Here is a 144,179-nt window from a genome sequence, read left to right as displayed (position 1 = left end):
TTTTTGTCATAATTAACCAAATAATCATCTTGTTATTTCTTCTGTACAATAGATCTCAGCTATCTGTGAACATTATCAGTTCCACTATATTTTCAAAAGCATTGCTAAAAGCCACTTAACACTATATTGAAACTATAACCTCTAACAATAGCAGGATATAAAAGCAGAGACATCGTATACAGTGAATTCACCTTAGTGTCATTTATTCATTGTAGGTCAACTACAATATATAGCCATAAACAATCATATGAAAGTAGTTTGTGTTTATAATTTTACTCTGAGTATTGAGGGTCATTAGGAAATCAAAGGTCTTTGCATGACATGCAAAATAGAGCATGTCAGTTGTTTCCAATTACAAAACTGAAGAGTTTAACAAAAAGACAAATGAAAACAGTCTCACTGATTCACAACTTTAATACATTCCTACCATCAATAGTGTATTTAAAAGATTATTAAATGGGTGTTTTGTTGTTTATGTGCAGATTTTAGTATTTTTAAGAGCTGTTTAAACATCACTCTACTTCATGAAGACCCTTGTTTGGACTTATGGGGCTAGACAAGGATAATATCCCTTTGCAAAACTGCACAAGGATCTCTGATAAAAGTAGTCCAAGTACTCCATAAAACAAAGCAACTAATTTTTCTCTCTCTGTTTGTGGAGCAAGATGCTGAGAACAGAGCAAAGAGGAAACTTGGAGCAATCTGCTCCATCCATTAATATTGCATTGCTTAGTTGTCCATGGAAAATTAGATGATCACATCATATGCAAGGACAATATACATGTTTAAGAATCTTGCTTATTGAAAAGCAATTGCAAAAAGTGTGTCCCTCATTTCACTGAAAATTATGGAAATTCCTTTTTATTATTTACCATCTGTGGGAGAACAGAGGAGATTGCTGCCATAATCAAAGCGGAAGTTAATAGTGGGGGTGAGATTTGGCTGTGGTAGTGGAGAGAAATGAATGGATATTGAAGATGTTGAGGAGGAAGAAGCAGTTGGGTTTAGAAATAGTTTGGATACATGAGGAAATGGAGAGGAACAAACCAAAAATAACCTCCAGATTGTAGATGTGAATGATGGGAAGGAGAAACAGTTATTGACAGTGATAAAAATAAGGTAAGAGGAGAATGTTTAGGAGGAAAGATGAGGAGTTCAGTTTTGGCCATGTTCATGACAAACATGAAAAGAAGCTGAGATCTGGGATTGGATGGAAGGATACAGTTTAGTAATGAAGAGATGGATTTAAAAGTCAGCAGCTGAGGGCTACAGCAGGTTCCCCCTAGATTTATAATAGGGGATACCCATGGTAATTGTTGACTAATATTGACTTTTTCATGCCTTGAACTTAATAAAATCCAAACCATAAAAATCTAGTTACATTACATGTTGAATTTCATATAAAATAATCAGTCTTCTCCATATTTTTAGCCAGGGGACCAATAATACAGAGTTATGGTACTATCAGGGTTTATGGCTGTTTGTAGACTACTTTCAAATATGCACATAAAAATTCCAAAACATGTGTCACCTTTCAGAGTATACATACCAAAAGGGGCACATGCAGTTTACAGCTATTAACTCAACTACTGTGCTTATCTATACATTGTAGATAACCATAGTGATCTATGTAGACCACAGAACATTTGGCTAACTGCAAGGATATTTGTCTTCCTTTCATAATTTCACTATATACCTTATCACTGATTTGGGAGTAGAGGTTGGAAATGAATACTTTATTGCTTACAAGGCTACCACTTTCTTATTGCCTAACCCTCAGAAAAGATTAAAAACAAATCATGTGACCAATATAAATCTGAATATAAAATAGTGCCAGCACTTGAAGCTATGTATCCTCTCCCAAACGAGAAACATTATTTTGGCTTCCACCAAGGCAAGACCTTAGGATAGATAGCACATAAGTACGATGTGTATGTATATGCTTTTAAAATCTGTCATGTGCTGATGGTTGCTGTCTCTGCTGTGGCTACTCAGAGGTAAAAATACTAGTTATCACTAGAATTGCTATTTACATGTTTTCATTTTTAATTAAATTCTACTTATTCAGTACAATTAAAAATTGAGAATGTATTCCTTTTTCGGACCCACTTTTGTTGTGTTTTCTTGGCCTTCTTCTTGGAAGGAATTTTGGGAGTCCTTCAAGTTAAGTAGGTGGTGATATTTACTGCTAATTTTAGTTCTCTTTCCTTTTGGAGAGAAAGTTTATCAAAAGCCTTGTCTACTTTTTGAACAAAGGTATGCTAATTTCTTCTACTGCTGCCTTCATAACATGCACTAAAAATTCACCATCACTGTTTAGAATTGTTTTGCCTTAAGTCTCCTTTTTACCTACTGTCTTTTATCACTTGTTTGTGTCCTAAAGTCCTGAGGGTAAGTGTTAGTTCAAAGAGCTCATCGGAAAACCATGCTTTCCATGGTAGTGGAAATGTTAACAGTACTTTAAGTCTGTAAACTTAAGTCCCTGAAGCATTAGAACAGAGGTGGGCAAACTATGGCCCATGGGTCACATCTGGACCGCGGGACCATCCTGCATGGTCCTTGAGCTCCAGGCCCCTCCCCCGCTGTTCCTCCTACCCTGCAGCCATGCCGCAGCGCTCTGGGTGGCAGGGTTGCATGCTCCTGCCGAGCAGTGCAGCAGCGTTTCTGACTCCAGCCGGGCAGTGCAGCTGCCAGACATGCTGCTCTGAGCAGCATGGTAAGGGGGCCGGGGGAGGGAGGTGGATAAGGGGTGAGGGGTCATGAGGGGCCTATCAAGGGGCAGGGATGTAGATAGTGGTCAGAGCAGTCAGGGTGCAGTTAGGGTCAGTTGGCCCTGGACTGGGGCGTTAGAGGACAAGGAGCAGGGGGGTTTGAATGGTTCGGGGAGTCTGAGGGAGGTAGTCCGGGGGCAGGAAGTGGGAGGGGTTGATAGGGGGTGGGGACCACGCTGTTTAGAGAGGCACAGTCTTCCCCACTCAGCCCTCCATAGAGTTTTGCAATGCTAATATAGCCCTCCATCCAAAAAGTTTGCCCACCCCTGTGTTAGAATAATTTTTCCAACTGTGTTCTATGTTCCCTGATTAAATACCCTAATATTTCAGTTTTCCCTTTTGATTATCTACATCCATTTGTACTGATATATTGTTCTAACTCTTATCTCTCAAGTCAGTCTCCCATTCTGTTTTAGATAGATTTTACGTGGTTGAAATAGAGATGAGAGTGGGAGATAAAAATCTATGAATCATCACACATAATGTATAAGTCTAGAAGGGATGATTATGACTTTTTCTAACCTCCTACATAACACAGACCAAAGAACCTCATCAAGAAAACTCTGCAATCTCATAATTTCTGTTTGCGCTATGGTTTAGAAAGCAATCCAATCTGGATTGAAAGACTTCAACTGATGATGAATACAGCATGTCCCTAGATAAAGTGTTCCGATGGTTTAACTATTTTTCTGTTAAAAATGTGTGAATTATTGCTAGTTTGAATTTGTTTAGCTTCAGTTTCCAACTTCTGGATCTTTTTTCTCCTAGATTAGAGAGCCATCAACTATCAGAAATCTCTTCCCAATTTACATATAGGTATTGGTAAACCCAGAACTCTTAACTTTCTCTATGATAAATTAAATAGATTGAACCTCTTCAGTCTCTCACTCTAAAGGCATATTTTCAGACCTAAAATAATTCTTGTATCTCTTATTAATCCTTCCCAATTTTTCAAACTCTTTTTTGGAAAATGAATTGAACAGAACACAGTATTCCAGTAAGGCTTTCAGAGATACCACCTACCTACTCCTACTTCATGTTCCCCACTTGTACATCCAAGGATTTCATACACCCACTTAGCAATAGCTGGAAACTTATGTTCAGTAGAATTTCTACCATGACCTCCAATTCCTTTTAAGAAGGAGAGGTTACTCGCCTTAGGTAGTAACTGGAGTTTGAGATGTGTTCCCGTGTGCTCCACTTTAGGAGCTCACTCCCCTCTGCACCTTTGATTGGAGATTTTTGGTAGCAGTTCCTGCTCTGCCCACACATGCTCCTTAGGCAGCCTTGTGCCCTGTAACAAGCCTATATAGGGCTATATGATGCACTAGTTTATGATTAGGGGAAGAAAGTATAGGCAAGAATTTCTGATTATCTTTAATTCCAACAGACTGATGTGGAATTGCTGTTCTTGTGACTATTTGCCTAGACTGTGTGCTCCCCATCCTAATAAGGAAGCATCTGATATTAATATGACTGTAGGGTGGATTCTGGTTGAACAGCATTCCTGCACAAACTTTGTATGGATTCATTCACCAGGTGAGTGACTATAGGACTGGGTACCGATACCTGCTTGTTGACTCTACTGAATACATAAACAGTCCTGAGAAACCCCTGGAGATGTTGAAGATGTAATTTGGTATTTGCGTCACAAAAACAAGCTGTCATGTGTCCCAGCAGTTGTAGACATGTTCGTGCTGGAACATGAGAGCTGAACTACACTCTTTGTTTAAAGGTTCCTTAGAGCAAGGTACCTATTTAGAGGGAGATAAGCTCTCCCCATTATAGGGGTGCTTCTGGATTTGAAAGAAAAAACTTATGGAGTCAGAGGCGAGATGGATTTCTCAAGATTTATCTGCAGACCTACAGTTTGGAATCGTGATGCCGTTTGAACTGCTGAGCACACGTCCTGATATGACAAATCCTTTAGGAAAAAGTCATTGAGGGAGGTAAATAGTTATTCCTATATGGAGGAAGCAGGCAGCTACATTGCCATGATTTTTGAGAATACCTTTGGGGCAGATGACAGTCCAAAGGGTAGGATCTGTTACTGGCAGTGATTGAAAATGAATAGAATTATTTTGTGGGAAAGATGAATCACTGCATAGAGGTAGGCATTTGTGAGGCAGAGGGTCACCTTGATTCTAGCGAAGCAATTATAGCTACTTGGGGAAATATCCTGAACTGCAGATATCTGACATGTTTGTTCAACTGTTTGAGGTCTAGCCTCTCCCACAACCTCCATTTTTCTCTGGTATCAGAAAGTATTGTGAATAGAATACTTTTCCCATGTTGAAGTGGGACTGGTTCCATGGCTCCCAGACTTCCAAGCAAGGGTATCTCCTGAGTAAGCAATTGATTATGAGAAGGGGTCAATCTGCAGGTATCAGTTAGCACTAATAAATTCACAGCTGGAAACCAGACCAGCTCAATTATACATTAATATTGTTCAAGATAGGTGTTGAACTTTAAGAATGTGTTTAGTATTTAGACTATAACATGCTTGTAAGTTGATACATGCATTAATCTTACTTGTAATTTCTATATCCCAAACAATGAGGTAATATCTAAGTTTTGCTTTATAATTGTGAAAAATGCCTGCTCTGACCTTGTGAACCTAGGTAGGAAAGCTGGTTCCCCAGCATATCCAGAAGAACTATCAAGATTAAGTGGGCCCTTGTAGAACATCACACCACAATGGCTAGTGCAATGGGCATCTTACAATCATGAAGGCACTATGTGAAAGAAAGCACATCAGCTTGGAGTCTGGAAGAGGGAAATAAAGATATCAGACAAGACAATTTTTGTCTCTTTGTGGTTTGAATGGTTAAGAGGCTGGAGGTAAGAAAACAAAAAGGTGACACCCCAAGGTCAACCTTTGTTAGCCCTAAAAGGGCATTCAGTGCCAACTAGTGCTGTCACAGTTAACTCATGCAATTAACTCAAAATAATGATTTCAATTTAAAAAAATCATGATTAATTGCAGTTTTAATCGCACTGTTAAACAGAATACCAACTGAAATGTATTAAATATGTTTGGATATATTCAGTATACAAAGTAGACAATGTTCACTTTATATTGTTATTTTTATTAAAAATATTTAGACTGTGAAAATGGCAAACAAAATAGAATTTTTCAGTTTATCTCCTACAAGTACTGTAGTGCAATCTCTTTATTGTGAAAGTGCAACTTACAAATGTAGATTTTTTTTTGTTACATAACTGCACTTAAAATATAAAATTCGAAACCCTACCAGTGTAGATGAGCAGACTCACCCCTGCGGTGCCTCCTGCTGGTTTCTTCTGGGAATTAGCTCATTCCAGCTCCAGAGCGCCCTCTGCAGGCTGGTGATCTGCCTGTCCTCTGGCCCCTGTGTCCCTCCTGGACCTGGTGCCCTGTTGTCTGGAGTGCTTCCCCCTGGCAATAATCCCCCAGTCTTAGGGTCTCCCCTCTCCGGGAAACTCCTACCCACTATCCCCACCTCACCTCAGTATATGGCTACTGCCAGTCATTGTCTAGCCCCTGCATCCTGGGGCAGACTGCAGTATCATCCTACTCATCACTGGCAGGGTTGGGTTTGGACCTGCTGCCTTTGCCTACCCCTGGGCTTCCCTCTGCAACCCCCAGTACCTATTAGCCCAATGCTAGGCCCAGGTTGGGGCTTTCCAGGCTAGAGCTCCCCAGCTCCTCTGTCTTTCCCCAGCCCTGCTCCACTCAGGTATCCTGTGTCTAGCTCCCTGCAGCCAGGCCCATCTCCCTCTACAAACAGACTGTTTGGGCTCCTGGCTCACAGCCTTTTTATACAGGCCAGCTGTGGCCTGATTGGGGTGTGGCCTAGCTGCGGATGCTTCCCCAATCAGCCCAGCTTTTAAAGCCGCAGCCCTCTCCAGGGCTGCTTTTTAAACCCCTCAGGTCAGGAGCGGGTAACCACCCGGCTACACAAGTCCACTCAGTCCTACCTCTTGTTCAGCCAATCACTAAGAGAAACAAGCTTGTTTACATTTACAACAGAAAATGCTACCAGCTTCCTATTTACAGTGTCACCTAGCACAGTAAGAACAGGCATTCACATGGCACTTTTGTAGCCGACACTGCAAGGTATTTACTTTCCAGATATGCTAAACATTCATATACCCCTTTATGTTTCGGCCACCATACCAAAGGACATGCTTCCATGCTGATGATGATCATTAAAAAAATAATGCATTAATTAAATTTGTGGCTGAACTCCTTGGGGGAGAATTGTATATCTCCTATTCCATTTTACCCTCATTCTACCATATATTTCATGTTATAGCAGTCTTGGATGATGACCCAGCACATGTTCGTTTTAAGAGGATTTTCACTGCAGATTTGACAAAACACAAAGAAGGTACCATTCTGAGATTTCTAAAAAGATAGCTACATCACTCCACCCAAGGTTTAAGAATCTGAAGTGCCTTCCAAAATCTGAGAGGTATGAGGTACAGAGCATACTTTTAGAAGTCTTAAAAGAGCAACATTCCAATGCAGAAACTACGGAACCTGAACCACCAAAAAGGAACATCAACCTTCTGCTGGTGGCATCTGACTTAAAGGATGAAAATGAACATGCGTTGGTCTGCACTGCTTTGGATGGTTATCAAGCAGAACTCATTATCAGCAGAGACATGTCTTCTGGAATGGTAGTTGTACTAAAGATTAAATATATAAGACTTAGAATTTCAAGCTCCAAGACATCAGATATCCCTAAAGTTCACATGAATGGTACTGAATTCCTAGAAAACAAAACATGTATTTCCACTAAACAAGAAGAGTGCTTTAGATAAAAGTATCCTATGGAGTTTTCACCCTGCTTTGATGGTTGGATGGGAAACAATAGCAACAATGAATAACAAAAGGTTTCTTGCAGATAGCATTCTAGTCTCTTAGGATGAAATTCACTTTGCCTGCATGAAACCTGAGCAAGTAAACTTTAGGTGGGTGAAGTTCAAGGGAAGGGATTGGGAAGAAAAAAAAATCCTCACACATCCCAAATGTAGGACTAGACCGAGTGAAGGTTTGCATTCTTCCAGCCTGCTCCTGATGCTCCAGCCTATGGAATACAAAACCAGTCATTACCTCTCTCCCTGCCACCATCGTTTGGCAGAACTACTAGATTCAAATAAAGGTGGATCGCTTGGCTACTCCCTTACTGATGTCTCTACTCTCTACAAGACCATTGCCCAGATTCCTCTGGTACTCAGGAAGGTCATCCTGCACAGCCATTTCACTGACCTCCCCCGCAATTCATTACCATCTGCAATATAGCAGTAAAGTGATGAAGAAGCTCTTGCACTTACCAGCCATATCAGGGTCAATTTCAGCATTAAGGACATAGGATAATTTTTTTTTTTTTTTTTTTACACAAAATATAGGAGCCTTAAAGGAAAATACTAATTTCATATATAGAAATCAAGTAAGTAGCCTGATATTCAAAACAGCTCAACACTCAGCAGCTCATTAAAATATTGCTAACCCCTTAGAAGACAATGAAAGCTGCTGGGGAACAGCTATTCTGAAAAACAGGTAACTGACAGATCCCAAAATATGGACTTCAGAGTGTAACTTCAGGTACACCTCTACCTCGCTATAACACGACCTGTGGGGAGCCCCGGGCCCTTAAGTCCCACTAAATCCCTGCTGCTGCTATCCCAGGGCTGCGGCAGCAGGGCTCGCTAATGATTTAAAGGGCCTGGGGCTCCCCGCAGTGGCTGGAGCCTGGAGTTCTTTAAATCACTGCCGGAGCTCTGCCGTCCCTACCCCGATATAACAGGGTTTCAGCTATAATGCAGTAGGCATTTTTACCTCCCCACGACTGGGTTAGAGGGGTAGAGGTGTACTTAAAAAAACAAAAACAAAAAACCAAACCAAATCTGTGGCCACATTCCAAATTAGTTTCAGCCATTTCATCTTGCAATGAAATGTCTTATTTCTGTTTTATGTATTGAACCTAGACAGTAAAACCAGATTGCATAAGACATTGACAAATAATTAGAATAAAGAGCTTCATGTTCCTCTCATTCCCAAAAGGGGCACGTAGAGTGAGTCTTTGTTACCAACAGCACCTATAAAATTGTATTACGAGTTAAGGAAAACAAGTCCTGCTGTTTGTGACAATTAAGAAATAATAAATACCTCATTTATTTTAAAACAGGCAACTGGGGAATCTCCTTTTTTGTTAAATTTATCCATATGTGAAGTAAATGTCACTGCTAAAGAAAGACGACAGAAAACTAGGAAAGGAATACACTGGTGGGTTAATCATCCAGTGAATTTTCACTCATTCGTAACCATTGTAAGTAGTCTATTTAAAAGACACTTCAAAAAACAGCTTCTTGTTTATATGACTGAACCTTTCTACAGTCACCTATATGCTTCTTAAGATGAGTATTCTCCACTACATTCGTATTTAGATTAGAATGGAATTGTTCCCCAACTCTAACATCTACTGTCTCAATCTTATCTGCAGTTCACTTCAACTTTGTGGAGTCTTTACTCAGAGATGAACTACTGTCTTGATAGCAGAAGCAGAACTAGTACTTTTAGAGTTATATATTCCCTCTACTAACATGAAGGAAGGGAGCAGAAGCCTATATCATCTAGTTAAAGAGCACAGAGCTTTACTGCATGTTCCTCTTTCCTAGAGCTAACATAAGCCCTTCTGCTAGGAGTCCACAAGGCTGGGATTCCATGAATTAGAAAGACACTTAATACAGATGATAGCATAATCCCATTAATCTGGTGCACATTTGAATAGAGATCCATGAGCAAAGTAATATTGCTCAAAGATGCATCAATTCCTGTTCAACTTGTATCTCCCTTTCATAAATCCCAAGACCAGAAGGAACCATATTCTGATCTCCTGAATAAAAGGCCATAGGAAGTTTCCAGAAAATAATTTATATAGCATCTCTCTCAAATACCAATTCTTGATTTAAAAATTGTCAGTGATGGAGAATCCACCAGAACACTTTGTAAGCTGTTCCAATGGTTAAATAACCTCACTGTTAAAAAATGTATGCCTTGTTTCTGGTCTGAATTTGTCAAGCTTCAACTTTCAGCCAGTGGATCATGTTATACCTTTCTCTGACAGATTGAAGAGCCCATTATTATATATTTGTTTCCCACGTAGACACTTGATAAGTCTAAGTGACCCCTAGTAGTACAATAGTTGAAGAAATATCAGAGTCATTGGCAATAATATTAGTGGATGACAGGAGAGGTCATGGAAGACTGGAGAGGGGCTAATGTAATACCTATCTTTAAAAATGGTGCTGGTATTTCTGACTTTTCTTTATGTAAAAAAGAGAAGGTAACAGAAGGTAGCTTTCCCTAAGATATATAAACATAGGAGCAGGTAAGTTCTGAGTACAGTACAACCCTTCAGAAGATCTTACAAACTGAGTTCTTTCATTTTTGCTAACACTTCTTCAATCTTAATACTAAATAAGTTCCCCTTGAACAGAGGTCTTCAATTCTAGATTTAATCTCTAGCAGTAGAGAGGAAAAATTTAGCCACACGTCTGCAAAGCATGATAGCAGAAGCAACTAATCAATATGCAGTGCCGGATGCATCAAAAAAAAAAAAAAATCTAAGTGCATGCTTGCAACATTCTGATCTTCCTTAATGAGTGCATTTGTTAGCTTATGCTGATTTTTTGGGCGGTTTGTAATGAAAAGTGATTTTTTTTCCTCAAAGGTGGAAGTGGTATATTGACACTGCCACTTGGTAATTTGCTGAAGAAAAGAGCTTCCTTCAAAGGGAATCTATTTTTTCCCTCCTCTCTCATAAATGTAATTTAAATGACCAGGCTTGGAACTTTGAAATGTTGCTGCTATAATGAGTGAGTTAGGCAGAGGAGGTACATAAATAGGAGACTTCCTCAAAGGGAATCTGATCTAAATTGTCAAAACAAGCTGACATTATGAAGAAGGGTTGATCACACTGATTTAGCTGGTTGTCAAAGAACTTCTAAAGTTGGTAAAGACTATTTCTTGAGGTGCTACCTAAAATGTCAAAAACTGGGTGCATGGCTTCTCAAAAAGACACTGAAGTTAATTTCTAAATTGTCACCATTCTGTCCACTAATTCATGGATATTTGATATTGTTCTCTGAAGGGGAGGATGCAGAAGCAACATCCATATTTTCATCAGGGAAAGAATCACCCTTCAACTCTTCTTCTTGATGCTCTAAATTATCTTGGGGAGGTGGAATATCTTCCCCTTCAGAAAACATGTCAAGTATTAGAATGGGAGACTGCTCTCTAGTCATGGGAACCAAACAATTAGGATTGATCATCTCTGATCCATAGAACTGGGTTTTCTTTGACCTGGAACCCAGGATCCTGGCTGTCAAGAATGGTAGGGTAACTGGGAGCTGGACAGTATGCCCAAGGAATAGGTCATTCCTGCCAATTTCCCCAATCTGGCAAGATCTCATAAGCCTAAAACCAGGCCTGCCAACAGCAAATCTGGGCCCCAGAGCAGAGTGGGCCCCCTGGAGAGGGATGGCTGAGGTTTGATTCATGCACAGCGGGCTGGAGTCAGGCTCCATGCTGCTGCTGGCCAGACATGGTGTCACCACATGGGTGCGGAGCTGGACCACATGAGTCAGCTGGTGCACCCACACACAAGCCATGCCCACACAGATGCGGTCCACCTGACATTTGGCCAGTGCGTTCTTCTGGCATGGCCAGCATAGGTGTCAACTCCGTGGGTACTCTGGGGCTGGAGCACCCACCAGGAGCTCTTCCCCCACACCAGAACCTCCCCGCTTCTTCCAGCATGTCCTGCCTGCCAGCAGGCCTCACTACCATGATCAATTGTTTCATGGCATCTGGAGGTGCTGGAAGGGGATGGGGGAGGAGCAAGGGAGCAGCATGCTCGGGGGAGGTGGTGGAACTGGACAGGGTAGGGGCAGGGCAGGAGCGGGAAGAAGCAGGGCAAGGATAGGACTTGGGGGAGGGGTGGCGTGAGGACAGGGCCTGGGTGGATCACCCTCAGCAGATTAGAAACTGGCCAGGGCTTCCACATGCCCACTTGGCTGCCTTGGCTGCTGCTGGTACTACCCCGTGCACATCTAGGAGCCATGCAGGCCACTTGGGTGATTTAAAAGATCCTAGGGCTTCTGGCTGCCGCCGCCGCCACCACTACCACAGCGGCAGCAGCTGGGGATTCCTGGGCCCTTTTAAGTTACCTGGGCCCCTGGACAAGTTCCTGCCCCCCCGTCAGTTGGCCTGCCTAAGACAGACGGTTTGAAATTCAAAGTGAGGAGAGGAATGATTTTTCAAATAAAAATGTTCAAATTCCAAATTATTGGATTCAGATTGTCTTCTGAATGTAGACCCAACCCTGGATCCAATAATTAAGTGATTGGTAAAATGACAAATGGAATTTGCAGAAGTGGTAAAAGTGAAATACTCTTTCTTGGAGAACCGGCTTGGTTCTTAAGAGGTGGCAGTATGGTCTCTGGAGACCTCTTTAACTCAATGTCCCACCTAAGACTCTTATCAGGAGGAAAGTGAGGGAGTTGCGAACATTCAGATTCCAAGACCAGAAGGAATCGTTGTGATATTCTAGTATGATCTCATGTATAATATAGCACAACAGAAAAAGAGTATGTGTAAAATACCCCTTCAAATTAATGGCCATATTCCTGTACAACGGACAAGATTTCACCCTACATGCTTACTTATGTGAAGATAGTATTTTCCCAAATAGCTTATAAACAATTATCAAATATAGTGACATTGCCTAATAATAAAACAAGTTTCACTGTAGTGCCTGGATATACAAGTTTTTGTTTACTATCCATAACCACAGCCTATCTGAATTTTAGAATTACAGAAACATCTGTGACTCAGTGTGCACTGACATATTTTGATACTGTCAGCATATTTAGACAGGTTACTTATTTCCATTCATGTAAGCTGTTCATGCTGGTAAGGGACAAAAAGTATCCCTATGAAGACTCTGCACCAATCGATAGCAATTTAGAATAATTAAATATTTACCATCATTAATGTTTTTAATCTGTTTTTCTAATGTCAGTTTCCTTGTTGCATTATTTTCACAAGGAAAATTAAGAAAGTATTTAGAAAGTTCAGGTATTGTCTTGGGCTTTTTATTCATTATCTTAATAGTTAGTAGTACAATTCAAAATAAATAATACATTTGGATATGTTCAGATGAGGAAAGTAAATTGCCAAATACTTCATATTAAAGCTTTTCATTATGATCCACAGGGAAATAATAAAATGTACAGTACAGACCTGACCAACTCAATGTCTTGGGGAACATCCTTCCTCTTTGCATAACTGAGGTTCCAATAACTGAGGAAGCTGACCCTGCAGGCTTTGGAAACTGCATACAGGATCATCACTGATCCTGCTATTGACTACCCTCTTCTGCCAGATTATTCTTGTAAGACTGAGCTGTAGAACATATTCACACCTGCAAAGTATTTAAGCTCCACAGGGCCTAAACCTCAGTCCAGCAAAGTTATTTAGCTCCAGAGGACTGATGTCCAGCTGGGATCAGCACTTCAGTCAAAGCTGGGCGACACAGCTAATCTTTAGATATCAGAACCCCAGTTAATCAAAACAGTTAAGACCACCCATTTATAGAATTCAGAGATTTTTTTGTTGAAGTATCACTTAAAATAATGATAATTAATAAAGTAAGGTATTGAGCTTGGCTCCTGCCCCAAGGAGCCTACAAACTATGGTCCTGATTACATCAACAGTCCCACAGAGCAGAAGGTTATGATCTGGGCCCTAATGAAGATGCAGCATAAGTGAAGATGAACACAAAAGAGCATAGAGAAGGACATTGAAGCATACTTACAGTCATTTTCTCTGTTCTTCTCCCTTACTATGTAAGACTATTATTTATTAATCTGCAGGTACCTAATATATCTGTAAAGGCTCTTGAGAAAAAAGGGATACATTAGATACTCAGTCTTTATTTAGAGAGGAACTTTTGTCTTGCAATATAAAGTTATTTTATTTTAATAATTCTCCTTTTGAGTTGCCCCATACATTAGAAATATTGCAAACACTTCAGAAAAAAATATTTTCCAGAGAGTTGCACATTATACTAAAGGGTGTACGTTTTCTACCTCTTACAGAAACAGCAATAGAGTTTCAATAATCTATTTGTATAGTAGAATCATAGAAATTTAGGGTTGGAAGGAACCTCAAGAGATCAACTAAGCTGAAGAATTAGGTATACCTAGACCAGTGGTGGGCAATCTGTGGTGTCAGGGTAATCTGCTGGCAGGCTGAGAGACAGTTTGTTTACATTTTCCATCTTCAGACAAGGCCACCCACAGCTCCCAGTGGCTGTGGTGTGTCATTCTTGGCCAATGGGAGCTGCGGGAAGAGGCGCGGGCCTCAGGGACGTGCTGGCTGCCACTTCCCACAGCTCCCATTGGCTGGGAACAGCAAACCATGGCCACTGGGAGCTACGGGCGGCCATGCCTGCAGATAGCCAATGTAACCAAATGGTCTCGCAGCCCACCAGTGGATTACCTTGATGGGCATTTGTGGAAACCTCATCATTGGAGGGTTTTTTTGTTTTTTTTAATATCAAACTCGAATCTGCTTTTCTGCAAATTAAGATTACTACTTCTAGTCCTATCCAATTGATCACTATCCTCTTCATAACAATATTTCCGTAAATATTTTTATATCCCCTTCAGACTAAAAAGATCTCCCCTGGAATTTCTACAATTTGGTTACAACTTTGTTAAAGTGTGGTGCCCAAAACTGGATGCAGTATTTCACCTGAGGCCTCAGCAGTAACGAGTTGAGTGGAACAATTACCTTCCATAGTTTACATATGACACTCCTTAAATATATCCCAGATGACATTTGCCTTCCTGCCCCCAACAGCATCACATTGTTGACTGATATTCAATTTGTAATCCATTATAAACATAAGTCCTTTTCTGCAATATTGCCACCTATCTAATTATTCCCATTTTGAATTTGTGCATTTGACTTCTTCTTAAGTAGATTACTTTTCATCTGTATTTAATGACTTTCATCTTATCGATTTCAGGCCAATTTTCCAATTCTAATCCTCCCCTCCAAAGTGCTTGCAACCTACGTCGTCCAAAGATTTTATAAGCATATTTACTTCTATATCCACTTGATTAATGAAAACATTCAATAATACCAGATGAAGGACAGCCTTCTGCAGGACCCAGTTGATGCATCCTCCCAGTTTGACAGTTAAAAATTGATAACTAGTGAGTAGAGTCTTTCAATCTGTTGACCAATCTTATCAAGTTTTCCCTCATCCAATAGGCCAGTTATATTATCAAAGAAGAAATTTAGATTTTTTTGACATGATTTTCTCTTGACAAATCCATGTTGGCTATTCCATATCACAATGGCTATTACCGATCTTTAGATTAAGACCAGAGGATCCAGTCAAGACTGGGACCCCATTGTGCTAAGTAGCATACAAACAACATATTAGTCTTTGCTCTGAAGAGGAGGGTTAGAGGAAAGGCTCAGGTTCAAATTCCTTTGCCTGATATGGCAAATCCACAGGGGTAGAATTTTTCCTCCATCTCTTCTGTTGAAGCTGTTTCAATTTTTATAAAAGCAGTCACTGGAGCAGGGACTTGAACCTGGGTCTCCCACAGCATAAGTAAGTATCCTAACCACTGGACTACAGAGTAAGAGGCTATCTCATATCAAGACTGAAGCTGCTGTGGGTATGCTCAGCGGCATAAATTAGGCACCTAGGGGACTTTACCTGTGAAAACAGGTGCATAGGAAGCAGTCAAGCAGGTGTTTTGAAGACCTAAATTTTGAACTTTTGCCCCTAATGTGGCAATTGGACACCTAAGTCTCCCCCTTGAATCCCACCCTGAGCCTCTATCACTTTGTAAGACCTCATACCATTCCCTTTATTCTGATGGGAAATCACATTAGTTTTGTGTGAACATTCATCAGTGTAAAAGCCTCACATCATAAGTTGAGAGAACACATGTTCTATTATGTAACTCTCAGTTCAAAATATTCAGATTCTTTCACTTCTTAATTGCACTAGGGATTTGTTTTTGCGCTATGATAACGCCTCTGGAAATGAGGTTACAACACTGGCAATGTTACAGTTTACGAGGTGCTAATGAGCTTTCTCCAAACTACAAAAATTACTGAAGTAATTTAGTTCTGTTTTTAAGAGTCAGAGGAATTTCACACAAACATGAGGGAGCATCATAAGTTGATTCTCTATTTTCAAAATTTTCACTTCAAACTGAAAACATAAGAACAGTGTCAAACATAAATTAATGTTACTCTATCAAATGTGCACAACATTTTTCTTCTATCAAGCAAACAAATGAATTCCTACTTTGGGGAAACAAGCTCATTTTATTGCTTTGGAAGAAAGATTTCCAAGCTTATCAGTTATTTAATGATCATTTAATTTTACTCTTATGGAAAATGTTTGGTTGGGTGGATTATTTCCCACTGGAGTAATCTGAAATGCAAAGTAATTACATGTATTAGCAAAACTGGCCATATATGTTAAAATACTAATTAAGTAAGATTTTCTTCTCTGTCATAACATGAATCTCAAATGGACATACTGAAGTTCACAAGTTATTTTACTCATAAATCCCAATGATATTTTAAAGATTTCTTTAAGAATGTTATAGAATCCCTCCATTAAAGCAGTGCTCATTAGTATTGCTTCAGTAACATATCTTTCAGAATATTTTTTGGATCGGAAAGTCCAAGAACGTGGACAAAAATGGGACACTTTTTTGCATTCCATTGTGTTTAGATGCTGTGAAAGATTCTTAATTTTTAATTCCACTGATTCACAACTCAAAAATACAGAGATTCAAATGATGTGACAGGGACATTTAAAATTTGGGGACCATCGAGAGAGAGCACACACAGCAGAGATATAAACTTTAAATGGTCTGGGAATCACTTCTTTAACAAAGTATAAAGGTTTCCATAATCAAAGTGTTAGAATTCAGAATGTGTGTCTGTGTAAGTACTTGACATCAATAAGGTGGCAACAGGCCTATTAGGAATGGAGGTAAAATTTAGGACTAAAATGGAGGTTGTACCCCATAATCTGATGCAGTGGAGAGAGATCAATCAGCTTAGCTTTTGGAACCCTTTGCAGAATTTATAACTGCATGTAAGTGTAGTCATGGCTAGAACAGGAGAAGGAATCTGCAACTCCTAAACACACTCTTGGTGGAATTTAAAAGTACAAGTGGAAGAGGCTGGCATAGCTTTGCAAATTCTAAACATGAATAAGATCTATCCGCACAGATGTGAAAAAAACAATCCTTTACTGATCATAAATTGCAGCACCAGCATAAATGGGCATAACTCCTTTAAATTTAAAATAAACTTGCATCTGCTTGTGGCAAGTTTAATTTAGCCCATTGTGTTTACCTAAAACTTCAAACCTCTTCTTTACTATTTGATCATCTTTAGGGTCAAGGATTATTGGTGTAATGGTTTGGGAAACTAAAAACTACGACAACTAAATATAGGCCATATTTCCAAGTACAATATAAAAAGGACCTTATGACCATATTACAACATTTTCAAACTTGTGTGTCTAAAGTCAGACACCTAAAGATGGAGTTTGGCACCTAATTAAATGTTCCTAATTTCAACGGTGCCAGGTAGCCATAAGTTTGTAACAGAGTCTCAGTATTTCTGAAAAAATAAATAAATGAATAAATAAAAAATCAAGTAATTAGTACACTCTCTCCCCAAATGTTCAAGGTTTTCTTGGGCCCATATATTTCTCTCCTCAATGCCTAACTGAAGGGTATCATAAAGATATTGGAATATATGGTCCTTTCTAATTCATACCCCAAAACTCTGCATGCATGGAGTATAATCTGGATGACTGAATACAAGCAAAAGGACAGGAATAGTCATTGGCAGTCATATGTAACAATGGTAACATGGGAGCCTACTAAAAAAACAAAGGTGTGCAAAATAATCAGTCAAATTTGAAATGTTCATTGTCAACTGGGAAAATTATATTTTACAGGTTTACATACATACACTCCCTCCCCCGTGGAAATTCTTAACTCAACATTTCAGTTGAGGGCAAACAGGCAGGACCCTGCAGAACATATAAATACAAATTTTTTTTTTTTTAAAAAGTGTACTGCAGCTCTACAAAAGGTGCCCTTGGCTATTGCTTCACTCAGAATAAAAACTATAAATTTTAATAGGTAAAGATTAACCATCTTATTTATACATGGGATGTAAAAATGTTAATTAAAGCAGGTTTGAATAGGGCCAATACTTGCAGGTTTGCTTATTGGTTCAAATTCGACAAACTCAATCCTTCATCAGCCCCTCCCCTCCCCCTCACACACACAATTGAGGCCTTTCTTACCTCACCCAAACCACACAACAAGCCCTGTGACACTTGGATATCTCCTGAGTGAAGGTTCTCAGGACTTTAAAGAAAACAAAATTGCTGTTGGGGTAAGGAGTTCCATGCACTTCTTCCGAATAGTTTCAATAGATTCAGTCCATGCTAACCAAATTATTACAAGCAAGAAATAAGATTAATAAAACATATGGAAGGACAAGGAGGTTTCAGAGTTAATGTGTATGTTTTTTAACAGCTCCTGATGAAAACAGCTTTATACGCTTTCCCACTGCATTCACACTTGGCTAATGTTAGAGATAATAGTGCTCTTCAACAAGATGTCTTCTCCAGCACTAGCCTCAAAAATTTCAATTGTAATTAAAACAATGCTTGCATTAGAAAGAAGTGGGAGGATGGCACAAACATGAAGATCCCTACATCCATCCCTAATTTGTTTTAATTCAGAACTTTGGGGGAGATTTTCAAATACACCTAAGGGATTTAGGAGCCCACATCCCAATGTAAGTCAATAGGACTTATATTCCTCAATAGAGCTATTTGGGAATTTTCTGATGAAATTTCCCCTCTACAGAAAAAAGCCAATTAATTAAAACCATTTTTTTAATGGAAAAGTATCAGTTTTGATTAAAGTTTCCAACAGGAAGGTTTCTCAGTTCTAGGATAAGATTTCTGCTGAAAACCAGAGAGATCCCAGAGAATCCAACAGCCCTGTGTTTAGAGTGCTGCAAATCAGAGACTTGAACCTCTCTCTCCTACGGGAGTTTCCTAATCATAGGGCTATAGTAACCATCTCTTGCTTGCTCTCAATCTTTCTTGTTGGAGTAGTTCCACTTGGCATAAATATTTAATTTATTTAGGCAATGGGAGCTTGACTCTACACCTTGGTAGTTAGCGCATTCACCTGAGAAGTGGGAGATCAGGTCCCTGCTCCCAATCACAGAGAGCAAAGACTTCTACACATGTGCCTTGGGCTCCTCTGATTTGTCCCAGTTGGAAAGGGAAAAATTTTGCATGGAAGGTGTCATGAACCAACAGTTAAGGGTTAATTCCTCTTTTACCTGTAAAGGGTTAACAAGTTCATATAGCCTAGCTGACACCTGACCAAAGGAACCAATGGTGGGACAAGATGTTTTCAAAGAGGGAGGAGGGAAATCAGTCTTGTTTGTGCTGGAGTGAAGGATCCAGGAATCAGTCATTTAACATTTTTAAAAGTAGTAAGTGTTTAGAGAAGGAATGTATTAGATTATGTTTTTTTTCTTTTGTGACTTCATTTAGCGGGAGAAACAAATTGGGTGTCTTTGTGTAACTAAGGTTTTTTGCCCAGAGGGACATCCTCTGTGTTTTAAATCTCTTGTCTGTGAGAGTAGCTTGCATGCTAATATCACAAAGGTATTCCTCCCCCCACTTTTTTTTTTTAAATTAAGGGTCTTCTTTTAAAGAACCTGATTATTTTTTCCTTGTTTTAAAATCCGAGGGTTTTTTGGATCTGGGCTCACCAGGAATTGGTGGGAGGTGAATCAGTCTCAATCCTGCCAGGAAAAGGGGGATAAAGACTGGGGAAATATTTTGGGGCGGGGGGAGGAGACAGAATTTCCAAATGACTCTCCCATAAACGTTTGTTTAAACTATTTGGTGATGGCAGCTACTAGATCTAAGCTGGTAAATAAGCTTAGGGGTTATCCCCTGCAGGTCCCCACATCTATACCCTAAAGTTCAGAGTGGGGGTGACACCTTGACAGAAAGAAAGCAGTTTCTCTCCCAGCTTTATTCCTAAGTCTCTTGGACATTTCTGAAAATCCCCTATTTAACTATCAGAATGACATATCAATGTATTCATTGTGACAAATACTTCTTACCCCTTGCAAATTTTTGTAACAATATAGATGCCATTTTCCTTGTGGATCCTTCCAGCTGGATTTATCTAAAGCTGTCAGGATCTTACAACTTTATGAGGTGTAGCTATCACAGTCCAGAGAAAGTGTCATAAGCTTGAGTGGTTGTGTGTGTCTTATAAAATGAATCTCAGATTCATTTTCTTACTCTAAAACAATCCTGGTACCTTATCTCTGATATTCATCCATACAGAAAGGTCATGCAACACTTTTTCTTCTTCTGATTCTACCAGTTTGACATATGTTCCCTATGAAAACACTGAAAGAAGCTATCATTTTTCAAACCAGAAAAAAAAAACCACAATTAAAGAGTTTCAGTTTACATGCTGGGCTGATATCTGCCACCCCTTTAAAATATGGGCAATTCATGTACAGGCGTGACTACCTGCCCTTTCGTGGTTACTCTTAGTGGCCAGTCCACATCCATATCCGATAAAAATTAAAATTAAATATATAGCAATTAATAATTTAAAAATAGAAATTAAAATCGATCCATTTAATAAATATTTATTATATATATATGTATTAAAACCATCTTCTAAAAGGACAGATAGTAAATAGCAAAAATGTTTAATCTTGGAAACAAAAATAGCTAAAATTGAGTTTTAGCAAGATACAAGGAATGGAAACTCCAGGATCTTTACCAATCACTGAACATAGCCATCATGTCAACTGTAGAATATAAAACAAGTATACATATATTTTCTTTAAAATTTTTCCCTCTGTCAATACCTAAAATCTGTAACAGATTGCCATTTCCCTTGCTCCACTTGCTACGCACCCCAACTACAAACCCAAAGAAGTGGATATTTTTACCTCCCGTCAACTTTCTGATCTCATCCTCTAATTCGAGGTAGTAGGTCACCTTTTCTTCGTGAGCTTGCTCCAAACTCCCTGCATTATCTTCCCATCGCACTGATATCAACCACCACTACCGTATCTCCCTTTACAAATATAATATCTGGTTTTCTCAATTCACCTTTACTGTTTCTCAAATGGGGTTCCACCATTGCCTTCCAACCTAATTTTGTTACCTTATCTATTACTGTCGAAACCACTCTATTATGTCATTTTATTCTCATCTCCTTTGTTTTATAACATTGGCCAGATATGTGGAATAGTCTCTCGAACCTTCCCACACCACCTACAAAGAGCATTTATTCCACACCTACCTCTCGCCAACATTTCCCTCTTAGGGTAAATATTTGCTCTTAATTGCAATGCCGCTATATATACTACAGATTTAATTTTATCAGAGTTTCTAAAGATCAAATTACTAATTTTATCGTTCTTAAAATATTTAATCCCTATTCCTTTACATCTTAGTTCAGACCATCTTGCAAACGCCTCTTCTCTCCATTTCCTAGGATGAGGAGTTACTGCACTATATACCAATATTTTATCAATAAGATTTTCTCCCACATACAAATAAGATAAATCTACCCAATTATCTCTAGAGACTATATGCTGCCTCCACTTACGAATTAACATATTAGGAATTTGAATACTAAATTTCATAAGAGCTAACCCTCCATCTCTCCCTCTAGAATAAAACAATCCATCAGTAGTGCATTGCGGTAAATGTAAAATCTCCTTCATTATCTTTCTAACTAAAATATCCAAACCATCTAAAAGGTTAAAGGAAGGCTCCATTAAAAGCAAGTTATAAAATAATCTAGGTAAAATATACATCTGCAGGATCAATAATTTTTGTGCTGGTTTTAAAGGAGCTTCATTTAACCTCTCGCTCCACTCCATCTTCTCCTTCAATGGAGGTCCACCCACACCTATCCATGGATCTATTCTTGCACCTAAATACTTCTCAAAATCCCCTGGTTGGACATAGTCTCTCTCTTCAGTCCCTATTTTTCACTGCTCCTTAGGATTCACTACATAAGTCTTGTATTTGGTGAAAATGTGAAAACCTTTTGTTTTTTTCACATTCACCCGAATATTGGTACTGTTACAGAAGGCCTCTAAAATACCCAGATTTCTCCTCATCCCTTCATAAGAACTACTTAAAATAGCCACATCATCCGCAAATGCCAATGACGTGACTTTATTGCCTTGGACATAAAAACCACTTCCTTCCAATTCCAATTTAGTTAAAAGCAGGTCCATGGCAATATTAAATAAAATAGGGGACAGAGGAAGAGGATCACCCTGTTTAATCCCCTTTCTAATTAAAATAGACTCAGAATAAATATCACCCACCCACACCCTTGTTGTGCAATTATCATATAGGTTTCTAATAATTTCAATAAAATGTTGATCTACTCCAAATCTTTTTAGACCAGCTACTATATGTCCATGTCCCACCGAATCAAATGCTTTAGCCAAATCTACAAACACTATAGCTATCTCATCTCCATTGCATTTGGCTCCTTTCATTAAATTGTCCAAAATCGCAATATTCTCCTCACATCCAGAGGCAGCTATAAAACCTGTCTATTACATATTTTAACTGCGTCCGACAATCTTTTAGCTAAAATTTTGGTGTAAATTCTTATCCATATAGATCCAATTGTTAGCGGTCTCCAAGAGGTCAACTTCTTTAACTTCTCCTCATCATGTGTTTTCGGAATTAAAATTGTCCTATTTTCCTTAAAATCATTAGGGACCTGCCCATCTAAAAACCAAATATTAACATTTTTTGTGATAATTAAGGAGTCTAAATTAAAAATATCCCATAAATCACTCACTTTAAAAGAGACAGTGCCCCTGGCCCAGATAAAATTAATTTCCCTCAAACTATTCCTAATGTCATCCACAGAGATCGGACTCAGTAATATATCATTATCTGCCTTCTCTGTGGATGAAGGCCACCTTACAATACTCCCATATCCAGTCTCTCCCAAAATACCTACATAATACCTTTCTATTTCCTCCATGGGGATCTCACACTTTACTTTATCCGGTTCACCCATTATAACCCGAGCCAATCTTTATTAAACAGTTGCTGGTAGAACTTATATTTCGCTTTTTTCATAGCATACTTCCTAAGCGCATTAGACTGTTTCCTCCTTTCCCTCTTTCCTCTCCCTTTATTTCTAATCTCTACCTGTTTTTCATTTCCACTATCTTTTCTCTCATCTAATGAAAAACATTTTTTCTAACTTAGCCCAACCCAGAGTTTTAGTTGAACCTTCCTTCAACAGTTCTTCAATTTCTATCAAACTATTTATTATTTCCTTTCCATCCTTACTCTGTTTACCCCGTTTACAAATTTGATCTACTTGATCCAGTTCTAGATATCCTTTTAGTGGTAAAATTCTCTTTGGAGGAAGAACTTCTAATATACTATTTATAATTTCTCCTACCTCAATTCCTCCCTCCGTATCCTTATCTATCACTATCCTTTTCTTTGCTAATTTACGTCTTTTATCCGCTAATTTGCTTATCAGTTTTAGTCTTCAGCTCAATTTCTATACATTTATTAATATTCCTTTTTCCTGCATACTTCCTCTCCAATTCTATAAGTTGCTCAATTTCCCCATCCGTCCATATCCGCACACGAGACGATCCTTCTTTAACCTTCCTCTTAGCAACCATAGCATCCTTCCTCTGTTCATTCCTAATAATTGGGTGTCTATGTCTACAGTGCTGACTGAGACCCGACTGAGTATGGAATGCAAGCCCACAAACAGAACAGGTATGACTTTATCGGAGTATCCATCTCCCTGGGTGCACACTTGGGGTAGTGGCAACTATATTATGAAATTGAGAAGATTTCCCACATTTACTACATAACACCCGTATGGCCTTACTTTGATGCCCCACATTAATATGTTTAGCCCATTTACCAAATGATGCTAAAATTTGGGGACAAATAGAACAATTAAATTTATCTACTGGGTATTCTAAATAGAAAACCCCATTTTTCCCAAGAGCTACTCTCTGATGTACTAATTTTATCATCCATACCATTTTCAATATCTCTACTAAAACCTTTCTTCAACCTAAACAAATTAAAATCCTTTTGTAAATCACAATTAAAATCTACAGGTTCCCTAATATATGGATCATCAAATGTGCTCAAATACTTAAAATCTAGATCGATCTTGTCCATAAATAAATTATTAAAAGCACTCCCAGTAAAAAACCATCAGTAAAATAGATAAAATCTCCTCCCAAATTTCTCCTCTTCCTCCACTCTCCTATCTCCTGGAAGGACCTGGTTTTCAATCTCATTCTCCTGAGACTTCATTTCAATCCCTCTAGTTTTATCCATTGGTCCAGCGACTCTGATCACTCCCCTAACATATTTAGCACTGTCAGCCTGGGCATCAAAGCCGGCAGCGAGGGCGTTTTTAACCCGGTCCAGCGCCAATCCGGTATGTAAATATAAATTTCTTTTTTCCATGTCTAAAAGATATACCCTTCTCAGGGGGAAACTAACCCTTACCAGGGGGATTCTTACCTGTACCTGGGGGAGGCTACCCTTACCAGGGGAGCAAAACATAAAGGGGTTGCCCAACCCCACCCCACACTCCAAATGGGATGTGGGTCCGTCCTCCTCAATCCACCTGGCTATCCAAGCCAGTTACCGACTCTCACCACGAGGAGGTAGCGGTTGGACTTGCAATCCAGAGGCTTTCCTCAAATGAGGGGTCCCAGTCAGCATAACCCCGAGCTCCAACAGGCTTGGAGAAAAGGCTCAGATCTTGATGGAGATTGCCCCTATTGGCTAGGCTCTCGCCCATCTCCACCTCACCGATAACCCATCCTCTCACTACCCTCAGGCAATGTAACCGTCCGAGCTCAGGTACTGAGAGGGTCCAGAGACGCATGGAGAGCCATTAAGAGAGTCAAAGCCATTTAGTTCTCCTATTCTACTGTGGAATAAAATAATTCTTTATGAAAGTTCTTATATTGATTTGAATAGCTCTGTAATTCCTTTCCTTTAATCATATTCCTATGCTGTCATCATTTCTGTTTTGACTGTCATTTGAACCAGTGCCTTTTTGTCTTCAGTAGTTTCTCTTTATCGCTCTGATTTTCGAGACTCTGATGTGTGTCTTCAAGAACTCATCTGATGGATTATCTGTCATTCAGATGTCACTTTTTTTGTGTGAATTCATCTGTGCGCTAAAATATTTTCATCTTTTGCTCTCTGGCTGATTTCTTGATTTTTGACTAAATCCCTTATTCTCAGAATTCACAACTACTTTTTAAGTCCAGCCCTGAATTACTTCTCTTTTTTTTAATTAAACACGCTTATCCCCCTGCCCTTTGAACATTGATTTGTGTGGTGATGTGGACAAAAAAAGTATTACATGATAAACTTTCACTCAGAACTTGAACTACAGCAGAGCTGAATCTTTTCACATGGTTTAAAAATATATAAAATTAAAAAAACCACACATCTAAACAGTAACAATTAAGTTTGTATCAGGACACATGCTGCAATTCAAAACCTTAAAAACAGGGAAATTGGAAGTTAGGGGAAAAGTCTCCTGCATTTCATGTCACTTTCACATTGCGTACATCACTATCATTTTCTGACTCCATAAAACTTTCATCGCCACCTGCAACAAATACTGAAAAATGAAACTTACCCATGACAGGGTGTATCAGCCACGCACTGGTACAGTGGAATTTAATCCATCCATCCTAGCAGAAGAAACCACACCCCTGAGGCTCTACTGGGCATGCTCCACTTGGAAGTCAGGTATAAAAGCCTGCAGAGCTATTCAATTGGGGTGGACCACCAGAGGGGAAGGAGGCTTAACGCTCTTTCCAGCAGAAGAAAGGCTTGCACTCCGAGACGCAAAGGCCAGACATACCCAGCTGCGCTGCAGAGAACAAGCTGAAGATGCCGTGGACCTGGCTGAAACTGAAAATATGGTAGGAAGTGACCCAGGGAGTTCTTAAAGTGGAACAGTGCTGAGACTGTTCAGGCTGGCGTGTTTCTGAAGGCTCCCCCACTATACCACTGGTGGGGAAAACTAGCCACTAACAGGGCCCTGGGTTGGGCTCAGTGGAGAGGACGGGCCCAGGTCCCCCTACCTCGGACACCCTCCTTCGAGAGGAGCTGGCCCTACACAGTGAGTTATATGGACTCCAGCTGGTAGGCTGCCTTACCCCACTAGGGGAGGGGAATTAAGTGGACGCTGGGCACTGGGCCACATCACCCTGGGGGCGCATTGTATGGCCCCCGGCTGCTAGGCCACACTACCCCAATTGGCAAAGGGCAGAAGATGGACTCAGGCCATTGGGCCACCCTGTGCAAACTACAGAAGGGTTTAGAACACACACTTGGGCTTAAAGAGGCAGTGCTACCTCCCGCCCCCCAAACTAAGGGGCCGATGAGGTACTAGCACCACCACAATACCCAACTTCAAATGTGCATCATAACTCAAAATCTTAACACAGTGATCTCAGCTGCTCCTGTGTCAACAATAGATCAGTACATCTGACTGTCACATTCTATGTACTTATTCTGCCTAAACACTGCTAAGACAGTCATTAGGGTTTAGTCAAGTTTGTTTCATACCTTAAATTTAGCAATGAGAATCTAGTGAAAAAAAGTGAATAATAAGAGATCAAATCACTATCAAGCCATTTTTCATCGAGGCACTATGAACAACACCACTACTACTCATTTTACATTTTGGCTTTTCTTTATGTGCGCATGTGGGGATGGAGGGGGTGTATTTTCATTAGATTTTTTCAAAATAAAGGTCTAAAGCTCCTAATCAACTGACAGTTTCTAGAAAGCACAGGCACATTGTTAAAAATAATAGTACAACTCAGCATCCACAGATGAGGCTAAAATTTCGAAAGAGCTCAGTATACTGAGAGTGTTGAGATCCCTTTTGAAAATCTGGACCTTGTTTAGCTCCCTAAATGGCAACTGATCCTTTGAAAAAAAATCTAGCACCAAATTGTGGGTTTTGAGCATTTGAAAATCTTGTCTATTTTTATATCTATAGCAATCCAGTTATAAAACCCCCAATATTTACCTTAAATTAATGTCATGGGGTTATATTACATTGAATAACCTTGAACATTCTTTCATTTTCAAAATCAAATTCTGCTTTATGGAACCAACACAGAGAACAATATTGTTTTTTTGTGGCTTTCAATGCTGCCTAAGCTCCATAGCCCGATGCAGCCAACCAAAAGCTGTATTTTGCCTATATTAAAAAACAAAATAGAAAAACAATATACTCTTGGTGTATGCACATCTCTATTATTCAGAGCTATATGCAACTTATTTACATGACCTAAATGTGAAATTTCACAATAATTATAGGACTTTACTGCTCATTTTAACAAAATTGTTATTATTTACGTTACATCTTCTGGCACCTGACCTTAGAATCTTAAATCATCATGATGCTGCATTACAGCCAAGGCCTTGGACCCTTTTAACATTGATGGCATCCATACCAGTTGCTTGCCCTTGCTTCATTTTCACTGCTGACTTTTTCTTTCTATCTGGAGGAAATATGTACAGGTCTTTTAACTGTTCATTATCTGTCTCTCCGACCTAAGTAGTAAAAGAATGGCTCACAGAATTCATTGCTTCGCTGGCTGTTTCACTTAAGAATCCATTTCTAACAGGCCTTATTATAGCTAGATCATTTTGTTTAAGTATGGTCTCCTCCTCTTTCATGCTTGCATTTTTTTAACAACTTGAAGGTTTACTCCCTTCATATTTCACAAACTGGGGTGCCAGTTTCAGCATAAACAAACTTGTATCCTTGGTTGTATCTCAAGGGCACCGACTTAATATCTCAGCCTTCCCAGTCACATCTCTTGGGCAGAGGCCCACACTTCTCTTTCCAGGCAGGGATTTTAAGGCTGTACAGCCCTTCTACACTTCACTGTGAGATCCCCAGCAAACCAATCTGCCTAATGGCCAGCACTAGTGCATTGCTTTCTCTCAGAGGACAATGACTTTTTAATAGTGAACACACAAGGGCAAAAGAGGGCAAAAGCATCACAGAGGAAAACAATAAAAGGATTTAAAAGCTCACTAAACAAACCAGGAATCACTCATCTTCCACATAGATTTTGCACTACCAGAGTCTTTCTAATCAAGTTTTGGGGCCACCCTAGGATCAAGGGTCCTGTTCATTTTCTGAATCAAAAAGAAGTCCCTGAGTGTTTGAATTCAGCCTTTTATACCGAAAATCTGATTTGTCTCCTAACCTCCCGAAACAGGTAAAGACTGTTCCCCAGGAGGTCAAGCCAGCCTGGGATTTTGAATTAATGAGTGATTCCAGATTTTGCAGGAACTTCACTCCGCCTCCCATCCATTCTCCCCCTTCCCTTCCATGGCCAGAAACACAAATACACATTGATAGACAGGGCTATGGATATTCTACAGCTCAGTGTCTGGCCCACTTCAGTATAATGACTTCGTGCTTTAAACATAAAATACAAAAACCTCAATATGTTCCCAAAAGATAATGCATGTCGTTTCAATATTTGTCACATGGGGGTACGTGGATGGAATAACTCCACCAATCACATAGGTTGTCCAGGAAGAGGTGTTGGTGATTCAGGTGGCACTTCTCTTTCTTTAGGAAAGAGATTGTTTCTACTTATGTGTTTGTTCAGCACCAAGTACTCTGGGATTCGGTCTTCATTAAGGCCTTTTGATGCTATCACAAGACAAATAAATAATAATAAGTGATGCACTGGAGAAAATGTGCTAGTATTTCTGTTAAATACCTTCTGTTTTGTCCACTACTTGATGCATCAGTTTCAAGTTTTGCTGTTCACACTTGGAGCAAAGTAGAGGAAGGATACAGCAGTTGCTGGTGGTGGTGGTGGTGGGGGATTACAAGAGGAAGTGGAGAAGAAAAACAGGAGCAAGGAAACTTGTCAAGATCCATTTCTTGAAGCCAGACAAATTTTAATTTCTCATTTCCAAATAAATGAAGGAATTTCAGGTTTTTTTTAGAAACTTTAATTGATCATGAATAATTTTCCTAGAATCATAGAAATGTGACTGGAAGGGACCATGATAGGTCCTCTAGTCCAGTCTTGTGCACTGGGGCAGGACTAAATATTATCTAGTCCATCCCTGACAGGTGTTTGTCATTGGAAGTTTTTGAGAATGGATTAGGCAGATTCCACAGCCCCTCTAGGTAATTTGTTCTAGATCTTAACTGTCCTTTGTTTAATTGTAAAATTCTTCTTGTCAAAATAAAAACGTTTTGACAAAGAAATTCATCCAGCTCTAATGACAAACCTACAATGACAATTTATGCTTCCAGAGTCCATATCAATGATTGATATTGTGGTTTTAGTTATTCTGAAAGCACCCAGAGCACTGGTCAGGCACTTTGCAAAAGTCAAAACAAAATAATGCCTAAATCAAATGGTAATGACTAGGTTCTATTGGCATTGTCTTATCAGAGCCCCAGTTTCTGCCAGCACAATTTAAATAATCAAAACGGTTCAAGTCTGGTTAAGGGTGCAATGGCTTTGTTGAGTGAGGATGTCTGTAAAACATCTATTATAAATAGGAAATAAAATAAATCACCACAATTATCTAAACTGCAAGGCGGCAGATATAACAGATACGAATTAAATTGAGTATTTTCTATGGGAAGAAACATACCATTTTAGTCAGTCACTATTTATAGGGGTAGGGAGAGTCTAGAGTTTGTTTCAATGGCTGTCTAGGCATTTATACTACACTCATGCCATAGCTGAGAACTTATAGGGCTTAAAATGAGCACAGAAATATTTGTAATCATTTACCTGCCCTGTCTGTCCAAAGGGCCCATATGGAAGTTCGTGTTTTCCTGTGTGCTCATAAATCCAGAGTAAGGGACCAATGAAGTTGAAAGCACTGAACACTCTCCAGAGTTATCAACAGAAAGCTTCAAGGGCTAGCAAAAAGAACGAGGAATACTTGTGGCACCTTAGAGACTAACAAATTTAAGGGTCAATTTAAAAAATACTCAAACCTCACAACTGCAGTTTTTAAAGAAACCTCAGCTCCCATTTAAATAGTTAGGGATGTCTATGCTGCAAGTAGGGTGACCAGATGTCCCGATTTTATAGGGACAGTCCTGGTATTCTGGGCTTTGTCTTATATAGGTTCTTATTACCCCCAGCCCAATTTTTCACACTGACTATCTGGTCACCCTAGTTGCAAGCAAAGGTGTGATTGCAGCATGAGTAGGCAAAGCCCATGTTAGCTTTAACCTAGCTAGCACTGGTAACAACTGTAATGAAGACTTGGTGCCACTGGCTTGTAGTAAGGCAAGCCATCCAAGCACTCAGGCTTAGTACCCAACAGCTCCTGTTAAGAATCTTGAAAATCTGACCACACAGTCTTAGGAGATAGTCACCTAACATCATATAGGTCTTTGGCTTTATCATTCTATCACCACCAAACTCCCTACATTGAATATTTAGTTTATTCGTTTTGGGTGAAGTAGAAATATAATCTTGAGTGTCATAATTTTTTTGGCTAGACATTAAGTGATTTTCACAATAAGTCTCTCTCTAATTCTCATTTGGATTTAATCAACATGGAAGACAAATGAAAATCAGGACAAATAACTTTTCCCTAAGACTGGAAAAAGGGAAAAAACAATGTTGAATGCAAAACAGCCTTAATCTGTGTATAAATGACCAAAAAAAATGGCAATATTTTTCTTCCATGCTGCATATTTTCCTCATAATTAGTTTTGAAGGCAGAGTTGCTTACAGCAAACATTCCCAGCAACCTCCAGCAAGAAATTAGGTTCAATTACCTAACTCACTGACTATTGCCATCATTTTGTTGGGCATTCTCAGTAATTATATATCTAGTGACTTTTGTGGATATAAAATCACTACAGAATTAGGCCCAGTTGTGTGTTCTGAGAAAGTATTTCACTCTCCAGTAGCTGAATCATTACATTACAGAGAGTAAATGTTGTTATATTGCCACAATATCAATACATCAGAAGTATTATATATCAGTCTTCATTCTCAACTATACTTCTCCTCCAGGCTTAGCTCCTGATCACCAACCTCAAGAATATAACTTCTTGGAAATATGAATTCTTATATTATCATTTCCCATTTTAAATAGAGGCACATGGCACTCCTGTTGCAGTTAATTGATTCACTCTTCACTTGAAGTACTGTGTTTCGAGGCACTGTGTTTAATAGTAAACCCTTTGTCATTGCAGATTTGAATGGCACAACATTTATGTGCTTTAGTCCATTAAGTTGCATCCCTTGTTTAGAGGGTGAGTACAAAATCATAATATATCAAGAAAATGCTGCCATCACATTTTGTCACTAATTATTTCAGCTATAGACAGACAGCTTGTCATTTGATAAAATGTTTTAATATATATGTTCAGGCAAAGAAAAGAGATAGCACATGTCTGGCATTCATTTTAAATTCTAAACAGGTCTTTGGTAAAGCCTTTGCTTGCCTTTCCTTAACTGCCCTGTTTATTGTAGATTTGATTTGTTAACTCTCCAATCCAAGAGTGGTTTGTATTCCAGGAAATGAACGTAGTATTCTCATTCTGCCCTTTGAGGAAGAAAGATCCCTTTTGTCTTCCAGAGCACATCCTCTCATGTAATCTGGAAAGCATAATGTGATCAGAGGTTACTCGTAAATTAATAGTTATGGAACAATATTCAAATGAATTCTTGTTTCATTGAAAAAAATATTTGCATTCCCATTTAATTCCATAGTTATGTTGTTATATAAATCAATTACTCTGAACAATTTATGTTATATAATAATAAAAACACAACTTTTTTTAATGTGCTGCATCTTTATCAGGTATTTAAAAGAGAAGAAAGGAAGCTTTGATTTTTTTTTAAATGAGGCAAGCATGTCATTATAAGCAGTGTCCATTTTCGTACTTGTCTATTAATTTTATTTGACCAAATATCATATTTGAAGACTCAGAGTACATAACAGATAATGATTTTGTGGCTCCCTCACCCACCTTCAGCTACTTGCCCTTTAATGCACGTTTACAAGTATGGTCCATGTGGTCCAAACTTAAATATAGGAAAGTCACCCATATGCTTGTATGGATGAAGAAAGAATGTAAAAGTATGTCCAAAATCACTTTAGGTAGGACACTCTACAGCATGTTAAGGAAAATTGATTGCAAATAAGTGAGAAACACAAATCGTTGCTAGATGAGTGGCAGGGTAGTCAATTAACTTTTTCTTACATCAGTAGTTTTACCATATGTTCAATTTCTTCTTTGGTCATAAGTAAAAAAATACTGGATTTCAACAGAGTATCCAAGAAAAAACATATGGTGTCTATATAATGGGCATCCCTTAAAGTCAGAACTGAAGTGCAATAACAGAGCTATATTGGAAAACTTGGACCATGGGCCAAATCCTTCTGTCTGTTTAGTCAATAATAAGGGAACGGGCATAACAAATGTTTATCTTGCTCCTTTGCCCCAAAGTCCCAGGGAGCATTAGGGCAAAATACCGACAAGACTTGAAAGAAGTGATGGGGAAATATTTCCCTATCATGTGCCTAATGATCCCAGAAGGTAAATGGTTTGTTGGACTGGGAGAATAGCACTCAGGTGTCCTTCCATGTAGTTACTGCAATCAGTATCATACCAAATACAGACTGCTTTTCTTGGAGTATCAGTCCAGAGTATACATACCAGACCAAGTGCCATGGCCTGCCTGAGAAATCCTTCCTTACTTTTGCAAGTTAGGACATATAGGGTCCTTTATATGCAAAGACTAGAAATTATCAGGAAACATTGTTTCCATGAAAATGGTTGATCAAATTAAAATGTTCTGTTTTCATCAACATTTTTCTTTAAGAGATGGTTTTCTCTACAAAAAACCTCAAAGAAACTCTCAAAACCAAAACATTTTAAATCTTTTTTTTTTTAAGTTTAGATTTCAGCTGCTGAAAAGCAAAAAAGTCAGCTTTGATGTTCTCAGTTTTCTATAAACTCTCCCAAATATCAACAAACAACATTTCTGGTGAAATTTTCCATTTTGAGGAAAGCAATTTTTCATCAGAAATTGCATTAAATGAAAAATTTGTCACTTGCAGACAGAACTACTTTCCTAACCTACAAAAATTGTAAAATTCAGGTTGTGTCATATATTAGAGTGTTATATTTTTGTTCTCAGCTTCTCACCTACATAGGTACAAAATTCCATGCCCCCAACACTGCCCCACCAAAAAATGGTTCTCAGAATGAAATAATATGGTAATTTTACTGTTGCCTCACAGCACAAAAACAAATCCTGATCAATCCATACATTGACTGATGTCAACTGAACAAGCAATGCAGAAGTTGATAGTAGGAGACTGGCTGTGTTACATTTTACTTAAGTTTTGTTGCAAATATAAAAGTAAATTGCTGCACTAAAATAAATGTTGGTATTGAAATAAGTATTAATGTTTTAATTGTTCTCATAGGCTTTGAACCTTGCTTGGTTTAGTTCCATATGAGCTTTAGGAGGTTTATTTTAGTTCTTATTTAATGAAAAACAATTTACTCAGTTTAGCTAGTGAGCTCACTGAAAAACATTAAGTGGGGGTGTAGAATAGGCCAAAATGTAATCCTACCTAAAATTGCAGAAGAAAAACTTCTGTTTAAGGTTATTCACTAATTAAATTCAGATGGTGGGGCAGAAGCAATGGAAATTACATTTGAAAGAAAAAATGAGACACAGGAACAGCTACAAGAGGAACATTGGGAAACATTAAAGAGGATCGACACTATTCAGAGATTACAGAATGCTAATGAAAAATGTCTATTCAGTGATGAAATTATTATGGGTAATCTATATTAAAAAGAGGTGAAGACAAGACAGTGGCATTTTTTCCTTGTAAAATAAAAGTTTCACATATGTTATTGCTAGGGAGGCTGTTTCCCAAAGGGAAAATGGGATACCCCCAGCCACTTGCCTGAGTGCCCCCCACCCCACTGCAAGGCTGGCCCCAGCTACTCACCCAAGTATGCCCCTATGCCCATGCGAGGCTACTGCTGGTCGCTGGGACCCTGCTTGTCCCCCATATGCTGGAATGCTGCCTCTCCACCCATGCAGGGCTGGCATCTCTGCCCCTCAACCCCTCCCCATGTTCCTCCACACAACACCCCATTTTGACAAAAAAGTGGGTATTTGTCCTATTTGCTTTTACCAACTGAGCAAGTCAGCAAGAGCAAACGGAATAAAAACCCAGTTTTTTGGGGAAAAAAAAAAGATCAGGGCTTTAAAAAAAAGGACAGTTTCAGCCAAAATGGAATGTGTGTCACCCTACTTATTGCAGACATTGAACAGGACTCTTTTAGGAGCCTGAAGGAGTTAAGAGCCTACACGCTGCTGAATTTCAATGCTGGTTGGATGCCTAACACCTTTAAATCCTTTAAAATCCCACCATAAAATGAATCAGTATTGCAAAAGCTCGTATTCCTGCAGATATGTGCCTGCTAAGAAAATGTATTATAAAAATGGGGAAAAAACCATGCAGCTTTTTATTGGGTTAACAATTAAAATATGAGGAAAGATGGACTAAGTGGGATAAAATTGTTCAAAATATATCAAGAATAAATCTTGTATAACAGTAGGTGCACTTTAATCCATATTCACAGAGCCTCATCTTGTATAACTGACACTATTTTACAAGTTTCTTCATCTTCCAGTAATGTCAATGGAAAGACTTATATGCAGTTTATGCAGATGGGTCCCAATCCAGTTTGCACTATATGAAAATTAACTTTCATTAACATTACAGTTCTGTTAAATTTTAAGAACAATTTGGTAAATTAGTATAAAAATTTAAGGATCAAATTTTCAAACAGCACTTGCAGAATTGAATTCACAATTTTGAATATGTACTTGTTTTGAGTCAAAAATGTACATACACATTTTTGAGGCTGCTTTGAGGTTTCTATTAAATATAGACTTAAGATTCTAATTTGTGCAACCAGAGAGGTTTCCGAACATCACAAGCAATTTACTTCTATGACATAAAAGGTAAGGGGAGGTTGGAGGAGACGCATTACTCCAAGATGCAAATCTAGTAAAACTAAACTGTGCCACTGCAGAAAAAACAAAAACAAAACAAAAACACACACACACACACACACACACACACACACACACAGTAGCAGTGGTCTACTCTATCACTTCAGAGCAGCTCTTCTACAGCAGTGGTCATTATTTATTTACACCAAAATCTCAAACATAAAGGAGGATTATTTCTGAAAGATGAGTATATGAAATTGTCCATTAAGTATGGGCAAATATTATGTATGCCAACTAATCCCTTCCCTTCTGTTCTCAATATAAAAATATCAATAGCTTATCCCATATATGACTCTATAGATTCCAATTTTGTACTCTGGAAAGTAATGGGACAAAATTCTCTTCTGAGATAATAAAAAAAATTGTGCTCATCTGCCCCCAACTAATTCAAAAGTGTAGAGTTTCACAATCCTCGCTCTGTCTGTAAACACACATTGTTGAACAATAAAGATCATTTCATACTCTTCCTTTGAGTCCTTCCATGCCACTCCTTTGAACTTTTTGGTGTGCATGAGTCTGAAAGACATGTTGATAATCTATTAAAAGTATATGTGTGATGGAAATATAGGACATTGAACAGATATGCCGGAAAAAGTCACTAAGGACCATGATTTGTGAGAATTTAAACTAACTACCTCAACTTATGTCAATTTAAGAGGAATATACCAGAAACAAAGTTTCACTATGATCTTACAGGCAGCGTAATGCAGCTGAAGGCTTAAAGCTTGCACTTCTCTTCCTCACTCCCTATTTCTTTTGGAGGAATGCATATGGACAAGAGCTGGTGGGGGAATATAAACCAGAACCACAGGAAACAAACAATACATAAGTATTTATCTAAACTAAATCTTGGTGGACTTCTTGATGAAATCATTACTGCCCAACTGGTTGACATTAAGATTCTCAACTAGATTGCCACAGGGCATTCTATAGTAGTGTTTAAAAACAATTAAGATGAATTTCTAGTAAATTTACATCTGAACACTGAAAAAAAGAATGCTTCCAAATTAAAAGGAAAGGAAATATAATAATAAAATAAACTATTCAAAACATTAGTTTGGGGGGATTTAAAAAAAATCCTTATATCAGAGATTAAGCCAATTTCTGATCATTAATTATGGAACTCCAAGGGCTGCGGGGAGGAGACAGATAGTTATGATGATTTCATGGTTAAGATACTATATTGTATATAAGGCAGAGGAAGTATTAGAATTAAATAGTAATATGCCTACAACAATTTTTTAACAGTGGTTCCCAGCCATTGAAAAATATATATTGGCCACAATATAAAACCTAGGTGAATACTGTGAAGTAATATTTTAATTAGAAAAAAAAGTAACTAAATTTCCAGTCAAGTACTATTTATTGATTTCAATTAAGGGGCACCAATACTATAATATTGTATTAACAATAGAAGCAATGCTTAGGTACTTTAAGTGCTGTACATAGAAATGCAAACAATACTGGGTATAAATTAAATTGAGGAAATAAAGAAAGTGAAGATGAGGTCAAGCTGCAAAATTCAGCTCTGCTATATGAATTTTCAACACCTAGATATTCAAGCCATTTAGATTCAGGACCCATTACCAATATGGGTTATTTCCAAGTTTGTTTTAGAAACATTTTTAATGCTTTTACTCCCATACAGTTTTGTAGAGTTGGAGCTAGGGTTTGTTTCAGCCCCATCTCCACAATTCAACCAAAAAAAAGTAATAGGCAAATAAATAAATCAAGAAAAAAAGGGGGGAGCATATATTGCCATTACTCCAAAAAAGCTTGTAGCTCAAGTTTGTAAACATGGTATTGGTACATTTCTTTACAAAAGCAATCCTCACATTTTGACATTCTGCATATCAGTTCATAAGAAGATCTCTGTGAGCTAACTGCCTTTTCCTCATCTTATACCTTTCATGAAACCCGTAAAGTCTCTACAGGTCAGACTGAGAACAACTTCTGTTCATAATGTGTAAATGGAGTCAAAAGCATGCAGATAACTTTGCTTGGAATTTGATTTCACTAATGCAGATTGGAGATGTACCACTAGGGAAGCATAAGCAATAGTGATAGTGTTTAGTTATATTTGCAATTAGGACTAAAGTGAAGACACAAAAGGGAAAAATAAAGATGTAGAATATAAGCCTGGGAAGTTTTGAAAGAATCCAGCAAGTACTGGGTGAAGTTAGAGATACTAACAAATTGTTAAGAAAGGATCCAAAAGGGAAATTGAAAACAGAGGTAAAAGGTTGTTGAATCACCAGCACAACACCATCAAGTATGCCAACCTTGCCCACATCTTTGGTTCTGCTATTAAATATTCAAAATTATATTTTCCACAACTACCTGGAGACTGAGATAATATTGACTGATTTTATAATCAGATAAAAAAAGAAGTCTCTCATTTGATATCTGTTTGGTGGTCTGTGTTACATGACTTTGTCACCTTGATACAGTGCTTCATGGACAGTAGTCCACAACATTACAAAATACTTAAAATTGGTACAAAAGTTGACAGACTTATTGGTCCTAATTAAACTGGATTCCACTGACATTACCAAAATAGATTCAATATAAAACTCCATCCAGCTTCTAACCCTGTGTAGTTTATATGGTTTCTTATCCACAATAGTTTCTGACTATTCATACAAATTATCGACATTGTTTGCTTTTGGAGGGCAGACATTTGTCTTTGTGTGTAGATGAGACATGGGGAGATAAATTGTATAAAAGATGGACACTGATTTTATTTATTCAGCTCTTACTTGGAGGGGTTCTCCCCTCCAAATAAATTGAATACATACAGTGAAAAATCTGTTTTCAAAAGGTGTCACAAACTGACAACAAAACAGAACCTACCTGAATCTTGCCTCTGAAGACTGTCTGCATGCTGTGCTTGAGCTCTGTGGTAATGTCTGGACACACACACACACAGATTCATATATTCTTGCAATATGTTATAGGTCATTGAGGCCTGGTATGAATGACACATGCTTGATGTGAATACATGCTTTGCAAGTTAGCAAACGAAGCAAGAAATGATCAAGAACTATGAGTGCAAAAACAATCTTATGTTCTGAGAAAAATATGAAAAATCAGCAGAAAAGGAAACACCACCAGCTAGACTGATGTAAAAATGTAGAAGAATTGAAAGAACCGACATGCCTTGGATCTTGGAGGCCTGCCCAGGATTGTCTGGGTAGAAGGCCTAGTAAACAAAGGCAAAAAGCCAATCACATGATGGAATGGACTGGCATAAATGGTTGCCTATGATTTCTCCAAATCGGAGTTGTTTATTGATCTAGAGCCCCCGTGTGGATATAGATGTGGTTTGAGCCCCATATCCTATGATCTTGACTGACTGACCATCAGGAACATTCTGACCTTTCAGGGATTTAGTATGTTTGGGGTGTGAATGTGGAGTGAGTAAGGTTTGTGGAGTAAATAACATTCAGAATATTATATACCAACAGTGTGTCTCGTATCTGCCTGCTCCCCATCCCATAGGAAGACCTCTATTGTAGGTCAAACAGTAGGTATGACACCACCACCTTAGTACATGCTGGGAAATCAAGTGGAACGAGAACTAGCAAATTATGAATTTCAGGCACCTTCAAAAATCAAAATAACGAAAGGATGACCTAAAAGTCAATTTTAAAATGTTTTTTTACCCTTGATATCTGAGTCATTCAGCAGATTTTATAAATTTCTAAAAGTTGATTTTTTTGTTTGATATTCACGTTCTTAAACAATCTTTAAAAATACTATTGTAGCATCTTGTTATTCTTACTGTTAAAAACAAACTGTTAATACTTTTTCAGCTTAAAAAATGCAAGTGTGTTTTAAACCTGGAAAATCTATTTGTCTCTACTTCAGAGTAGAAAGTAAATTAGTACAATAAATCTGTTTAAACTAATATTTGATGGAAGTTTGTTGTTTTATTTGCACAGTCATTTTATTAACAGTTATCCTTTATTATTTGATCACTCCAGTCTTGATATTCAAAAAGGAGGTATCACTTACATGGACTGAGACAAGAAGCAGTGAAACAGAGAGAAAGCTGAAGAGATTCTCACATGGCTAACTCTGCTTTGCTTCTCATTGCATGTGAAACGTTCCATGATGAGTAAAAGTTGCAGAATATACATATCCATATTCTACCTCCAGAAACTAGACTGACAATATCAGTACTAGAGATATTCTGATGCCAACAGGAAATTAAAATACTTTCCAAAAACTGGCTACCCAATAACTGATAAAGAAGCAAGCATTAACCCTCTGACCATTCATCTGCACAGAATGTGTGATTTGAATAAACAGACCAACCATTTTTCTGCAAAATTAAAGGGACACTGAGGAAGTATTTTAGGTCCAAGCCAAAGGGAGTTGTTTAAGGGTTATAAAACTAGATTTGATATTATTCCAGAATTTGTTGTTTCAGTGCAAATAGGGTTATATTTGCACATTTCTTTTTCCTGTTTGTAACTACATTAGAGCTCGGCAACATTTATTTGATTTTGATCCTAATAGGGTCCTACATCTAGATTTTCACTTTGAGGCCCTAATCTGGACACATGAAACACCCAATAAAATCGGTGGAAATTCCACCTCAGTAGTAATTGCAGGATTATGCCCTGAGTTTCCCTTCAAACCCAGCTAGACCCTCAAAGGGAAACTAAATTAAAACTGCAGGTATCTACTTTGAAGAAAAATTGCTAGGATCCAAAAAGATCCAATCAAAAATCATGTCCCCATTGTCTTGTATATAAAAGCACATAGCAAGTTTGGTTCCTTACTCAGAGAGCTTACAACAATTTAAACACAAAATACAACTAAGGAATAAAGAAAACAATAGAGGGGAAGAGGCATGAAAGGATATAGTGCATAGGATATAGTAAAAGTTAGGATCACTGACAATGCTGTAGATTATCTCTGGAGGCATTAATTTGCCATGTATCTAGAATATGCTTTACCCAGAAAGAGGAAATTAACAAACAACTTTTTCCTCTGTATAAATTTATTGTACATCTTTCTCTAATAGACAGAAGCTTGAGCACTGAAGCAGCAACCTCATCTTCCTCTAAAATGGCTTTCCACAGTCTAGTAAAAGAACTAATTTTCCAGTATAGTGAAGTAATAATGTAACTCTCCCTTCATTTTTATAATCAAATGTGACAAAGTCCACTGTCTTTACTGGAAACTTTACTTATCATCCTTTGCCAGCTTCCTGGAGAGGAGCCTTTTATACAAAAAGATATTGTCTGGCATTTGAAAGAATCACTCACCCATCCCTCCTCTCTAATGGTGATTCTCTTTTCTGCCTTCACATCCAAAGATCACTGACAACCTAAACTGAATTTCCTGGGTCCAGAGCATGTCATACTTCATAGATCACTCATCTAATATTTTAGATGGTGTTTACTACCACATTTAAGGAGTGTCTTTCTGACAGATGAGTGAGCTGAAACAGCTACTTGGGGGGGGGGGGGACAAGTGAATTCTGCATTCCTTAAAGGGATCACAGCTATGTAGTTTAGAATAAGAGTTGACAGAGGTATATAAAATAATGAATGGTACAAAGAAGGAAATACAGACACCTTTTTTATCTTCTCCTATAATGCAACAAAAAAGGACACAATGAAATAAAAAGGCTAAAGTTTTAGCACTAACTAGTCGTTGAAACAGCATGAGCTTAGTTCATAAAGTCACATGTGTAAATAGCCCAAAATGGCTGAGAATTTAAAAAAATGGATGATAGACTGCAAATGCCAGTGATATTCTAAGCAAAAAGTCTCAATCATTCCTGTAGCTGTTTTCATTCCACCTTCCTCTCCCCCCCAAAAAAAAACACTTACTCAGACATTCAAGGCTTCAGAGTGATGTTGGAGTTCAGAGTGATGTCTGACAGTTGTATTGATTTGTGTCTAGGAGAGGTTGTGCTGGGAAAGTTGTGTTGATTTGTGTGGGTGCTAAGGCAGTTGGACCAAGTAGTCCACCATCTGTGCAGTCTCCTTCATACAACCAATTAAGTTTGTGTGTGTAAATCAGTAGAGGAAAAGTTGTGACTGAAATAACTCTGATATCACCATGGTCTAGGACTCTTTGCATGACATAGCTGGATGCCTTACTCTAGCTAAACACTGCAGGGTGTAACTTGTAAAGACAAAATGATTGAGAACTAATAGTGGGTGGAAACAGATCAACAAAAAGATTTCAGCCATGCTTGTAGGTGTTTCTATAGCTTTATGCTATCTTAACAGACATTCTAGGCTTCAGAGTGATGGACAAGATTCCAGGATAATTATCCTATTGTATAGATAAAGAAAAAAAGTTGTGGTTTTACTTTTTCCTACAAAAACTGAAATTGATTTAAAAGATTACTGAAGCAAGTCAGTTAACACGATTTTAAAAAGGATTAAGATCTATGTGCATAACATCTGCAGTTACAGTAGGTATGACAAATTGATAGATGCTATCAACTAAGTTTCAGTTTACAAGACAATTGCACAATGTCTGTGACTAATAGAGGTGTTTCACACTTCTGAGGCAACTGTTAATGGCCACCATCTAACATGGGCAACTGGACTATTTTCAATCATAGGCTATAGGAGATAGACCCACTTTCTAGCACCTGCTTGGAATCAAACAAAGCAGAAACTTGAATCTGGGGTGTGACTTACGACCAGGCTATTGGTTCTTTTGAGGCGAGTTCTCTTTTCTTGAAAATTTTCTAGAAGTCTCATTTTCATTTCGCATTGATGCCTCAAATGTTTTTGTTCCACAGAATTTTTTTTTAAACCAGACCTACTATTCATATCTGATCTATTATAGCTGAAATATAGTTGATTAAAATTTATTCCTGTATGACCATACCATACAAATGCACTACAGTAGCATTTCTAGTCTACTTCATACCTCAGTTCCATAGTGTTATATCTGAATATAAATTTATAAAGCAAGGTGTCTTCAAAACACCTTTCTGAAGGCTGTTCAAGAGAAAGTTAAAAATTCTATGCTAGCACTTGAAAGTATTTTTGAGGCTTACTAGAGTTATTCTTTTTCCCCCATCCCCCTTAAAACAAGTTCTAATGCCTAGAACTATGAGCTCAGCAGTAGCTAAAAAATGCTTTACAGGCATAGCACAAGCAGTTTTCAATTTTGCGCAGGACTGGGATACCATGGACAAAAAGGCACTATTATGAACACAATTTATTTAATATTTTTAAGAGGACACTTTTTTCCCACAGATAAAAGTAAAAAAAGAACAAGAAACCAATGCTTAATCAATGCCTTAAATTATCTCCCTTTACCCCTTCTTATGTATGGCAACATGTACCATTATTATTTGTTCAGCATTCACTATGTTCAGAACAGAGGAAACATGGGTCTTGACCTCAAGGAGTTCACAATCTAAAAGTACAAATATTTATCCTTACCCGAAACTTATTTTTTGCAGATGGATTAGATGACAAATCCATTACAGCTGGTTGCATTTGGGGGGGGGGCAGTTTGCAGGCTTTTTTTTATTATCTAGTCAGCTGTCAGATTTGAGAGATGGGAATGGATCTCACTCTCCCATTTTTCACATATTGCTCATGTACTTTGGCACTAATTGTAACAATGAGCCAGATCCTCAGGTAGCGTAAATCAAAGCAGCTTCCTTGAAGTCAGTGGAGCTATGGTTTACAGATGACTGCAGATGTTGCCCAAAATTCTTGTCTTATAAAAATGCTGTTGAATCAGACCCACATTTTCTTCCTCCCTGCAATCATCATCAGATTCTTTATAGCCTCTCCAAATGGCAGGTCACATAATTTGGACTGGAATCAGATGATTATTGTAGTTGGAACTGCATAATGCAAGTTCTAGGTCAGTGTTTTAATGGTTTGTTCAGTAGAGGAAGAAGGAGCAGATAACAGTTGATGGTTGCAAATGGATTTCAGTAGCAGGCTGTTTCTCTAGTCTGGAGCCATTTCTGAGACTCTGCAGCCATTCAGTAGGCATTCCATTGATGAATGATATCCCAGAGACACTGGAGTGTCCAGTAATTGGGAAATTGGTAATAACCTACTTACTGTGGTCAGATCTGTGCATGAATCCACAGACCTTGTGAGACTGGATCCCCAAATAGTTTTGTAACTATGTGCTTTTTGTAATTAGTCTAGTTATTGTTATATTTGCACACGTGGTAAAGATTTTTGAAATTTATCACACAAAGATCTTATGTGAATAGAGAACTTTTCATGACCCATTCACTAATACTTGTGGCTTCCAGCAACTCCCAATAATTTATGCATAATACAATTTACTTGATTTAGGTTCTGATAAAAGCTATTGATTTTTAAATATGAATGGAAAGGAGCTTCTTAAAAGGAAGAAAGTATATTCTTCATTAAAAAATATTTCATGGCATATCTATGTTTTAAAGTTTATTTCTGGTTTTTTGGAGGTATACGTATGGAGAGAGTTGTAATAAGATAGTTGAGCAAGAATGAAACTTTTTTCTGAGAGTGCCCTCCCACAAAAACAAGTGCACATTTTTTACTTTGTTCTCATTTAGGATGGAAAGTATTTTTTTTAAAAAGTGATTTTATTCATGGAAAGGGATTTCTGGCCCACTCTATTTTACTAAAAACAGAGTAGTTAAGACAAATGTAAAAAATACAATTACTTTGGAGAGGGATTCTTTAAAAAACAGCTTGATTCTGAATAAATTGCAGATAGTTCAATTCATAGAGAAATATCACAGATTAATGGAGATTTTTCTGTTATTGCCTTATTTAGACCTCACATTTTGTTTGTCAAACAAAGATGGTAGAAAGTTTTTTTCTCTCTCTATTCATTTTACTCTAGTTTCTACTTACAGCTTCTAGATAAGATATAGGGATATGTTTATTGTGGCCTGGTCAGACTGATAATTTTGCAACTTATTTACTTTGTCTATCCCATTCTTCACTTTCATTCACAAGAGTCTAATCTTTTCCCTAATATCCATCTTGCCATTACTGCAAAAGCAAGGCCTTTAATCTTTAAGATCTCTCTCCTTGGAGACTATTTGAATATATTCTAATTGTCATTCATTTTGGTTCTCATTTCCTCCTCGCCCAAACATACAAATAGAACAAAATTGTTGAAGAAAAAAGTTATCACTCAGTTGCTGAGATCCCATCATACCTCTTATTGCTTACTCTTATCTTTGATATGGTCACAGTCCTTTGCTGAACATCAACTTTACTGGAATGAATGTAAGCTCTCACTTGAACGCTCCACTTTGCCTCTGAGCTGATTTCAAATCAGTTTTCATCCACCCATCTCAGTCTACCTTTCCAAGTCTAATTTCAGCTCTAACATTCTTGTCTCAGCAAAATGTGTCTAAATGTATTACTGAAAGAGAATAAGAAATAAATCTGCAGAAATTAGGAAGAGGTAGAATACTTTAGGAGCTCAAGATTGCTACGGAGACATGTACAACCAAAACAGAATCAAATACAAAAAGATAGCCCATCACAGTCTGAGTTAATAGCCTGCAACATCAGAAAATAAGTTTTCTGGGTTTTTTTTACTCCCACCTGACAAAATGAGAAAGAATGGCTGGAGCATGGAAGTAAATATATTGCTTAAGATAATGAAATTTTAATGGAAAGTTGTACTGGAAAAAGAATCAAAGATCATATAGCTGATGAAGACGTTCAATGCTATTGTTCTCTTGCTGACAGAGTATCATCATCCCAGCACAACACTGACTAGCAATAAGAAAAATAAAGTTACTTTGGGCTACTTTCAGATTTCATCTTCTGTGTTAGTTTGAATTTCTTGCACTAGTAAGTCTTAGTCCTGCAGTGAGGAACAAATAGGTGCACCCTGACACTCAGACAGATCCCAATGCCACATTGGGTCTCAACTCTAAAGTGAATGCTTTTTCCTGTAGTGCATTTACATACAAAAACTTCCCTTGTATTTGTAGATATTTGTCTTGGCATGCTCTTTTACAGGCTTGATCCCTATGCCCGTTCTGATTTCATTTTCTATTGAATTTAATGTAGACCTGAGGGGAAATACCTATAGAATTTAACAGGGAAAAATCAACCAGGGTCCTTCAAGATTATAAAAACCTATAGGATGAATTGATAATTACATCCTTTCTAGGCATTTTAAAACAATTCTAGAATATATTATATCTGCTACAGAATTCATTCACAGAATCACAGATTGGTTCATAAGTTCTATAGAATGTAACAGAACAATTATTTTTCTATAGGATTTTTGATGAGGGATCCATTGACTTCCTTAGGAATTAGAGTGGTTACAGGATCTAAAAATAGTACTCCAGGATGATGATTGGTACAAGGATAGGTTGGGTTTACAGGGGTGTGTTCAGACTTGTTACAAATTACCATCTTGTAGCACTTGTTAAATCCATTCATCTGCTTTTAGTTCAGTTCCCTGCATTATTGGATTATGGATAGTTTCAACATTAATCTGAGACACTAATAAAATCTCTCTAATATCAACCTTCTATAGTGAGGGTTAGAAATAGATCTGTGTGAACAAATTATTTTTTGGTTTTCTGGCACTTTCAAAAATTGAAAAAAATAGGTTCAACATGAACTATAATTTTTTTTTCCAGGATTTTAGGAAAATTCTGAAAGACAGTAAAATTAAGAAAAGGTCAGAAAAAGTCCAAGTTTTCATTTTGATTTTGAGCATTTTTAAACGTCTTTAAAAATAAATAAATAAAAGCAAAGGAAATGAACTGTTAGATTCACAAAGCCACCAACAGCAGGGATATTTTATACTCAGTAGCCCTGAGTTTTGACCAGTCATCCAAGAAACTGGAGGAGATTTGGGCTTGAATCCTTGCTCTGGAGCAAAGACTTTAAATCAAGTCTTGCCCTTCTCAAGTTAGTATCTAATTCAGGCTTCAGATCAGTGTTTGGATAGAGTGTAGGAAGGTAAGGTAAGGAGGATAAAACAAAACATTCAACAGTTGTTCATTAAGTGAGCACCATCCTGTGCAAAAAATGAGGCATTGTAAGGTGACCATGTAATGAGACTGTTTTGTAATTAGAGCTCAGCAGGAAACTGTTTTCCTGTTCTGGGGATTGGGGGGGAAGGGAATAACATTTAAAATAAATGTCCCATCCCAAAATCAGGAAAAAAAACTTTCAAGTTTCAACAGATTTTGTTAACTGAATATTGGAAAGAATTCTTTTCCAATCAATTAAAATAGGTCTTTTCAAGAATTCCATAATCTTCCATTTCAATTTTGAGATTTTTCATTATATAATTAAGTTATATTTCAGTTAAAAATTAGTTTTGACTTGGAAAACCAGAATTTAATTTAGAAAATATGAAAACAAAATATTTCAATAATTTCAAAATTTTTCTCAAAATCAAGAAATTTGTCAAAACCAACTCATTCCTGCAAAATATTTGTTTTGATGACTAGCAGTTTTCCAGTGGAAAAAAAACTATTGTAAAATTCCTGACCATAATTCATAGACACAAAGAGCAAAATTAAGGTTTTACAGAAAACCTTGACTTGGCATTTTCTAGCTTTGAGTGTTTTTCTTTGTAACCTTATTTTCTCATAGTATTTTGTTGTTTTATGGGTGTTTAATATTTATTGGCAGAGTGAAGCCAGATCTTTCATTCAACTTGCTGACATTTCTCTGTCCTCAACATAACTTTTGAACTTTCTCTTTAATCCATTCCAAAACTTAAAGGAACATTCTAGGCAATGACCAGAACCCTATTGCTTTTGGTAAAAAATTGAAAACACAAAACAGGGAAATGGGGGGAACCAAGGAACCCCGGGTATCTGATTAACAAAATGAGTATCTTCAACCAAATTTGTAATTGTCTAAATATGAAAGAACCAGTTGACACCAGCCATTAACATATTCCAGAACAACATTATCCCTCCACCTCATCCTCCCAATATTTAAAATGTTGACACCCTAGCATAGGGAGAGAGGGGAGGACAGTGGCATAGGAAAAGGGAGGATTATGGAGCACACAGAGCCTCTGACATGGGAAAAAGGGAGAATGTGGGATATACAGAGCCTCTACTGCAGGGAAGAAACTGGGACCCTGGCCAGGGCACATGGAGATACAAATAGAGGAATACTAGGAGCTCATCCTGAAAAACCAGCGAAGTGTACAACCCTCTAGTATAACATTTCATTACTGAAGGGGTAAGTATTCATTTGTCCCATTTACTACTCAAATGTCAGTGCCATGTTTGTTTTATTTTTTTGATTAAACCCATAATTATTAATAATAAAGTGTGTTTGTTAACGGTACAATTATATATTGCATTTAGGGTATTTTATTATTTGACAATACACTGTACTTTGGATCAATCCATTATGTAGATATAAATCCCTTTTTCCATGTTAATGGCTGTGCATTCACTTATGAAGTCAATGTAAGTAGAGGTCTTTCATCCAGAGGCAAAGCAATAGTATTAATAAGACTAAGCTGCCATAGCCTGGAAGGAATGCTGGAACCCACAGCAAACTTAACAAATTTCATCATTTTTTCAGCAGGATCAAACAAAGGTATGCAAGATTAATACAAAGTTTATTCATAATGCCTAATTTTCCTATTAACTGACAGTACATATAAGAATAGCAACATGGATTCAACTAGGGTGAACAGATAGCAATTGTGAAAAAAATCAGGAAAGGGGATGTGGAGTTATAGGCACCTATATAAGAAAAGCCCCAAATATTGGGACTGTCCCTATAAAATTGGGACATCTGGTCACCCTAGATTCAACTAGCTAGTCTATTTTCTTTGCTGTGTATAATACACTTGTCAGAACAATCCTACAAAAACAAGGTGATTGCAAAATCGAAGAATCTATACAAAGCAATTTTGCTACACATTTCAAAAAGTGATGCATGTGCCCTGAAATTCAAAAATATAATTAAAAGCAACAAACTTAGCATCGGAATAGTTCCAGCCATTTGGGAGTTACTTGAGCACACCTAGGAGAAGCAATTTCTTTTTATTTTTTAAATGCAAAGTACCCCACTATAAAGAAAAACAGCCTGACTGGGGAACAAAGGACAAGAAAATAAATGTTTATGTGCTTTCTGCAACACACTATGCACAATTTCTAGGGTATTTCTTCCAGTCAGGGGATTGCTGTGCAAAAAAAATCCGTTTTAGTAAGCCTGACATTCTAGCCTCTCTCACCCCTCGCCCCGTGTCTTGCAGATCTGCCTTATCAAATAAAATATTTGAGATAATTGTCTGAAAATAAAATAAAACAAAAACGAACACTACAAAAGAAGCAGATGCTACAGTATTATAAATTCCAAAAGCTATATACTGCACTGTGCTTAGCCAGCTGTACTATTGAAAGTGATCATTTTAATTTTATTTCAATGATCTTCTCTATAATGTGATAGGATTCCAGCATCCAGTGTTTCTTCTCTGTATACATTATTTGATAAAACCATTTGAAAAACCTATTTATTGACAGTGTGATCACAGTCAATGTTTTAAGGGATTTTTTTTTTAATTTCAGAACCAGAACTTCCCTTAAGCATAATTCAATTTTGCCAAATTAACTGTGTTTCAGCTACCAATTATTGTACAAAACATCTTTCCTATTAGAATTAAAAAAAACCCTACATGTTAATGCACAGTATTGAACAAGAATCAGAAGGGTAGCCGTGTTAGTCTGGAACTGTAAAAGCAGCAAAGAATCCTGTGGCACCTTATAGACTAACAGACGTTTTGGAGCATGAGCTTTCGTGGGTGAATACCCACTTCCTCAGATGCATGTAGTGGAAATTTCCAGGGGCAGGTGTATATATGCAAACAAGCTAGACATAATGAGGTTAGTTCAATCAGGGAGGATGAGGCCCTGTTCTAGCAGTTGAGGTGTGAAAACCAAGGGAGGAGAAACTGGTTTTGTAGTTGGCAAGCCATTCACAGTCTGTGTTTAATCCTGAGCTGATGGTGTCAAATTTGCAGATGAAGTGAAGCTCAGCAGTTTCTCTTTGAAGTCTGGTCCTGAAGGTTTTTTGCTGCAGGATGGCCACCTTAAGATCTGCTATAGTGTGGTCAGGGAGGCTGAAGTGTTCCCCTACAGGTTTTTGTATATTGTCATTCCTAATATCTGATTTGTGTCTATTTATCCTTTTCCATAGAGACTGTCCAGTCTGGCCGATGAACGTAGCAGAGGGGCATTGCTGGCATATGATGGTGTATATTACATTGGTGGACGTGCAGGTGAATGAACCGGTGATGGTGTGGCTGATCTGGTTAGGTCCTGTGATGGTGTCGCTGGTGTAGATATGTGGGCAGAGTTGGCATCTACAAAACCAGTTTCTCCTTCCTTGGTTTTCACACCTCAGCTGCTAGAAGAGGGCCTCATCCTCCCTGATTGAACTAACCTCATTATCTCTAGCTTGCTTGCATATATATACCTGCCCCTGGAAATTTCCACTACATGCATCTGATGAAGTGGGTATTCACACACAAAAGCTCATGCTCCAATACATCTGTTAGTCTATAAGGTGCCACAGGATTCAGCATTGAACAAAAAGGATAGTAGTGTTAGAATGAAAAAAAAATCTTTCCTATTATCAATGAAGGTATGTAGGAAATATTAATTTCCCCATTGTTTCCAAAATTATGAGTATGAAAGATATGCCTCTCAGGATCTTTTTCTGAGAATCTTGGTTGTCTGCTTCAGGCTGATTTCTCTCTCTTTTTTTGGGGGGGGAGAGAGGGGGGAAGAGAGGGAACATAGCAGCCAGAATTGTTCAGTCATTTTTAAGAATGAGGCCAAAGAAAATACATTGTTTCACCCAGGATATATAAAAAAATCCTTCAGACCTTTCATTTGAAATGCTCTAATATGTCTGTGCTTTGGAACAGGGACATGAAATTTGCATACTGTTTACCCCATTTCTAGATAATGAAAGAGTACGTTCATAAAAGATTGAGCCTAACAGTCTCTTGCACTTGAGTAGATGTGTTCAGTTTGAGGACTTACTGTTTTTCCATCTACCTTGACTTGTTGCCCCCCTCAGCCCGTCTTCAGTCTGTGTGATATTGCTCACACGCAAAACAAGTTGAATTGAAATTAGATTAAAGTTTTATGACACTATATCAAATCCTTCAGCTATTTTGTATCTGCTATGTTTGTCACTCATTATTAATACAATTTAACATTTGTGACAATGGTATCCAGATGCCCAAATCAGAATCTGAGTCACTAGTGGGATTGCTTGTTGCACAAACAAATAGAATGACAAGGTCTCTATCCTAACTTTATACACTGCAAGTAATCCCATGGACTCATCTGAAGTCATTGGGATTATTTGCACAGAGTAAAGTTAAGCACGTGCACAAGTCTTTAGAGGATATGGGCCCAAGCAATTAATTGTTACAGTTCAATAAAAAATAACTAGTTGCTGTGTCTCGAATGATTTATCCTTTACAAACTCTCACTGTAGCTGCTGACAGAAGAGTACCTCTATTGACAAAGTTAATACCATTTGGAACTCCTATCAGTTTGTGCTATATCATCAGTGGAGACTCTGCTGACATAGTTACACTGGCCAAAAACATGGCTGTAGACTCATCTGAAAATGTAGGCCAGGATGTTTACACTTTTTGGATACTTATTTCATTATTTTGCCAGGGACTGATGACATTTATTTAATGGTAATTTCTAGGATGACACCTTTCCTGCCTTATCTCCCACCCCATATTGGATCCAGATTTGCTTTACTTGCCCATTCATCTAGTAACTCCCAGTCCTCTGACTTTAGAGTGTCATACTGTATTCCAGCAGAAGTTGAGAAATCTCATGTAGCATGCTGAATCATGAGCAGTACAGTGTGTGCATTTATAAAGTTCATTCTGGGCCTAGATATATTAGAAATCCTAGCTGCACTCATTATAGGTACAGGAAATATCACAAAAATTGGTAACTGTATGGACTGAGAGCACAATCCTGTTATGAGTGGCACTTATTTTGAAATGAAGAAACAAAGTTAAGCCTGCCTTAGTAATTCAATGTTGCTCTCTAATTGCCATATGGTACTCTTCTCAATACTACAAATTCAGGAGAAGAGAGCTGAGCTACTTAATTGGATACAATGTGCAGGTAGATCTAAAAATAGCATTCTCCTCCTTTGGACACCCAGAAAGGGCAACGTGGCCTTCAAATCTTGGGTAGACCTGAGACCTACAAAAGTTGCCAAGAAGGTTCTCTCAGATCTCAGGAAATGAATAGGGTTGAGAGTCTGTTTTCTTAGCCCTTTAGAATACAGTTGATAGATACTGTGAATGGGAGAGAGAAAGCTATGCAGTGGGTAAATAGAAAGGAGGGCCATAAAAATCTAGTTATCTTGTTTTTCTGTTTTCCTTTACCCTCAGCCCTCCTTCATGGTAATATGGCCCTTCTACTACCCACTCTGCACTGCATAAACAGAAAGAAACAAAAGATTAAGATGCTAACCTCAAATAACTAGTATTTATCCATTTCTCTTCATGGAAATCCTCAACAAAGCAGAGAAAGCCTGGGTTAGTAGCCAGTTTAGGGAAAACATCCGAGCTTAGGAAATGATTCACTCTGTGGCCTTAGGCATGTCACTTAACTACTCCAAACCTCAGTTTCCCCATGTTTTAAATTAGATCAGTATATTTACTTCCTTTCCATAGGGGTGCTCTGAGAACTAGTTAATGTTAGCAGAACATTCCTTTTTGAAAGCTCTGTGCAAAGTATTATGTTTTAAACTCCCTTCATATTCCATTGCTTTTTCATTATGTTAATGATTACCTACAAAACAAAGGTGCAGTACATGAATAATTGAAGACCCAGTATTATCTGAGGGCTTGGCTACACTGGAGAGTTGCAGTGCTAGTGATGGTGTTACAGCACTGCAACTCACTGTGTCCACACTTGCAAAGCACAGCCAGTGCTGCAACTCCCTGGCTGCAGCGCTGGCTGTACACCAGGTGTGCTTGGGGTGTAGCGACTCCAGTGCTGGTGAGGCAGTGCTGGTCATCAAGTGTGGCCACCAAAAGCGCTTTTATTGGCCTCCAGGGTATTAGGAGGTATCCCAGCATACCTTTTCAGCCACTCTGCTCATCGTTTCGCACTCCACTGCCCTGGGCTCAGGTGACCCACTCTTTAAATGCCCTGGGAATTTTAAAAATCCCCTTCCTGTTTGCTCAGCCAGGTGTGGAGTGCAATCAATCACTGACCATGCCTACATGCCCCAAACGAGCCCCAGCATGGAACACTTGCGAGCTGCAGGACCTCATCAGTGTTTGGGGTGAGGAAGCTGTGCAGCCACAGCTGCGCTCCAGCCATAGAAATGATACCTATGGGCAGATATCAAAGTCCATGCTGCAAAGGGGCCATGAACGGGACGCGTTGCAGTGCAGGGTTAAAGTAAAGGAGCTGCGGAGTGCCTATTGCAAAGCCCGTGAGGGAAACAGCCACTCAGGAGCTGCCCCCATGACCTGCTGTTTTTACAAGGAGCTGGATGCCATAATTGGGTGTGACCCCACTGCCAATCTGAGGACCACGATGGAGAGTTCAGAGCAGGGAGAAGAGAGGGAGGGTGTAGAGGAAGCTGAGAGTGAGGCTACTGGGGTGGAGGGAGACACCCCGGAGTCTCAGGAGGCATGCAGCCAGGAGCTCTTCTCAAGCCAGGAGGAAGCTAGCCAGTCGCAGCAACTGGAACTTGTTGGTGAAGAAGAAGCAGAGGAGCGGGTTCCTGGTAAGCAGCTTTTATTTTAAGGATGGAAATATTTTGGGAGAGGAGGAGGAGGGGGGGAGTTATGGCTGCATGCATGCATGCCTAGATGTGGCATGCTATTGCCCATTGATTTGGTCTATCACATCTCGGTAATCGGCCTCGGTAATCTCTTCAGTTTGAGCCAGAGCGTGGGCAATGCGCTTGCGCAAGTTTATAGGGAGAGCCACCGTGGTCCTTGTCCCAGTCAGGCTAACGTGTCCGCGCCACTGTGCCGCAAGGGGTGGGGGGACCATTGCTGCACACAGGCAAGCTGCATAGGGACCAGGGCGGAATCCACATTGCTGTAGAAGACCCTCCCTCTCTTCCCAGGTAACACACAGCCGTGATATATCTGGTAGTAGAAAATCCTATTGAAAATGTAGGGATAGTGTTCAGTGCAGGTCCCCCCCCAGCTGCTCTCTGCTTTCCCCAATGCACAGAAACCCCAGTGAGCCCTGATTCAAGCACTCCCCTTCCCAGGTGAGTCGCGCAGAAACACTCACCCCATTACTCACCATGTCTTCACTGCTGTGGCCTCTCTGTGCTATGTTTGCTAGGTGTAAATGATGCTACAAATATTCTACAAACTCCTTCGCTGTGATAATAAACAATGCAGCCTCTGTATTAAATGTTTCTATTTCTGTTTTTTTTAAAGTGTCCTTGAATCCTCCGGCCCTATCACAGACTGCTGAAAGACTACAGAAATTGAGGCGTAAACCAAGGAAAAGCAAAGAAGATTTGGTGAAAGCAGTTATGAATCAGTATGCCAGAGAGAGTAAGAGGCTGCAGGACTGGAGAGAGAAAATGCATCAGTGGAGGGAAACACAAAGCAGGAGAAAAGAATTGGCTACCAAGAAAAAGCACAAAGCAGCTGATAAGCCTCCTGGCATGCCAAACAGACTGTATGCAGTCTCTCGTAGCCATGCAGGCAGATCAGTACCATGCTAACCCCCACCCCTCCCAAAGCTCTCTCCCTTGTGCCCCACTGTTTGCTCAAAACCCCTTTGTCCAGCAGCCTGGGTCTTACCACCACCAGCCGCCCCCAGCACCGGTACGTTCGCCTACCAGCCCTGAGAACTATGACCCTTACCCTATGCACTCAACCCCCATCACCATGCAGCAAATTAATCCTGAAAAGCAGCAGGCATTGCACAGCAATCCAGGCAGGACATATTCAAACTTCTGAATGTACAGTTCAGCACCCTATCCCCCTGCCCTTTTATGAACTGTATTTTGAATAAATGGTTTCTTGGCTTTTAAAACATTTTTTATTATTGCAGAAAGTGAAAAATATTGTACCCCCGGGGAAAAACAGGCACTGCAAATCATTGTAACCACTGCACTTCACACTCGTGCAAGGCACCAAACATTACTGTTGGCTGTAAGCCTCAAATTGCTCCCTTAAGGGATCCCTAATCCTGGAAGCCCTGTGCTGGGCCTCTCTAGTAGCCCTGCTCTCTGGCTGTGCAAATTCAGCCTCTAGGCATTGAACCTCGGAGGTCCATTCCTCACTGAATGTTTCACCCTTCCCTTCACAAATATTATGGAGGGTACAGCACGCGGATACAACAGCGGGGATGCTGCTTTCCCCCCCAAGTCTAGCTTCCCATAAAGACACCTCTAGCATCCCTTTAAATGGCCAAAAGCACACTCCACAGTCATTCTGCACCAGCTCAGCCTGTAGTTGCTCCTGTCAAGCTTCCCTGTATACGGTTTCATGAGCCATGGCATTAAGGGGTAAGTGGGGTCTTCAAGGATCACAATGGACATTTCGACGTCCCTACTGTGATCTTGCAGTCTGGGAAAAAAGTCCCGGCCTGCAGCTTCCTGAACAGGGCACTGTTCCGAAAGATCTAAGGTAACTTGGGCCTGTATGTTTATTTCTTGTAGTCTGCTTGAGGGACTGTTTCTGAGAAGAAAGTCTCGATAATATTGCCGTGTAGACACTTTGCAATGACTGATAATTAATTCAAATTGGCTTGGATAGGTATAATGTCATGTGGGTTGAAAAACTAGCTAAAAGATTTAAATGTAGAAAAATTATAACTAGCAAGCTGGGCAAAAGCATCTAGTGGGTTTCTTGGAGGATCAGTGTCAATTTTGATCTTGTTTCACATCTATCCTAACATCCTCGAACATGGAGTTAACAGCATATTAATGACATTTGCAATTGATACTAATCTGGGAAGAGTTGTAGAAAGAATTATACAAATAGATCTAGATAGATCAGAAACATAAGCAGTTAACAAAATGAGATTTAACTTTGAAGACAAGCCAATACTAATAGCTCTGAAACACATTTTCAATGCTAGGAAGAAATTTGGGAAATAGTATTGCTATGAAAGGTCTCTAAAGGGTGATAGTGAACAACAAATTAGATATGCCCACGATTGTTTTTGCTCAGATGTCTTGAGGGATTGATTCCTAAGTTTAAAAAGGCTTAAATATACATAGATTGCCACATTAACTCCTCTAATCCCTCCTTGTTTACAAATCTTATTTTTAGACTATTATGCTGTGCCTCCCTCATTGCTTAGACAATCAGCAGTACTCAGCCCCTTGAAACATATGAAATTAACTAAATGATTTTTTTGCTGAAGTTCAAAGATATTCTGAAATCAAAACTATATTATAGAAAAAATGGTAGATGATCATCCTTCCCCCTAGTAGTTTGGCTGTTTTAGAACTATACTGAATTGTTTTAGATAATCTCCTAAATTTTAATGCATATACACTCATATATATGTAGGAGATTATATAGTGGTGTGTACTAAAGTAAAAAAGAACCTTAGTAATCATAGAACATATTGATAAATTATAGTACTCTGTTATACATTTTATAAGTATTTGAAGACTGTTCTTTATGTTACACATTTCGAAGGCTAAGGCTCTCCTTGTAACCAAAAGGCATTATCTAAATTTGAACCCTATTTACCTTTGTCTCTATTTTAAGCTATTTTTCATGCCTGCTGGCAACAAGTAGGAGTCACAGATGGCACTAGTACAGAATCTGTAAAAAGGTGTATTTACTAAGTGTATAGGCAGTTAGCAATAGAAAAAGTGTATACTGTTAGTTGTGGTCCAATTCTTATTAGAAGCCAAACATGCCATTCACCATTATCTCTCAAAATATACACTAGTTCAATACAATCTAGATGTTTTTAATTTAGTGGAGAAAGGATCAGTAACCAATGGCTGGAAACTGTAGCCAGACAAACAAAGTATAAATGATGCACATACTTTTAACAGTGCTGGTGATTAGCCAGTGGAATAGGCTAGTAAGAGATGTTTTCAAATTCTGAAATCTTCAAAGAAAGGCTGGATGGTGTATCTGAAATGTTTGCTTAAACTAAGCACCTATTATGCTCAATAAAAAGGTAAAAAGAAATGCATTATGATGATTCTCCAGATGGATTTGCAAGGTTAGACAGATCTCACTTAAGCTAATTGGTTACGGTCCCTAAGGAGCTGATTGTAGCCAGAATGCAATATGCTCTGGACAGACCCACATATCCTGGAATCAAGTTGAGGGGATGGCATGGGGCAGGCTACACCAGCTGTATACCATATGACAGCTCCAGCATACCAGAGGCACTCTGTTTCCTAGAACGGTTATGCTGCTCAGAACACACACACACACACACACACACATCTGGAATACATTGATTCATCATGCATCAAGTCAAATTATTTTTCCTATATATTTTCATGTCACAAGGGTTCATTCAGTCATTGGAAGTTATAAAAAGATCATATTTAAAACTGAGATAAAAGACATGCAGGTAGTAGGTGAAAGGAGGTATAGCAAGGAAAGAATTTAGAATAAGGTTGCAAAAAAGCTTTATAGAATTCTAAGTACTTATATTAATATTTCAGTATTAACCTAATGATTCGTAATAGCATAATGGACTGTGTCATAGTCCCCCATCCAGTCAATTATGTAGTTTAATTTTGGCTTCCATTTTGAAGACCTTTAAAAGACCATTTTATTTTCAAAATAAGAGTAGCTAGTTGACAATCCATTTTACATTTTGCATCATGTTTTTTGGCCAGAGTTTTGGACGTTCATAGATGTTGTGTTCTCTGCGGCAGACTCTTTGCTTGTATTGTTATTGCCAGACCAAGTAATCAATTAAAACATTTTATTTCATCTTTGCTTAACAGCAACAAAAATGTTGTTTTGCAGATTAATTTTAAAATGTCATGAAAAGACATTTAGAAAACATTATCTGCACTATTAATATACAGGCTGCCTAGATTTAATGCATTGTCAAGGTAATAAGGTACAATTTGTTGATTAATATTTCAACAATAAGATGTTATTGAGATTTTCTTTGAAGAAAAAGTGCGATCACTTTTAGAAACACTAAACACATTGCAAATAACCTTTTCCATTATAAATTCTTGAGACGATATGTTTGGCTTAAAGTATTATGAAGACCCTAGGTTTAATTTTCCATTCTCTCTTTCACAATTTGCAAATCCATACATTTTGATATATGCAGGTTCTTCAGATTGCCCTTTCATTCATCATTATAAAATTATCACATCAGATCCTGTTTCCTCTTATGTTACTTATTCCATGACAGGTAATTTGCCAACATAAGAGAATAATCAGAAATGCAGACACCTAGCATTTATCTATGGCATTAGATGAATAGTTATGCACATTATGATGAAGCTGACTATATTCAGAAACTGACCTTCAAGTTTCTTGTTCATTCTCATATTTTATTATTTTTTCAAATTGTTTACAATTTTTTTTTGTTGCTAAATTGTTGGATTGCAGTAACCACCAGAAAAATCAGAACTTAGAGAAGCACTTCACAACAGAATTGTGGAATGTATATTTTGGACTCTTGAGAGCCCTTTCCAACTGAGTGGAACCTTTTAGGTGAATTTAAAGTTATACCCTAAATCTGAGAGAAACAGTTCAAAATACAGCACCTGTTGAAGTCTTTCACGACTGGAATAACTGTAGAATTTATATGGAAACAAGGATTAGATTTGGGGGTAGAGAGTGGTAGAGAGTATTGAGTCTGATAGTTGAACTTCTGCTGTTTACACTTAAAAACTGGGTGGTATTGGCTCAAACCGTACTATAAAGATTTTCTTTTCAATTAAATTTAAACAGTTTATCTCTTTATCTGAACTATACAGCTGTCATGAAACCTTGAGTGCAACATGTTTGACTATAACATGAAATTTCCTCAGTAGGGACTGTAATATATTTTAAGAGTACAGGGTGTATTTAGAGTGCTATTCTTTTTATTTTTATTTAACTCAAACAATAAATCTTGTATAAGCATTAACTGTCCTTTATCTTTCATGACTATGCTCTCCTACATTTCCTCAAGATTTGGTCCTGGTCTATCCCCCTTCCTTCCTTTTCATACTTTATCATTAGATGACCTTATCTACCCAATGTCTCCACACGACTTCCCTTTCAACAGCTCTCTCCAGCCCCAGCCTCTGATTTTCCATTCAGATCTCAGACTACTTGATTCCTATTGGGCAATGTCTGACAGTAACTCAAATTTATTATGGTAAAAAGCTTTGTTTCCCTACTTCTGTCTCCCAACAAAACCATGCCCTCTTCCCTCAGCTCCTACTTGACACCCAGATTCACAATCCATGTTGCAAATTCATAGATTCTCTCCTCTTTACCCCTGCTCCTTACCCCCTGCCCATTCAATTTCTCATGTATAAAATCTGCTGCTGCGGCATAAGCCTTTCCCACGCCTTGGTAATGAGACTCTTGCAGCCTCCTTCTTCCCTGCATCTCACCTTAACAAATAAATGACTGCCAAACTTCATACAAAACCCCTGAGAGGGAGGAAAGTATTATTAGGAAAAAAAAAAAAAGAAGAATTGAGGTTATAGATAGGTTAAATGACTTGCTCCAGGTATCTGCATTTGAGCTGGAAGCATTTGACTGTCCCTATTATTCCAGTCCAGTTCCTAAATCAGAAAGGCATCTCTTCTCTTCATTTACAAACCTGGCAATTACCATGGCATGTGGTTCACCCCAAATCTCAAAACAAATTAGAATTGCAAACAGAAATTGAATCCTGAGCCTAAACCATTAGGCCACAGTACCCATCAGACATGTCCTTCTGATCCTCAGTCTTCTGTAAAATGAGGACAATAACGTAGTATGATGGAAACTAAACGTATACAGGATCCATAACCGAAGTAAAATCATCCAATTTTATAGAGCACATGACCAAGTAGAAAGTCTCTTGCTAGCTATGGATGTGGGTAGGGAATTGGGATCTAGTTAATTAAGGACTGGATGGAGTCATAAGAGTTTTGCTCTACACATCCTGGTTCTGATGCTATGTGACAGTTGTGAGATGAGAGTGGCATGCATCCTCCCACATACCGTTGGGGGGAGAGTACAAAAGTTTAGGGGGATGCATACACGAACAAATTGATAAAATGTGTTGCATGAATTTTCATAAATATTTTTGTCATTAAATTATAATAAAAAATCACGAGAACATTACAACATTACATTAAGTAAACATGAATTATTAGTTTTATTGGTATACTGTCAAGGATGCTTTTCCTCTTAATAAAAACTACTTGGGACTTTAAACTTGGCAAGTCAATTGAACTATGGTTAGAGTATGAAAAATTCTGCAAGTGTGGGTTCAGCTACAACACAACTAATATGCAAATTGCAACAGATGTTTGATTAAATAAATACACTGAATATTTGAAATATCATGATCCTCAGTCTGGTGGCTCCTGGAGTCAGATGGATGAGTGAAAATCTCAGCTTTCGTTTTCTTTTTTAGGTACGTTTCTAGCCCTCATAATTGTGAAGAAAAAATTGAAAAATTTAAAAGCTAGAGATTAAAAAAGGAAACAATGTATTTTTAAAAAAATCTTATGATTTTTAATTTAATCTCAATTTTTTAGGGCCTACCAATTTTTTAATATTTGGATTTAGAAATCATGAATACAGCTTCCAAACTATTCTCTCTTGCTCTCTCAGGAAGGAAGAAATAATGAAAGAAAGAACGTACGTAGCTCTCAGTACTGGGCAGCTTTATTTTATCAATTCAATATTTTTCATATGATATAACATTGTGGATTTTTAGTATTCATATAAATTAGCTTGGAAGGATTAGATTTTGTGTCAGCAATAGCTGATAAATGTTGATTTCATCATATACACACAAACCAACAAGAAATATTTCGATCAGATTCTTTACAGATCGGAAAAGAAAGTAGTAACTTGAGAACATAAGAGTTTGATTTAAGGATAATTACTATGTACATTTTGATATGTGATTGAAAATTTGTGTTTTAATAGTTATAACACTTTAAATTTTTGAACCTCAGAGTCCTTAAAGAATTGCCTGACCCCTCCATAATCTCCCACAACTGTGAAGATTTGAATGGAAAAAAGAGCTCAAAACCCATAATTTCATACAAAATGTGAAAATATAAATCAATAAAAAGGCTTAATAGACCTGAAAGATCCGCATGCAGTTTTCTCTTTGTCATGTTTGTGTCCACCATACATTAAGGCACAAAGAATGGATAAATGGCTTGGAAAAGGAATTAAGGAGAGGTACTTGGTAATTGAGTGAACTGGGGGCAGCTGGAGACTCCTCTGATTGGTACAGCAGGGAGCCAACCCCTCCTACGGAGGGTGGGAGTCGGTAAGGTCCTGGCAAGGAAGTTGCTGGAGGGACCTGGATGAAAAGGTGGGGAGCTGGTGGAACCCCTCACCCACTCAGAATTGGCTGGAATTGGAAGGTCCCGGCAGTGGATCTGCTGGAGAGATGTGAATGGAAATGAGGGAGGGTGGATGGGTGCTGAAAAAAAAGCACACATCCCCAGTGAATTTTGGGGTTTTTACTTGCACTGCATATTTTATCGGCCAGGTTATGTCCCAGACATCTGATAATAAAGTTGTGACCTGATTAAACCCCTATCTAATGTCTCCTGTCATCCTTTCGGCATAGCAAGACAATCCCTAAGTCAGTAAGGCTACTCGTTCCTTTTACTTGGATCCAGTTGCAGGACTGGGGCCTTAAAATTTAAATATAGAAGACATGTGGTGGTGCTGCTTCTATTTTTAAGGATATCTTTGGGTTCAATAATGCCATTAGTGTGATTCTTAAGTATGTTAAAACCAGAGGATTTTAAAATGAAGCTAATGCCAAGCTTTAAAAAGATACTTTAGAGATGTGCCAAATTTTTTTCTAAGCAGAATAAAGACTAAGCAGAAAAACTCAGATCTGAAAACAAAGCAAGCTTTTCTGCCCTTTCACTTTTACCCAGGGAACAATTGGCATAGCTATTCCCTTCATAACACATAACAGATCACAAGTCAGGATGTGATGTTGCATATTTTGTAAAACTAAAAAAATGCATGCTTTAAAAAAAATTTGAGGAATTCATTATGAAGTCTCAACATAATTAGAAAAAATACAAGAGCTGAAATGAGATTGGGGAAACAATTCGCACTGCACAGATGTTAATTTTCCTTTGAAAAAGTCAGAATATCAATTTTTGTATCTTTGATGGATTTGAGTATAAGAAAAGTAGAAATTCCCATCCCAGACTTTGTTCTTGAATCAGTAATGTGAAGAAATTTTAGCTCTCTCAGAAAATAGTCTCTTTAATTATTGAAGACTAATAGGAGACACTACATCTAGGCATTTTTTATTGCTATTTCAAATGAGGCTTGGAAGAGGTTAAAGAAAAATACAAGAAGATACCGAAAGACAAAGAGTGGCAAATCTCTTCCTGCACTATACTAGAGGAGTGGGTTAGGAAAGGGCAAAATGACAATATACTTTTGTCTGAACAGTATATCATCTTAAGGGTGAAGAAGCAGCAAGGTGTGAGCTACAAAGGTCTGCCCCAATGTCAGCAGTCCAAATAAATATGAGAAATTAGTATGACATGATCTACTGAGGAGAAATGTGGAAACATTGAGGTAAAGGTCTTGTGGCTACAAGCCTGTTAATGTTTTACGGAACATTAGTTTATAGGGAGTCCGTAATCACTTTCACAACATTGGGTATCATAAAGAAGCTTTACTTTCCATTCTCAATTTCTTCTATTCATTAATTTGAATGCTTTACAAGAAAACAATACCTCTGAGATCGCTAAATGATTCTCTCTCCTTTTCACAGATTTGGAAAGCTGAGGAACTAAGAGATTGTGACTTGCCCAAAATCACACACAAATCTAGGGTAGAGATAGGAATCAGTTCAGGGGCCAGGTCCTGGCTCCATTCCAGATACATTAGTTCCATCAACAAAAACAGGTGGAAGTTGGCATAACTGGGTGTTGTGTGTGGTTTGTTTATTTTTTTTTGAAAAATTCCCTGGCAGAAGTGGAGGTCTTCAGGTAGTATAGAGCCAGTATAGCCAGCTCTATGCCACTATACAAGCTCAGCAGGTGTGGTATGGCTGGAACACTGTTATTTGAGAATTTTTGGCTGCCAAAGCAACTCTTCTGGAAGTGATCATACTATCCCATGATGCTTTTCAGAACTACATTGGTTCCTGGTAGGCCAAGGTTCAGCAATAAGTCACATTTTGTGGTCTCCCCTCCCACTAATTTCACCATGCTCAGAAGCCCGCAGGTCACAGTCCTAGAACTTCTGACTCCCATTTCTATTCTTTACTTAGAAGACCTTTCTTTCTCCAACTTTACTTTATCTCTACTTCTCCCTCCACTTTATTTTCCCATGTGATCCTTTTATATATTCCTAGTTTATTCAGTTACACTGCTTGGGTGGTGTTTCCATGATCCCTAATGTTACTTATAAAGCATTTAATATTAATAACAAGCAGTTATAATTCCCAGTCTAACCTTAAAAATATCTGAAATAAATCCTTCAATTTTATTTGTGGCCATAGTGGCAGTTCTTAAGCTATCCTGATGAGAGTGGGGTTTTTTGCTTGTTATTGTGCTTAGCAAGCACTCAAAATCATTACATAAATCAGTCTTCCTTATGTAAAGAGTTTTTATGCAAAAATGCTCTGCAAAACCACAAAATATTTTTTTTTTGTGTAGAAACCACTAGTCATAAAATGCAGATTTCACAAAAGAATCTCAATGTTTTATTCTTTAATAAAGCAATGCAGAACCATTATTAAAGAATGAGTACCTGCACTGAACATCTACCACAAGGAAGCATAAGCCAGGTTCCTAGACATGTCCCAATGCCCACTCACCGTTTAACTGCATGTGGTCCTGCAGCAAGCCATGCACCAGGCTTTGCCCAGGCTGTTCTGAGTGAATAAGGGTCCAGGCCCAGGCTGACGTTTTTAAACCACTCATTTCTAGGTGATGAGTCATCCACCACCCTGACTGCTTTTCCTGCAGTTTTATGTCTCCCCTCCTCCCCCAAGCCAGAAAGCATTGCTCTCTTCTCCTGGCCAGCCAGACAACCCCGCTCCCCCATCGCTTAAAGTGTAGGGCGGTGACTCTACTTGAGTGCCTCTGATTGGAAGATCAAGGCCTAAGGTGCTATTTTCTAAAGAGTATCTCTAAAACTTTATCAAACACAGAATTAAACAAACAAACCCCACTGTTCAAATGAGTTGTGTGTTAATATTTGAAATCACCCTGCCATCCCACTTTCCAACCAGTTTTAAACAACACATTCCCCCTATTCTAGATTGGCTTCTAAGAGAGGTGCAGCAAAACCATTCTCTCACTTGAAGATGATTCATGGTAGCCTTTTTTAAAGGCTAAAGTAAGGGTGAGGGTATGGGGAAGGCAGTCTTTATTCCACATTCTGCTATGGTCTCCTAATTCTGATTTAAACTAAAATGATTCCTCATCAAGTTTGCCTTAACTATTTTAAAAGGAAGCTAAAGGTGGTTTGGCCAAAAGGTGGTTAGGCTAAAACCTCACTGCTACACTACTTCTCTTCTTGGAATTCTCTCTTCTCTTTCCTGGTGTTCTTACTCTTTCCTACTCATCTTCTCCATCCTTTTCATCTTATCAACATTTTTACCAAATATACCTCAGGTATCATACTGTATTTATTGACATTTTATGTTCATTTAAAAATAAAACTTCAAAGAAAAATTAATGTAAAACCCTGACAATCTCCTAAGCCTTGCTTCAAAATTATATTAATTTCATCATTTGTCTCACTATTCTATCCTACTCCTCACAAACTTTAAGAAGGTAATTGTTGCCTCAGGCAGCCTTAGATTATTTTCAGGGTTTTTTTAAATGTTTTAATGTTGTTTTCTTCTGATTTTGTTGCCTGACCAATTCTCTTTCCTATGTTTCTATCTCATTTGTCAGCTGAAGCATTGGCCAATGCATTAAACTCAGCTTTGTCTGTGCCTTTCCACAGGGTTGATGGGTTCCCTGTAGTAGATATGGTTGATATATTATGCTAAACAGGAGTTCTGTGCCTTCAGATTGAGAAATTATGCTCCACCTTTGAAGTTTGTGGCACAACTTCCCTCCCTTGATGCATCAATGGCCAGCATCAGGCAGGAGTCATCATCACAATCTCCCTCCTACTATATTGTGCATTCCTGCTCAGGTACCAGTAATGATGGTGCCTCCTACACTTCTAATGCACGTACAGGTTCTTATAGACTATTCCTCCAGACACAATGGTACTAATTTTAATATATTTTGCATTTGCCAGCATATAAAAAGGATAGATTTAGTTATGACTAAAGAATAGTTTCACACATTTCTGCAGAGCAGTGATGATGCACACATTTGAATTGTGTGTTTACATTGTTGAATAATTCTTAGTTACAGAAAAGCTGTTTAAAATTGGAGAGGATCAAATAGCAAAGGATCTGAAGTATAAATATTTGTGTGCATAGAAGGTGCTAAGTTTGGTTCACTATACATGGGTATTGTGTTATTCATAAGTCACAAGTATTCCAAAAACTTCTGGGTACTTGTGAAAATCTAATGAACCCAGCAAGTTTCAATACATATATGAAAAATGATTTTCTATTTGTACTGATGTCAAACACATATGAATAAGCACAGAACAAAGTCAGTGAATAGGGCTGATTGAAAAATGTTGCAACAAAACATTTTCTAATTAGAAAATGAGAGGACATTGAAAAAGCTATCTTAAGATACATTTTTCAGCAGAATGTTCCTTTGGGAAAATTGACTGAAAAATCACAATAAAATATTTTGGGTTGAATTTCATTAACCTGTGTTCACTTGAGTAGAATCGTAGAACTGGAAGGGACCTCAAGAGCTCATCTAGTTCAGTTCCCTACACTCAAGGCAGGACTAAGTATTATAGTATTGAGATGGCTCATGGGAGTTGTAGTTGTAGCTCCAGGTCCCTCCTACCCCCATTAGACTCCCATGGGACAATGCAGTGATTAAGAGACCGTGGTGCCTCACTAGAAATGTAATCATGAGAGGAGCAAGGTATGCAGGGGAGAATGGAGGCATGGCCTGGAATGACGATTCTTATTTGACAGTTCAGACAGATGCAGAGATCATCATCAGCACAACCCAAAAATGAATGTTTCAGGTCAACACATTCAAAATAATTTTGATTCAGAAATGTCATGTTTTATTTTGATCAAATATATCACAATGATATATTCAACATTTCCAAATAAAAATTCTGAACTTTTCATTCTACAAAATATTTTGATATTTCTACAATTTGTTCTGACTGCAGATACAACAAATGCCAAAACACTAGAATTTCCCACAGAACAGAAATTGGATTTTTAATCAACCATTTTTGTACATAACTTATAATCTGACAAGTATTCGTGCACATTTCATGACTACATACAAACAACCATCTGTAGAATTCAGAAACACTAAATAAATAACTTAACAAGGCATTACATTTGAATCCACATTCTATGTACTGACAGTTCACTTTAGGTAAAAAATCCTACAGAAATTAAACAGAAAACAATAAGCTTTCTACAAACTCTGAACCTCCCATGGAATTAAATAGAGAACTATATTTGTGCTATAGGATGGTTAAAAAAAATACTGTGTGTCCCTTCTCATTTAGGTTGTCATTTCTATTGTACAGATTCTGCCAATAACTAATAGCCTTTAAGACATATCCTTGCAACAGGTAAATCAGAGGCCAGTGTCCAAAAGCTGTGTACTTAATGAAAACCTTCTCCACATCCTGCTCTCTGAGGATTCTGAGAGCATAAGATGGTGAGTCAGAATCTTTGATCTAATGTCTCTAAGCAGTCATGAATGTCATAAATAACCTCTTTAAATTATAGCCGATTGTGTTACAGAGGATTAAGTATTCATTGACTGCAAGTGACAAGTGTAAATAATCAGAACACTACTCTTCCCTACACAAAACCTTAATCAATAGACATTTGTGTATGTGCATGAATCTCCCATGCAGCGTTCTCAGAATATATCCCTGAACATTTTAGATACTAGCCAGGCCAGTCAATCATATTTACATTTTGATGTCAGCAAAATATTTTAGACAAGAGAATAGGTATATTAAACCTTTGCACTAGAGGGAAAATAGTCTCTCTATTATGCCCAACCTACTTTTTGGGGTAAGAAAAGCCGTTTCCTTAGTACTTAATGGTCCATGAATTCTGTCAATCCACTGGACTTATTCAAGGAAACAGAATGCAGTTGACTTTCCCAGCTGACTGGAAAACTGAAATTGATAGATGCTTCAAGCACATTCTCAGGTTCAATCATTCTAGACCAGTTTAAAGGACTAACATCGACACACACAGATACAGCCTGACCATACTGTTGCTCTCAGATACAAAGTCAAAACCACAGAAAATGTAATTCACTAGGTTTTACTCTATTAAATTACAGCCAGAAAAAGTTATTAATTCTGTGTTTCAAACAGAGTAGGTAAAAGCTGTTCTTGTTTTTTTAAAAATACATTCATATCTATCTGCTGACATGGACTCTAGAAGAAATAGTCAAACCTGAAACATCTTTTCTTGTGATAAAATTTAGCTTTAAAATAAGTTAAGAGCTGCCTTCATCTTTGTATCTCTAATGTGTGCTTGGAGATAATGGTCAGATGGCCGAATCAGGACTTGTCAATTTCTTTCCCCACAAATGAGGTACACAATTATATGTCTTCACAAATTGGTATGCACAAAACAGGACGCCAAGTTAAGAGCCCCATAACAATGAAACCAAAGGGGGGAAAAAAAATCTTTTCCTGCCTTTGCACCTCTGACAAATCCCTTGTTAACTGAACAGATGTGATTCCATTACTCTTTCAAAGACAGCGGACAAGGATTGAGGAGAAACAACTCTTTGGGCTTCCTGGTTGCCCAAAGAGTCAGGCAGGAATGAGTCATCTGTGACTCAGAGGATCAAATCTTTGCAAGTCCTGTGAGCCCCCCCACGCAACTCCCTGAAGGTGTATTAAGGTTATGAAGTAGTCTAGAATCTCATGACTGCAATAATGGCTACAGGGCAGCTCAAGAGTTGCTCCACACCCTCTTCGGCAGCATTTCATCTTTCCTGAAGCACACTAGCACCCTGCCCACCTGTTAGAGCTGGGCTTTGAAGATTGGTTCCCCCTGACCACAAAAAAGGCCACTTGTTAAAGCTACACTTGTAGGGGGAAAAATGTTCAAAAGTGTTTCAAAGGCAGAAGTTTTGTTACACTACACCTATGATGTCATTTATTGTACCTGACCCCTAAAAACATCTAAAGTTTCTAAACTTACGGGACTCACATTTTTAAATCATTAGTTTAAATGCAATTTTATAAGAGGCAGAAGCGTACCACATTTTCCCTTCTAAGAAAGCCAGCTAATAGACTTTTCCTGCACACTCTAAAATCCTTTGGAGAAGTTGATCAGATTTTTTTCGTCGTCGGGTAGAATGGCATCATTATTGATTATATATACACATGTATATATACACACATAGACACCATGCTGGCTGATCTACAATACTTCATGAATGTATGCTGCCTTGGACAAAATGATTTTTAGAAAACCTATTCAAGTTTGCAGGTGAAGTTTCCTGCTCTTTGCAAGCATTCTACTTTTTAACAAAGAATATAGAAAATAATTCTACTGTGTATTATAATTAGCTTTATATAAACACATTGTACTGAGCAGCTTTAGTTTAACCATATTAATGAGAATTTTGTATTTGAAATTCAATTGGTTTATTACTGAGTCAAAGTACTACTTCAGCTGATAAAGATACAAATTAGACAAACCAAAGCCTCAATTTTAATGGAAATTATAAAATAGAGTACAATATCTGATAGATTATTACCTTGTACACAAAGGAATAGCTGACTGATATAAGGGAGGCTTCTTCATTATTTCTTTGACAATTTCTTTGGGCAAAGACATTGTTTCTTTGGGCAAAATAGAAAGACTGGAAATTCTGTTTAATTTTATAAAAGGTGAGTGAGAGCTCAAAATTTCATTATTTTTTTTCAGGTTCTGGCTTATTTTATTTTGTTTTCTTGATAAGTAAGTTAGTGGTTACTCTACTTTATGAATACTAATAGACAAAAAATACAGTTGTGGATCAATCAAAACTATTCAAATTCACCAAATTGTTTCGGCCTTTTTTTTTTCCCCCAGTGTAGATTTACAAGGGGACTGAGGTGCCAATCACAAGACTGAGGAGGAGGACGCGCCTCCTTTATATCCAATAGTATCACGGTTAAAGCACTCATCTGGGATGGAGACAGGTTCAAGTTCCTATTCTACCTAACAGGTTAGGGACTTGGCTCTCTCACACTGCAGGTGAGTATCCTAATCACTGGTCAATGAAGTTTGCTGGGATGGGTGTTAATTTCTCTTGTTGAAGCTGTTTTACTTTGTGTAACTAATTAAATATGTATTGAATCAGGGACTGGAATCTCTCCATCCTAGATGAGTGCCATAACTACCAAGCTCTAGAGTCTCTCTCCTCTCCCCAGCCCAATAACTATTTCAGGATTTATACAACATGAAACAGCTGCAACAAAAGAGAGATCCACCCCCGGAATACCTTATAAGCCAATGGATAGGGCACTTGACTGCAATGCAGGAGGCCCAACTTCAACTCCACGCTCCAAATCTGGTATAAAGAGGATCTGAACCCACTTTCCCACATTGTGGGAGAGCGCTCCAACAAAAGGATTATTGATTATAAGGGGACAACTCCTCGACTCCTTCAATTCTGAATAGTATTTCCAGATTTGTTGCTTTTACTAAAAATGCCCATAATCTAAACAAAATATTTCACACTTGTTCAACCTGAAATTAAGTTGTTTCTGATTTATTTTCCACTGAGGGGGCAGTCCATAGGGGAAAGCAAGATTTGTAGTTTGCCCAGCAAACTGAGCAATCAATTTACATCTCTCTATACAATTTAACTCTCTGAACCTTGTCTCAATTTAGTGTTTAGCACAATAGCCAAAGAGTCACTGTAACTTGAAAATATACATATCAAGGTCATTCAAATACCAGCTGAGATCCCCTATAAGTGTCTTTTTAATATTCTTATATCAATAGAGGGAATTTACACAGCCCCCTCTCTTAGCATTCATGGTAATTAAGTAAGTAACTCCAGTTACATTGAAGTGCATAGTAACTGAACTCTTTTTAGTTTTTATTAGTGCAGTAGTGCATCAATGTAGGTGATGTTTAAAGACACAAGTTTTCCCATTTGGGTTATTGAGACTGAAATGAAGGTTTGTCAGCCAGACCGGTGGTCTAGTGGGAGAACAAGACCATACCTAATGGTGATTCAACTTCAGATCCTAGGGTAGGACGCATGTCGCTAATGACAATTCTAAATCTTGCTGACTGAAAGAGTGTCATTATCATGCTTTAAGAACCACTGGAAAGAAAACTATGGGTAAAACTCACTGCGGGGAAAGAGATAGTGATTCAGGGCCTTTGAGGTACAAGTGGGAAAAATAGTTTAAGATAGGGGACAGACAGTACTTCATCCTACCAAAATGAACTTCTATTTTTCTGAGATATGGACATTTTTCTTTTTTATAGAACATTTGAACAACACATGCATGGAAATCTTTATGTAGCTAGTCTGTCACTGCCTCATTCACATACATTGCTAAAGGGACTATATATTGAAAGAACTGATAGGTGTATGAGCGGGTGCTCTACTCACCGTTGGCTGGGATCTCCTCCTAGTCACTCTGGGGAAGGACTTACAAGGTTAATACCCCTTTCTGTGTCTCCTCTTTGTCCCTCTATCAGTCCACAAGTTACTTCCTCTTCATGACTCAGCCTTCCAGCCAGGTAGCTATACACACTTTTTCCTTCTGGGGTACCAAAGGGATCTTTTAGAAATCATGGGTAGCACTCCCATTTGCTGCCACATAATGCCATTCCTTCAGTGGCTAGTAGGGGAACCTGGGCCTGCCTTCTACTCCAGGTTCTGGCTGAGACATCCTCTAATCAGTAGTCAAGGTCTGTTCCCTTTTAAACCTTACTATCTTTCCTTACCATGTGGCACACCACCTTCTCTGAGTTTGCCAGCCTCCTAACTAATCCCACACAGGGAGTAAGTGTTGGTCAGCTGTCCCTCTAGCCTCCAAACACTCTTCCCTTCTCCTAGAGGGTGATTCCAGGCTTCGTATACAGCTACCTTCTCCTGCCAATTTTCTGTTTTTATAAGCCCAGCCCAGCTGGGCTCCCTCCCACAGGAGATTGCTTAGCCACCTAAATCCTCTCAGGTGTAGCCTGTGGGATTAATTATCCTCTTCTCAATCTGCCTTCACTCTTTCAAGGCAAGTGTGGAGTGAATGCCCCCTCACATTCTCATTTTTCTTTCCTTTGCATTGTCCAATTTTAGTCACCAAAGGGTTTAACAAATGCTTTAAATACTTTAAACACTCCTCTTCCTTGCCCAGCTCATCTGGAGCACTGGGTGATGTTAATTCTCCTGTTCCCAACCCAATCGCTTCTCTTCCTTGCCTAACTCATCTCCATCCCATTGGTCTAACAGATCATGAATCTGAAGAGCCTGAAGAGGAAGATAAATAGTTCCACCGAGACAATAGACTGCAACATTCATTGAGGAAGGTGATGATTCTTGCTAAGGAGGTCTCTTCTATATAGGTATTTAAGTAGATGATCTGTGTCCATGAACAAATGGAGGACAGATGATCTTGGCCAAAGTTTGTGAGGTGTTTTGAGATCATTTTTAAGGAAAAGCAAAAAATAAAATAAAATGAAAAAAATCCATTCTAAAAATATACTTTACTACTTCAGCAAGGTTTGTGTTCCTTTAGTGTATGGGCAGGCAGAACAGGTATCTTGCCTGCCTGGCACTATTATATATTATTGTGATTCCTGAACTACTTCAACAGGGACCTTCAAGAGCACAATATCAGACCAATTGGCTAAGGATAAGATACACTCAGGTAAGTACACCCAAGTGGTAATTCTAGGATGATAAGACATGTTTATTGAGTATCTTGACCTCCTTTACCACATGCTTGTAATACCAAGCAAGGTATTACAGTTGCAACATACTCAGTTTGCAGAAATCTGTTTCTGCATATATATTTCCCATTGGCAGCAATAGATTTAAAATAGCCTTTCTCTGGAGACATCAGATAGCTTGAGATAGCAGCGATTTTGTATGTATGGTAGGCATAATTTACTGATGTTTTTCTAACATCTGGAGTCAAAATGTCACATCAGAGTGACAGCTTCTTTGTACTTATAGCTAAATGAAAAGAGAAAGTCAGCAACAAACTGTTAAGCTGAAGGCAAACAAAAGATGTTTGCTGTCCTTTCATAAAGTTCTAAATGATATCTTTTTAAAGTCATTGAACAAGGCAGGCTATGTAATATAGTTTAAGGTGGATCTGGAATGACCCAATTTTTGTTCCACTGGGTTTGAGAAAGATGGTCTTTGTTTTAGAGTATTAATGTGAGTTTTTCATAAGCAAGTATTAAAAAGAAATTTGAATGTATGTCCTCCTTGCACATGGATTACAAGACAAGCAAAAGAAGGGGAAAAATGGATTATTTGCTATAACCACATCACTTAGAAAACAATACTAGACACCTGGGAAGTGCTGATTGATTGATTGAAAAAAAATTGTACTGATAGGACCTCTGTCAATACTATTGTATCTCAGATCATGGAAATATCCACAGAAGAGTAATTAATAGCAGGTACTTTGTGCATTTATAATAATTTTTATTTTATTATTTTATAAAGTCCTTAACTGAAGTGATCCAGATTCAGTGCAACCTACTATAAGTAATATATGAACAGTATGAACCTCACACTTAAAATTCAAATGTGCCACATTACTCACTATTGGATGAGCGAAGCAGATTGGGGGGAGAAATAAAGACTTATCTAAACCTGAGTTAAACATCAAACAAACAAAAATTTTTTAAAACAAAATGCATAGATTTCCAACTGTAGAAAATAGTGGCATATGTTATTATGGGTTTGTTGGCTTTTTGTTTAGGATAACCTCATGTACTTCGAAATGGTGAGTCAACAAGCATGTAAAAAAAATCATCTTAAATTACTGTTATCACAGCTCATTATATATTACGTAGTAGTGAAATAGTTTTAGGCAGAGGGTGTATTTCAGTAGCCCATCCATAAAGCCTGATGGACACAGTTGTGTTTCTGGCATTTCTAAAGGACAATTACTTTGTAGCGTAGACAAAATAAGGGTGTTAATTCATTGTATATACAAACTAATTGCTGTAAGAAGTGATGATGCATTTATAGATAGTGAAAATTGTATTAAGAACAGAATAAAATCAAATTTGTTTTTATACTCAGGGAATCACAAAAGGATTTACAATGCAATTGCATCTGATGATAGTGTAGTGATTGTGCATGATATCTATATGCATCAGCTATAAACAAGTTCAGGAATAATTTGCCAAATATTATGTATACTACAACCTGCTTTGAGGAGAGACTAGGAAATTCTGGAGAGAATATTACTATTCTCCTTCACTCTTTGAAATATTATTTTAGAAAATAACACATATTCTTGGATTTCCATCCAAATTATCACCAAGCAGTGGGCAAAATTAAGGGGCTTCTACATGAAATTATAACTTCAACAGCACTTTTCTATAGGGAAAATGTTCTGAAGAAAAATCATTGAAAAGAAAGTGAGTAGAATATAATGTACAGAATTAAACTATGAAAACAATGACTTTAAAATCACTTAGCATTGCAGGCTCAAAATATCTCTACAGAAAATTAAATCTACTTCAAAATTAATATGGACCAAACAGAGCTACTCAGTAGCAGAGATGGGCCAACTATAAGGAAAGAAAGTAGGCCAATCCTATCCTTCAAATACAAATCTTCATGTTTGAAAATTTAATTAACCCATTTCTCCTCTGATTACTTTGGCTTTCCTCCATAGATGTGGAGCCAGAATAGGGTGAGTGATCAATGTGCAGTGTACTCCAGCAACCCCAGCTGGCATGTGGTTCCTTACAAATATATGCCAACAGGGAGTATCACAGTACCCAATATATCATTTTTACCAAGAGCTGGTCCTGTCTCTAACCTTTCTGAGGTTCATTCATGACTACTTAAATTCCTTTGCTGCAATATCCATTACAACTCAACAAGTAATGCCTCATATATTAGCAGCGGTAGGCACTTACAGTATCAAAAATGTCTGTACCGATCATTTTACAACAACCCAGAGTTTTTAAACCAGCCATCTATCAGACTTATTACAATCTAGACTACTCTGGAGTCGGTGTGTGTGTTGGTCATGAATATGGGTGCCCAGGAAGGTTTTCACCCTCTCCTATCTCATAACCTCTACTTTGGATAATTTATGGGGCATAGAGATATGGCAGGAGTGTTATTTAACTCATGAAGCTGCATTCACTGTATTTTAGCCATATGATATAAGTGAAAATGCATTAGAATACACACGTAGTTAGCATGCTCTTGAATATTCTTAGCAGTCCACTGGAGTATTATGACTGTCTGGTTCTAAAACAACTCAACTCCAATTTCCATTTTCTAAATTCAGTTCAAATTTCTTGGAATGCTTCCAGCAACCTAGCAACTCAACATCTTCCTTCCCAAAGGGGTCAGGAATTTGCTTAGTTAGTTCTCACTCTTTAAAGCATAAAGTTCCTCCTTTTGAAAAGACTTAGGATAACAGATTTAATTTTGCAAATTTAATGAACTCTTTCCAGGCCAACCATGTGTTTTTATACATAAAGTTATATTAAAGAGGTTCTTTTAGTTAATGAAATATTTGAATGAGATGGTAATGGTGATTGATTATATATTTGTTCTAAATTATACCAATGGTGTGTCTTGTATGTAGTGTGAATAATTGGTTTATTCTAGATTTTAATTTGAAGCCTTTTTCTAGATCTATTACAACATGAAGAAGACTTATATACCAAAGCTATGATTAACTTTATAGATGCAGAGGAATTATGGAAATGCATCATGCAAAAGTGTACTTGCCAAAATTATTCTGTGACCTTGCGCTTAAACTGAGTTTTAAATAATTCATTGATGTATTGAATGAATAAATTTGTGCTGCTTGTTACTCTAAACAGTCATGCATTCACTTTCCTTGCCATTTCTAATAAAGCCTCACTTTCTAATATTCATGAAATATTGAATTTCAATTAAATTACATAGGTATTGAGAAAATAGTTTGCCCTAAGCTGTTTAGTGTTGACACCAGCTGTCATTTGTCTTTTCTTTTTGTATAATAACCACAGAGGTTTTATGTACAGCTAATATAAAGCACTGTCAACACTTCAATGAAAAACTTTTTTGATCATGTATTATACAAGACTGAACAAGGCAGAAGAATAATGAATCAAAACTTACTTTTATTTGTAAAGGCTACTAATTTAGGTAAATGATTGGAAAGAAATACAAACTAAACTTTTCCACTCCCAATTTAATTGGAAAGGTAGATTGGAATATGTTTTTACACAGAATCCTGTTATTTGGATTCTGATTCACTGTATGACATTAGGAAAGTTATGCCTTTGTTTACTCCTATTTAAAATGGAAATAATGCTTCCTACTTACTTTCCAGGTGTATTTCTCATGTAACATTTAAGAACACATTTGAACTCTTCACATTAATGGTATTACAGGACTTACAATATCACTTTTATATAACTCATATAACAGCCTTCAGCAATACTTTATGTCAAAATTTTTACATGATCCTTCCCCGTTTCCATCCCTTTACTATCTGAGTACCTTTCCCAGAACCTGATAATGACTGAAACTTCAAGGAGAGCAAATGTAACTCACTGGGAAGTATGTATTATGGGTCCTCTCTCCGTGCCTGATCCACAGAGGATGAATGTCTCAGCTACAGATGCTGGCTCTTTACCTCATAGATGTGTGAATTTTGATTTTGAAGTACACATACAAAAAAATTATGAAGATATACCTATCTCATACAACTGGAAGACTCACTGAGTTCAGCTCCTTGCCTTCACTAGCATGACGAAGTACTGATTTTGCCCCAGATCCCTAAGTGGTCCCTTAATGATTGAATTCACAACCTTGGGTTTAGCAGGCTAATGCTCAAACGACTGAACTATCCTTCCCCCTGTTTAATTGCTTGTGTTAGACAAGTCACCAACTCTCACACAAGCTTTTTGTGAGATGGGAGGGTAGAAAAGATAACTGCCTCTTTGAATGGGGAAATATGATTGCCTGTTGTACATAAATTGGCATACTAATGGTACTTTTGGATCCTCATTGACTTCAGGATGACCTAACTGCAAACCAGAAATGCTTTTTCCCAGCTGCATTTTGCTGCTGAAGGATGATTGTTACTTTGAGATGTGGATCATATCACAATTCAAGCTATTTGTTATTTCCAGATAGGGTTGCTGAAGTACTTTGAAAATGAGATTACACCTGAAGACCATTTGGAAACATCAAGGGAAGATACCCACCCACATAATACTGCACTTTACATGGGGTATGTTACATCTACACCTCGAAGACTGCGCTAACTCCCATTTCCAGGTGTAATCAATGCTGTGTGGGAGACGTTAATGGTTTAAGCTCTGTATATGACTGTAATTTATGGGAAAATAGGTCAGGGGAATTGTTCCTTCCAATCATCTTGTAGAAATAACAGCATCCATGTCCTTTGTGGGTAAAGAGTCAGTCATTCTTCTTCTAAAACTGACAGAAGAAATGTACTAGAATAAGTAGAACAGTAGTATGTCCAAATCTACACACTCTCTTTCTCCATGTGCTTCACTGTAAAGTTTAAGAACATAAGAATGGCCATACTGAGTAAGACTAATGATCCACCTAATCTAGTATCCTGTTTTCTGACAGTGGCCAAAGCCAGATGCTTCAGGGGGAATGAACAGAACAGGACAATTATTCTGGCAGTCACAGCTTAGGGATACCCAGATCATGTGGTGGCATCTCTGACCATCTTGGTTAATAACTATTGATGGATCTATCCTCCATGAACTTATCTAATTCTTTTTGGATCCCAGTTATAATTTTGGCCTTCATGACAACTACTAGCAATGAGTTTCACAGATTGACTGTGCACTTTGTGAAGTACTTTGTTTTAAACTTGCTGCCTATTAATTTCAGTGGGTGACCCCAGGTTCTTTTCTTATGTGAACAATACTTCCTTCATTACTTTTTCCACATTATTAATAACTTTATATTCTCTATCATATTCTGCCTGAGTCATCTATTTTCCAAGATGAACTGTCCCAGTCTTTTTAATCTCTCCTCATATGGAAGCCTTTCTATACCCCTATTCATTTATGTTGACCTTCTCTGGATTTTTTCCAATTCTAATATATCTTTTTTGAGGTGGGGTGACCAGAACTGCATGCAATATTCAAGGTGTGGGCATACCATTGATTTATATAGTGGCATTATGATATTTTCTTCTTATTATCTGTCTCTCTCCTAACGGTTAGCTTTTTTGACTGTCATTGCACATTGAGCAGATCTTTTCAGAGAATGACCACAATGACGCCAAGATCTGTTTATTGAGAGGTAACAACTAATTTAGACCCCATCATTTTGTATATATAGTTGGGATTGTTTTCCAGTATGCAGTAGTTTGTATTTATCAACACTGCATTTCATCTGCCATTTTGTTGCCCAGTCACCCAGTTTAGTAAGGCCCTTTTGTAATGCTTCACCATCAGCATTGGACTTAATTATCTTGAGTAATTTTGTGTGGAAGTGGAAGCTAGAGAAACTCAGACTGGAAATAAGGTTTCAAATTTTGACTGAAGGTAATTAACATTTGGAAAAACTTATCTAGAGTGGTGGTGGATTCTCCATCACTGATAATTTTTAATCAAGATTAGATGTTCTTCTAAAATATATGCTCTCAGAATTACTTTGGGGAAGTTCTATGGCCTGTATTATGTACAGAAGATCAGAATAGATTATTACAATGGTGCCTTCTAGGCGTGGAATCTCTGAACTGATTATTGTTGTTGTCCCTTTGCAGAGAGATAGCAGGATTCAGGGCCTTGCAAGCAGAAATGGATGCTGAAGATTCAGCTATTTTCTTTGTGAAATTTGTTTATTTACAAAATATGTGCAAGTCTGGTTTCTCTGAACACGGTGTAACAAACTTCACACAGTTCCCTCCCTCTTGCAGAAACCTCAGGAAAGCACTTTTTTCCTGTCCCCAGAAGCATATCATGTCTGTATATCTCTCTTTCTGCAAGTCTTCATGCAAGTTTGAGAGCTTAAACTCTGTGTCCATTTTCAACTCTCAAGTCCCTGAACGTTTACATATAGGAAACCTCTAGAATATCTGTACATGTGTTTCTAAACAAAAATGAAATAAGTGTCTGACTTATTTCTTGTAGGGATGTCAGCAAAACTGATCTTTAAGAGGAATTTGAATAGGGATAGGGTTATATTCTAGAGTATCAGACCAGGAAGGATTTTACATTAGCAAGCAAGACTACTACCTTTCTTATTCAAATACCTTCTCTTCTGTATTTATGGGAAAACCTGGTGGCTACCATGGCACATAGTCTCGAGTTAGTACTCACTGCTAGAGAAAAGGCTCTCTTCAAATGTGATGAGTGAAGGAAAGATTGTATTGAGATGCTTACATTTTTCTGGCCAACTCCAATTCAACTCCCATTGATATCAATATGAGTCTTTTATTTGACATCAGTAGGAGATGAATTGGTCCCTCAAAGATAGAAAGAGAGACTGCAGAACAAGAATAAAACAGTGCAGGAACTGAGACAGTATCCTGCTCTTTTCGGTTAGCCCTAGAGACAAATAAAGAACTATCTGAAATTGTACGTACATCTAACTTCCAAAAAAGACACTGAAAAGCGATTTTCAGAGCACGGTCGATTGACTTGGGCTCACACTAGAGTGTGGAAAAAATAGCAGTGCACATGTTCACGCTCAGATGGAGCCTGGGTTCTGAAACCTGGCAAGCGGGTTGGCTCTTTGTCCTTTGTTTTGCACACCAGGATAAACCTAGCATCAGTCACCAATGCTTTTCAAAACATTTTTTAATTTGTTTTAACATCAACCATTTTCTTTCATTTGCAGAGGACAATGCTGAACTGACTTACTGCTGTCAAACTTAAAAAAAGAAACACAAGATGCATAGACCTAAGGCCATAATTAGACTCAAAGTGAAGGTCAATTGAATGTATTTGACTAATATTTTTTCTTCCTCTGAGAACATGAAGTAGAAGGATTGTAGAATCTTCCTTAATCAGGGGCAGTTAGACTAGTTTTTCCATCTTAGGCCACGTCCAGACTAGGAATTAAAATCGATTTTAGATACGCAACTTCAGCTACGAGAATAACGTAGCTGAAGTCGAATTTCTAAAATCGAGGTACTCACCAGTCTGGACGGGGCTCCATCGATGTCCGCGGCTCTCCGTGTCGATTCCGGAACTCCGTTCGGATTGATGGAGTTCCGGAATCGATGTAAGCGCGCTCGGGGATCGATACACCGCGTCCAGACTAGACGCGATATATCGATCCCCGAGCAATCGATTTTAACCCGCCGATGCCGCGGGTTAGTCTGGACGAGGGCTTAAACTCTACATTTCCTGTCTTTTGTGGTTTTAAATCAGACTGTTAATTTTATTTTCAGACTGATTTTTAGGACTTAAAAGTAAATTCTCAATAGTGTACATTTAATAACTCATTGTACACTGTGCATAACTTACACAGACTATAACCTTTAAACAGCTCTTATGATCTGTCAAGTTAAGAGTTCTTTGGGGGGGTTTTCTACACTACCAAATACATATTTGTAAAGATTTTTTTAAAATAAATGTTACATTATTTACCCCAAAGAATATACTGTCCTTTAGCTAGTCATGTGTACATTAATCTCAGCAGAATTTTTTTTAATTTTTAAAATTTAGGTTCTTACAGCACATATTGAAAAGTTATGAAATTCTTACTTAAGATTCAAACACCAGCTTTAAGCCACACTCACCTCCCATATTTTTACATACCTTTTCACTTCTAAGCTGTAGACCTTGATTCTGCTGTTTCATGAAGAATTACACTATCCTTAAGGTTGTTTACCCTAAGGCTTAGGGCAGATTAACACATCATTTCAGTTAAAGAGTGAGAAAGTATTACTGAATGGATAGAGCAGGGAACAAAGAGAGACAAGACTCCTGTGTTTGATTCTTAACTCTGCTTTTGGTTCAGTGTACACCTTTGGGGGAATCATTCAATCACTTTGTTCCTCAGTTTCTACACCTACAAACTGGATGTGATAATTGTTCATAAGGCTCTTTCTTGATATGAAAGATGCAATGGAAAAGCTTTTTACTGTGCCAAAAAAGGAGTTAGGAAGACACGCCTGTGTACAAAATACGTTTGTTCTATAAAACAATATTTACAAGAAATTTATCATTGTGAAGCACAGACAACTGTGTTTAAAAAAAAATCTCCCCTTTCTTCCCATTTATTTTGTAATTTAAGAATATGCAGACTTAACAGTATACAGGCACTTGTTCTCTCTATTCTACCTCTACCTGTTCTTACATGCTTCTGGCTGCTCTTTGGAAAGAAGATATATCTGTCTGGAGGAAGAATTCAAAATGAAGGATGTACTCTTTATAAAACAAGCCTCTCCCAAAGGTTGGATTATATTAATTATGGAGCTGAGCAAGGCACCAGATGAATTATCCAAGAGGGTTTCTAGTCACATAAGCTGGGTGACTTCAGGGGAGCAGGCTGTTCCCTATGAACTTGTGCAACAACCAAGCATTGTAGGTACAGAAGCCGCCGAAGGCAGCAATCTGAAAATGAAATATAGGCATGTTGCTAACATCTGTCTCTGTTTGTGGGGAGATTGCTTTGGGGAAATGTAAAATGAGTTACAGCAGGTAATTCAGAAAGCACTCAAACTATTTCAAAAAGGAAAGTAAAGTACCCATGAAATGCTGGGAATGGAGGAAAGGAGTGAGGGGTAAGGGGTTTGGGGCTGGGAAGCACAGGGAGTCCTGGGTCTAAAACTCTTCAGTCCAGGCAAGCTACCAAGGAGTTAGGTTAGCAAGTTAACAGGAAACCTACCATGTTTCCATGAAAAGTTTCAACAGAAACCACACTTCCTGCAGAATAGTTCAATTGATTTCATTCAGCATTTCTGATAGAAAATTTTCAGATGGGAGAGTTTTCCATCAGCTCTAGTCCCAGTGACCTGAGAACTATTTTGCAGTATTTGAACTGTCCAGATTTTCCTTTCATCAATTAAAATGTGCTCTCTCTCTCTCTTCAAGTAACTACAAAATAGCCTTTCAAGATGCATTGCTAAACCAGTTAGAATTAGTGCTGTGTTCACTAATCACCTAAAGGCCAGTGGAATGAGTGTTCAATGTAATGAATAATATTTTGACAGGAAAAAAAAAAAAGGTTGAATGAATGTTGACATGATCAAAGCCATTCTTTTGTTCACAGTGAATGTTAATAATCCTCCTTCAGTGTTTCACGATAAACTTATTCAGAGCAGTCTCCTTACTTCTGATTCAGATTCTGGCAGTAGAGACATCAGCAACTTTTTGCTTTTTTTTGTTGGTATTTTGTTTTTACTTTTGAGTTTTGTATGGATATTTAGCAAACCTAAAAATATTGCCAACAAAGTGTCTATTTTGCATTTTGAAATTGTCACTTTCCCCCAGCATGACTATCCCCCCCAACTACCCTGCCACACCCATTGCATGCAGTGCAGCTCAACTGATTCTGCCACTTTTGGAGCCTGTGCACTCACAGAACTGAGGGCAGGATTTGTGTCTTGCTTATCTGAAAAACAAACAAACAATAACTGTTTATCTGCCTTTTTTTCACTGCCCAATACACCAAATGAGGACATCAAAGAAAGAAAAAAAAATATGATTGAAAATGTGAGATTATCTCCCCCTCCTAATTATTTAGGGAAATTAGTAACAGTTTTCACTTCACAAACAGAAAATTCATGCTAAAGCAGGGAATTGTTTCCATGGCTAAGATTTGGATTTTGTGTTTACAGGCCCTCAGGATAATAGTGCAAGAAGGAAAACAAGGAGATAAAGTAGAATGGAACATAATCAAGATTTTTTAAAATTAATTTTATTTTAAAGTATCCAGTTTTCATAGCAAATCATCACATCTATACACTACAAAAACAAAAGGAAAAAATCAGTTACTCCCATATATTAGGCAAAATCTTGCTCAGTACAGAGAAGGACAAGAGTGAAGAGCCCAGCAACACATCTTGTGCAATGAGCAAGACAAGACTGCAGAGCAGGGCAGCACGGCAAAGCAGTGCTTTGAATTATACATCATCGAACAGTCATGGAAGTCATGTAAAAATAAGAACCACTGTCTCTTTGATGTGATCAACATACTTTCAAGTACAATAAACCACTGCATACTGCCTAGCACATTGAAGCATGACATCTGAGCTGGAGGAGGAACAAGTGCTGGGATCCTGTGTGCTTACATCTTAACTTTTATCGTGAAGGTTCTTGTTTGATAGTCAAGTGATTTTTCAATGGCCTTTCAGTACTAGTATAAGGATTTGAATATCTTTTCATGTTAATAAATCCCCACTAACCATTTTTACCATCATGTCTTTACACTAGTCTTTACAGAAGCTAATTTAAAAAAAATTACACATCGTTTTCTATGTTTTTTCAGTCAAAGTTATTTTTCACAGCTGATATTGAAATAATGAGACTGTAAATGGACTGACCTAACATTTTTAAGGGCTTTAGCCTTTTGTTTATAACAGATGTTGGAGTTTGAGATTTAACAGAGATGCTTCCTAAGGGCCATATACTGCCCTAGATCTGTGCACTCAGTTTCCATTGATCTCAACAGGAGATATATAGATGGAAGTAGGGCAGTATAAGTCCCTCTGTTTTCAATAATAAATAGAGCCTTCTATAGTATTTCACTGATTAAGGAATCTCTGTGATAAGAGAGTTCTGAATTGCTGCAAGGTTCTGTAGCTTACATTAACATTATAATTAGTGTCTGTTTTATTCTGCTGTTAAAAAAAAATGGCATTTTACCTCCACAGAAGATACAAATGAAACCCATGTGAAATGACCTTACAATATGAACATTTTACATGCACAAAAAAAGATAGCTAAGCCACAGATTTTCATTTAAATATTTTTGGTCTGTGCCAAAAGGCAAGTTTCTGGAAGACAGCACAATACAGAAATAATGAAATGTCATCAACTGTAACTGTAAAATATTTCTGGGCTACAATCGAATGCAAATGAGGTACTATGTTATTCATTGTATGACATCTGCTCTGAATAAAATGTTAGAAGTCAGAGTTGTATAGTTAAGCAAGTAGAGAATCAGAAGAACCACTGAACATGTCAAGGAAGGTGGCAGCGTTGCAGAAGTAAAATTCTGACGTGTGTCATGGTCATGTAGGATTTATAGAACACATATGCCTCGAGGTAATATTTGCTTTTAATTCATATCTGTATAGATAGAACTTTGTGGCATGGTGGCACTTGTTAAGTCAAGTTCAATATGTTCACATTCATGATGATCAAGTGAGACATTTGAAGGGACTCATCATGGATATTCACACAATCATACATAAGAATAATCACTGTTTTCAATATTTTAAAAACTATAACTATATTCAATTATTTTGAGACTTGAATGCATGCATAATATTTGTTTAGTAAATTACATAGAACCATTCTGATCCTGAATTAAAATTTCTCTAATCACAATGTAAGCAAACAATTCACAATTCATACACAGTAATGAATATGGTATACTGCAGTAAATACCATTTGATTATTTAGAGTTTGAAAAATGGTGTGTTCTTTTATTGACATAAATATTAGCAATGCATATCTTCAAAGTGACAAACACATCAACAATGGATTGAGCAATTTTTCTGGCTCATTATTTCTGCTTTTGTCTGTATCACGTGAATTATCTGAATAAAATTCTATAATGATCTATCAGAACTGGTGAGAAGTGACAATGAAAACTGACAGGTTGTAGCTGCAGATATCATCTCTTTGGACTGTAAGGTGGAGGTACAGAACATGTAAGAATTATTAATGGTGAAATTCAAAGTTGGGTACAAAACTGCAACAAAAGATGAAAAAGTTATGATTAAAAAAATAGGTTGGGTAAGTGGATGTTGAAAAGTGAAGTGCCACTGAAGTTATGTTTTGTCTATTTTAGAGTATCCTACACATAAAAGACCTGTGGAAAGGAAAGCAGAAACGTAGAACAGACAGAGAATTTGCTCAGTATCAGAGTAGAGGGAGAGTGGTAATAAGGACCTTTTGGAGCTGAGGCTTTTAGGGAAGGATAGCTGATTTATTTATCAACATATTGAAAAGTGGGAATAATGTATAGAAAAAGGTCCTTACAGGGACAATGATGTGTTAGATTCATAATCAGCTTGAACCTTTTGTCACCATTTTCACCATTGAGAAAAGACCACAAAGTGGGGGTAAAATGCACCAAATCAAAATGGTAGCATTTTACCCCTTGCTTTATACAATGGCAGGGCAACAATGAATCAACCCATTTTCCCGAGATAAATACAATGCCACAGGAAGCATGCCAAAGCAGCCTAAGCTATACCATTTGAAATGGTTTAGCAAGCATTCCCATCTGTGAAGGAGGAAACCAAGAGTAGGTCTACACTAAGGAGACTATAAGAGCATAGCTATGTCTCCGTAGCTATGCCAGCATATCCCTGTACTGTACCTATACCAATGGAAGGGTCAGTGTAGGAATAACCTTCCCAAACAATGGTAGCTACATTGATGGAAGCACTTCTCTTTCAACATAGCTGCATCTACACTGCTAATTAGGTCAATATACGTATGCCACCTGTGTGTTATTCACATGCCTAAATGATGCAGCTATGTGAACCTAGCTTTTAAGTATAGACCAAGCCCAAGAATCCCCCGTCAACTCTTCCCTCACTACCAACTTAGAAAGGCTAGAACTGCTGTTTGTGAAAGCCTTGAATGGTCTTCGGACTCAAGAGTCAGAGTCTGAACTGCATCTATCCTCTATTTAATACAATGTGATTTGGGGAAGTGTGGCTGTATGGTACTTAAGCAGTTCCAAGATTCTTGGGCTGATTAGGTACCAGTTCCATCTGCTATGTATTTTGGATCAGCTAAAGGCTGACTGACATTAATTGTCACTTGCCATGCCCTGAAGCGCCATTCTTGCAGTGAAAATAGCCAGTGTGCAGGGATGTTTGGTCATGACCCTTTTTCTCCAGACAGGCTGCCTATGCCAGAAGCTAGGAATGGGGTCATGTAGAGTCTAATGAAAGAGGTTTAGAAGTCACCATTTTCTAGGAGTTTTATATCTCTGAACTGGAGTAGCATAAAACAGCTGAGCAGAGACAGAATCTTGACCTGGGTGAACAAGATGTGATTATGACTATTCTGTACAAAAGTCCTTGGTGGCAAGACTTGTTTAATGCTAATACTGATGCACCAGTCTATTCAGATATCTTGATGAGGGGTACAGATAAGAATATAAACAGAATAGTCACAAGCTAACAAATAATGAAAATTGATTATAAGTTATGGTCACAGCAGTGAGGATGTAGGATTCTAGAGCATCTTCATCAGAAGTAAAATCATAGACTACAAAATTGAACAATTAGGGGAAGTTAGTAAGCGGAAGCAGTTTCAGCTTGGAAAGAAAGTTCATAGACCATAATGCTCAACTTGTGGATAATGTGCTTGCATCACTCTACTGATTGAAGTAAACATTCCTGTCCATCACAATGATGGAGGGACCAATTAGTACTATGGGTATAAACGTAAGCTAAGGCATCAGCGTATACAGAACCTCTATCTGTTATGAATTTTTATTTCCCAAATGGATTTGTAATCAGCAAACCTAACTAGAATTGGGTAGATACTGCATTTAGATTAAGGGCATATTTACCAAGCAACAGTAATAGAGAATTCCCACATCAGATGTGCTACTGCTATCCCTTGCATTCACAAGTCCTTTCTGCACAAAGATAGCTGAAAATCACCTTGCTTTGTCTTTAATGACATGTAAACTTTATTTCAAAATAAAAAGGGGACTAAGTTAGAACTACAACTGTTTGGGGCCTAATTTTCTTCTCACATACCACTCTTACAATGGTATAACTCTACCGACTTAAATGAAATTACTACTGGTATGTAGTCCCATTGTTATTAATGGGGCTTGAAGAAGATGCTCTTTCCTCAATTGAGACCAAGGAGTGCTCTGAAATAAATGTAAGCATCCTGTGATAGGATCTGTCAGCACTTCTCTGCACCCGGACCCTCCCGCTCAATGAAAATCCAGGTTACCAACAAAACAATCCTCCAGAGCCCTTGAAGAGCCAGGAGAAGATACTGATCAACCAAGAGCCAGCTGGCCAGTCAAAAAAGCTTGCCTGCTTCTTAGAGTAGTTCAGGTTGAGACCGAGATGAAGAAAAACTCCTTAGTGATAGGCCAAGGTCAAAGCTTCAGCCTTGTTCTCTGCACCGCAAATAGGTGTTTGCTGTGGAGTTTTGTTCTGTTTTGTACATAAAAGTTCAGACTGCCACAATCTGAGTATGTTGAGCTCAGGATAGACTGATGCCTAGTTCATGGCCACCATTGGTGGACTGAGGCAGGGTGCACCCACAGTACCATGCTTGACAATTCAGAAGGTTCTTCATAAACAAACTAGGGAAATGCAACCTAGATGGAGCTACTATAAAGTGGGTAAAAAACTATGGGTTGGAAAAGCATTTCTAGAGAGTAGTTATCAGTGGTTCATGGTCATACTGGAAGAGCATAACATGTGCAGTCCCGCAGGGATCGCCTCTGGGTCCAGTTCTGTTCAATGTCTTCACTGATGATTTTGATAATAGCATAGAGAGTACACTTATAAAGTTTGCAGGTGATACCAAGCTGGGAGGGGTTTGCAAGAGTTTTGGAGAATAGGATTAAAATTCAAAATGATCTGGACAAACTGTAGAAATGGTCTGAAGTAAATAGGATGAAAGTCAATAAGGAGAAATGCAAAGTACTCCGTTTAGGAAGGAACAATCAGTTGCAGACACACAAAATGGGAAATGACTGCCTAGGAAGGAGTATTGCTGAAAGGGATCTGGGGGTTTTAGTGGACCACAAGCTAAATAAGAGTCAACAGTGTAACATTGTTGCAAAAAAAGTGAGCATCATTCTGGAATGTATTAGCAGGAGTGTTGTAAGCAAGACACAAGAAGTAATTCTTCTGCTCTACTCTGCGCTGATTAGGCCTCAACTGGAGTATTATGTCTAGTTCTGGGAGCCACATTTCAGGAAAGATGTGGACAAATTGGAGAAAGTCCAGAAAAGAGCAACAAAATGATTAAAGGTCTAGAAAACATGACCTATGAGGGAAGATTGAAAAAACAATTGGGTTTTAGTGTGGAAAAGAATGGGACATGATAACAGTTTTCAAGTACATAAAAGGTTTTTTCAAGGAGAAGGGAGAAGAATTGTTCTTCTTAATCTCTGAGGACTGGACAAGAAAGAATGGATTTAAAATTACAGCAAGGGAGGGTTAGGTCAGACTTTAGGAAAAACCTCCTAACTGTCAGGGTGGATAAGCACTGGCATAAATGTGTTAAAAAATACCTACTATCCTACGTGGAGATATAGAGATCTCTCTTGCTTTTCCCACTTTTGGCTTAATTTGAGTTAAAAATTAGCACTTTATTATTATAATTTAGAGAATTTAAACTGAGTATCTTAACATAAAACCAAAGAACTTCAAGGATCAATTGAAAACATAGGCTTGTAAAATGGATATATGTTGAAAACCCAAAGAAAATATTGCACAAATACAGACAGATATCATCTTTCTTTCCGAATGCAAATGGATGGACATCATACCAAATGGACTAAAGGTAAAAAATCCATTGCTATCTACATACTACACAGACCACAGTGAGAGATTATGCCATACTTTATCAAAGAAACTGAGGAACCATCTGATCAGCATCCTATACAGCAAACAGGAAAACATCATAAAAGAGCTCTCCAACCTGGAGTATCTCATAAATAACCAAACTTTCATACAAATGGACTTCACTAAAATAAGACAGGAGATCTACATTACTCACTTCACCTCTCTACAAAAGGAAAAAGGACTGTAAGCTGTCTAAACACCTACCTGCCACATGGGGCCACAACCGTGGTACCCCTAATCCATCGAGCAATATCGTCAATCTATCCAACCACACACTCAGCCCAGAAGAAAAGTCTGTCCTATCTCAGGGACTCTCTTTCTGCCCTGCCACCCCCACCAACATGATACAGTTCTACGGCGATCTGGAAGCCTACTTTCACCGTCTCTGATTCAAATAATACTTTCAGGATAATACTGAACAACCCACTGATGCACAGTTAGCCTCCCACCAACAGCACAAGAAGAAAAACTCCACATGGACTCCTCCTGAGGGTCGAAATGGCAGTCTGGACCTATACATAGAATGCTTCCACCGACGTGCACAGGCAGAAATTGTGGAAAAACAACATTGCTTGCCTCATAACCTAAGTCATGCAGAACGCAATGCCATCCACAGCCTCAGAAACCACCCTGACATTATAATCAAAGAGGCTGATAAAGGAGGTGCTGTTGTCATCATGAACAGGTCTGACTACCAAAAGGAGGCCGCCAGACAACTCTCCAATACCAAATTCTACAGGCCACTTCCCTCAGCTCCCACTGAGGAATACACTAAGAAACTGCAACATCTACTCAGGACACTCCCTACACTAACACCGGAACAAATCAAAATACCCTTAGAGCCCTGACCAGGGTTATTCTATCTACTACCCAAGATCCACGAACCAGGAAATCCTGGATGCCCCATCATCTTGGGCATTGGCACTCTCACTGAAGGACTGTCTGGATATGTGGACTCTCTACTCAGATCCTATGCCACCAGCACTCCCAGCTATCTGCATGACACCACTGATTTCCTGAGGCAACTACAATGCATTGGTGACCTTCCAGAAAACACCATCCTAGCCACCATGGCTGTAGAGGCTCTCTACAAAAACATCCCACACACAGATGGAATACAAGCCGTCAAGAACAGTATTCCTGATGATGCCACAGCACAACTGGTTGCTGAGCTCTGTGCCCTTATCTTCACACACAACTATTTCAAATTTGATGACAATATATATCTCCAGATCAGTGGCACCACTATGGGCACCCGCATGGCCCCACAATATGCCAACATTTTTATGGCTGACTTGGAACAACGCTTCCTCAGCTCTTGTCCACTCACGCCCCTTCTCTACCGACGCTACATTGATGACATCTTCATCGTCTGGACCCATGGGAAGGAGATTCTGGAAAAATTTCACTACGATTTCAACAGCTTCCATCCCACCATCAACCTCAGCCTGGACCAATCTACACGGGAGGTCCACTTCCTAGGCACTACACTGCAAATAAGTGATGGTCACCATCCTATACCGAAAACCTACCAATCGCTATGCCTACCATCATGCCTCCAGCTTCCATCCCGGGCACACCACACGATCCATTGTCTACAGCTAAGCACTGAGGTACAACCGCATCTTCTCTAACCCCTCAGACAGAGACCAACATCTACAAAATCTCCACCAAGCATTTTCAAAACTACAATACCCGCACGAGGAAATAAGGAAACAGATCAACAGAGCCAGACGTGTACCCAGAAGCCTCCTACTGCAAGACAAACCCAAGAAAGAAACCAACGGTACTCCACTGGCCATCACATATAGTCTCCAGCTAAAACCCCTCCAACACATCCTCAGGGATCTACAACCCATCTTGGACAATGATCCCACACTTTCACAGGCCTTGGGTGGCAGGCCAGTCCTCGCCCTCAGGCAACCTGCCAACCTGAAGCATATCATCACCAGTAACTGTACACTGCACCATAGTAACTCTAACTCAGGAACAAATCCATGCAACAAAGTTCGATGCCAACTCTGCCCAAATATCTACACCAGCGACACCATCACAGGACCTAACCAGATCAGCCACACCATCACTGGTTCATTCACCTGCATGTCCACCAATGTAATATATGCCATCATATGCAGCAATGCCCCTCTGCTATGTACATCAGCCAAACTGGACAGTCTCTACGGAAAAGGATAAATGGACACAAATCACATATTAGGAATGGCAATATACAAAAACCTGTAGGAGAACACTTCAACCTCCCTGGCCACACAATAGCAGATCTTAAGGTGGCCATCCTGCAGGAAAATAAACTTCAGGACCAGACTTCAAAGAGAAACTGCTGAGTTTCAGTTCATCTGCAAATTTGACACCATCAGTTCAGGATTAAACAAAGACTTTGAATGGCTTGCCAACTACAAAACCAGTTTCTCCTCCCTCGGTTTTCACACCTCAGCTGCTAGAAGAGGGCCTCACTCTCTCTGATTGAACTAACCTCGTTATCTCCAGCCTGCTTCTTGCTTGCATTTATATACCTGCCGCTGGAAATTTCCACTACGTGCATCCGACGAAGTGAGTATTCACCCACAAAAGCTCATGCTCCAAAATGTCTGTTAGTCTATAAGGTGCCACTGGACTCTCTGCTGCTTTAAAAGAAAATGTGTATTCTTACTTCAAAATGGAAATGGCTTTATAATAAAATAGTTGCATAATCTTAAGGAGCTATAAGGCCTGGTAACAAGTAGTTTTCAAGCTTTATCTAATCTTAACACCATTGTTTGTAGATCAATATAAAGTTATTACCTTAGAGAATCTAAGTTAAAAATTGAAATACTAAATGACTCCATGTCACATTCTATACTGATCTCCTAGCTTTTCCTACCAAACAAGCCAAATAAGGAGATCCTATTCTCTACTCTAAATGTAGAATAAAATGTAGTTATAAAAATAGACTGCTCCTCTAGCCTAATTTGGGACAATAATTAAAATAAAAATAAACCAGCAAAGAGAGAGATTTAAGATCTTCATGATCTCCTGCCAGAGACTGTACCTCCCATCTCTTTACCACCAAATAAAATGAATGTGCCTACCTAAAAACGGTTTAAAGGAAAGTAATTGGTTGCTATTCTGACACACTCATTTTGGAGTAGTATCTAGAACATCCGTCACAGGTGTCTAACCTGTTGTGGCGGGCCGGCAGAAGTGAGATGGGGAGTCCGAACCTCTCCACTTCCAAGTTCACATGCCCGTCTCTCTGTGGGTGGCTGGTTGCAGCCTAATGGCCTCCTTCCACATAATCACCCCTTGTTCGGGATAGTGGGCCTAGCGGCTAGAGTCCGGGTAACTTACCTCCAAACGTCTGGGCAGTGTGGCCCAATGTGGCCCAATGTGGCCATATAAATCATTCCCAGCATTGGAGCAGTGCAGCCTAATGGCCAGAGTCCATACAACCGCCCTTGCAAGCAGGATAGTGCGGCCTAGTGGCTGGAGTCAATGTAACTCTCCCCAAGTAAAAGGGCACTGTGGCCCAGTGGCCATATATTCCCCCTTTCAAACAGGGTAGCATGGCTTAGCGGACAGAGTCCCTTGGTGTATGTGTGTGGGAGGTGGTAGGGGGACCCAGGCCCGTCCTCTCCACCGGGTCCCAACCCAGGGCCCTGGTAGTGGCAAGTTCCCCTTGCCACCAGCTTCGCGGGGATCTGCCAACAACACGCCGAGCATCTGTGCAACTCTAATGCCATTTACCTCTAAAGTTCCCCTGCACCGCTTCCTACCATAAACGCCAGGTTCTCTGCTTCGGGGGGGGTCCTCCAGTCTGTTCCCTTCCTGTGATGTACTCCACCAGGCATCAGTGTGCGTCCTGGCTTGGCTTGCCTCCGGATCCTGGTGTGCTCCGGCGGTCAGCCTTTTATACCTGTTTTCCAGTTGGACCATGCCCAGCAGAGCTTCCAGGCAGTGGCTTCCTCTGCTAGGAAGGAAGGGTTAACTCCTGCGGTACCAGTGTGGCGCCTCTCTGCCCTGCTATACCTGTTCTTAAATCCTCAAATGATGGAGATTCCACAATCTCCCTAGGTATCTTGTTCCAATACTTAACTACCCTGACAGTTAGGAAGTTTTTCCTAATGTCTAACCTAAATCTCCCTTACTGCAATTTAAGCACATTATTTCTTTCCCTGCTCTCAGTGGTTAGGGAGGATAATTTAGCACCATCTTCTTCATAACAAGCTTTAACATACTTGAAGACTTACCATATTTCCCTTCAGTTGTCTCTTCTTCTGACTAAACAAACTCATTGTTTCAATCTTTCCTTTAAGGCCATATTTTCTAGACCTGTACTTATTTTTGTTGCTGTTCTCTGGACGTTCTTCCATTTGACCACATCTTTTGCAAAGTGTGGTGCCCAGAACTGAACATAATACTCTAGTTAAGGCCTTATCAGTGCTGGATAGAGTGAAAAAATTACTTCTTGTGTCTTGCTTACAACACTCCTGCTAATAAATCCCAGGATGATGTTTGCTTTTTTTAACCACAGTATTACATTGTTGGTTTAGTTTTACCTTGTGATCCACTATAACCCCCGGATCCTTTCCTAAGCAGTCATTTCCCATTTTGTATTTGTGCAATTGGTTATTCTTTCACAAGCGTTGCACTTTGTATTTGTCCTTATTGAATGTCATCCCAGTTCATTCAGACCACTTATCCAGTTTGTCAAGATTATTATTAATTCTAATCCTATCCTAAATCACTTTCAATCCCTCCCATCTTGGTATCATCCACAAACTTTGTAAGTATACTCTCTATGCCATTATTCAAATCCATTATGAAGATATTGAATAGAATCAGGCCCAGGAGAGATCCCTGAGGGACCTCACTTGATATGTCCTTCTAGCTTGACTGTGAACCATTGATAATAATTCTTTGAGTATGGTTTTTCCTACCAGTTGTGATGGCAGGCTCATCTAGTCTGTATTTCTATACTTTGTTTATGAGAGTTAGGGGAGACAATATCAAAAGCCTTCCTGAAGTCCACATGTATCATATCTGCTGCATCCCCCATTCACAAAGTTTGTTTTCTTGTTAAAGTAACAATTCGACACTGTCTTAATTTTAAATGGGCGAGCAGACATATTGATTTTAAAGGTGAAATCCTGCTCCATTGAAGTTAATAGGAGTTTTGCTATTGACTTTAATGGGACTAGGATTTCACGCATTGTAATGGTGAAAAATGGAGTAATAAAGCACTACTCAGTGTGATTAAGGGTGACAAAAATCAGGTTTATAGACCCCAAACCCAGAAACCGTTAAGCACATGCTTAGCTTTATACATGTGAGTAGTCTTATTGACTTTAATATTCCAGTATAGTGTTTGCAGGATCAAGTCCTTAAATGGGTATTTAAGGAGAAACTGACTAGGCTGACAGCCCAAAAATGTGGCCTACTTTTTCTTTTTAATTAGATTCCTTTGAAAAGAGTGTATGTCCTTTATGTTAGGGAGAATGTATGGTGATGATGGAGAAAGAAGTTATGCCAGTTCTGTGCTATCTAGGAATTTCACAAAGAATGTTGGAAGTAAATCTTCTCCTCTTCAATGCTTAGTTGAATTGTTGGCTGTAGCAATTGTTTGCCATTTGGTCTGTTTCTGTGCAGCACCATGGCTTGATGGGCTGAGAGTCCAATGTTGGACAGACTTGATGCACCCATGTGATATGGGGCCTGCCTCTGGGCCTCCTCCACCCTAGGTTGGTGGTATTTTATCCCAAACGTTACAAGCTACCTTGAGAATGGGGTTCAGTGGAAAGTCTTGTGGCATTCTAGTGAAAGGTTCAAAAAGCATAAAACTCCATCTATGGACAATGGCCCCTGTAGTCTGTAGACCAGAGTGACTATAAGCATCTGCATTACAAATAAAGTCATTCCACTTTATGCTCAATATACAATGTTGGCATTTTGTGTGGAAAGCCTCCAGCTTTGCCCAGTCTGAGCAGCATAGTATCCATGTTTTGCAATGGACAGCAGTATGGAGAGGATATAGCTCAAACAGATCATGAACTTGGTTGTTGTGTCGAGATGATGTTGATTCCATATTCATTGCAAATGAACTATGGCAGAGGCTGTGATGCCAGTCTGGTGGAGAACCTCTATGATAGAACTGGAGAAACTGGTAAGTATAGAACTCAAACAGCAAATCTTGGAGACGGCTTTGACAGTTTCATTATTTGCGGGTTGACCTGATTCTAGATTTTGCAAGTTCGTTTTTGCCCACGAAACATGGAGGCCAACTTTAGGAAACTCTCTGTTTTCTGGAGTGCCTTGCAAAACAGGTACTAGAAGAACAATCATCCATATATTCAAGGTCTGAGAGCAAGAGATCACCGATTTTAATGCCTATGGATCTGACAGCACAAAAGTGTAACAGTTGCAGCTCAAAATTTTCAAATCTCTTGGTTAGTTATAAACTACATTTGTTTTGAGCATTTGAACATAAGATTCACTTTTTGTACATATTCATTCTAGTGAAGCTCATTCACTTGAAAATTCTAGGGGGAAGAGGGGACTGAATTTTATCTAAAAACATTGATTAGCCATCCTGAAATGCAAATTCTTCCAAATTAATTTAAACTGCATTTCATAGCACTAGTCATAGAATGGTGTAATATGTTTTTTTTTTAATGGAGGATTTATCCCAATGATGCTCTACTCTTATTAAGGAAACACCAGTCAAAGTATCAGATAACCCCATCAAAGGCTTTGTCGGGATCAACTGGTGGTAATGTAGTGCTACCTTTTAGGTCCTGCTTAACAGGCATGATATGGAGCGGTTTATACTCAAATGGGTCATCATCATATACAATATGATGATTTAGCAGGTATGAATTAGGTCAAGCACAGATATTACAGTGATGTGCGCCAGTATAGACCCTAATTCAGTAAAGGACATAAGCACATGATTAACTTTCAGCACATGCTCACTGGACTCAAGCACATGCTTGAATGATAGATATTGACTTCAGTGTGGGCTTAAATACTTTTGCCTGAATTAGGACTATAAGGACCTGCATTGTTTGATGGCTATGTTGAACAATGCTAAATTATCACAAGCTACTTTTGCTGATAGGTTGCTTTAGCCAACTGGTAGAAAGATGCACAGATGCTGTATTTAGTGTCAGTGTCTTTTTAAGGTATTTTCTGGATGGGACCACATGAAAAAGGTGTATGGATGAAATGGTTCTGCCATTGAGTTGACTACTAATTATTCACCGTGTTCTTTTACTGCAGTTAAATCTGTGTGAATTCTGCATGGTTAAGTTTACAAATTGATTATGTACAATAATTTTATTGATAATCTTTGTGCACCAATTTCCATAAATGTGCACTGATTTGAGTTTCCCTGGTGCTGTGCTTCATGAAGAGCAAAGAGTAAAGACTCTAATTAGGAGTTACTTAGCTTAGGCAGAAGAAGGGACTAGTAGGATACTCGGTTCCTCTGAAGTCACATAAGTTAAGAAAGAAGTCCAGGGACTTAAGTGTAGGGATGGCTGTTTGTGAGGAACAAGGGGGACAGCTGAGGAAGAGAAAGTTTGTGAAAGCTCCCCAGGTGTATGAACTTCAGTCCATATTTCTGAATATTTTTGCAATCACAGGCTGAGGTTTGGAAATGAGACTGATCTCAAATTAGTTTAAGAGTAAAGTGGATTTGGTAGAAATATTCAGTCAGCTTCATTTTTTCTACTGACACAGAAGCCAAACTTAAGATACTTCATTCTAATCATGTACCTTAGGATTTCCAGTCAATGGTCTTCCAGTGATCATTTAGGAATGTGTGGTCTTCACTGAGTAGGGCACAATCAATCAGATACAGAAAGTCATTTACAGCTTTGGAAATAACCATCTGTCTTTCACATATTTATTTTCCATAAATGTGTTTTGTTGTGGTATTTATTGCTTAGTAGCAGAACATTACTCAGTTACAATTTACAATTCCATTGTCATTTAATTACAACAAATTATTGTTACTCATTCTGGAAATTCCCATTTCTGTATACTTTAAATCAAAATAACCAGATGTTTATTTAAAAATCAATAAGGTTAATTTCCAACTTAATTGCTTATATTTTTTCTGCATGACCCTGAAAATAAAGAGCTGAAAATATTAAACTTTAGAGCCATTCATTAACATTGTTCAAAATTGCTGTTACTTGCTATTGGCCCCTATCCAGGTTTATATCACTATATACTCTGTTTCCTCAATCACTTATTTAATTCAGTGGAGGATAGCTAGCAGATGTGAAAACTTCCTCCATCCCAATCCTTAGGCTGACAGACTGTTTCTATTGTAAGCACATTCATTAGCATGTACAATGTTCTGTGAAATCAGTTTCTGGTCTATAAATTCAAAAAACAGCAAACAACTAAATCAATGCCATTTTTAAATACCTTTCATCTGACAAACTTTGTCAGGTTTGGGGAAGGCCTCAGAAGAACTTTACCATCATAGTGCAGTTATATTGTGCATTTGTTTATGCATCTTATGAAAGTAAGAATATTAGTTTTAAAAAAAGAGAATATGGACAAAGATGCCATCTAAAGCGGATGTTGAAGCTTAGTGATATACATTAATTGATTGGTGATCTCTCGATTTGAGGATGATCTCTACCACAGATTTACATATGGGTCCTGAGATGAGTCCAATTGTTTGAAAATCTGCCTGCAGTACGTACAGACATTTTGTAGCAGCCAATGGCCTGCTGGGAGAAAATTATTTTTCCTTCCTCCTCTCTCTTTCAGCTTCAAGGGCAAAGTGCTTTCCACTGCCTGATGGAGGATAGGGCATCACTGGGATCAGCTGGTGGCTTGCTCTTCCCAGTTTGTGATGTCTACATCACTTTTCTTAAGATACGCTTACAGTGTATCCTTGTAGCATTTGCTCTGACCACTACGGGATCTCTGACCATGGGTAAGCTGAGAGTAGAGGACTTGTTTTCAGAGGCAAGAGTCTGGCATCTGCACACAATGTCCACCCCAGGGAAGTTGGTGCATGAGGATAGTTGCTTCAATGATGGTGATATTGGCTTCAACAAGGATGCTGGCATTAGCGCAGTGATCTTGCCACTTGACGCGAAGGATCGTCCAGAGAATCATTGCTGGTGCCTCTCCAAACTCTTGAGTGCTGTCGATAGGTCAACCAGGTTTTGCATCCATAGAGAAGTGTAGGAACAATTAAGCATATTACTATCTCTTTAGAGCAGGAGCCATTTCTTCATATATGTTCCTCACACAATGGGGCTCTGAACCTGACTTTTTTGTTATTTTTTTTTTTAACTGCAGCAGCAATTCTGTAAAGACAACTAAGTATATTTCAACATTAAAATTAAAAGGTTTGTTAAGTGCTAGTCAAGATGGCACAGCACATGTTATTGGTTTGCATATAATGACATCACAGAAATGAACTAAGAATTTGACATACCCTGATGTGAAACCATTTGTGACTTAGCTCAATATTCAATTTACCTGAAGAAAACAGACAGTAACTCATTAGTCCTAATTAAAAAATATTCTATAACACTGAAAGAAAAAATGTGAAAGTATAGGTAAATTTAAAACTTTCATATAGTATTACAAGCAACCCATAACATTTTCAAATTTCAGACTAAGCATGTGCATCCTCTATACTATATAAAAATGGTGATGACAAAGCAAGTAGTTTTGATCCACATTATTTTCAAGAGAGCATGTTGTGTAGAAATGTTCAGGGCTGTGTTACCTATTATAAATGAATGGCTAACCATTTCTATACATGTATTTACTGCTGTGAAGTGTTTCATTAATTACAATAGTTAACCTTCTGTTTTCAATGAATTTTTTTCCTTGCAGCTGCAACCTTGACTGGTTTAGAAGGCAAAAAAAGCAGACAGGGGAAGACATGTTCTGTGATTTGATGCATTCCTCCTAGACTGACAGGGCCCAGTTGAATGTGTGGAGGCTTACACTGTCAGAGACCATGCTCACCAACCAAGAGGGCAGGAAAGCATGCAGGGATCAAAAGCGTAACACGCAAGAAGAGATGTTGTGGCTTATTGGGGAGCAAACAGACATGTTGAGGTGTCTGGTTGAGGTGCAGGAAAGTTAGCTAGCCCTTAGACTCCCGCTGCACCCAATGATGAACCGGCTGCCCTCATCACCAATTTCTATATCCTCCTTTCCCAGACATCCTAGAATGCGGGGCGAGGGGGGGGGAAGGAAGCTCTGATATCCCTTGAACTCAATTCCAGGGGATGGTTCTTTGAGCAGAAGGCTCTCATTCCCACAGCTCTGAATGCTAGACAGTGCAATTGTAGTAAGCTACATGTCCTTGCCCCTCCTCCCCTGGTGTTATCAGGCCCTTACACCTGGGTTATCTTTGCTATTCATTGCTGTCTCTGTTCAGTGTTCGTTAGCATAATAAAAATGCATTAACTGAGGACAAGAGGCTCTTTATTCACTGTGCACATTGTGAATGGTGGGGGTTTAATTTTGTCATAAACAGATAGTTAAGGATTAATGCCTCTTTTACCTGTAAAGGGTTAAGAAGCTCACCTAGCCTAGCTGACACCAGACCAGAGGAACCAATGAGGGAACAAGATGTTTCAAAAGGAAGGAGGGAAGTTTTCCTTTCTTGAGAGTTTCAGTTTCAGCCGGACTGAAAAAGATCAAGGAACCAGCCTCTTATCAGAGCAGTAAGTTTTAGAATGGGACAAATAGGTTTATGTTTATTTTCTTCGTAACTTGTCTTGGTACCATTAAGGAAATCAAATTTGGGTATTCTTGTGTGTATTAAGATTTTGGCCAAAGGGAACATCCTCTGTGTTTTGAATCTGTTGTCTGTGAGAGTAGCTGGTATGCTAATCTCTCCCAGAGGGTTTTCTTTTATCTTTCTTTTCTTTAATTAAAAGCCTTCTTTTTAAATACCTGATTGATTTTTTCCTTGTTTTTAGATCCAAGGGGGTTGGATCTGGATCCACCAGGAGTTGGTGGGAGAAAGGAGGGGGGGATGGTTAATTTCTCCTTGTTTTTAGATCCAAGGGGGTTGGATCTGTGTTCACCAGGAAATTGGTGAAGTCTCTCAAGACTACCCAGGGAAGAAAAGTAGTGCTTGGGGGTGGTGGCAGCGATACCAGATCTAAGCTGGTAATTAAGCTTAGAAGTGTCCATGCAGGTCCCCACATCTGTACCCTAAAGTTCAGAGTGGGGAAGGAACCTTGACAAGTTTACAGGGCAGTATCTGCAAAAAAGGGGACAGCTTGGTAAGGAACCACACACAGAACTGTCACATCAGTTTTGGATTATTCAGAAAACTGATTTTCAAAGCCTCTTGGAGATGCAGTGCACCTCAATGTTCTCTTTTTTACCTTGGTGTCTGGCTGCTAAAAATGGGCTTCCAGGCAATCTGCCTCAACCACCCTGCCCTGCTAGAAACTTCCCCCCCTTACTTTCACAGATATTATGGAACATACAGCAAGCAGCAACAATGGGAATATTGCTTTCACTGAGGTCTAACCTAGTGAATAAACTGCACCAGCACCCCTTTAACCATCCAAAGGCACATTCTACCACCATACTGTACTTGCTCAGCCTATGGTTGAACTGCTCCTTACTTCTGTCCAGGCTGCCTGTGTATGGCTTCATGAGCCATGGGAGCAAGGGGTAGGCTGGATCTCCAAGGATACCTATTCGTATTTCAACATCACCAACAGTAATTTTCTGGTCTGGGAAAGGTTCCTTCTTGCATCTTTCTGAAGAGATTGGAATTCCTAAAGATGTGCCCATCATGTACCTTTCCCGACCATCCCATATTGATGTAGGTGAAATGGCCCTTGTGATCCACTAGTGCTTGCAATACCATTGGGAAGTACCCCTTCTGGTTTATGTACTCTTTGGCAACGTGGTCTGATGCCAAGACAGGGATGCACATTCCATGTATCGCCTCAACACAGCTAGGGAACCTATCGTGGCAAAGCCATCCATTATGTCCTGAATGTTTCCTAGAGTCAGGACCCTTCTTAGAAGAAGTGAATTGATTGTCCTGGCTACTTGGATCACAGCAGCCCCCATGGTAGATTTACCCACTCCAAACTGATTCCCTGGTAGCAATCTGGTACTGCAAGTTTCCACAGGGCTATTGCCACTCGCTTCTCAACTGTCAGAACAGGTCTCAGTTTGATATTTATACGTTTCAAGGCTGGGGAAAGCAATTCACAAAGTTCCATGAAAGTGGCCTTATGCATTCAAGTTATGCAGCCACTGCTCCTCATTCTATACCTGCATCATAATGTGGTCCCATGAGTCTGTGCTTGTTTCCCAGGCCCAGAAGTGGTGTTCCACCGGGTCAACAAGCCCAGCTGCCACCGCCAGCATGTGCAAATTGCTCCATTCCATGGCTTACAGCACAGCATCATTCTTCGACATGTCGACTCCTGGCTAGGCTCTGCAAATACCGCAGTATAATGCGCGAGTTGTTTGCGATGCTCACAACAGTGTACAGCTGAGCGGGGTCCATGCTTGCTGTGCTATGGCATCTTCACAGGTAACCCAGGCTTAGGCGTGAAAATGATTGTTTGCTGTTGCTTTCAGGGAGGGAGGAGATAAGTACTTCACAGGAGGCTGATGATATGTACCCAAAGCAACTTGCAAAAATATTTTTGTCTCATCAGGCATTGGGAGCCTAACCCAGAGTTCCAATTGGCAGAAGGAACTGCGAGATAGCTGCCCACAGCGCATCGCTTCATGAGTTGATGCTAACCAGGGTAGTGAGGATGCGCTCCGCCAGCGCAATGTGCATAGTGGGGATATACAGCATCAACTTTGTAAAATCAGAGGCTAAATGTCCACTTAAATAAGTTCGACCTAATTTCATAGCATAGACATGCCCTAAGTTCCTTTTCTATCAGAGGGGTAGCTGCGTTAGTCTGTATCCACAAAAACAACAAGGAGTCCGTTGACACCTTAAAGGCTAACAGATTTATTTGGGCATAAGCTTTCATGGGTAAAAATACCCACTTCAGAAAATTACAGATGAAGGCATAAATATACTGACACATGAAGAGAAGGGAGTTACCTTACAAATGGAGAACCAGTGTTGACAGGTCCACTCCCAATAAACGATGAGGAGGTGTGAATACCAAGAGAGGGAAAGTTGCTTTTATAGTGAGCCAGCCACTCTCAGTCTCTATAGTAATGCTTGCATCTGTAGTTTTCACTCCATGCATCTGAAGTGGATTTTGACCCACAAAAACTTATGCCCAAATAAAACTGTTAGTCTTAAAGGTGCCACTAGACTCCTCATTGTTTTAGTTCTTTTTGCAAGGCAACACCGAGGGCTTTGCAACCTCACATTCCCTGGAGGTGAGTCAGTGCTGCAAAGCTGACCACCATTCATCATTTGCATCAGTTTCTGACTTTATTTTCATCCTCCTCCCACCATAAAGCACTGCTGCCTTCCCTCAGGAAGCCCAGACAAGGTTTCCCCCACTTTAGGCGTGGTGTGGTCAGTGACACAAACTGCTTTTTCACTCTTGTTAGCTGTGAAGAGATAACACAGCTGTGAAAGAAAGTAGAATTGCATTCCTTCTTGTGCATGAAGATCACAATTCTTTACAAATTTTAATCAATTTAATCTATGCAAAACCACAATTCATAATGGGAACACACAAGAGTTGGGGAGAACATAATGTGGCTGTATAAGTGTAAATGAGTACATAATTTCAGTAATTGTCTCAAAGGACGTTTATTAAAGATGATAATATATGAGAAAGAAAGAACTCAGCTTAACTCTTGGATCCAGATTTATTTTCAGTTCTGGCAGTTAAATATTTTATTTGTAAATTATGCAAATCTGAACAGAGTTATTGTGAGCCTATAACCATGCAGCCCTGTATTGCCATCTTTATAGTCACTTTTCAGAGTATAACTTTGCTTTACTGATAGTCCAAAGTGCATATTTTACTTTGTTGGAATGCCCCTGCACGAAGGCATTTAAGACTGAAACTGATTTGTTTTCTGCACTGCAAATATTACAGTTAAGTATGCACTTAAACTTGATACAAAACATTTAATATGTTTTTAAAGCCCTCTTAGGCATAGTATTTATGCACATTGGACAAAATATAAACCCTAAATTGCAAAAATGTGTTTGTTATTCAGCTGAAACTCAAAAACAAATCTTGAATGGTTATTTATCTGTTGATTTTCTGTGTTTGCTTTTAAAAATAAATAATTATAATCACTTAATACACAATTCCCCAGTCTACTGATGTACAGAGAAGCATGATGATTAGCTCAGTGTAATATGCCAGCTAAAACATAGCAGCCTCCTTTTAAAAAAAATTATATATATAGCATTGCTCTTCTAATACATTACCAAAGAAGACAAATGTGCTCATAAAGTACTTATGTCTTACATATTAACATCTGGGTTAGGTCAGACACTGCAGCAAGCAGCAAATCCTCAATGGTGCCACATAAAAAATTATAGAGGGAAAATGTGACAGAAGTTATTCAGCCCTAGCTTCATTTTGTTGGTCCTTTTAAAATGTTAAAAGCTAGAGCAATGAATCACAACTGCATTTCTTTTTTTTTTCAAATTTGGTAGTTGAAACTTAAATATATGCCTTCTTCTAGCCTCATGATAATTTAAATTGGAAAATGAATAAATCCAGTGTGGAGAGAAAAAAAAAATCAGAATCCTTCTCATGCCCTAAAGCTCTGACATACTTGCTGCTTATGCTGAGGCAGAAAGATAATTGGGGATCTACCTTCATTTTCAGCGCAAAAGGTTTAGAGAAAGGGTCACCACTACCTGCTTCTTTATACTGTGCCACTGCCATTCATTCTGTAAAAAACTGCTGTTCTTTTATCCATTTTAGGAATTAACCCATTTGGCATCACTTGTAAGACAGGTCATTTTAGCATTATTAATTCTTTTGAAAACATCTTCTTCAGTTGCAGAAATGATAATTAGGCTAAGTCTTGAAACAATCTTCAAAAAAGCACAGACATTTCAAACTGAGACTACTCTACGTACTTCATAAGGTTAATAGTAACCTTGATTTCAAGTAAGGTTAAGTTGCCACTACAGAAGGCAGATTCTGCTTTGCAAAGTCTAGACTTGAAATTATTAAATCAAAATGCTTTAGTGAGGCATTTCAAGCCAGTTAAGGCAGGCCAGATGCCTCATGAGGATATCTTTCTATTCCTAGTATCACACAAGGATAAGGTAGGTATTATAATTCTCTTTTAACTTGCCTACTGCTTGAGGATTAATGGCCCTGTGATGTTCGGCGCTCTCACTTCAACTGATGACAATAGACAATAAAGGCACAAGCACCTCTTAGAAGGTGCTCAGCATCTTTCAGAATCACTCCTTACTATTCCACACTATTCAAACTGTCATCCTGCTGTGGGGTACGGTATATTAAGGAAATCTGTCCCCTTTGGCCTTCAAAAGCATCTTTTTCAGCCTCATGACCTCTTTATTCCTTTCTGACATGGCCACCAGCACTTTTAGTTTGTCACCAAAAGGAAGATGAGTGACATTGTGGGCCAGCTTCTCCCCTGCAATAGAGCTGCACAGCACCGCTCTGTCTCTGCAAAGATGGCAGAAAGCAGACCCAATGCTCCCCAGGAAGATCATTCCAGTATAAGGAGTTTCCTGGATGCCATCCTCCACACAGCAGCGTGTCTGAGTGTCAACAATCTCTTGAGGCCATTGGCATCTGGCTTTAAATAGAGTAGCCTTTCACTACAGATCTGTCCATCACAAAGCAACCCCGGGATTAAGGCAATGCAAACATGGCTTAAAGCCACATTTCTATCTGCACCACCCAGGGATGTACCAGGTGCTGGCTGGTCAGAGCCAAGAATCAGGACCTGCAGCACTGGTATAGGATAGAAACATTTCCCCTTCCTCCACACCTCCTCCTGTAAACTTATCTTCAATATTTTAAACTTGCCAAATATAGAAACTGATAAAAAAGAAAGATTAATTCACTGATGTGCTTGAGCTTTTATGTGACAATTATTCTCACAGCAAGTTGCTCAAGTATGGTTGTGCATATACAATACATTGTTTACCACTATATATGGAGTTAAATGTAATGCTTTGATATTGTAAGACTAAAATCCCTCCCTACCCAAAATGTAAATAATGAACAGGATTAAATGATATGGTAAGATGTAAGGTAATATTATCTAAGACAAGAAATGTAAGAACAAACATACATTTCCATTGTATCAGAATACAAAATGATAGGTTTAATGGAGGCTAGCAAGTAATGGTGCCTGCTTTATGTTTTATAAATCATATATTACTATATTGTCAAAGAGAAAAAATCTTTCAGATCAGTTTAAATTTGAGGGAAAAGTGGTAAATCGTAGACTGGATGTTTTGATTAAAAAAAACAAAAACTGGCCCACTAGATCTGAGTTATTCTGAAACAGAGTGGATTTTTTATCAGATACTCAGCCTTGGAGATACCACCAAGGTAGAAGAACAGATCCTAATGAGAACTATGAAAAGGTCAAAAGTGACCCATCTGTCTTATCAGAGACAAAAAACAGTTTTTTTGTTTGGGTTAGGTTTTTTCACCCTAAATGCAAGCTGTCAAGGTCTACAGACAGCTGATAAACAGCAAGCAGTGAGAGTCTTACATATTTTATACATTGAAAGAATAAATAAAATTACATGAAAATTGTTTCCAAGAGAGTACAGGGGAACACCACAAATATACACTGTCCTATTTTTCCCCACAGACTTTTTGAAGCTATTTGTGTTCCCAGAAAATACTACAGTTGTCATTGTACCCTAACCTAAATTGAAGATCTTGCCTATTTCTCTAGATGAACTGAACTCAGGAACTGGAGAGTTCCTACAGAACTAAAGAGTTTGTGAATAATGCATTGTTAATGACTAGTAAGACAGTGAGGAAAAAGTTATCAGAAAGCTTGGTGGGTCTGTATCTGCTCTCCTAGAAATTCAGCAAAATCCTGCAGGAGTCTACATCCTCCACAGTATGAATTTACTACTTTTCAATAGCCATCTGAAGAGATTAATATTTTATTTGTGTTTTCATCCATCATCAGACTTTGGCTATAGCCATTGTGAGGATGTCATCTGCCAAGGGGGTTCGTGCCCAATTCATGGCTGAGGAGCCCAATTCATGGCCTGCAGATTTTCCCACAGCAGTGACAGGTGTAATCTTGCAGGAGATAGTTGTTGGCTGGACTGTTGTGCCCTTTTTCCTCCTTTGTCGCTTCTCTGTCTCATGAGCATCTCTGTTCTCCTCAAAGTGAGCTGTGGTTTGGTGTATGCTGTGGTGCCACTGTGTTCTGTTCTTCACTGAGTCCTCCCAGTTTGTTGGGTTGATGCCTCCCTTTTTAAGGTGTACTTTTAATGTGTCTTTGGAGTGCTTCCACTGCTCTTCATGAACCCTTCTTCCTTGACTTAACCAAGAGAAGAGTACTTGCTTTGGGAGGTGAGTGTCAGGCATACGTACACAGTGGCCAGCCCAGTGGAGTTGGTATTTCATGCCCTGCACTTCTATACTGCTGATGTTGGCTGCAGAGAGAATGCAGATGTTAGTGTGTCGGTCTTCCCAGCTGATCCTGAGAATCCTTCTGAGGCAGTGCTGCTGAAACCACTCCAGCTGCTTGAGATGTTGTCTGTAGGTTACCAAGGTCTCACAGGGTGGGGATGGCAACAGCCTTGTAAACAAAGAGCTTGGTGGATGTTTGCAGATCCCTATAATTGAAGTCTAGTTTTGAGTAGTCTTCCAAAGAATGTGCTGGCACAGCAGATCCTGCATTCAATTTCTGTGTCAATGCTGGCTGTTTGGGAAAAGTGGCTGACAAGTTATTGAAAATGGTCCACATTTTTCAGGGGTTCTCCACTGATGGTGATTTGTGGAATATGAAGAATAATTTGTGCTGATAGAGAACCTTGGTTATCCCAATGTTGAAAGAGACCCAGGCTGTGATAGGCATCTGCAAAAAGATTTAGGGTACTTTGCAGGTCGACCTCTGTGGGTGTCAGAATAAATCAATCATCTGCATTCTGATGCTCAGTGATGCCAATTGCCGTGATCTTGGATTTTGTTGGAGATTGAGGAGCTGACCATCCATTCAATACTGATTCCATCAGGATGAGAATCAGGATCATAGCAAGGTAAATGGAGAAGACTATTGGAGCAATGACACAGCCCTGCTTGATACCATTGCGAATGACAAATGGTTCAGTCTGAGCCGTTGCTCAGAGTGGTGGCAGTCATGCCATCATGTAGTAGTCTGATGATGGAAATGAATTTCTGTGGACAGCCAAACCTACACAGCACCTTTTATAGGGCATCATGATTGATAGAATCAAAGGCCTTGGTTACATCAAATAATGCCATGTACAATTCCTGATGTTGCTCTCTGCACTTCTCCTGAATGTCGTGTCACAAAGGTCATGTCATTTGTGTCTCAGGATGGTAATATTAATGTCACACTAATATCATCTAACAGAAAATCATCTTTGGAAACAAATGGGATTCAGAATAAGATTAGTCTATCAGGAGATGATTGAATTTAATTTCAAATTTAGTCACAAATTTTGTGAATCTGAACGTAAGTTAAATTGTGTTGTGGGGCCACCCAACGGAATCTACATGGATTGGGATCGGTGGCAGCTGTTTCTTGAAGCAGTTTGCTCTCTCTTCTTCACACTACAAGAATGGGTTCATGTGGTCTGATACAACTTCCACTGAAGTCAATGGAAAGGCAATGACAAATTGGATTGGGCCACTGGAATGCAGAGCTGTTCTTGGTTTGTAGAGATCTTTCTAAGACAGGGATAAAGTCTATTGGTATAATCAGCAATGTGTTTTATTATGAAAACATTCACTTAATTGTTAATTCTTTAGGGGTTGTATTCATCCTTTGTATTTTAATGTGCTTTGAAATACTGGAACATATTTATCTGTAATTTAAAATATAAATATGGAACAACCCTATTTTAAAAGGTATTCTTCTGGATTTAAAGTTGAGATCAGAATCTGACCCACTGTATTCAATACTTAGCAAAAGCTATTTTAAATTTCAATATATCCCATTTCTTGACTGGATTTTGATATCAGCATCCGGTTCTCTTATTGCATTTATAACTACAATACTTCATATAAACATACTTTGCATCACAGGGATATGCTAAATATCAGAAAAAATTAATGTTTAAAGTATTTTTTAATCTTTTTAATTGTGACATTTAACCAAAAAAAATATTAACGCAATTAAAAGTGTGAATAGCATATTGCAAATGCTTTTGAATTCAGATATCAAAACATTATCAGCTTCTACTTATTCCTTTTTATGTACTATAGCACTTTAGCAATTTTGTGGTAGCAATATAACTGTAATGCAAAAAAATACTATTCTGTGCAGTATCTTTTAAAAAAATAGGTGAAAATTGATATTGATTACTATGTTCAATTTAACAATTTTTTTTCCAGGTATCTTTACATTCAAAAAGAAAATAGTATGATTGCTGCTTTTTAGACTTTTGGCTACTAAATCATTAAAATGTGATATAGTACAACCTTTGTGGTGTGAGGAGCAGGGAGGAAAAGCATCTTGCCCTTGTAGGCAGAATGATTTGAATTTACTAGGTTTTCCAAGTACTATGAGCCTATTTAATTATAATTTTAATAATTATGTAAATATTTCCTTGACAGTGCTCAAATTTTAGTAATTTGGGTTAATTACTTTATTAAATGCCTTTTGGAGCAATCTTGCAAACCCTTTCACACATTAATAGTTCTTAGTTATGCAAATAGTTCTACTGATGCCATGAGTTAACATACACAAAAGCTCTGCAAAATTTAACAGAAAATAGTAATCTTTCTACAGAATTTTGGAACCATTTCATAAAGAATTCTACAGAGAATTCTGTTCCTATTCTAAAATTCTTCAATACGAGCCAACAACATCTGTATGGAAAGTTGCTTCTAGAGTAAAGATTTGTAGAGTAAATTGCAGGTTAGGATGGGAACTGCATGCAAAGGTGTCATTTGCACTCCCTAGTGCTTGGTTAGCTCAACAGCACTCTGATCTCTTAGAACAGATTAGGATTGCTGAAATGGATGGATGGCCTGGCTAGACTCCCTTTTCCTCAACCACTCTGCCTCCATCAGGCACATTATAACATCCAAGGATTTCCCTTTAGTACAACCAGAGTGGTGCAAAGCTGCCATAGAGCAAATGAGGTTCTGGCTCAGTCTAATTTTATAGAGACAAGTAGGGGCGGCTCCAGGCACCAGCACTCCAAGCGCGTGCCTGGGGCAGAAAGCCATGGGGGGTGCTCTGCTGGCACTGCGAGGGCAGCAGGCAGGCTGCCTTCGGCGGCTTGCCTGCGGAGGGTCCGCTGGTCCAGGGACCAGCGGACCCTCCATGCTTGGGATGGCAAAATGTCTAGAGCTGCCCCTGGAGACAAGTGACACAGGCTCTCTACCATAGGACCTTTTGGTTTGGAATAATTTACCTACCTCTTGTGCAGAGTGCCTTGGGCACTGTCACTGTTTACTGACATCTTCCTAGGTATCCTCAACTCTGCTGTACTTAACACACATTAGAAGTGCACTACAAAGCTTGGATGCATTAGATCATTGTCTAAGAGCTGAGGAGACTTGGGCACATGGTAAAGACCAGAGGGCAGACAGGAGCCACAACTAACTAGAAACAGCTTAGAATGAAGGCCCTATCTTATCAAGAGACATTGACATAAGAAAGCAGTTTGGATAGGTTTCAAATCATCTAAACCTGTAGGGAATTAGTTTAACCTTTTAGAACAAACTATAATGGTCAAAATATCTTTAGCAGAATAAAGGGTCCTGGAATCCTAAAAGACTGAAGGAAATAGGGGGAACAAATTGAGAGAATGAGAACACATAAATAAGGACACTTATGTTCAATCTGATGTTAAGAAAAGAAGGAAGCCTTATAAAGAGTGGACAGGCTAGAAAAAAACTTTCTGCTCCTGAAATTTTCCAGGCAGTTCCTGAAAGCCCCATGGGATCTTATGCAAAACAAACCTCTGAACCATAGCCCCATTCCAACAAGACATTTTGTACATGCTACCTATAAATGTGAGTAGCTCCTAACAAGTCAATGGAACAACTACGTTAAGCATGTGTTTCTGTGCTTGGTGGGCCATGTGAATATTTCACTGTATGACTCAAGAAGGTTTATTTTCCTACTTTCCACATACTTAAAGTATGTCTATACTCTGGCTTGCCAGGTGTTGCAGCCAAATCCCTCTATCCCCAATCTCCCACACTGAAAGCCCTGAAATGTATTTAGGCACCTGATGAACCTTAGCTGGTATCCTTAGCTAGGGTTATGGGACAAAATGTGTTGTGCTGTGAGCACTTCCATATATGCCCACTCTTATAGCGTGAATGTAGCAAAAGCCTGGGTATGGTATCTAGGTTCATATTTAGATAGTCCTCTGCCATTCCCTGTATCTTCTGACCCTTCTTCCTACTCACTTTCTAACACCACTCTGTGTACTGGAAGCTACCTCTTGATTTATATACCCTTGCTCAATGTTCAACCCTTCATTTCCACGTGGCCTGCTCCAGGTTCTGCACAGATTAGCCCAGTTCTGTCGGACAGCCAGATGCCCATTACTGAGTGGGCTGTTAGCTAGCTGGAGGATAACACCGGGGTTCTGGTTACCTCTGGTGTGAACAAAACAAGGGTCTTGATTTTTAGCAAAAGCATCTGAAATATCCACATATATGGGTTCATCCTGAAGATTTTAGTGGAGGTGGGCATGTGTGCAATTTAGGGAGTGCATTAAGCACCTAAATACCCTCTACAAAAGAGAGATGATAGGTCTCAACACCCCTCTAAATGCTTCTTCTACGGAGAGTTTGACTGAGTGCTCACTACCACCCAGAGCACTGAACTCACTGCCCTGCATGATGACATATCTGAACACAGACAGTTTGATGCTTAGACTGGAGGAAGGGGATATGGAAACAGCACCAGAGAAGACCACAGCAGAAGAAGGGGCAGCTCCATGATCTTGGAAGCCCAGGATCAGCCAATGAGGCCAGATGGGCTAACAGGAATCCTGGCTGAGTTTTCTAAGCAGCTGTTTAAGGACAGACTTGGGGACAGGCCTGTAACTCAGGGGAGGGATAGCTCAGTAGTTTGAGCATTGGCCTGCTAAACCCACGGTTGTGAGTTCAAGCCTTGCTGGGGTCATTTAGGGATATGGGGCAAAAATCTGTTGGATGATTTCATTGGGGATTGGCCCTGCTTTAAGCAGGGGGTTAGACTAGATCAAATGTTTCCCAAACTCAGGATGCTGCTTGTGTAGGGAAAGTCCCTGGTGGGCCGGGCTGGTTTGTTTACCTGCCTTGTCCACAGGTCCGGCTGATTGCAGCTCCTACTGGCTGCAGTTCGCTGCTCTGGGCCCATGGGAGCTACTGGAAGCAGTGAGGGCTGAGGGACATACTGGCTGCTGTTTCCAGCAGCCCCGTAAATCGGCCAGACCTGTTGTCATGGTATAATCCCCACTCTGAACCTTTGCATCCAAAAGATGGGGTACCAGCATGAATTCTCTAAGCTCAATTACCAGCTTAGTACCTGTAGTGCTGCCACCAACCAGGAATTCCAGTGCCTGGTACACTCTGGTCCCCCCAAAACCTTGCCCGGGGACCCCCAAGACCCAGTCCCTCTGGATCTTAACACAAGGAAAGTAAACCCTTTCCTTCACCGTTGCCTCTCCCAGCCTTCCCCTCCCTGGGTTACCCTGGAAGATCACTGTGATTCAAACTCCTTGAATCCTGAAACAGAGAGGAAAATGCGCCTTCTCTCTTCCCCTCCCAGATTCTCCCTGAGAGAGATAGTAATCCTAACACAGAGAGAATTTAGCCTCTCTCCCCCCCTTCCCTCCTTTCTCCCCACCAATTCCCTGGTGAATCCAGACCCAGTCCCTTGGGGTCTCACCAGAATAAAAAAACAATTAGGTTCTTAAACAAGAAAAGCTTTTAATTAAAGAGAGAAAAACAGTAAAAATTATCTCTGTACATTTAAAATGGAATAGGTACAGGGTCTTTCAGCTATAAACACTGGGAATACTCTCCCAGCCTAAGTATACAGGTACAAATTAAAATATTTTCAGCAAAATACCAATTTGAACTCCTTTCAGCCAAATGCACATTTGCAAATAAAGTAAACAAACATAAGCCTAACTCGCCTTATCTACCTCGTACTCACTATTCTGGATCTATAAGAAACTGTATCAAGGAGATTGGAGAGAAACCTGGTTGCACATCTGATCCCTCTGAGCCCCCAGAGTGAACAACAACCAAAACTAACAGCACAGCACAAAAAACTTCCCTCGCTCAAGATTTGAAAGTATCCTGTCCTCTGATTGGTCCTCTGGTCAGGTGACAGCCAGGCTTACTGAACTTGTTAACCCTTTACAGTCAAAGAGATATAAAGTACTTCTGTGCTATTAACTTTTCTTATCTGTTTATGACACCTGTGGACAAGGCAGGTAAATGTCCAGCCGGCCAGGGGTTATCGTCCACACAAGTAGCATCCCAAATTTGGGAAACATTGGACTAGATCTTCCAAGATCCCTTCCAACCCTGATATTCTATGAACAACCTGGAGGGGGAGTAACACCAGGCAAGATATTGAATCTGTAGCTTGTTAAGCACCACCTGCCATCTTATATTATTTTCATGGGAGAAATTGTAGCTTAAAAAGGGAGGAATTTCCAGGTTATGACCAATAATAATACTGTCAGAGAGGCTATTCTATGCAAAGGGAAGGGTCTAGCTTCAACTGAGGACAAATTCATATCACCACTACATGTGATTCAAGATAGATGCCAACTAGGAGAGTGTGGAGTGGTGGGGGTGGGGGAGGGGTAGGAATAAAAAAAGATACAACTAGCTATTCTAATTATCTGTGAAAATATTCTTTAAAACTTTATTAAAGGGTTACAGGCAACAACCACAATTCTTTTGGCATAGCTATATGGAATTTCAGCAGTATCCTGGAAAATCTGATTTCTTGCTTGGGATCTCCCAAATGTTCACATCCTGCCAGGCTTCCCCAGTCTGTAATACTATTAAAACCAAAACTGGTAACAGTCTTGCTCCTAATGTGCTTGTCCTTTTTCCCTTCCCAGGCCTCACATTACTTTTCTGTTTTAAATAGAGGAAATCTGAAATTCTTACAAGCAGCTTCTGAATAGGGTAGCATAGAAAGAATGAATGAAGGCAAGCCAGATTCATAAACATTTCTAACTGTGGACTTATCTAGAAGCAGAATGTAAAGCATGGGGAAATGTTCCCCCTCCCCCCCCCCCGCAAAACATAAATCTATTTAATTGTCTTGTCAAGCACTTCCAAGACAAGTGCCCCAATACTCATACTCAGGACTCTTGGGGAATGTGACTCTCAATCAGCAAGATAAGAAAAAGAGGGCCAGAAACAAGATGTTCAGTGATATGGAATGCAAAATGGATAACCACCTGAAATATCAAAAGGCAAAGGAGGAGTGGAATTTTCAGAGAAAGGAGAGAATGTTAGCCCAATTTCTCAAGAAAAGGCAAGGTAAAGTTCCACTGGTGATTGAAAATGTGTTGGTGCATGAAATGACTAGGAAAAACAAGTAAACAAAACACTCTTCTCAGCTTACAAAGGAAGGCACAGTTTTCCATTGTGTTTTTAAGTAAACCAGTGTTCATAAAATTCATGTGCCTCTGCTTCCTGTTACCATATATATTCTCACATTTTCTTTATAACAATATTATAATCATTATCAAGCTGTATACTTCAGATTAAAGTTTCATCTGAAGATCTGTGGAAGACATTTTGTTTACATTAATTAGAACAATGTTCAAATTATGAAACAGAGGACTTATACAACATTGCAAAAAGTGTCCCAGTCCTGCCCTGTCTAGTGCCTATAAACCAAGAACACTAAAACATCCAGCCATGTGAATTAATGGACTGGACAAAGGCACCTTGCATTTAACCTGATGAATGACATATACTAATATGAAATGTAACCTATACCAGATACTTCTCAACAATGGATTAATCGTATTAGAGAATAGTCCCAACAAATTCCATTCCTGGGTTTTGTATGTTTCAGTCTGGTTTGTTTAACTCTAACATCCTGGAAAGATAATATGCACTCTAACCCCTGCTACATGCCTGTACCCTTAAAGTATTTTTTATGTAGAAATAGATCTATGTTTTGTTGTTCAAAGCTGCTTAAATCCAGCCATCCTCAACAAATAGGAACAATGATATTGGAAAATCTGTGGGCACTTTCCTACTTTCATCAATGTCCAAAATACACTGACCCAAGTTCAGAAGTGGGAAAAAACCCTACTCAAACAATAACTAAACCAACATGCTGAATAAAGAACATTGTCCTACAAATAAGAAATTTGACAACAAAAACTTAGCTGCTATGAAATAAAAAGTTTTTCCTACATTAGAAAATGGCTCATGTTGCACTATCCCATGCCAAGCTGTACAACAGTAGAAGGATATTTGTCTTTGTAGGCAGCAGTAGAAAGAATTATGAACTTGCAGTGATTCCCAATAATATGCTTCACTGCTACACTTAAGCAATCATAAATTTAGAGAAGCAGATGTTGCTCTCACCTCTGTACCAAGAATCTAATTGCAAGTTTAGTTACCATCCTATATTTATTTCAAATGGTCTCTTGAAAAGTCAGTTGTGTTAATGAGGATGAACCTAGCACTCCCAATTATCTGGTATTTTCACCTCTTGCTGAGGAGGATGTGAAGTGAATTTGAAAACTGAAAAAAGTATTGCTACACCCATATTGGGAGAAAACCTAGCTAAGTTGTCTTTATGTTGGAGAATCAGGAGGTAGATTTTAATGTGTATATTATGTGTTGGCAATCTTTGATTCATGTCCTTAGGGTAAACTTGACTTCTATTTCACCCCTGTAGTCACAGATCACTAGAAGGATATTCTCATATACAGAATGCTGGAAGTCATCTTGTCCTCAAAACCCTCCAGGATGGGAGTGGCAGCAAAGGGCAAGTGACACTAATGAACACTGCTGTTGTCATAAACAGATAGTTAAGGGTTAATGCCTTTTTTACCTGTAAAGGGTTAAGAAGTTCACCTAGCCAAGCTAACATCTGACCAGAGGAACCAATGGGGGAACAAGATGTTTCAAAAGGAAGGAGAGAAGTTTTCCTTTGTTGAGAGTTTCAGTTTTGGCTGGAGTGAAAAAGATCAAGGAACCAGCCTCTTATCAGAGTAGCTAGTTTTAGAAAGGGATAAATAGGTTTACGTTTATTTTCTTTGTAACTTGTCTTGATACCATTAAGGGAATTATCAAATTTGGGTATTCTTGTGTGTAGTAGATTTTTGCCCAAGGGAACATCCTCTGTGTTTTGAATCTGTTGTCTGTGAGAATAGTGGTATGTTAGTCTCTCCCAGAGGGTTCTCTTCTACCTTTCTTTTCTTTAATTAAAAGCCTTCTTTTTAAATACCTGATTGATTTTTTCCTTGTTTTTAGATCCAAGGGGGTTGGATCTGGATCCACCAGGAGTTGGTGGGAGAAAGCAGGGGGGATGGTTAATTTCTCCTTGTTTAAGATCCAAGGGGTTTGGATCTGTGTTCACCAGGGAATTGGTGAAGTCTCTCAAGACTACCCAGGGAAGAAAAGTAGTGCTTGGGGATAGTGGCAGCGATACCAGATCTAAGCTGATAATTAAGCTTAAATGTGTCCATGCAGGTCCCCACATCTGTACCCTAAAGTTCAGAGTGGGGAAGGAACTTTGACAGCTGTACAGAAGGTTCCGGCACTTAAAGCACTGGCACCTTCATCACTGTGAAAAGAAACTAGACTTCTCTTTCTTGGTCTGAAGGTAGCTGTATGTATCTGGGTGAGACACCATAATTGAAGCCTTGCTGTAGAGGTAGAAGAAAGCATATTATTATGACTCCAATAAGCCAAGAGTGCCTTATCTCTTTGAATCATTGTCTTGTTAGAATCCTCATTTTATACACCCTTCCTGGTGCTTATGGTATGAAAAAAATCCTGTATTTGGATTCCAGGGCTCTTTCCAGTGAGAAATATGCTTCTTGTGAAGAAGAGCTAATCAATTAAGAATAAACACTGGATAAAATATTTCTAGAGGCAAGCAATCCACAGCAAATAAAACCTGCCCTTTCCCCATGCAATTTGATTTGCTAAACATCTGAAAACATTTCCAGCTCACAAGTCTGCTACAGCAATTTTAATTCTTTTTATCTTCCAAAGAGCAGCTGTGCAAGTTTGTTTTCTGTAAAATCAGCATAAAAACAAAAATGATTTATGAAACTATAAATAACATTTGTGTATTTGATGAACAGTAGATGGTTTCCCTGGTTGTCATAAAGGAGGTAGGACTATAACTACAGCAAGAAATGATGCATATTTTTAAACAGTTTGGCTCTGGAATACAATTATACAGAAACATTAAGTTACATTTTCACTAACTTTGTGGAAAGGAAGAAAATTATTACCCTTTGCCAGTTTAGTTTTGCCATTTTTTGCCAAAATTAAAATCACTAAATTTTAGACCAGCTGATGAAAATTATTTGTTTTTGTAGCACTGACACTGTATGTGGTACTTAATACTAAAAAAGTTATTGTCCATTAAGCAAGTAAGAGAAGGATGTATAATTGCTTCCTGAGGAAAAAACCTGTGGGACAGAAACACCCCACATGCTCAGGAGTTGCTCTAGTAAGGACTCTCCAATTAATATTTTCCTTAAAAGTTTACCTCTGTGAAAATCCTTCCATAGGGGCCAGACTCAACCCTGCAGCACCTCCTGATGGTCATCCAGGGAATTAGCTCATTTCAGCACCCAAAGCACCCTCTGCAAGCTGGTGAACCACCTTCCAGCTACTGGCCCCTGTGTCCCTCCCAGGACCCCAGTGCCCCTTTAACTGGGTCTCCCCCTCCCAGGGGAAACCTCACCCCACTATCCCCACTTTGCCTCAGTATTGGCTACTGCCTAATCTCCATCTAGCCCCCATTCCCTGGGGCAGACTGCAGTATAAGCCACTCGGCTTTAGCAAAGGAGTTTGGACCTGCTGCCTTTGCATACCCCTGGGCTGCCCCCTGCAACCCCACTATCTCTTTGCCTAATGCTAGGCCACAGCCTGGGGCTTTCCAGGCAGGAGCTCCCCCACTCCTCTGCCTTTCCCCAGCCCTGCTCCACTCTAGGTACTTTGTCTAGCTCCCTGCAGCCAGGCCCTTCTCCCTCTACAGCTAGAGAGAGACTATCTGGGCTCCTGGCTCACTGCCTCTTATAGGGGCCAGCTGGGCCTGATTGGGACCTGGTCACAGCTGGGCCTGCTTTCTCCTAATCAGCCCAGGCTTCTTGCCCCAGCTACAGCCCTCTCCTGGGCTGTTTTAAGCCCTGGAGGGCAGGAGCAGGTAACCACCCCACTACAGGAAGATAATATGCCTTTCCCAAGTAACACCTGTGGGGCTGGGGAAGAAGGTACAGAGCATGTGTGTGTGTGTGAGTGTGAGTGTAAGATTGAGAATGTCCAGAGAAGGACTACAAAAGTGATTTAGAGGTACTGTTCAGTCACTGTAACTCTCCCATAATGTGTAAACAAAACAACTATGATTATGCACCATGGAAAGCAAGCAAGTTAGAAGTGACTTGAATGAGATATTTAAGATTATGATGAGCATAGTAAAACCCGATTTTTCCATCCTTTTATGTTCCTCCATATACTCAACAAAAAATAATGCAGCAGATCATTCCCCTAAGACATGAGCCCTCTGTGCTTGGATCTTTATCCTTCCTTTTCTCTCTTCTGAAAAAGTTGGGGGACTGTCTATAAGTTTGAGATCTGAATAGAGGGAAAGTGCATGGACTGGGTGGGATAGCAGAGAAATTGATTGCCCAAATCTATCGGCTCCCAAAGCTAGGCCAAACATATTGTTCGCACACCACTCTTACAGGCGGTATGTGGGAAAGACAAGGTAAAATGTGAAAGTCTCTTAAGTCTTTAAAGGACTTTTTGAAAAACATATCTTTCATCTTTGCTGTGGAATCCTTTTCGTGGTCAAAACCATTAAGGAAGATTTTGGGGTCTATATAAAGATGCATATAATATAAGGGAATCAGTGCTTTTTTAAATACAGTCAAGCATACTATCTGTATTTGTTATTTGTTTATACTTCTGTATTATGGGATTTACTGAACTCCTTATAGTGACCCCAAACATTTCCCTTCTGTAAGTTCTGCAAGCGTGGAGTCTATCAGCAGGAAGTTTAGACTATTTCTGTTTCTACCAATGTGCATTGCCTGACACTTATCCAAATTGAATTTTATCTGACATTGTGCTACCCAAATCCCTAATGTGTTTCTGTCTATCTGGAGTTTCTTACAATCCTTTGTAGTGTTTACTAACTGGAACAACTACTGTCAGTATTGTCAGCCAGTTTCAACAACAGCCTGTCCACTTTTTCCTTCATATCATATATTGAATAACAGTACTCATGCGAATACTGATCCGTTGTTATAAATATCTCTTCAGTATCCAGTCAGTGTCGCTCTGCATTCTGTTGCCTAACAAATTTTTAATCCCATCTACCCATCAATCTACATTTTTACCCATCATGTAAGACTTTCCTTCTCATCACATTATTTCCCACAGTAAAGGTTTATGTGAGACCTGGTTCAACTTTTTGGAAATTTCCATAAATGTTGTCCACTAGATCATCGTTTAGTATCTTATTAGCTTTAAACAAACAGAACCTCTACTCCCTGATCAATGACCAGGGCTATCATTTCAATTCTTTTTAGACATTTGGGATGGGGATTTATCATAGCCTTTAAAAGAATCCTGGTGGCTGAGTAAATTGTCTAATGTTAAAAATGCTTCTGTGGAGCTCAGGCTATGCTTGATATAATCCAAAAATATATATTCAAAATGTATTAGACACTGCAGAGGTTTCATGTTTGTTGAATGTTTAATAATGAAAAAGGAACCTCGATGTATATGCTATGGGACTGTCCTACAGTCAGGGGGCTGTGGGAAGCGGTAGACACAAGAATTAAAATAGCGTTCAGCTTCAGCAGCCAAACCTCAGCCAAAAATATATATATTAGGTTCTTTAGCTGATAAGCTATGTTTAACTCATCCAAAAAGACCTTCATTTTTGAGGGTTTAATGATCACCAAGCAAATCATTTTACAAAAAAAATATGAAAGGCTTATGCCCAGAACACAGCAGTAACCTATTTGAGTTAGCAGCAAAGAAAGAATAGCTTATCACTGTATGGAGTGATTATATTAATCTGAAGAAATTGGGACCCTGCTTTTAGATACATTTGGATAAAAATTTTGAGATGATTCAAAGAATGCCAGACCTCCATTTCGTTTAAACCCTCCTTTCTTTCTTCACCCCCTACTGGCCCCTCCTTTCCTCCTCTCCCCACCTATTAGTGTCTTCTCCTAGTTTATTATGGTTACTACCACCCTAATATGTTATGTCTGCCTAGTATTGCCTAATTTTATACTGTCTAGTCTTGCAGTTTTGACAAGTTGTAAATTAACATAATTCCATAGTTCTGTTCAAGATCCTGTGAAGCTGGAAATCCCATGAAGTGTGTAATATTTAGAAACACGCAAGTTGTAAGTCATTTCCTTTTTTTGTACTTTTCATTGACTATTTCTTTAAGAAAAACCATAAAAATGAAATCACCAACCAACTTCTAGCATGCTGGAGAAACAAAATGTTAGCTTTTAGAAGCCAATATTGGTTTGAAAGAATTTTTCTATCCCACATAAACTATTTCTTGTTTGTTTGTTTGTTTTTCATATTTTTACTTTGGAGACTTAAAAAAAATCTTCTAGATATAAGAGAAATTGCAAAATAATTTTTCAGAGCATATCCTGAAGATGAGGCTAACTGAACCAATGGTAACTCTTATTTCTAAATAATTGTACCTCTATCAACAGCATTTCTCCCTCTAAATCTTGACAGGTTCATGTCTCTTTCTGCAGTGGAGCAGCAGATGTGCCAGTCTAATGGGGTAGAGACTATAAAATATCTCTGGAATTTGCCAGAAGTCAAGGAAAATAGACATAGACAAAGCTAAGGACTTTATTTCTTGCTTTGCATAAATACAGTTTGGTTGATTTTTTTTTCTATTGCAATTTAATAAATTCTTTTCAAGGTGGCTGCACACAATGGATATTTCTCAGGAAACATTCACTTATAACCCAATAGCCTGACCCTACAACATGTTGCTCACAAGCATAGTTCTGCATCCATGTAGAACACTATTGAAATCACAGAGGCAAGCATATGTCCTCTTTTCAGAAGGCTATGCTTATTCACATTTATTATCTGAGATGGAGGTATCAATCTGAAAACAGCAGTTTGTTTTTCAAGGATATATTACATATATAACTCTCATAATTTGTTTTCAACATTAATTCTACTCTGTATCAGTTATAATTATGGATAACTTAAAAGCAATCTGTCATGCACAGCAGGGCAGGACAGTAGTAAAAACATTTTAAGAAAGTATATTTGGCCAAGTTAATTTCTAATATAACTATATCCGTAAGAATTACAATCTGGCTGCATGTGTCTACTTGACCTGTTTTATTCCCAGCTCACCCTTATATAAGGTTTTAAAATATCAGCATTGCTGGTTTATCTGATTTTTCCTGTAAAGTTACATAATCCTACCTGTTGCCTCGGAGGGTACAAACACAAGAATTGTGGGGTGTACTTTAACTCCTCAAGTCCTGGGTCATTCTGCCAGTGTGTGTCTCCCTGATGAATTCACAGCTCCTTACACGGGTGAGCTAGATTATTTGAACTGCTATTTTAACAATGGTGCCTCCTGGGAAATAATGGATAATCCACTAAATAGTGGATACAGTACACTTCCTAAATACACACACAATGTTCAAATGATTGAATAACATCCAATAAGCTTTATGTAAACAATAGAAAGTATAAACAAAAAAAATTGCAAAGAACAAGTTATACTAAATAAATATATACAAACATGGCTACATTTTTAAAATATATACACATTCATTTGTAGATGGTGCCACAAACTCTTTTTTTTCTTTTCTTTCAGTTGACGCAACCACTACAAAGTCTCCCTGACTCTGTGATGTCAGCTATCTACCAAGTCAGACCCATGCCCATGTACCTAGTAGATGGTGCACTAGTAGATGATAGAGGCATTATGGGCCAGTGTTCTTATCTGACGAGTCTGGTGGTCCACAGAGCAGTTTGGATCTCAGAAACAGCTTTTCAGCTCCAAGGAATGGTCTGAATGTTTCTCATGCTGAAGTAGCAAGCTTAGATATAAGCCTATCACTTTTTCTCCTAGCTGAAGTAACTTTCAAGAATCAGGCTGTAGGCGATGGGACCTTAGTTAACCAGCTGAACTGCAATGCCTTAAACAGTCTGGTGCTGATATGGGTTTGCCAGGTCATGGGATGTCTGATAAGACCATGAGCTGACCCTGTGATTTTCCAGAGGTAAGATTGCAAGTGAAATTTAATATATGAGACAGAAGATGCATTTTCTATCTTTGCTGTCTGTGCTGTTCTTTTCTTTTTCCGAGTATGTGTGTGTGTGTGTGTGTGTTTTGTTTTGCCTTGTAGGAAACAGGATCAGACATTAACATCACCACCAATAGCAGCAGCTCTGGACCATCTCAACTAACTCCTCTGTTCCCCAAAAGGACAGTACTTACCATCTTTCAGACTATCTAAGAAATTGTTTAACAAGGGGCTTTTTCCTTCTAAAAACTCTTTCCAGCTAAAGGAAAGGGAAACAAGAGATGTTGTTAAGATGAAAGTCTTGTTTAATACTTTTCATTAGAAATGCTTTAACTGATTTCCTTTCTTTCCTGTATCTTCTAAAAAAGGTTCAAAAAAGATTTTTGTAATGGTTTGTTTGCCAAGGTACTAAGCAGGATGAGTTCTCTTTATACCAAACCCCAAACTTTGTTTAAAACTATTTAATGTTGAACAGTGACAGGATCCTGCTAACACCTTTAATTCTTTGGGCCCACATATTCCAAATAAATTAAAAACAACCCAGTGGTTTAGGAAGAATACTTGCTTGAGTGTGGCTTTAGAAACTCACAATTTTTAAGAGAGCAACCCATGTGGAATTATTAAAGAAATTCACCAAAATGTGATTATTTTACACATATGTCAAAAACAGTTTTCTTACCTGGGAGGGAATATTCAAGGGTTTTATTTTATTTTATTTGGGGGGGGGGCAGAAATCCTTATTGCTACACTCAAAGAATCAATGAGTAATCTTTCTACATTCTGTGTGCATTTACAACAAGCTTCTTACCTCAGTTGTGGCACTGCTGATCATGGCTAATAGGTTGACGTATACAGTCTTTCCTCATTGGCACTAATACAGGTTATTCATTTGAAAATTGAAACGTATTCACCCCAGTGGCCATAAAACAATTTATGACCTGAAGAACAGTGAGATTATCTAAATTACTTGGAAATCCTTCGGGCAGTTGCAGGATAGACCTTACTGCAGGTAGCATAGTCATTTCACTAGCTCTGAAACTAGGCTTCTAAAATATTTTAGTAAAACTCTATTGTATTTTGTAGTTTGTAATCACATTATGTCATCTCTGCCTTACTGAAAAATAGAAAACAAACAACCCTCACATGGTTTGTCAGGAAACTCTCCTGCTATTTGTTTACTACAAGAACTATCTCAGATGACTCATAGAGTCTATTCAAGGGCTTATCTCTGATGTTTATGTATACATTTGTATGATAATGTAGTGAGTCTGAGTGGCCTCTCTCTAAAACAGAAGGGGGAGGGACTATTCTCTGCATCAGAAAATGAGAGGAAGGACAGGAGATATGGGAGGCAAGACCTCCAGCTCATTTGAAGGGGAGCCAGGGAAGAGACAGATGCCTTTTGTCTGCTGTAGATTTCTGACCAAACCAAGTAGTGCCCTGCCCCCAGAGGAGACCAAGTCAAGACAGAAGCAGCTGTGATTGCCAGTGGCTGAATACCCCAAGGAGATGATGGACTCCTGGACATCAGAGCCCCTCTCCAGATTGTGGTAGCAAGTAGCCCCAAGAAACCAGACATTAGTCCAGTTTTGCTGTCAAAAATGAATAAGTGCTGCAGACCAATTGAATAGGTCTATTTCAGACTGGTTTGACGGAGGTTGCTAGAGGACATTTGACTGCTATCCCCACCACCTCTCCTTCTGCATATATCTATAGGTCTGCATTATTTCTCTCAGATTATCTTTCTCTCTTACCTTTGAAAAGAAATAAATAGAAAAAAGTTTTATAAAAGTCTGTTTCAAGGTTAAACAGAACAGAATAGAGGAACTGGTCTGGGAGTTTCTTGAATGTTAGATTTGCAGAGAGGATGGGACTCAGAGGATAGAGCTCAGGAAGTGATTACAGCTAGTAATAATACATGCTGATCCAAAAAAGAAATAAGTATGCAAATTATATCCTTTTTTTCCAAGTCCCTACAATAAAACAGCTATACAATATAAAAATAGTGTGTAGGACAAATCAGTAGCTGTGTTCTTTATGGAAATAAGCATATATAAAACAAACTAAAATAATCCTCTGTAAAACCGTGAAGACATCATCAGAATAACACCTGTATTCTGTGCACACCTACAGACAAACAACAATACTGACAACTCTGGTTTAAATAGTAATTCATCTCATTTATTCTTGGACAGCTAAAAGAGAGAACAAGCCTTAACATTTTGACTACAAAGCCATTGCTAGGATAATACCATCACACCATAGTGGCTTCCCAACAGAAAGGATTTTCCAACTAACAGAAATCTTTTGTTCTATTTTATCCTAGAATACATACAATTAATTATGGTTTTTAAAAGATGAGGTTATTTTTATTGAAAATTTATAGTTTAAGGGTTGGTTGAGAACTCATTTATTTCGGTATTACATTCTGGGGTGCAATCCAGACCAGAGAGGGGCTGTGTCACCTTGCCCTGCAACCTTTGGTACCTCACAATGCTTTGCTGCTATATCTCCCACCTGGGCAGTTCACAAACAACCTTCCAGCATACAGATAATGCCCTGGGTGTCTCCATAGCTGCAGCCTACCAGCCACACATCAGTCACACTAGTTTATCCACTTTCCCAGACTTGTCTGGTAAACATGCTTCAGTCATGAGCTTTACATATAATGATGCTACATCATCATGATATTATTGACCAATGGAGTTATTAGTTTTCAAATGATAGCTCAACAGACATATTTTGTACAAAGATTATTACAATAGTGTGTAGAGTATGAGCACACGGTGCATCTGGTCTCAGTTGTTTTAAAACAGTACAGTATAACAGATCTTTTCTGAAATAGCCTTTTAGGAATAGCTGGCCAGGAAATGGAATTTCCACGCAAAGAAAGGTTTAGACGTTTTGGGGAAAAAAAGTCCCAAAGTAGAATGAAAAATCAAAAAATATATATATATTTTTTAAGATTGAAATGTCAACATATTTGTTTTGAAAACATCAAAATGATCTCAGGGAGTTGGGTAGTCCTGGGAACTTGGGAGGCAGGGGTGCTGGACCAATAGATTTCAATGCATGTGTTTATAAGAGAAACGTAAGCTATTAGACTCCAAGAAAGTACCATTTTAAGCCAATAAAAGTCTTCTTATTTTTCTGAGTTTAAAAGAAAAAGACGTTTTGAAATACTTACTCTAGAAGAAGAGGGCAATTAAAAACCAAAAGGGCCAGTTTTGTGATCTTTAAAAGCAAACAGCACATCAGACCTGAAAGAAAAATATTTGGTGAGGGCAGCTTACTGACTTGCGTGGCTATACTGAGACATTATTTTAAAAAGAACAGAGTACTTGTGGCACCTTAGAAACTAACAAATGTATTTGAGCATAAGCTTCCGTGGGCTACAGCCCACTTCATTGGATGCATAGACTGGAACATATAGCAAGAAGATATTTATAGATACACAGGACATGAAAAGGTGGAAGTAGCCATAGCAACTGTAAGAGGTCAATGAACTGAGATGAGCTATCATCAGCAGTAGAAAAAAACCTATAGCCCACGAAAGTTTATGCTCAAATAAATTTGTTAGTCTCTAAGGTGCCACAAGTTCTCCTGTTCTTTTTGCAGATACAGACTAACAAGGCTGCTACTTTGAAATCTGTCATTATTTTAAAATGCTTTTTGGGATAACTCCATTATATACTACAGAGAATGTGGATTCCTTTAGAACCAACATATATAACTAGTGCTTGGAGTGCAGCTCTAGGAAAGCAGGGTCTATTTTTTCCAACCCTGATTGACCTATAAAGGCAAGCAGCATTTAATTATGCAAATAAAGTTAAGAGGCATGTGAAATCCTTACAAAAATATGATATTGTGTATGCCTCTTTATTAAAAAATTGAGAACAGTAATAGGCTGAGTACCAAAGAGGTATATGCTCATAATATCAGTAAATAATATCAGTTGGCTAAATTCACTCCTGGTGCATTTCCTTTGATTTCTCTGGATTTATACCAGGCATGAATCTGGCCAGTTGCTTTTAGACTGTTGAGACTAAAATAGATCATGATATTGTAAATGTTCACAGGTAGGGGAAGAAAAAAAGAAAATACTGATTTGGTAATGAATGATAGGAATGCAAATAGATATAATTAAGAGAGAGATTTTTATAGTGGGATGTCCTAAGGTAAAGGAAATTTGTCATTCAGTCATAAACCTAGATGGTCCAAAAGTAGCTCATGAGAGAGCTATCCATCACTCTAAGCCTAATTAACAAATGTAGGGTTGGATTGGAGATGTATTACAGCAGACATGCCAACATCAAAATAAAATTATTTATACGTTTTCCTTTTCAATTTGCCAAGCATTCAAACAAGGGGTTCTCTCAAAGAGAAAACTGTAAGAGTCCAATATTTGACCAAAAAAAAACATCTCAAGCAAGCTGTATTGGCATTTGTTGTGAGAACATAGCTTAATATCTGCAAAAGATTAAACTGAAGCCTGTATGGATAACTGAGAGCAGCAGGAATCTCAGATGAGCTCATTTCCCACTAAGATGATGTTTACACAATCTTTTTAAAGAGCAGGGACAGGTAGCTCATCTACCACAAAACACACTTAAGTTCTCTAGTATAAGCAAAAGGGACATGCTACTTGGTGATACTGTCAGATCATAAAAGGCAAACTAGAATAGAGTATGAAAATAAGCCAACTCAACCCTCATTCTAGAAATTACTTCTCCATGAAGCTGTCAGTAGAAAACAAAATCTCTACATTGGACACCAACTATAATTTTCATATTGAAACAAAACTTTGAATCTGACATGATTATACTGCACATGAAGTAAAGTAGAACCTCAGAGTTATGAGCATCTCCGGAATGGAAGTTGTTTGTAACTCTGAAATGTTTGCAACTCTGAACAAAACATTACGGTTGCTCTGTCAAAAGTTTACAACTCAACATTGACTCAATACAACTTTGAAACATTACTATACAGAAGAAAAATGCTGCTTTTAACCATCTTAATTTAAATGAAACAAGTATGGCAATAGTTTCCTTACCATGTCAAATCTTTTAAAGCTTTCCCTTTCTGTTTTTAGTAGTCTGTGTTTAAACACAGTACTGTACTGTATTTGCTTTATTTTTTATTTTTTTGTCTCTGCTGCTGCCTTATTGCATACTTTCAGTTCAAAATGAGATGTGTGGTTCACCAGTTAGTTGTAACTCTGGTGTCTTTAAGTGTCAGGTTCTACTGTATAGCAGTCTATTTAGAAGCCAGTCTCCCTTTGATATCTGAAACCTTGTAGAAAGCTCTGACATTAGAGCTGATTGTATAACAAACTAGGGGGAAAAATGCTTTTGTGGCTTCAGTCATATCAGCTGCTAGTTTTTGCTGGGAGTTTTAGGCATTGGTCTCCAAAAGAGACAGTAACAGGAAGCTGAACTTTTACTTACAAGCACTGATTCCGAGGATGCTCATCTCTGAATATGAACGTTGTTGTTCAAAACTGAACCTTAATCATCAAGTTGATATACATAAAATTACTGGCAGAGTGGCAGCAGTATTACTGGACATATGGAAAGAAATAACTTCTAAGTATGTTATGCAAAAATGTGACATTTCCATTTTGAGCACATCCTGCATCTATGGTACAATTAATGCAGTATGCTCTCTTACACATTCAATTAACAATCATGACAAGATGGAATTTTTTTCTGCAGATTTATCAAAGCTTATGTAGATTCCATCGTGCTGCCTTACACACACACACACACACACACACACAGGACTATTAGAGATGCACTAGATAAGATTAGATGATGCAACATGCTTTTTTGATTTCTAACTTCTATAACTAAAATTAAGCCAACATGGGGATGAAGGAAAATATTGCTAATTGCATTGCCAGGCAGCTGCTGTTGAGCTGTAAAGCTTGAAATCAAGCAATAATAGATTAAGTTGAGAAAAATCTCCTAAAAATAAAAAAGAACTAAAGATTATTAATTTACTGGGGGAAAAAAGAAGAAAAAACAAATCAGAGAAAAAAGACACTGGCTGTTTAAATACTAGGGCTTATGAAGTTGTTGAAACTGAAGAGTTTCTGGAGTGAGAGAAAAAGGATGATGCAGTGGTTAGGGTACTATTCTGAGACTCAGGAAATTTGGCTCAATATTCTGCTGGGCCACAGACTGACTGTGTGACCGTGGGCAAGCCACTTAGTCTTTCTGGTCCAAATCCACAAAGCAATTTAGGATGCTCCAATGTTCAGAAGCCAATTTTAGGCCCCTAACCACCCAAGCAATGGAATTAATAGATCTTGAGTTAGGCAAACAGACTCCCTATATAATGCCTGTGGAGAGACAAGAGCTTAAGACTGGGATACCAAAAAAAGCCAGTACAGTATAGGAAGCCATTGAAGCTGGCCAGTACCAGATACTGAGGTGAAAGGCATGTCCTAAGCCACTCCCACCACTCAAAAAGTCTGGTTTCTGTGACCTTAAGCACCCTTGTATTCACACATTACACAGTATTGTGGTAGTCTTTGTACAAACTGTGCCTTGTAGGATGTCATGGTGTCCGTGCACAAAGGGGGTTAAGAGTTGTGGATAAGGGCTGGAATTGTTACTAGACTGCATTTGGAATACACATGCCAGGGGGAGTTGATGAACGGGTCCAAATTAGACAAAGGACTATGCTTCCCCACCTGGGAATTACTTCCAAAGAACTTGGAAAGACAATAAGAATATATTTACATATCACATAAACAGACCCATCAAGCTAACAAGTACTGTTGGGGTCAGAGCTGCTGAATCAGGACTGTCTACCTCACAGACAATCAAGGTGTGACCTGCATGCTTATAGGCTGATTGCAAGCATCTCAGGTTGTGAGCTACAACAGAAAAGAATTGTGAGGTTCACAGTGTTATAGGATAGAGGGTGACAACCCCTCACTAGTCTGGATTGTCCCCCAAGCCTCATGACAGTGCCTACTTAAAGGCTGGAGGGAAGCATCTACCTCCATAGTTGGGAACCCTCTTCCGGAGACAGGCAACTAAGCTGTTTCTTACAGGAGTGGCAATACTTGGCTGACTGCACAAAATGGCCAGATTTGAGAGGGAAAGGGGGAGATGGCTTTTCCCCGATAACCTTTAATCCAATGGTTAAGGAACTCATCCAGGATATGGGAGACCCTGATTCAATTCTCTCGAGCACCTGATGAGGAAGAGTTTTCTCACCTCTCAAGTGAGTGGTGAGTACCTAAACACTGTACTATAGAGGCATCCCCATGATCTCTCTGTGGCTCAATGTATATTTCATTATTTATTATATAGTTGAACAGCTGCAATGGGAGAGACTGAAAAAAGTTCACATAGAATATCCCAAAGACCAGTGGTTACATTTTCACCAAAACCATGTTCGAATTCCTTGTCGTTGAAGGGGTGTGTGTGGGAGGGGTTTGAGGAATACATCAGGATCTCCTACATCCTCAATGATTTCCCTAACTATTTAGATAAAGTTAAAAGGGAGATCAGGAAGAAACCTCTGAGGCTGGGTTACGCTTCCATCTCTTGGCCATTTTGTAGAGATTCAGTCTCCACAGATGAGACATGCAGAATAATTCCTAGTTTCACCTGTTTTGAGGCTCCTGCTGAGGTTTAGGTGAGAGATTAGGTGCCCAGGTGCCTAGACCAAGGGAACAGTGCACATGGTAGAGACAGAAACATAGGTGCTCAAAGGGGCCTTTGCATGTATCCAGGGTTAGATAGCTGCTTAGCAGGAGTTTTGAGGACCTCAGAAATGTCTAAATTTTGGACAAAAAGTGCCTGAAGTGGGAATTAGGCTAAGTCCTTTTGTGGTTCAGGGCCTCAGTTCCCAGTCTGTAAAATGGGGATTACAGTACTTCCCTACTACACAGTGGTGTCACGTAGAGAACTACATTAAAAATTGTAAAACACTCAGATACTATTACAATAGGGTTGTATAAATATCTTAATTTGATAAAATATCTGATAATGAAGTATCAAAGATTTTAAATCTTGGGTACATTCATAATATGGAAGTCTTTGGGATGACCTTGCACAGTAGAGAACCATATTTTCAAATCACATAAATTGTCATTGATTTCAGTGGGATTACTTTGTAACTAAACACTTCTTATGCAAATAGCTCCTAGATATTCTCCGGGAAACCATAGCTGAGTATGATCCACAGGCAGTTAAAAAAGACAACTATCAATTAACTTTTTCAATACTAAAAGTTCCCCTGTAACATTCGATATTTTCAAAAGTGATACAAGTATTTTATTAATTTACTGGTTTGTAAAATCAACTGAAGAAATAAAATACATACTTCCTCTTTTTTTTTAAAACTGATGTAAATCAGAAGTATCTCTACTAAGGTTAATTCGTTACATGCAACCAACATACCTGAGAGGCAAATTAGTGCATATCTGCGAAAAGTTAGAAAAGTGTTTGGGTTTGAGTTTCTTAAGCAACACCTACTGAATATTCTTAAAAAAGAAAGAAAAAAGAAAACAGTTTGGAGTAGGAATTGACAAACTGTTTTAGAAATAATAATATTTGCAAACATTTGTGCATACTTAAAAACAAACTTAAAAAATTTTTTAACTTGCGGAAACAGTTTGAGACCTCTCTTTCATTGTTTGTTCAATTAATTTATTTCCATGTGTTTCTACACCTGAGCATTTTAAGTGGAATAAGTATAAGACGTGTGGCAAAACCCAGGCTGTTTTTGAGGTATTTCTGGCTTAGCAAAAATCAGGAAGTACTTCTCATCAGAAATCTGTTCCTGAGATTTCTAGTGACAATTTACAGATATATTACTTAACCTTTGGACGAAGTACTAAAAATTTCTTAACAGAATGGAACCCAAACTTTTAACTCTCTGAGTTTTGACAGTCTTAATAAAATAGTGGCACAAACTAAGTTCTCGGTCTGTCAATGTGATCCACATAAACTCTCATGCCCACTCAAATTCCCAGTAGATCTAACAGGATTTCACACATCAGTGGAGGGCTTTGCCCCACTGGGTCAGATTGCAGAGCAAGGATTTAAAATGTTATGGCCAAATTCTGCTTTAAGTTATGCTTTTGTTAACACAGAGTAACTCCACTTTGATCTAAATTTATACTAGTATTACTGAGATAATTTGGCTCTTGAGAAAATTATATTGTTTTCTCTTAATGTCACTCTCCCAGTCATAGGATATATTATCTTGCTGTTAGAAATATATTGAATTTAATAAATAAATCTCAGTGCAATCACATTTGCTAATGAATATAGGATGCACAAAGTTATTTTCCTGGAATTAATATTTTGTAAAATCATTAAAGTTTTGTTAGTAGACTGGTATCTGCTGGTAATTGGCATCTTATAAATACTTAAGTAGAAATAAACTTTATCTTTTATTTGCTAAGACATTTCATAAGCAGTGTATCTGCTTCTAATTTTAAGTGATCTTTGTGAGTTCCTTAATCCTGAAGTAGGAATTGTTATTTGTCAATAATTTACTTTTCCATCACTAGGATTTTAAAAAAAAATTACTTACATCTGTTTTCAGTTATGCTATTAAATAATGCGAGTTATTCCACCACTGATATAAGATCACAGTATATTTCATGTTTGATACAATTTCCAGTACCAGGAAAATCATTTTTCCAACAGCCAGGGTCATTGGGTAATAGTAATTTCTCTGATATTTTCAAGCATGCAGTGTTGATGTGTGAGGCAATGTACAATTTTTTATGTAAAGTTACAGAAGCACAAAAGAAAGGTAGAAAATAAAATATTACTCCAACTTCATGTATGGTTTAGTACAAACGTAATGTTGAAATAGAGGGACAAAAGAACTCTGGCTAGCTGGAAAGCTGGTCCAATAAAAGATATTTACCTCACTCACCTTGTCTCTCTAATATCGTTAAAAACTATTCTGTTGAAATAGAAGCATTTGGAAAGAAATGGGCTCCAATTGCAGATTTACAAGTCAATAAATACTAAAAATAAATACTTAGAGTAAGATTCTGCTTTCAGTTTCTTCCAGTGACTTCAGTAGAGCCACTTCAGCTTTACTTTACTTCTTGAATTTGCCATTTCAAATTCTCTAAATATTTTTCTGTTTCAAACAGCAGAATACAAATAAAAGGAGAGTAAACAGCTATTTTACAGATATCCATTAACACGTCCTAGTGTCTTCAGAACTAAAATTTTCAGCACGTGTAAATGTTGGTATTTAAGGTAGCCAGATCATCTTACTTGTATAGTCCTCATATTTGTATAGCAAGGTGGTACTTACGCAGTTACCCAATTGAATGAGCAAATGTACATTGGTTGCATTTGACAGATGCACATAAACTTTTGTTCATAATATCTTTTATAATGTTGGCATTAATTAATAAGTAATTATACAAAGTAGGATAATATGTATCAGTAACTTAAAGTTCAACACATTATGGAAATGCTGTAACTATCCGAACCAGCACTGGCTCCAGGCACCAGAGCTCCAAGCGCATGCCTGGGGCGGCAAGCCATGGGGGGCGCCCTGCCTGCCCCTGTGAGGGCAGCAGTCAGGCAGCCTTTGGCCACATGCCTGTGGGAGGTCTGCCAGTCCCGCGAATTCAGTAGCAATTCGGCGGCGGGTATGCCAAAGCCGCGAGACTGGTGGACCTCCTGCAGGTGTGCCGCCAAAAACCACGGAACCGGGGACCTCCCGCTAGCAGGTCACCGAAGGCAGTCTGCCTGCCATACTAGAGCCACCTCTGATCCCAGCTAACCAAGCATTACAAATCCAGAAAGTTCAGAGTTAAGGTTACACTTTAATTGTCACAAGTCATGGAAATGCGTAGTTAAAACACCCAAACAACCTTAACTTTGCTTTAGAAACTGTGGAATAGCCACGCAATTATGATTTTAGTGCTTGTGGTCCCAGAGTAGATTAAAATGATTTTGACTTTTTTTTTTCATATTTTCCCCTCTCTATGTCACCACAGTTAGGCTTGTCTACCTGTCTGTAACTACAGCTCTAAGTGCTGGATGAACTCCCCGACGCAAGAAAAAGAAACAAAAACTCCTCAGTATCTTGACTTCCAACATTGCACCGATGTCTAATAAATAGCTCTGCTTGCATACCTTACTGGCAAAGTTTGCCCTTTGCAGCTGCTCCTTTTGCTCATAAAACATACAGTGGATCCATTTATGCCTCGATCATGTAAACACTTATGCACTTATGCAATTCTCTTTCAAAATAGAAGAAACTCTACGTATAACAACTGTACATCATATTTTACATGATGCCACTTGTGAGTGAAATAAAGTAAAAACAAAGAAAAGAAGGCTAAACTCAATAACGTGATCAGATTGCATTCATCAGAAAAAAATCACGCGAAGTATAAAAATAAATTAAAGGATATTGAACCAAATTCATCCTCAGTATAAATCCACTAACTTCAGTGAGTTTACTTCAGTGATGGATATGGCCCTTCATGTTTTGTTCACACATGGGTCATTTTATTTGATCGTTTTGTTATAATCGTCTCTGGGAAAATATGCAATGAACCCCTTCCGAGAATTTTGATTGCAATATAAATATCAAGCAAAATAAACTGATTTACTTCATTTGTGCTCATTTAGGAAATTTTAACTGTATATCGATGCAGTTAGTCAGCAGTTTAATGCTACTGATAATGAACAGCCAAAATTAAAGCAGCAGACAGAAAATTAAAGGTATGGGATGTTAAATTTGCAAATGTAATGTAAATGAAGGAAAGTTAGCAGATCATTAGAGTTTCTAATTTCTCTTTAAATGTCTCCCAGGTTAAGAACCAGACTATTGGATTTCACTGGGCTTCAATTTAATGTTGAGATCATTTGAAAGGAGGCAGATTTTGTTAAGGGAGAAGGGAATTAAGAATTTTTAATGAATATGCTGAAAATATATTGCCATGTGAAAATGGGTCTGTCATAACATATTCCCAGATTTGGACCTTAGCGTCCAAAATATGGGTGTTAGCATGAAAACCTCCAAGCTTAGTTACCAGCTTGGACCTGGTAAAGCTGCCACCACCCAAAAAATTAGAGTGTTTTGGGGCACTCTGGTCCCCCCAAAAACCTTCCCTGGGGACCCCAAAGACCCAAATTCCTTGAGTCTCACAACAAAAGGGAATAAACCATTTCCCTTCCCCCTCCAGGTGTTCCCTCCCTGGGTTCCTGGAGAGATATACAGAAGCAAGCTCCGTGAATCTAAACAGAGGGATTCCACCCTCCCTATTTCCAGTCCTGGAAACACAAGTACTTCCCTCTTCACCCAGAGGGTATGCAAAGTCAGGCTTGTAAATCTAACACACAGATTTCCCCCTGACTTCTTCCTCCCACCAATTCCCTGGTGAGCTACAGACTCAATTCCCTGGAGTTCCCCACTAAAGAAAAACTCCAACAGGTCTTAAAAAGAAAGCTTTATGTAAAAAGAAAGAAAAATACATAAAAATGGTCTCTCTGTATTAAGGTGACAAATACAGGGTCAATTGCTTAAAAGAAATATGAATAAACAGCCTTATTCAAAAAGAACACACTTCAAAACACTCCAGCAAGTACACACATGTAAATACAAAATAAAAACCATATAAATCACTATCTTATCTTTTGTACTTACAACTGGGAAACAGAAGATTAGAAAAACAGAAGGCAGAAAAATCCTCTCATAGCCGAGAGTACAGGCAGAAGACCAAGAACAAAGGACTCACACACAAACTTCCCTCCACCCAGATTTGAAAAAGTCTTGTTTTCTGATTGGTCCTCTGGTCAGGTGTTTCAGGTTACTCCTTTCCAGGTAAAAGAATATTAACCCTTAGCTATCTGTTTATGACAGGGTCTCAAACTCCATAAAACTAAAAATAACATGACCTGATCTTTCTCCAAAGTAGTGATTGTTCACAGTTCAATTTTTGTTGATTTTCAGGTACAAATTCAAATTACAATCCTGTAAAATAATATGATAAATTTAAATGCTGAGGAGAAACTACTACACGAAAAAACATCTCATAGGGAGTGAAGTAACATTGGAAGTACCAGAAGATGTATCAGTTTTTGTTTTACAATCAGCTCATAAGATTCTTCAAATGTCATTGTTAGCAGAATTGATTAGCTGCTTAAAATCTAATCAATGTTGTTAAATGTGTTTTTAACACTAAATATCATGTTGCATCTTTATTGGCCTCATCATAGACCCAAACTTAAGCTCTGTCTTGGTTTCATTGGTGGAACTCAGAGATGAGTTTGTCTCTTAGATATAATTATGAGCCTAATTAAAGTTTAACATTTCTCCCCCAAACACAATATAAAAAATAAGTACTTTTCCCAGCATACACTGATTTTATAATACTTGATTTTAAAGAAGTCTGGTTTCATTAGTAAAACCTTCTTTTGGTTTTAAAACATGGAACATTATTGCATATTGATTACCTACGACTAGATCCACAAAGGGAGCGAAGCATACCAACACCTCGCTTTCAGGCACCTTGCCTCCTTTTGGAATCCTCAGCATGAATTAGTTATCCAGTCTCCCAGTACATTGCATGGGAAGAATTAGCCCTTGTCAACACTACGAGTTTAGGTCGAATTTAGCAGCGTTAGGTCAATTTAACCCTGCACCTGTTCACATGACAAAGCCATTTTTGTCGACTAAAAGGGTTCTTAAAATCAGTTTCTGTACTCCTCCCCAACGAGGGGATTAGCTTTGAAATTGACATTGCTGGGTTGAATTTGGTGTAATGTAGATGCAATTTGACAGTATTGGCCTCTAGGAGCTATCCCAGAGTGCTCCACTGTGACCACTCTGGACAGCACTTTTAACTCAGATGTGGTAGCCAGGTAGACAGAAAAAGTTCCGGGAACATTTGAATTTAATTTCCTGTTTGGCCAGCATGGCAAGCTCATCAGCACAGGTGACCATGAAGTCCCAAAATGGCAAAAGAGCTCAATCATGGCCCGAATGGGAGGTACTGGATCTGATCGCTGTTTGGGGAGAGAAATCCATGCTATCAGACTGCCCTTCCAAAAGATGAAATGCCAAAATATTTGAAAAATCTCCAAGGGCATGATGGATAAAGGCTACAACAGGGAACTGCAGCAGTGCCACGTGAAAATTAAGGAACTCAGGCAAGCCTACCAAAAAACCAAAGAGGCAAATGGCTGGTACAGGTCAAAGCCCCAGACATGCTGCTTTTATGATGAGCTGCATGCAATTCTTGGGGGTGGAGTGGGGAAGCTGCCACTACCCCACCCCTGTCCATGGACACCTGCAAAGGGGAAGTCTCATGCAACAGGGATGAGGATTTTGGGGATGAGGAAGATGAGGAGGTGGAGGAGGATAAGGAGAGCACACAGCACGCAAGCAGAGAAACCATTCTCCCCAACAGCCAGGAACTGTTTATCACCCTGGAGCCAATACCCTCCCAACCCTCTTAAGGCAGGCTCATGGATCACGAAACTGGAGAAGGCACCTCTGGTGAGTGTATCTTTGTAAATAGAATGCATGGTTTACAAGTAAGCTTGTTTAATGATTAATGTGCCCTGAAGACTGGAGATGCATTCGTGGCCAGTACAGCCCCTCCTTTTAAATGGCCAACCCAACGGGTGCTTGTTATGGGAAAGGAGGGCACTACTGTTTGAAACCATTCCCATATGTTATGAAGGTTGAAGAAGCCAGAAGACTGTGGCTTACCATGGCTATCTGCAATCTGAATTCTGTTGCCAAGCCCTCTGTGTGTGGTCTCTCACACCAAACCAGCAGGCACTCAATATAAGAGGCAAAATGCGACCTTGTACCGAAAGCATATGTGCTTTGTAATGTTAACAGAAAGGTTCACCATGAAAGAGTCTACCCATTATGCTCTAAAATGTGTCTTTTTAAAAACTACTCTCCCTTTTTTTCCTCCTGCAGCTGCAAATGTTTCAGTGCTCCCCCTATCATCTCTGTCCCAGAGGCTAGCATAGATAAGAAGGCGAAAAAAACTGCACTCACAATGCAGTCTCATGCAGTCCTCCCGCACTGAAAGAGCTCAGGAAAATGCATGGAGGCAAGCAATTGCAGAGTCCAGGAAAGCAGAGGATGAACACAAGGACAGGAGGGACAAGTGAGATGAGAAGTGGCGGGAGCAAGATGAGAGGTGGCAGCAGCATGATTAGAGGAGGCAAGATGCTATCTGAGTTTACTGGGGGATCAAATTGACATGTTCCAGCATTTGGTGGAGCTGCAGGAAAGGCAACAGGAGCACAGACCGCCCCTGCAGTTCCTATGTAACCAACCGCCCTCCTCCCTAAGTTCCATAACCTCCTCACCCAGACGCCCAAGAATGTGGGGTGGGGCCCAGAGGGCTTCCCAAGTAACAGAAGACTGGCATTCAATAACTTTTGCAGTGTGGTGTGGCCTTGTCCTTCCCTCCTCCACTCATCTGCCACCCCTCCCAGTGTTTCCCTCCTCCCCCACCCCTCCCAGGCTACCTTGGCAGGTATCCCTCCATTTGTCTGATGAATTAATAAAGAATGCATGATTTTGAAACAATAATGACTTTATTGCCTCTGCAACAGGTGATCAAAGCGAGCAGGGTGGTTGGCTTACAGGGAAGTAGAGTGAACCAAGGGGGCGGGTTTTCATCAAAGAGAAACAAACAGAACTGTCACACCGTAGCCTGGCCAGTCATGAAACTGGTTTTCAAAGCTTCTCTGATGCACAGCACACCTACCTGTGCTCTTCTAATCACCTTAGTGTCTGGCTGCGCATAATCACCAGCCAGGCAATTTGCTTCAACCTCCCACCCCCCGATAAACATCTCCTCCTACTCTCACAGATATTGTGGCGCACACAGCAAGTGGCAAAAACAATTGGAATATTGGTTTCACTGAAGTCTAACTGAGTCAGCAAACTGTGCCAGAGTGCTTTCAAATGTCCAAATGCACATTCTACCACCATTCTGCACTTGCTCAGCCTATAGTTGAACAGCTCCTGACTATTGTCCAGGGTCCCTGTGTATGGCTTCATGAGCCATGGCATTAGGGCCAGAAGCACCCAAGACACAACAGCAACAGTGACGGTGAGCTGAGCTGATTCAGCTCCATGCTTGCCATGGTATGGCGTCTGCATGGAAAAAAGGCACAAAATGATTGTCTGCCATTGCTTTCACGGAGGGAGGAGCGAATGATGACAAGTACTCAAAATCACCCACAACGTTTTTGCCCCATCAGGTATTGGGAGCTTACCCCAGAATTCCAATGGGCGGCAGAGACTGCGGGAACTGTGGGATAGCTACCCACAGTGCACCGCTCCATGAGTCGATGCTAGCCACAGTATGGAGGATGCATTCCACCAACTTACTGCACTTAGTGGGGATATACACGATTGACTGTATAAAATAGATTTCTAAAAATTGACTTCTATAAAATTGATGTAATTTCGCAGTGTAGACATACCCTCAGTTGTTTAAACATGGAATTTACAGAAGCCAACACGCTGAATAGAAAATGCCAAAGAAAGGGACATAGCCTACACTCTATCCCTCACCTGTGAGTCCTTGCATGCAGAACAGGATTTGAAAGTAGGTCTCCCACATCTCAGCTCAGTGCTCTAGCCAACAGGCAATTTCATATTCTGGAGTAGGGTTCTCTTGATTTCTCCTGGTGAAGTCATTCCACATTGTATACATACATAAATGTTAATAGGCGCAGAGACTAGAATCCAGTTTTCCCACATCCCAGGTGGGTGCTCTAGCCACTGGGCTACTGGGACATACATGCACATGCCTTAGCTCAGAAAATTCCAAATCTGTTTTCCCTCGCTGTCTTTTGTGTGAGGCCCAATCAGGTAGGCGTACTCTGAGACAACCTAGCAGATCTGGCCTGCAGGCAAGGATGTGGGGGAATGTCTAGCTTGCGAATGCCTCTAGGGTTAAGGCATGAGCTAGGGTGACAACCAGCTCAGTGGCATCTGGATGTAGGCTTAGTTTTTGCCCATGCCGACCAGCAGAAACTAAGGTGCCTAAGGAATTTAGTCACCTCCAGGGTAAATTGGAAGATGAGTAGGGATTTTGAGGATATCTGTGGTGCCTAATGTTGAATTTATGTCCCTAAAGTGGCAATTAGGTGCCTAAATTACTTTGTGGATCTACCCCCTATGGTCCAGAAAGCAGACATTTGGGTTCACATTTGTGGTGATTGAAACTGTCAGATATTGTACTTTCCTTAGTGTAGAACTTGGAAACTTTGTGGATACTTTTATTTCCAAGAGTAAATCTGAGTGAAATCAGGAAAGGTGGAAAAGGGGAACAGGAATTTTCATTACTGGCTTTACTTTGGTGAAAACTAGTAGAACTGAGTAAATATGCTGCAAGTTTGTACTTTTCACTAACTCTACAGTAGTATGAACAGAGAATTTTAAATAAAGGTGTGAAGTTACTGATGCCATTTCTTAGAACTAACTTCTTGACAATCGCATTTGCTCCAACCCCTCAGACAGAGACAAACACCTACAAGATCTCTATCAAGCATTCTTAAAACTACAATACCCACTTGCTGAAGTGAATAAACAGATTGACAGAGCCAGAAGAGTACTCAGAAGTCACCTACTACAGGACAGGCTCAACAAAGAAAGTAACAGAACACCACTAGCCATCACCTTCAGCCCCCAACTAAAACCTCTGCTGTGTGTTATTGAGGATCGACAACCTATCCTGAAGGACAATCTCTCACTCACCTGGGGAGACAGTCCCCACCACCTGAATCATAGAATATCAGGGTTAGAAGGGACCTCAGGAGGTCATTTAGTTCAACCCCCTGCTCAAAGAAGGACCAATCCCCAGACAGATCCCTAAATGGCTCCCTCAACTATTGAGCTCACAACCCTGAGTTCAGCAAACTAATGTTCAAACCACTGAGCTATCTCTCCCACATGAAGCAAATACTTACCTGCAGTCACACACCAAAAACACTAACCCAGGAACCTGTCCCGGCAACAAACCCTGTTGCCAACTCTGTCCACATATCTATTCAAGGAACACTATCATAGGACCTAATCACATCAGTCACACCATCAGGGGCTTGTTCACCTGCACCTCTTCTAATGTGATATATGCCATCATGTGCCAGCAATGCCCCTCTGCCTTGTACATTGGCCAAACCGGTCTCTACGCAAAAGAATAAATGGACACAAAACAGATGTCAAGAATTATAACATTCAAAAAACAGTGGGAGAACACTTCAACTTCCATGGAAACTCAATTACAGACCTCAAAATGGCAATTCTTCAACAAAAAAACCTTCAAAAACAGACTCTAATGAGAAACTGAAGAACTGGAATTAATTCACAAACTGGAAACCATCAATCTAGGCCTGAATAAAGACTGGGAGTGGATAGGTCATTACACAAACTAAAAAATATTTCCCCATGCTAATTCCCGCCCTATTGTTACTCACACCTTCTTGTCAACTGTTTGAAATGAGCCATCCTGATTACCACTACAAAAGTGATTTCTCCTCCTGCAGATAATAGCCCACTTTAAATGATTTGTTTTGTTAGAGTTGGTAAGGCAAACACCATCTTTTCATGTTCTCTGTATATATACACATCTTCCTTTTTGGCCAATGTCCGGTTTGGACACTCTGAAACTTGATTCTTGACTTCGAATGTTTTCTTATTCTTAAAGCATGGTCCTCCCCCATCCACTGAAATCTTATTTTAAACAAATACATATTCATCTACCTTCCATTCCATTGGGGAAATATATTCCCAAACGCACATACAGTTTTCATCTCAGACATCTCATTCTTTTTATACAGAAGAATCTCAATCAACAGAGGATAAACTGGATTCAGGGACCTAGTTATATTTCTGACTTTTCTATTGATTTGCTGTGTTACTTTGAGCAAGTCACTTCACTTGTTTGCGCCTCAGGTTTCCCATGTGTGAAAAGGGTGTTACTGAACCACCACAATCTGATTTAGATATAAAAGAGATTATACACGTGCTAAGTATCATATTAAAAGACATGTTTAGCAATTAAAATAAAGATAATTGGCTTAATAAAGATGCATATAAGGATAGAAGAATAAATAGGTTCAGATTTGCAGATTTCGCCATGTAGGTTTGAGAGCAGAGATTTGCCTCACCTCATCCTTCCCTTCCCCAAGACATTTCTCATGTAGGAAAGTATGAGTCTCATATAGCCTTCTTCAAAAATTCCTGCAGAAAAATACCTGACACTGACTTTGCTTTGGCTACAGTGACTGAAGTTTAGCTATATTTTGACTTCTTTTTAGAAAGAGAGAAAACTTGGAGGTTTTGTTACACAAGATTTCATGTGAATATGATTTTTTGATGTTTCAATCCATGTTTTATTTCACACACTGAGTTTTGGTTTGAGCTTCAGGTACATAAGAAACCCAAAATCTCAAAGTATAACAGTCAAAACTGCAAATTTCAACTGTATTTTTTAAAAAGACATAGCCATATATTGAAACAGGTTAATTCAGATGATTCATAAACCCCAGCAAATATTTTATGCTTCTATAACATCTTCTATCCAAGGACCTCAAAGTGCTTTGAAAATATTAATGAATAAAGCCTCCAATGACCTTGAGAGTCACAATGTTTGCTACCACAAATCAACAATATTACCATTATTTTCATTGAATAAACAAATTGTAGGCACTGTACAACCTTTTGTTTAAAAAAAAGCACATCTGTAGCCTCCAGATTTTTCAGTCTAAGGGCCCAATCTGCAAGGATATATGTATGTAAGTAGGTCCATATAAATCAATGAGATTATGAAATGAGACAATGGGAAACTAAACAGGAGTAGTTGGCAAATGGAATGAAGAACAAAGGTTACAAACCCAGAGCCATAGCTTAGCTTAATGGTACTACATATCTCATTTATGTTGCATATCATCTGAATATCAAATCATACCATTTCTTTTTGGCTCATGTGACAGAATATAGAGAAATTCAATATATTAAAAACTGAAGGGAAAATGTACATCTCCTTAGCTACCAAATATCTAGGTAGCAAGTTTCTAACCCCAAATGTTACATGAGTAATTATTTGTGAAATAATTATCTACTTTTATCAAGCAATAGAGATTTGTTGCTGCTGCCTACATTTCTACTGAAGTGCTAAGCAGATATCTATTTTTTAATAACTTAATTTACACATCTTTAACTTCTCTTATTAATTATCATTTTTGTCTACATAATGAGTTTTTGAAAAAGCAGGTAAAACATGGGCTGCATAACTCACTTTTCTCTAATTTAATCTTGGCAGGGAGATAGGAAAAGAAAGGGAGGAGTTGTTTCATTATTTGGTCTTTTACAGACTCCATTTTATCTTCTAGCCTGGTGCTGCAAAAATGCTCTCTATCTCAATCCCTCTTCCCCCCTGCCTACCACCATCCCTGCCACTATTAGAGATCGTAAGTGAGTATTTTAGAAAATGTAGCCACTTTATTTTGAAAAAATGCTCAGTACCTACCAGCTCCTCTTTTGGAACTTAAATAAGTATACATAAAGTTACCCATCACTGCTTCTGTTCCATTAGTTATTTAATTAATAGAGCATATCAATCGATCAATGAATTCCTGATATGACAAAATGCATTATTCTCTTCTACTAGACTACTCTATTGTGTATTGCTGCTTCTTTGTTGCTGATGTTGCCCTTTTTGTGCTTTTGTTTCACTCCATTTAGATTACTGAAATGCCCTTTCTCTTTGTCTCCATGTAAGATTGACAGAGTTCAGTTGTTTATAGAATTCAGTGTCTGGATTTTTTTGTTTTGTTTTAACTTGGGACAGGCACTGCTGTATATATACCCTATATATGGATTGAATATCTATGACAGTACTTTTGCAGTCAACTACATAAGCTACGTATATTCCCACAATATTATAATATAAACATATACATAATGCAAAAGATGGAATTCTCACCCAGACCCAGAGAGTATACAAACATTGCATATGGTCCAAACCTAAACTCTAAATATATCTTGTCAGTTACAAATGATAAATTTTAATGGTCACACTTCATAATAAGATTCCACTTTGAATGGTTTCTAAAAGGTTAACAAATAATGAATAGATGTTTCAATAAATGGAATCCATATAAATTGGTTAACAACATGTCAACAGATTATTTATAATTGTAGCTTGTAATCATCTGTATCACTTCTAGATGAGTATATAACCATCTATAAAACATACTACTCATGTCTGCAACTGCTTATAACAGCTGTTAATAATTTATTAACTCCCTATAAGCCATTTATGGATAAAAAGAATATAAAGCATGACCAAAGTAATAATCTAACTACCTGATTTGTATTTGTAATCAGACAGTTGATGTCAAAAATGTATTGTTTATGGCTCCTAAGATCCTGTAGCCAGATACAGGTGCAAATTTACCATTTTGTATGTGCATTGTTTGTCGCAACAGTTATTTTCCAGTGGGTTTTATTAGAGAGCAGAAATAAGTATCCATTACACTAGGCATTCTTCTATCATAGCAGCATGAGAAACTCTAATGCTGGTGCAGATGCCAAATAAATTTTAAAACAATCTATAATTTCATGCAAATTAACAAAACAGATCTTGAGCTGATATTTTCATTTAAAGTACTTTCATCATATTTTATACTGTAGTGTAATGTTACAAGACACTCTAGCAAAGTTCAACAATCTTTATCTGCCTTGAAATAGGCATGTGCAACATACCAGAAAACAGGTCAAATTATTTCCTATATATTTGAATTATAAAAAAACATTTCAAATTACATTTCTCAGATTTTCAGCAATGAGTTTCTCCTTTGTTCAAGGAAACGTCAACGACATATAGTTTAGAACAGAGGTGGGAAAACTTTTTGATCCGAGGGCCACATCCGAGTATAGAAATTGTATGGCAGGCCCTGAATGCTCATGAAACTAGGGTTGGGATGTGGGAGGGGGTGAGGGCTCCGGCTGGGGATGCAGGCTCTGGGGTGGTGCCAGAGGTGAGGAGTTTGGAGAGCGGGAGGTGGGATCGGGGCTGAGGCAGGGGATTGGGGAATGGGAAGTGGCTCAGGATCTGAGCAGCACTTATCTCAAGCAGCTTCCGGAAGCAGCAGCATGTCTCTTCTCCAGCTCCTATGCAGAGGCATAGCCAGGGGGCTCTGCTGCGCACTGCCCCATCCACAGGCCCCACTCCTGCAGCTCCCATGCACTGCGGTTCCCATCCAAGGGGACCTCCAGGGGCAGCGCTTGGGGCAGGGGCAGCAGGTGGAGCAGAGCCCACTGCCTGCCCTTATGTGTAGGAGCTAGAGGGGGGACATGCCGCTGCTTAGGGGAAGCACCCCCTGACCCTGCTCCTGGGATGGAGCATGGCAAGCTACAGATCCCACTCCACAGCAGGACCCTGAGGGCAGGATTAAAACAACTGGCGGGCCAGATTTGGCCTGCAGGCCATAGTTTGCCCAACCCTGGTTTAGAAGAACTTCTTTTCCTAGGAATACCATTGCTTTCAATAAGAATTAGTGTTCTATTTCTTCTCCATACTTATTTCAAGGCTTTGATGTCTTAGCTAAGACATAGCACTCTTTCATCTTGATATTCTAAAAAGCAAATGATGTTTTTATTTATTTATAGATACCAAAAACAGTTTAAGTTAATTGAATTAATTTTTATACTATCCTGACATCCTGAAGAGTACATTAAAAGGGACAAAGGGCCCTATTCTCCCACCATAGGCCATATATATATTGGTCAAAATTTTAAAATGTTTCTTCAGTTGTGAGACAGATAAGCAGTTCTAGAGATACCTCTCATTTATATATTTAGGGATGTCACAAGAGGAACATTTTGGGTCTGATTATCAATTCATCTGGCTTAAGCAGAGAGTGGTAGATATAGGAAGCTGGTTACGGCTCTCTGATTCAGGGCTGCTCAGTCCTGGTGTAGTAAAGAATTGGAAAGGTCTTTCTCCAATTTATGCTTCTGGTGTAAAGATAATTTCAACCTATTCCATACCTCAATACCAGCTGATATGTACCCTCCTCCCCCATATGGTGGAAGAATTGCATAGAAGATGGTTGTGCAACTTCCTCCAGTTCTACACACTAGCAGAGGTTCCATCCATGAAGTCAGAATTCTCTGCTGTGAATCTCAACAGCTGTAAGGCCACTTTGAACAGTGCAAAATGGCCTTAGTGAACTGAAGAATCTGGCCCTGATTATATGGTTAAATCCCACTGAATTGGTGGGAGAAGAGACCATATTATTGTGTACATAAATTTAGTACTCCGGGGTACTCAAAAGTCATGGCTTAGAAACTAGGTGTTGAATGTGGATGCCTTTTGTGTACTTCTCTAACCAGATCAATCAATACCATACCAGTCATAACTTGCTGCAATAATAAACCATGACACTTTTCTGCATAGGCATCTCCAGAGCCAAGTCTGGAAAATGTTGTGAGGTTTTGAACATTCAATCAAACGTATACTGAGATAAATAAACTCATTTAAATGTGTCACCAAACCTGCTTCTAATCATATACTTCTGAAGGCGAAAAGGAAATATGCTGCACCACTATACCTCATTGACCTCCATTTCTTAGCAACTCCGTTCATGATTACTGACCAAGATTTTCAAGCGAGAGTGCCTACATTCATATTTAGGCTCCTAATAAATGGCCTGATTTTGAAAGGACAGATGCTAGCCACTGAGCATTTTTTAAGGTCCGGTCACATATATAGGTACCATATATGGTACTTTAGTTATTCACTTTTAAAAAATCTTGGTGATTATGTATTATAAATTTGGTATTGACAATGTGCTCAGCACTATTCAGTACAAGAGAAAGAGAAATGCCCTATTCCAAAGTGCTTATAAAGTTCTGAGACTGTAAACACTTTTATACATGTGAACATTCCACTGGATTAATTGTAAGATGTGTAACTAAAATCCTGCATGCCAAACTGAAAAATAATTTAGAAAACTCAGTTGGAGTCTCATCTTGTAAACCATTCACATAATTTTATCCTAAACTAGATTCAACTTTTTTACATAAATTTAATAGTATTATGAGCAGAGCCCTATTTAAAAGGCCTTATGCTGTAGTTTGATTCAGAATAACCTAGGAAATATTCACCAGTATCATCATTACAAACCACCGAATCCAGCTGTAAAGGAATAAATCAGTACTGCTCAGAAAGGAGAACCTCAGT

Source organism: Gopherus evgoodei, chromosome 5 (genome assembly GCF_007399415.2).
Source record: "Gopherus evgoodei ecotype Sinaloan lineage chromosome 5, rGopEvg1_v1.p, whole genome shotgun sequence".
NCBI classification, from domain to species: Eukaryota; Metazoa; Chordata; order Testudines; family Testudinidae; genus Gopherus; species Gopherus evgoodei.
The sequence above is the reverse complement of the archived record's forward strand: the minus strand, read 5'-3'. Positions refer to the sequence as shown.